This window comes from Drosophila mojavensis, unplaced genomic scaffold (genome assembly GCF_018153725.1).
Source record: "Drosophila mojavensis isolate 15081-1352.22 unplaced genomic scaffold, ASM1815372v1 contig_74, whole genome shotgun sequence".
Lineage (NCBI taxonomy): Eukaryota > Metazoa > Arthropoda > Insecta > Diptera > Drosophilidae > Drosophila > Drosophila mojavensis.
The window spans coordinates 7,341,802-7,462,493 of record NW_025318899.1 but is presented as its reverse complement, the minus strand read 5'-3'; the positions used below and the strand labels follow the sequence as shown (position 1 = coordinate 7,462,493).

Here is a 120,692-nt window from a genome sequence, read left to right as displayed (position 1 = left end):
AATCAGAAGTTTTATGTGAAGTTGGCTAACTGTGATAAGTTTTATTCAATGTGAATTGGCTAGTTCCTCTGTTTATTTATAATTAATTCTAATCTCTGTCTTATGGATGGAGCACACGCTGGGGTATTTTGGTGGGTGTTTATTTACAAATAAAATATTTTCGCAGCTCGCGGCTGCATTTAATTTGCAAATATTTTAGCAAATATTTTGTTTATGTTTTCCCCACATGTTGTTCACAGTTTATGAAGAAAATAAATCAGCAAACCGACACTCAAATATATTGCCTGCAACCACCTGAATAATTACCTAAAATCTGATCGTTTGCAGCATTCAATTTTCTTATGGGTGAACAACATCTTTAACATTAATCATTAGTAATCATTAGCAAATCATTTATCGCAATCATCAATCATAATCAAGGGTACAGTCGTAATGATTAGCTATAAAATTAATATGTGCGTTGGTCATTATCATTCTAATGGCAATAATGACGTACCCAAGTCATGATTGGCTCCTGCCAACTCTCATGATCTTCATCATTCTCATTATTATCAGAATTTCTAGTGTCATATTTACTTTTATTGGCATAATCATAGTTATAATCATTATCATTATTACCGTCATTATAATGACTATTAGGAATCTTATTATTATATGCATTTTCAATGTCTTAAGCTATGGCATCAATCATAATCATTTGTATTATAATTAACATTATCATTACTCATCATCATATCATTTCTATTACAACTATCATCATCAATATGACTATCATCACTATTGTAAAGTTTTACTGAAATATTTAACAAGCTTCCTTTAACTTCAACCACTCTATGATTAATCACTTAATCGATGCGACATCAATTAATTTACCAAAGCTCTTGGCCTACATAAAAAAAAGGAACAAAAACTCGTCACTTTACACAAATGTTGACGTAACTAATTTTAAGCGCTCATCTACGAGGCTCGAGCATTGCAAATAGCAAAATTGTTGGCAATACAATTAGTGCACGCAGCGTGAAGCGATTGGGCGATGGGGCAGGAGGCGTGCTGGGGTGCTGTGTTCTGTTGTTCTGATGAAAAGCAGCAAAATTTCCAATTTGTAAATTTTGTGGCAAGGCCACTGCCTCTTGCCCCCAACGGCCCGTACTGACGATTTAGGCTTCTTTTTTTTTGTGTGTGTATGCATTTGGTTATTAGCTGGCCACGTTAGAGATGGGCGGGTGGGGTGGTCAGGGGCAGTTGGCGTTTGGTATTAGATGCCACGCCCAGGCTGTGTGCAGTGTCAGGAACAGGGTGAACGCAAGTTGATTATGCGTTGTTTTGCCACTTAATGTAATGAAATATGCATAATGCCATTAGGCATTGGGCATTAGGCAGCGACAGGCAGCCAGTGGGCGTGGCTGAAATGCCATAGCAACATGATTACAATACGCATAAGCCACATGTGCACGCATTTTCCACGACGACAGCAGCAGGAGCAGGAGCAGGAGCAGCATCAGCAGGCGCAGCAGTAGGAGCAGAGCTTCAGTTGCGTTGCAGCTTAGAGCGACACGTTTTCAAGTTTCATTTGAGTGTATTTGAGGTATATACATAATATAAGTATACTACATAGTTGCCTCAAAGTTTTCTGTGTTTTGATTTACTTTGCTTTGCTTTGGTCTTGCATCAAAAACAAGAGTAGAACCCATCGATATGAAAAGTTTTTTGGCTGTAATTTGGTTGGACTTTGCCCGTTGCAACTTGTATTTTATAATTTGCTAAAGATTACTTGACTTGACTTTAAGTTTTGGGTTTGTTGCCGGTGAGACCGAAAAACTTTCCATGAACAGGAAGGGGTTTGATTGAAGTTAAGTTTGAAACTCCTTGAAGGTGCTTCAAATAAAAAGTACAATAATAACAATATTGATATGATAATAATAAAAAAATGTTAACAATGGTAATGATAATAATAATGAGAGTGTGAGATAAGAGTGAGAGTGCGAATGAGAATGAGAATGAGAATGAAAATGCGAATGATAATCAGAAGGATAATGAGATTGATAATGATAATGATAATGACAATGGGAGCCAAAATGAGAATAATATGAAAATGAGAATGATAATGATAAAGAGAATGATATTGAGAGTGATAATGAGAATAAAAATGAGAATAATGAGAATGAGAATAAGGACGATAGTGAGAATGACAATGATAATTATAATGGTAATGATAATGATAATGAGAATTAAATTGAAATAAGATAAAGATAATATTGATAATGCTATATTTATCTCTATTTCATTCAAAACTATGTTAATGCCCATCTGATAATGATAATAATAATATGGATGATGTTATGGAAACACTTCATTAATTCACACTGCTTAAGCCCCTTCTGAATCGAATTGCATGTAGCAAGAGTTCATAAAATTGAGCACATTAAACAGTTAAACAAATATAAATATATGCATGTATTCGTGCCTAATGAGCTGCATGCGACAAATTGAAGGTACACAGATAAACAGACAGAGGACAGCCCGACAGACAGCTCGATATTTGCGAAAGCCAATTAGCATGCAAAACAAGTTGCAGCTATAAATGCACAACTAACACACACTCTGCCTTTATGTGAAAATGCATAAATAGTAACTGTGTGCGTGTGTGTGTGTGTGTGAGTGTGTGTTTGACTGTGTGTTTGAGTGTGTGAGTAGAACAAGAAATGCAGCTACATTGAACAGACGCAGCGCTCGCGGCAGCTGTGCCACCCAAATGTATGCAACATTATGCGGCATGTGTGCTAAACAGTCATGAATTTCAAGCAGGCGCCGCAAACAAGCCAAAAACAACCAACCGGAGACACACACACACACACACCCATACACACACTCGCTCGATGTCTCTTTCACTCCTCATATAGCCTGCTCTCTTGCCCATTCTTTGCATGCGTAATGCTTTGTAGCTGCCTCAGAGACTGCCATTTTTGACTTTTGGCATAAAAAGCGACCGCGAATTTCTGTGAAAAGCAACGAGCGCAGCTCAATTCCCCAGCATTTCCGCCGCCACTTCCGTCTTTGTATTAGCATTCAAACAAACCCACACTCAAACACACACACACATACACTCACAGACACAGAGTGAGTGCACTGTGCACACACATAGATCATGCTCTGGTAATTTGCATGGCATTCGCAAATGCAAATTGCATGCAACTGCGCTGCAGCTGCAAAATGCGCCAATAAGCATGCTAAACAATCGCACCTGACCCCCACTCCACTCCAGCCCCCCCTGGCGCTTTCCTGCTCCAAATTGGAGTCCAGACATCCATCAAGCCACCCATTGATTTGTCATGCGGCATCGAGACCCGAGAGCCAAAGGTATTCACTCCCACTTGCCGCGCTCTCCCCTCACCAGCTCGATGAGGCAAACCATCAATTGATTGCCACTCCATCATGCTTCCTCTGTTTGTCAGCTATTCAGGCAGCCACTCAGCCTCTCAGCCGCTCCTCAGTCATTCAGTCTCTCAGCTGTCGGCCAGCTTATTAACCACTGTTAGTTCCTCTCCAGGTCATCAATTGCAATCAAATATTATAATGCAGGCAAATAGATATCGAAATTCAATGCATTTACTATCAATGAAAACAAATTAGCTTTCATTAGGAATCTTGTTAGCAGCAAGTAGCTGTGTTTAATGGTGCTGCAGTGTATATATATATATATATATATATATATATATGCATATTTAAATAGACATCTATTTGAATGAGATTAACAGTGAATATTATAATTGTTACGCTGTTTAAATGTTCATTTTATTTAATTTAAATTTGCACTGATTAGTTTTCATTTTTTTAATATCTGTTTTTTATTTTTAATTATTGCAATTTAATTATCAGAATATTGTTAATTTTATGCTGCCTATTTATAAACTTGATATGCATTCATTAAAATATTTATCAGCTTTTTTTTTTTTTTTTTTTTTATGACTTATATAAATACTTAAAATCTTAAGCTTTATTATGAGCTCAAATTTGTTTGGACTACTAATATTATTAAATTTAAAATTATAAAAAAAAGACAAAAATATTTAAATTTATTATATTTTTATATCAGTACTTAGCCCATTAGAATTTTAAATTTAACTTCAAATTGTTCACAAAAATTGATTAAAATGCCGATCAAACAAAAAAAAAAAAAAAATATAATAAAATAATAATGAATAAAATAAAAATAGAAAATAAAAATGAAATAAAAAAGATTGCCAATATTTCCATATTTAGTAATATTTGTGTAAATATTTAAAGCTCACTTTCTGCTTTTCATGCACTTTGCTTTATAAAATTTTTCTCAGATTTCTAATTCTGCATTTGTGCAACGTAGGCAATCCTGGGGCTGTCATAAGCGCAACTCGAAAGGCGCAAGTCAGTGGCTCTCGGTTCAGCTTAGTGCAACGAAGCGCTGCAGTGACTAGCAGAAAGTAGTTTTGATTAGAGCAAAGCTGCCTTTCACCTGCCAACGAGATACCCATTAAAACGGGCGACAAACTTTAGAAAATAAAATCAGCACAAAAAAAAAAAAAAAAAAATTAAACATAAAACACAAAGTCTAATTGCGAGCCACGCCCACATGCGCTCGCAGCTGCACATTTAATATTACTATGAATAAAGCAGGCAAGCGTGAGCGAATCGCGCTTCTACTTCGCTGCGCTTACACACTCACACACACAAACAGACACACACACACACATTCACACTCACACATGTCGCTTATGAGTTCATGCAGAAGCCCCAGACATCGTGTATTTAGTTTAACAGCTTGCAAGCGACGACATGCGACACTGACACGACAAGTGTTAATACTGCCACGCCCACACACATATGCACACACACACACACACACACACACACACACAGATAGAGGCAGGCAACTGCAAGTGTTGCGCATTTTTGCCTTTTACAAATAAAATAAATGTTAAAACATTTGTGAAGCCAAACTAAACTGAAAACTTTGTTAGCCAACGTCAGCAAAGCAAATGCACAAGCCACACACACTCGCACAGCCTCACTCACACACACACATATGCACTCAGTAACGTGCACTTGAAAAATCTCATTTCTTGCTATTTGTATGTGTGCCCAGCGTTCGCTCAGCCCTCGCTCAACTGCATGAAAAACTTTTTAATCAAATTTTTCAATTTAGTTTGCTGAGCTGTTAATTAAAAACAGCGAAAATTTTAACTATGTGTGCGTGTGTGTGGGTGTGCGCGTGTGTGGTGTGCTTAGATTAGTTTTTGCGCTTAACGTTTTAAGCCTTACAAAAGCGAATTTCATTTATTTTTGCGCTTTGATAGGCAACAAATTACGCATACGCCACATGCGCCACACAAATAATCAAGCCAGCCATTAGCTCGAGCTTTCAATTTACAACTTGATCCTGTGTCGAGACAAGAGAAGCTGCTGCCGCTTATGTTGCTATCTAATTAGCTGTTAATTTCCTGATGGCGGAACATAAAACTCGAAGCAGCTGCAATTATTCGTTTAATTGCCAAAAGTAGCAAAGCAAAGCTGGACAGATCGAGGGAGAGGGAGAGAGAGATAGTGTGAGATATAGAGAGAATTACTATCACATTAAATCACGCATGGATAGCATATATGTTGTCCCTTGTGGCAAGGCGATCCAATGACAGGACTTGCCACATGGCTGACCAAAAGAAGGCGCAGCTCTATCTCCCTCTCTCTCTCTCACACACTCAGTCTGTTCATTGACTTGTAAATAAAAGTAATTTAATGCTAATTAAAAGCTTCTAGTTTGGCTAAAACACTCACACAGCGAGAACTGAAAGCGCCCTCCACTCTATTCTCTAATGGCTTTTAATTGGCCAAGTATGTGGGCGCTACCGCTGGCTTATTTATAATAATCGCTATAATATGCACAAATTAATTCAACGGGTAGACGCCACTCCATACAGCAATTAAGCAACTGAAAGGCAGCGAATAATAATAACAACAGCGGCAACAATGGCCACAGCAGACTGAGCCAAGCCACACCTAAAAGCATTCTACAATTTCTCGGCACAAACTGCAAATTAAGTTGTAAAAACACTCGACTCGCCATTGTTCCGAGCTGGGCATTATTTTTGTTGTTGTTTTTTTTTTTTTTTTAGCTCCAGGAGTGAAAGAGAGAGAGAGAGAGAGAGATTGAGTGGAGGCAGGCCACGTCTGGGGCAATAAAAGTGTTGCGGGTAAAAGTCATAAAAGCAAGTCCAAGAGCGTCCACAGAAATGAAGACAATTGACAATGAAGCAAATGGCAGTCCGATGGGCAATCAAAAGGAAAAGGCGAGCAAGAAGAAGATAAAGTAAAAGTAGGAAATAAGTAAGAAGAAGCAGCGCAGGCGAAATGCCAATAAAATTATAGAACTCACAGCAGAGAGAGAGCGAGACAAGCCAAATGCAAATTAGGTTTACTAAATAAATCAATCTAATTAATATTTAAAGAAAATTCAAATTAAGTTTGCCAAGAGCCAATATACCCTACAAATCATAAAAGTAATAAACAATAAAGCCACAACTGATAGCAACTCCTACTGAGCTGAAAGTGAGCCCTTAGCTAATATGCCCGCTGTATACCCTGCAGCGCGCACAATTGACAAGCGCGCACAGAACATAAGATGACAACATGAAACTAGTTTTTCTACAAAGTTTCTTATCACAATGTGCCGCTAGACAAATAACAGACTCTCCCGCCCGCCCACGCCCAAGGAATATGCAAAGCAGCGGGCGAAGCAACGAGCTCAAGGCTCAGGCAGCCGCATTTACAATGCATTGCAATGCATATATTTAATGAAAGTACTCCTGCACACCAACAAACCGAACCGAGAGTAACTAAAAAATGGCAGTAAATGATGAACGACGCGAAGATACCCTAAGCAGTTGGTCTTTGCGGTTGTACAAAATACTTGCTCTAAATTCTGATCTAAGTGATTTGCGCTTGTTACATACAGTCTAGCCGAATTAGCATACCCCTCCTTTGCCTATGCCTGGGTATGGGAAATAAAAGTATTAAGAGGCTGTCGAAAAGTGTTGCATACTTTTGCGGGCAGGCGAGCTGGCTGCCTGGTTGCCTGGTTGCTTGCTTGGCAGCTGTGCGCTGCTGTTTATTTTAAGCTGCTTCGGCAGCTTGTACAACTTTTGAGCTGTGCACTTGTGCTATTTTCTTTATGTGCCTTCAGATTGCCGAAAAAACATGTTGGCCAGCAACAAAAACAAAAACACGAGCAGAAGGAAAAGAAACTACCACAAGTCGAAGTAGTCGCCGTTTGATGAAGTTGTTCTTGGTATTTTTTTTTTCTTTATTTTTTATTTTCGGTACAAGTTTTTATGCGCTTTGCTGGGTGTTAAGCTGCGTCTCGAGCAAATGAATTTAGAAGTCTTATTTAACAAGTTTCTCAGTTGCCCATCGACAGCTGGCCAAAAGCCTTGTTGTGGCAGCGGTTGCATGTTATGCCATTTTATCGAAAAACTTGCGCCAAGCACTTGAAAATTTGTGAGCATAATAGTAAGTCGTCTTTTCAGCCACTACCACTATTATTATATGGTGTGTTGCTGTTGCTGTTGTTGTTGCTGGTTTGTTGAGCTGGGCTTATGCACAATTGAGCGAGCATATTGAGCAACAGCTCGAGTTAATAAGGCGATTGTATATTTCGGGCTGAGATAGCCATAACGATGCAAGCGATGCCTGTAATGCTTCTTAGACGGAAATGTATACAATATATAAGATATCTGTATATTTGGCAGGCGCTCTACTTTTAATTGGCTGCATAATGCATAAGCCACTTATGGCATTCTGCTCATTTATTATGGCCTTAAAGCTGTCGAGTTGTTGTTGCCTAGCCATAAGTAGCAATAACAATGGCCGCACAGTGGCGCCACATTTACAAACAGAAATACAGTTCATAAATTCAGCTTCGACTTTTTTTTTTTTTTTTTTTTTGGCTATTTTCTTTGTGTTTGCTGTTCCTAATTAAAACAAGTCACGTACATTTTAAATTAAAAGCGGCCTGGCACAAAGCAGCCAAACATTGCGCTGACCACAGAAACTACGTTGGCACGGGCAACTTTGGCCACGCCTACTAGCAGGAAAAGCAAAGTATGTGCGGTCTAGTCGGGCGTGCTGCACTGGCAGATACGCTGACAAGAAACATACACTGAATTAAGAAATAAATATAAATAAAAATATTTAAAAAAATAAAATACCAAGCAACATCTCATTTGCAGGATTCGAACCCGCGACACCACGCACCAGTTCGATATTAGCCAACGTCTCAGTCGACAGCGCCACGCTGCTATGGGAGACAAATATCCAACAACAATTTGCCAACGCATTTCTATAAATAGAATAACAGAATGCGCTCAATTTGTATGTATGGGTGCTCATGCATACAGATTGATATCAGCTGAAACAAATACTATTGAAATTACGATTCTATTTATAGAATTCCATGGGGAATGCATGTATTTAAGTGTGTGTGTGTGAGAGAGAGAGAGAGTGTGTGTGCAAATGCATAGAATGAATAGAACAAATGCCGACAGATGGCGCTAATTGGCGGTTGCCAATGTGAGCAAATATATTCATTAATAACTTCAGTATTTCCAAACGGATTTCGATGAAATTTTCAGCTGCTATTCTATGAATATTATAGTAAATAGGAAATAATTAGACAAAAGCTTGATTTACAATTAAACTAGAATTTTTAGGGCTATAATGAAGAGACTGTTCTCCCCGATCAAACTTATATAGATTTATATATATGCTGGTATCCTATCTGGTTTCAACTAATATACCCTCTTTCCGAAATTTCCCATGGGCTCGGTCACGCAGCTGTAGCTCAGGTTGAAAATCGACAGGAAAAATGTCACACGCAACTTTAATTATAAATGCCACAATAATTGAACTGTAAAACGTGGCCAAGTTGCCAGGCCTTCAGCCCAGCCAAGGCCAGCTGTATATATGTATATACATATATATATATATATAGATTCAGCCAGCCGGCCAAAGTCAAACAGTGTTAAATTTCAAATATGACACGCAGGCAACTGGCGTCTTAGCCTCAACACGTGTAATTATAGCCAAGCTATCGGATATCAAGTTGAGTTCTCGCCCTTAACATAATGAGCTATCTTTGTGGTTGCTGAAAGGCATTTCGGTCAGCCTGTCGAGGCGGTGCCAAGACGAATCGTGTATCTTGTCAGCCGCAAGCTGCAAGTTTAGAGGCTCAGCCGCAGCTATGGCCAAAAGACAACAAATGTGTGTGGACGACAGAGAGAGAGGGGTAAAGAGAGATGGACTAACTCAAATGAGTGCCGTTAGCAGTGCAGAAGGCAAAGCTCTTTAGCTTTGTCGTTGTAGAAATCTTAAAGCCGTTTTACAAATTAAATCGTTGGTAATAACTAGCTCAATTCGAAGTTTCCGCATTTCACATTTTGAACTTGCCTAAAATCAATTAGGAAATTTCCATTTGAACTTTTGCCTTGTGCAGACAGACACGAGAAATCTTTTGCCCTTTGTTTATTCATTGAATTTTGTGCTTCAATTAAAAAGCCATTAGAAAGAGCGAACACACACTCACACGCACACACACACACACACACACAAAGAGAGAGAGAGAGAGATACACGCGCCTTTGTAGACACAGAGGCCACGCTTCAATGTCGTTGTCCTGGCAACTTGACCGACAAACAAACAAACAAACTACAGTAAATACTCAACTACACATACACAGCTCTGCATACAATTTGCAATCAATATTATTATCCTTTCGGCCGTCAAAAGCAAAGCCATTTGCATGCGCAAGGACGACAGCAGGAACGAGCACGAGTAGTTAGCTATTGTTGTTGTTGTTGCTGTTGCTGCTGGTTTTGCCTTTGTCTTTGACCTTTCTACTGTCTCTGGCTAATTCATATTTAATGCTGGTTTCCCTAAGCAGCTGCAGGTGCCAGACATTTCAACCTGTCGCTTTTTTCATTATTCATATTTTATACCTAATTGGATAGAGCCAGAGAAAGAGCAGAAGATAGGCAGAGACACAAAGAGAGCGAGACAGAGAGAGAGAGCGAGAGGGTGTGAGCTAGAAGTATTTTATATGAGCACTTCACTTCAATTTTAGACAAAAGCTTTAAGTGGAAAATTTCTAAAATTTAAATCTGCTAAGAAGACAATATAAAATCATAAACAAGCTGAAATCAGATTATGTAGATGGCTCAAAATGAAAGGCCATCTTTACACTGATTGCCTTTCATTTTCATAAGAGCAAATGCAGGCAATAAATTCTAAGAAATTTGCCTTTAATAAAATATCAAGTAATATTTTAAATAAAACATATTTAATCTTGCAGCTGCACAGCAGAGATGCATAGAACAAGAAAATATAAGCAAAATATTATTATTTAAAATATTCATAAAACAAAAACATGTTAGAGTGCTCTAATACACTGAATCCTTTGCAGAGCGGAAGAAGAAGTTGAGTAGCCTAAAGTGCTCAAAATAACCTAGACTATGCAACCTCTTCTTCGCCATAGACTACATATGTGTATATATATGTATACATATGTGTATATATATGTACGTAGTGTCTATGAACCTCTAATAATAACTAATAATATATATGACCGTTTCCCAGTATCTGTAAATATGTGTACTTTACTGACTGTCGGAGAGAAAACTCAGAGAGCAACCCATTGCCAGTTCGTTTCTGATCGCATAGAAAGCTTTTATGAAATAAAACGTCTCTTCTATGTACATATGTAATGGTATGTGTGCGAGAGTTGTGTTCCCTAAGCACACTTGCTCACTTACTGAGCTTCGATAGACATTCGCACATATCGTATCTCTTTCTATAATCTCCTGATGCTCGTGAAAAGAACGGGACACGAGCAGTTGAACTGTAGGCGCTCAACAGAAGGCCAAAACGAAATGAAGCAAGCAGAACATTCCTGCTCAGAGAAAGAAAGAGAGAGAGAGAGAGAGAGAGAGAGAGAGAGAGAGAGAGATTGAATAATATTTTTCGATTGATCGTGCGAATAGAGCGAATAGAATAAAAGAGTTAAGAGTTAAGAGCTATGTTTATACATTTATGTATTTATATTTGTATATTCATATATTCATATATTTATATTTTTATATATTTATCCATAAACTAACAAATAACTCAAATTTCATAGTCAATAAATTTATAATTTCGATTTACCTGTTCTCCTCCTGCAGCATCTTCATTTAAGCGCAACTACAACTTGTGCTTAAGCATAATGAGGAAAACAATCAAAATTGCATAAATTCTGTGAGCTGCTCGTAATTTATTGTAATGCAAGTTGCAAGGCATAAGCAGCTTTAATGCAAATGCCAGCAGCAGCAGCAACAAGAAATTCACCCAGAGTTCTGCATCCGGCTTTGTGTGTATTTCCTGGCAGCTGTCTAGCATGCTGTCTGTCTGTGTGTCTGTCTGTCTGTCTGTGTGCTCGTCTGTCTATTGCAATTTGGCTACGGGCTTGCTTCTGCCTCCTCATAAATATTCACATTTATATTTTGAGCATTTTGTATATTTTGCCAAATATTATTTCCAGTCATCGATCGTCCGACAACAAGTGGCAAGTGGCATATGCCACATGCCATGTGCCATAGGCCAGATTGCAGCGTTTGCACTGACGCACTTGGCAAATTATTTAAGGCCATGAATAATGCTGGCCCTAAGCGAAACGAGAATGCAACGTGGATTTTGGCAGCCGTTCCATGAAGAGTGTGTGTCAATCAATCAGGCAAATTTGCCCAAAATAATTGACTTGAATCAATATTGAATGCTTGAAATGAGATTGGCTTTCGAATATCTGCAAAATAAATGAATGTAAATATATAATGAAAATAATAGAGAAGCTAAATCAATTTTATAAATATAAATATTAAGTTTAAATATTTAGTATTAGATATATAAGTGCTCAGCTAAACCAACTTTATATATTGCCTTTAAATAATTCATATTTAAATATATTGAGGGGAAACTTCCGCAATAGCTCTATTATTATTATATTATTTCGTTTATAATTATGCAAATTTTTAATTTTCTTCTCTCCATAAAAGCCCCTCAAGTTCTTCACTCAACTATCGATTGCTTTCTATAGCAAACCTAAAACTATGTTCATTTCTCAATAAACTGAAGTAAAAAACAATTTTCTGTCTGACTGAGCTTGCACAGAGGCCAGTCTCGCCTCAATTGGGCGGCCCACAAAGTTTATTATTAATTAAGCAAATTGGCTCAGATATGATAAAATAGTTGTACATGTAAGTATGTATATGTATATTTATATGGATATGTGTGTGTGTGTGTGTTGGCCATTAAAATGAATGCCAATTGCGTACTTGGAGAATGGCAAAGGGAAGCAGCGAGGCAAAGTTTAACGAAAATTGTCTGCCTGCCCCTCTCTCTCTCTCTCTCTCTCTCTCTCTCTCTCTCTCTCCCTTTCGCTCATGGCTAGGGCCATGTGCACCTCTAAGAGAGAACTCTGAAAACTGTGAAAAACTTTGTGTGCGCCTTGTGGCTCGTGTCCATTCATTATGCAAAAAGGCGCAGGCGAGAGTCGCACAGTTATGGCCGACCATAAACTAAGAGCATACACAACTTTACTTTTTGTGCCGCCTTTGCACTATTTGAGTTAACAGCGCCGGCGTTAGAGCCAAGCGGGCGCTGCCAGGCGGGGGCGGGGGGGGCGTGTCTGTGGCTGCTTCATTACCCTAATGAACTTGAAAAAGTATCGGATGCACAAAGACACAGCGAGTCTAAACAAGCTAAAGACATTTACCAGGTGCCAGCCACCTGCCACGCCCACCAACACCTACCTCCCAGCGTTGGTAAGTTGAGCCAGCAGATTTGCGTGTAATGAGGTCATAGTAGCAAGTGTTGACTTTAATTAGTGCGACTTTCAGCCCCCACCCCACCTCACACCGCCCACCTCCTTCACTCTGTTTCGTTTTTTCTCAAGCAAATGAGGTTTTGGAGCCATGTGCCGCTGCCTCGCCCACAAATTATGCGTTAATTGCGCTCGACCTACAGAAACAAAAAGCGAGCAGCTCCTAATGCTACTCATATAATATCCAACGAATTATAGCCGCAGTCTCAGTTGGCTTAATGAGTTCCTTTAATACATCAAATTGAGCGCAATCAATGGGAACGCAAACGTTTGTCATTCGCATGGAAAGCCATAAAGTTATTCATTTTTTTCTTTTAATTGAATTAAATGTTTTCATTTATTTCATTCCATTTTTGCTTTCAGGAGCATTCAATAATCGATGCGAGCATTAAGCATTATAGAGGCCGGACATTTGATTACCTTTTAAGAGCTGACCAGCTCAAACACCTGAACGAAAATTATTAAAAATAAGTTGCAAGCGGGCGCTCTTGACTGCTTGATGCTCGTTCGTGGTATAGAAATGGTTAAAATAAGAATTGAGGCTGTGTAAAGAGGTAGGCAAAGAGTAAGCAGTCCAAATTGCTCATGGATCTATCTCTACTTTTCACTACTTTTCTACTTTTCAAGCTCTCTGAGAGCAGCATTAGCATTTGAGTGTATAAGAAATATACATATATTAGCGAGCATGCTCATCACTCTGATCTCTTGAATCTCTTTATGTAATGAGAAATAGAATGGAATAAGAGCACTTTGGCATTGAAACCAGAGGGTATCAGTCGAATATTACTAAGTCGAATATACTGCAAAAAGAGAGAAACAGTCAACCAACCAATATACTCGCTTTGCAGCCACTTGAACAAGCATTGATGCGGAAAAAGCAGCTTATTAAAGTAAAAGTAAAGTAATTGTTAAATTAAAACGTTGCCAGGCTGCAAAGCGCTTTATATTGTATATACAGATCTATAAATAATTTGTGGCATGTCAACAGTGCGTATGCGTAATGAAAGTCTCTTAAAGAGCCCAAAATGTGGAGGCAAATAAATGTAGGTTACATAAGCCACAGGCAGCAACTAGCACGCACCAAGCACAACAGCAATAACAATGAAAAAATGTCAGTCAAATGCTTATTTACATATATACAAAGTGGGTGAGGACGTGGGTGGGGGAGGTGGAGCAGCGGGAGGAGGCGGAAACAAATGGAATAAGCAGCCACAGCACAAATGGCAATTGGGCAACGACAAAGCGCTGGAGCAGCAGCAGCAGGAGGAGCAGCTGTGGCATTTGTTGATTTTATTGACATGTTACATACTATACCTACTTCTAGCTTCTAGCCTGGACGTGCAGCTCGTGGCAGTTGAGTTTCCTTTTGCGTGTCCCTTTTGGCCCAGCTCCACGCTTGCCGCATGCCACATGCCACAATCGCTGCTGTCTGGCAGCGCGGTCTTAAAATGCGCCATAAAATTGATAAAAATCAGTTGATTGTAAAAATTGATAAATTGAAATTGATTGAGGCAACGGCAACTGCGACTCGAAGGCCAACCAAATGGCTTTTAAGCTCACCATTTGCACTTTGCATGCGACTCCATGTGGGTGTATGCGTGTGTGTGTGTGTGTGTGTGTGTGTGTGTGTGTCGTGTGTTGGCCATAATTGAAAGCGAGTTTTGTCAGCTCACTGCCGCAAATGGCATTAGAGCTGTAATTGAAGTTGGCTATGTGAATATCAAATGAAAGGAAGCAAACCGCCAAGCCAAGGTAGGGAATTGTGGGAGTCTTTGTGTTAATTGGCAATCTACAGCATTCGACTTTTCTCTAAGGGTCTTGCATGTGCCATGTGTTAAAGTCACTTAAGGAGCAGGAGTAGAGTAAGGCTCTAGACAAAAGCAATCTAAGATTTTTTAAAATTCTAAATGACAATAGAGAGACTATTACCAATACAAGTGATACTTCCCTCTCTTTCTCTCTTTCTATAAGTTTCTCTTTCTATCTCTCACAATAGCATTCCTTTCATCTTGATTTAGCAAACTCCCAGCCTGCTTCTCTCTCACTTTCGCTTGCTTCTCAGTCTCACTCATTCTTTCTTTCTCCCTCTCTCTCCTTTAGTCACTCTATACTCTCCTTGCCTTTCTTTCTCAGCAATATTCTTTTCATCTTTATTTCTCTCTCACTCTCAGTCTCTCTCTTTCTCTCTTTTAATTTCCTTGTCATTCTCTCTCAATGAAATTCCTTTCATCTTTATTTTACTCCCACTCTCTCTCTCTGACTCTCTCTCTCTCTCTCTCTCTCTTTCTCTCTTTTACCTTTCTCTATCTGATCTTGTCTGTTATTCTCTGTTTTCTGTTTTCTGTTTCCTCCTTCAGTTATTTACTGCTTCCCAAATTGTCCATCCCAAGTCTTTTTCTCTCTTTCACTCCTCCATTTTCTTTCTTTCTCGGTTCATCGTATATATTTATGCATATAATTGTTCTGCTACCTTTATCTATATATCTCTGTGCTTTTACTCTATAACTCCTGTTTCCTCTCACTCTCACTCTCTCCATCTCTCTCTCTCTCTCTCTCTCTCTCTCTCTCTCTCTCGCACATTATCTCTCCTGTCTCATATTATTATAAACTGCTATTCATTGCTTATTATTTTGGACTTTCTCTTTGCTCTTCTAAACTATCCCTATCAGAGGAAAGATGACACAGAGGGAGACGCAGGGGGTGAGCTAGCTCGACTTGTTAGAGCGTTTTCTATTCAAATCAAAACATCGTAGAGTTAAGGCAAATGTTTTTGTTTGTGCTCTGCAGGCTTTTCTTCTAAGTTTCCGCGCACTTTATGTTAACAAAAAGTTCTTAGCCCATTTGTTTAAAGTAATAATTGCGCTAGCGGTTTCGCGCACCAAAATACACCCACACACAAACACACCCACACAGAGAGAGAAGGACTTGTGGTTGTGGTGGTGCATGCAGAGGTGGAGGAGGCGTTGGACAACCACTTAGAAAGCGCACATCAGGATGAGCAGCAGCTGCTGCCGCATGCTTAGCGCTCAAGGCAAATGGCGTGACGCTGGCAACCGCAGAGTGCATCGGCAGGAGCAAGGAGCCGCAAGGAGCGGCTGGGAGGAGCTGTAAGGAGCTGCAAGGAGCAACTGTAATAAGACAGCTCGTTTGCCAGCCTGCTGCTGCCTGACTGTCTCTCTCAATGTCTGTCTGTCTGTCTGTCTGTCCTCTGGCGCTTGTTAAGTTTTGCTCATTTGTGCATAAGAGCTTCAAATGCATGGATATGCCCATGGCCCAAAGTGTGGGCGTGGCGGGCAGGTGTGCTGGGCGGGCATTCAGGTGCAAATGATTTCAACACGGCTGTCCTTCCAAAAGGAGTCTGGTCCTTCGATGGCCAGTGTATAATATTTATAAAAAAAAAGTAGACAGCAACTTGCGGTCTCTCTGAAATATACGAAGTGCTGGCACCGGTGTTCAATTTTGTACTGAATTTATTAAATTTAACATGAACGCAAGCGCAGCTTGCACAGTAGAGAGCGCACCTATGCGCATCTAACAGCGAGCAGCGAGAGAGCGATCTTTTGGAGAGCGACACTCCCGTGCTAGCGCGTACAATAACAACTTTTCTGTACAGTGGTTCAGCTTCAAGTACTTAACCTATACAATTTCGATAATAATTCAATTAATAATTCATAATAATTCAATTTCTTATAATAATATATAATAATATTTCAGAAGGCAATATCCAAATGCCTTAACATCGGCCGCGTTGAAAGGCCGCAGGGCTTCAATAACATGGTGTATTAGTGGAGTGGCAGTGGTGCAACGCGATGAATTGCCCTTTTATATGTGCCATTTTTTGTCTTAACGACAATTACGCGCACTCTACCATCTCCTCCGACTATGGCTTCCGTCACCACGCCTAGCATCCACTGTTGTGGAGGAGCGTTGTCCTCTCCCACGAGCACGACTGCTCCGACCTGTATGTTCTGTCTCTCCTTCGTCCATTTTGACTTCTGCTGCAGGCTGAGCAGGTAGTCCCTTGACCAGTCGTTCCAAAATCGACGCTTGATGTTGGATGTCAGCTGCCATCTTTTTAATAGTGTCAGCTTGACGTCGTCGACTGGCTCTGTGGACGCGATTGGCAGCGGCACGAGCGTTGCTCCTATCAGGAAGTGCCCTGGCGTGAGCACTTCGCCGTCGTTGGGGTTGCTGCTGGGAGCGACCATTGGCCGCGAATTGAGCACGGCCTCGACCTCGACCAGCACGGTGGCCACCTCGTCTTGCCGTAATCGAGCGCTGCCCATCGCTTTCAGCAGCAAACCTTTGGCGGATTTCACCGCCGCTTCCCAAAGGCCGCCAAAATGCGGCGCTCGAGGAGGGATGAATACAAACTCCATGCCCCGCTCCGCAGCAAACATTTCCATGTCCGCTGTGTTGCCATGGAACGTAGCTTTGAGGTCCAGCGTGCGTGCAGCACCCACGAAATTGGTGGCATTGTCGCAGTACAGCTTCCGGACAAGCCCACGTCGACCAACGAACCTGGATAAACACATTAGAAATGAATTTGTGGTTAAATCGGTGACTAATTCAAGATGCACTGCCTTCGAAGTAAAGCAAACAAATATGGCAATATACATTTTGACTGGCGATTTGCCCCGAATTCCCAGCGAAACTAGTATTGGACCGCAAAAGTCCACTCCACTGATCTCAAATGGCCTATTTCCATGTAAGCGATCAGCGGGAAGATTGCCCATTATTTGGGATAAGAGTTTCGGCTTGTAGCGAAAACAATGTACACATTTTCGGACTACTGCACTGCAAGCCTGTCGAGCATTGACCAGCCAAACCTGCTGACGAAGCAGGCCCATTAGTACTAGGGGATTGGCGTGGCAATGAGAGTGATGCAAATGCTCCAAATAAAGCGTTACGAAACGACATTTTTTGGAAGCAACAATGGGAATTTGGCATTATGTGCTAATGGTGCCTTCAATAAACGACCTCCTACTCGTAGCAACCATAACATACGCCTGCCATGCTGATGTGGGTGCAAAAATGGTGTCAGTTTTTGCAATGACGGTTGCAACACGACTGACTTCTTTATTTTCTTTATTTCTTCGCTGAATTCAATGTGTTGAATTACAGATATAACTGCAAGGAATGCGAAGCTTAACTCAGAAGCTGTAGGAACAAGTGAAGAATGACTTTCTTGTTTTCCATTGATAAAGCGGAACATATAGGCAACGATGCGGATTAGCTTAGAAAATGATGACGTTGACTCAATAAGATGTACGATAGGATTTGCTACCTCATCGACCGCGATCATAGTAATTGCAGTTCTACGCTTCTCTAGCAGCTCTAACTCCTTTGATAGGGTGATTTGTGGGTTGGCTGGCCACCATGTGTCAGAGAGCTTTAAAAATCCTGGTCCGCAAAACCACAATGATGTTTTAAGCTCCTCAACTGAACATCCCCGAGATACAATATCTGCTGGGTTGTCTTTCGTTGGTACATGACGCCAAGATACATTAGTTGTCAACTCTTGGATGGTTGCAACGCGATTAGCAACGAATGTGTTCAAGCTAGATGAATGCATTCGCAGCCAATGAAGCACCACCTCAGAGTCTGACCAAAATGTGACTTGATTAATAGGACAATCAAGTACTTTCCTTACCGCATCCCATAAGGTAGCTAACAATTCTGCAGCACACAACTCCAGCCGCGGAACAGATTTTGTTTTCAAGGGCGCTACCTTAGATTTAGCGACTAGCAGCCTGGTAGTGATACCCTTATCTGTTTGCATTCTTACGTATAAACAACAACCGTAAGCTCTCGTTGAGGCATCAGCAAATCCATGGATTTGACATCCTTTCGATTTAAGTGTGCCAACGTAACGAGGTATATGCAACGAGTTTAGATTTGAGAAACAGCTAGTTACTGCCTCAAATTCTTGCCTCATTTGAACAGGCAATTGGTCATCCCACCCAAGTTTGTGCAACCACATTTCCTGTAAAAGGACCTTCGCACGAGTTACGATCGGACTTAACAAACCTAAGGGGTCGTATAACCTTGCTACAAATGACAAAACGGATCTTTTGGTCTGTTGAACTTCTACTGGACAGTTCATGGAATATCTAAAGCTGTCATTCATTGGATTCCAAATTAATCCCAATGTTTTTGTGTCCTCTTGATGACCAATAACTATATCGTTTCTAGCTGGTTGTGCTGCGAGTTGTTTACAATTGGACGACCATTTTGTGAGAGGAAATCCAAACTTTTGAAGAATTGCGATCAAGTCTCGATGCAACAAGCACAATTCTTCGACGCTATCTGCTCCTGTCAACAGGTCATCAACATAGAAATCTCGGGCTAACGATCTTGCAGCAGCTGGATGAGTGGAAGCATGCAAGTCGCTTAGATGTTTTAAACATCGAATTGCTAAGAATGGAGCAGTCGCTGTCCCGTACGTTACTGTGTTTAATCGAAAGATTTGTAACGGATCAGTGGGCGTTTCCCTCCACACAATAAGTTGAAAGTTGCGGTGGGACTCGTCAAGTTCAATTTGACGGTACATTTTAGCGATGTCTGCTGTAGCAGCCCAAGGACGAAGTCGAAATCTTAGCAAAGTCTCCCATAACTGCGGCTGGATGGTCGGACCCACCATGAGTAGATCATTCAGCGACAATTGAGAGGAGGACTTGCTAGAGGCATCAAACACTACTCGAAGTTTAGTGGATGCGCTGTGCGGTCTTAGCACGCATTGATATGGGATGAAATAATGCGGCTCTCTCGGAATTTGATTGTTAGTTGGGCTCATGTGACCCAAGGCCAAGTATTCTTTCATAAAGTCAATATACATTGGCCGAATGTCTTCTTGCTTGCTCATTCTTCTTTCCAAGGCCAGAAATCGTCGCTTGGCTGTGTCGTAAGACGTACCAAGACAATGTGGGCTTGATTTGAATGGCAGCGACACTCTGAAACGACCCGAGGTAGTTTGGCAAATAGTCTCCACAAATGACTTCTCGCACAGTTGTTGCTCTGGGGTATACAAATTCGAATTAATTGTATTTGGCTTTTCTTCCAACTCCCAGAACTTGCGAACTATTGAATCTATAGCTATGTCGTCGTTTACGACGCTAATGAAAGTCGACGAACTAGTAGCTGCATTCAATGTTCGGCAGCGACCAGATACAATCCAACCAAAGGCAGTCAATTGCAATGTTGGGTTGTTATCGGATCCTTTTATTTTGCCTTCTCTTAATATATCAAAAAAGATATCAGCACCGAGCAACAAATCAATACGTTGCGGCTTGTGGAATTGAGGATCAGCTAATTGTACATTATCAGGTACCTTGATCTCTTCAGTGTGCTTCTCTGGTTGATACGACGAAATGGAACGTAACACACCAAAGTCTGTTCGGATTTCTATGTCGTCCGTTCGGGACGCTATCGAAGTTTGAACGCTGTGCCGAACAGATGACTGACAATTAGCAATGCCCAACAATTGAATCCCAGATCTTTGCCGTTTTAATTTCAACTGTTTTGCCAGTTCTTCAGTTATGAAATTTACTTGCGAGCCGGAATCTAATAAAGCTCTAGCTAAGTGATAAGATCCAGATTGATCTTTTATCTTCACAACTGCAGTTGCCAAAAGAACTTGATCAGAGGCTATCCGTGCGTGATTTACAGATGAAATCTGTGACGAAGTGACACGAGGGACTGCTGATACAACTGCTGAGCTACTTTGAGCCGCTTCAGAGCTGTATCTATGCAGTATGGTATGGTGCGGCTTAGAGCACACGACAGTGGGCTGATTTGCAAGCAGCCACTGAGTGTCCTGTTCGCAAACAATTTATACAGAGCGGATAGCTCTTTGCGAACGTAAAACGTTTCTGGCAAGGTATTGCTGCGAACGACGAGCACGAGTGAATGAAGTGATCGTTCTTTTTACAAAACACGCATTTGGGACTCTGCGGCTCACTTGGCAGAGCGACAGCTAGAGAAGTTTTCCCAATTCTTTTCTTATTATCCTGAGCTACCTTACGACGTGGACCAGATGAGTCTTCAGCACTTAAATGCTGATACCGTCTGTTCAAGGCAGCTTCACAATCTTGCCACAATGGAAGCTTATTGTAGTCAAGATTCTCTTCCCACCTAGAGCGCGTGCCAGCGTCCACTTTCATCATTACCAAATGGATGAGCATGGCATTCGAAATCTGCTTATCAGATCCTAGCGATAAAAGAGATTCGTAAATGGCACGGACTGAGTCTATCAGCATGCGCAAAGATGATGCTGACGGTTCGGACATGTGTGGGAGATCAAATAGTTTTGAAATGCTGTTAAAAAATATGAGACACTGATTGTCGTACACATTTTTTAAAGCAGCTAACGCTTTTGGATAATTTGCATCTGTCACCTGATATGCCTTGACAGTGCCTAATGCTTCTTTGTCCAAGCATGACAACAAGTGGTTAAACTTTTCTATATTTGATAACCCTGGCTCGTTGTCGACTAAACTCTCAAAAAGTCCAATGAAATTCTTATATTCCGAATATTCTCCGCTAAACTTTGGCAGCTTTATATTCGGTAGATTCCTAGAATGTGACACTGAGCTAATCATTGTAGAGTTAGCGGGACTCTCACTTTTAGGTTGGCTATCACTACCTCGCTTCATAAGAAGTGCCTTTGTCGATACACACAAATCTTCTAACGTTGACCGAGGCACTAAATCTGCGTTAATGTCGTCCAACTCTTGTTGTGTCTTAAAGGCCTTTTCTATGTAGCGGTTCAATATCTCAAGTCGACATTCAATTTCAAATGGCTCTACTGGTTTAGTGTAATCTTTTAATGATTTATTAATGCGTGTTATGTCGTTTGTAACATTTTTGTAAACGGCCAACAGAGCTTCGACACGCTCTGATGATGACTCGTCCATAGACCTATTCTTTCCTCGCTTGTTAGTCATGATGCTATAAGTGATGCTCAGTTGAAACCAATTTCAATCGAAACAAATAAAAGTTCACTTAATGTATGACAACAAGCGAAGAGCAATTCAAGAATGTTAACAAATGCGCGCGATCGTAATAAATCTCAATATATTACGCTGGCAGTGTTAAACTATACTTGAGTGACTGTTACGATATAGCGAAGACAACAACCAAAATGTTGAGTGACTATTTGGGCAAGTGGTCTATTGAGTTATATTTGACTGTTGAGCGACTGAGTGCAATGCATTCATAAGCGAGAGCGCGCCGGTATGAATGCCAAAATATAATTGCAGATCGAGCTCATACAATGAGCGCAAAGCGAGAGTGCAAGTTTTGAGCGAAAATATATCCAAGTGACGAGCGCACGTTTTGAGCGCAAAGCGAGAGCGCTGCTGCGTGTGCAAGCGTGGGTGCAAACGATATTGCAAGTGAGTATGCAATGAGCGCAAAGTGAGCGCGCACTAATATGTGCAAGCGAGACAGTAAAACGAGAGCGCAACTATAAGTGCAAGCGCGAGTGCAAACGATATTGCAAGCGCGCATGCAAATGATGAGCGTAAATTAAAGCGAAATTTGCTGTGTAAGCGCGAGTGCAAACGATATAGCAAGTGAGTATGCACTGAGCGCAAAGTGAGCGCGCACTAATATGTGCAAGCGAGACAGTAAAACGAGAGCGCAACTATAAGTGCAAGCGCGAGTGCAAACGATATTGCAAGCGCGCATGCAAATGAAGAGCGTAAATTAAGAGCGCAATTATCTGTGCAAGCGAGAACGAACTTTTATGTGCGAGCGAGAGCGAGCTGTGAGCGCAAGCGCAAAACGAAAGTGCGAGACGAAAATGAGCAAAAAAAACTGTAACACACTAGCGGCGCCAAAGAAAACTTGGATTATGCGAGGCAATAGAGATTGAATTATTTGCAGATCAAAGGTCAATATGCACCTTATTATTATTTTTATTTATTTTTTTTTTTTAAATTTCAATTTGAAATAAGCTCAACACAATGTACATAGGCGTAGATTGTACATACATTAATATTTTGTATGTCTCAAGTAATGCATTTATTTATTTATGGCTTGCATTACTTGGTCATCTATGTGCTCTATGTATTTATGTACTTCCCTGATTATCCACAAAATCCATAATCCAGCTTCCTTCAATTCCAGAGAGTGTCCACCCGGGGGCGCCAAAAATGTCCTTCCAAAAGGAGTCTGGTCCTTCGATGGCCAGTGTATAATATTTATAAAAAAAAGTAGACAGCAACTTGCGGTCTCTCTGAAATATACGAAGTGCTGGCACCGGTGTTCAATTTTGTACTGAATTTATTAAATTTAACATGAACGCAAGCGCAGCTTGCACAGTAGAGAGCGCACCTATGCGCATCTAACAGCGAGCAGCGAGAGAGCGATCTTTTGGAGAGCGACACTCCCGTGCTAGCGCGTACAATAACAACTTTTCTGTACAGTGGTTCAGCTTCAAGTACTTAACCTATACAATTTCGATAATAATTCAATTAATAATTCATAATAATTCAATTTCTTATAATAATATATAATAATATTTCAGAAGGCAATATCCAAATGCCTTAACAACGGCCATAAGTCAACTTGACAAGTGGCATTAAACGCGTCTCATTTGTCGCCTCTGCAGCTTGCGTGGGGGCGTGGCTTTCACTTGAAATTTAATAACAACAACACCAACAACAACAGCAACGCACAATATTAAGTAGATATTTAATTTGCAGCTGCAACGAGCTGAAAACTTTAGTAATTAAAAAACTTTGCCGCGGACAGACATAACCAGCAAAAGAACATCAGGTGCTCTGCCGCTGAGCATCGCTGAGAGCTGATGAGAGCTGCTGCGAGTGTCTGGGAGTCTCGCTGGCTGCTGGCTTATTAAATGACCAGTTTAATGTGTCCGCGCTCTTTAATGAGCGTTAAAAATGAAGACCCTGCCATGCCAATTATACGTGCATAATATGTATACTTATGTATCCTGCATGTCCTTTCTCATCCTGCTGCTCCTGTTGCTGCTCTTTTTTTTGGTCACGGTTTTAACATGTTAACTGCCAGCGATAATCGCTGTCAACTCTTTGATGTCGCTTCAAATTAAAACAAGGGAAATTCAAGTGAAAGTCTGCTGGACTAGGCGATACGCTGTAATAGAGCAATGAACACTTTCTGTTTGAGAGATGGAGTGGAAAGTCTAGGGAGCCTTAATTGTGCTTTTTTCAGTTAATAATAATTCTTAAAACTATATCATTACAAGGGGAAGACCTAAGAATAACCTAAACTATATTTCTTTGTAGATGAGCTCAGGTACAAACTCTATATATGCAGGGCTAGGCACTGGAAGTGAGGCTCATTCGAAAGGCCATAAATTCGGACTGTAAATAGTTATTTTTTATAATTATTATTTTTTTAAATTATCTCAAATTTAAATTAATAAAAAATTTGACTGTTAATATTTTTTTATTAATATTTTCTTTATTAGTTTAATTTAAAAATTAATTAGTTAAATTATTAATTAACTGAAAATTCCAAAATAATTAACTTTTTCTCGATATGATTGCCTTTTGCCTCAACTAAGGCCTGCATATAAGACTCGCTATACCTAATACCTACTCAAATTGATCAATATTAAAGATCCTACTGTATTTACAGGGATTCACTTATAACAAAAACTGAATAATTTCATCTGCTGATTGTCCTTTGCAACAAATACTCCACAATCTGAGGGCATACAAGTGCTGAAATGGCTGCTATACGGCATACGCACAATCATGCACTACATATACACATATGCATATATAGATATATATATATATATAAGTACATATATTAAGAGCAATTTACGGAGATCTGAGAGCTGTTTAAATGAGCACGCCAGTGCATGGGCAGGGCGTAAATAAAATGAAATTTCATTAAAACTCATGCACAGTGGCGATTCACAATGAGGGGAGGCCAACGGTTTTGGTTGGCAGTTAGACGCGTTAACAGTGTGGCATTAGTGAAATGCATGCAAATTTCGACAAGCTGTCGAATTGTCCGCCTGATTGCTGCCAATTGTCGCTATAGAAATGCCACCGTGGACAATCGAATATGCAACGGCGTCATTTACGCAATCGACGTCAATGGCATTCGATGTGCTCGTGCCGGAAATACCAATGCATTGGTCAGGGTCCATGCAGGACAACGGACGAGCCACACAAAGTGTGTTGTTAAAATGTGAATGAAAATGGTCATTTAACTACAAATTATACACTGTGCAGCAAAATTGTTGAGTTGTGGGTGATATTAATTAAGTCTGTGGGTAAAATTTCGATACACATATAGGAGGACGATAAATATAGAGGGAAAGAGATAGATAGAGATAATGGTAGCATGAGTGATAGAAATAGAGAGAAAAGGCAGAAGAGAAAGGATGACAGAAAGAGAAAAGGGGAAGAAGACAGAAAAAGATAATAACAGAAAGTGTAAAAGAAATGGAGCGAAAGACCAGGACAGAAGTAATGACGGATCAAGAAAAGGGAGGACGATATAGATAGAGAGAAGGAAAGAGCAAAATAGAGAGAAAGAACAGGACAGAAAGAGATAAAACAGGGAGAGAGAGAGAGAGAGAGGGAACTAATCAATATCTGACATAATTAATATAGTAATAAAATGTATGTTATTGATTCATTATTATATTGGTACATTAGAACAAGAAACATCGAACGCGACCTCAAAGTAACAAAAATCGGAGACAAAATACAGGAGATAGCCAAAAAATACACTGGAAGGCTAAATGCACACCCAAATAGCTTGGCCAGACGACTAGGCTCTGCAGTCAACCGCCGTAGAAATATAAGGAGAAGACTGAAACGCCACCACCCTCAAGACCTATTGGATCGGGTCTTGACCTAACACCTCCAGAATTGACAAAAATATAGCATATAATATTAATAATAATATAGCTTTTAAGTAAATAAATTTTTGTAAATATCTATTTAGATTAAGTTACCAATTAGGTAGCGGTGCGCTAAACTGTAAATAAATACATTTTATAATTTCTCTAAAAAAAAAAAAAAAAAAAATTAATATATTGATTCATTATTATATTGATTCTCTCTCTCTCTCTTTCTCTTTTTCTCTTTCTGTCATTATTCCTCAAACAATTTAAATTTGCTCCAAGCATCAGAACAGAATTCGCCGTCAATCAAGTTGAATATATAAAAGTCACATACAAAGGCGCTAAAATAAAAGCAATATTTCCGGCCAATCAGGTAACACTATGAACATCATATAAAGCCCAATAACCAACTATTAAGAACTCTCTCAATTTTTCATTGCCTCAATATTGCTGAAGATACGTAAACTTGTTAAGCTTTATGTCATCATTTAGCAAAATGTTCTGCATAAAACTGAAGCTGAAGCTGAAGCCCAACTATGGCTGGGATGTCAGAAGGGCTTTGCGGCGATTTCAGTTCGCTTTTGAGACAAGCGAATGCAACGGAAATCTGCATGAAAGCAAAACATTTCAATGAAAATCAAAGTTTATGCGTTGAGCGCTTGACTTGCTGCACGTCAAATGCATTTGACTAAAGCTGCTCAAACAGAGGGTGGCCGAGAGAAAGAGAGAATGAATAAGAGAGAGACAGAGAGGTAGAGTGAAAGTGAGAGTGAGATGCACATATAATTTGCACATAACTTTTGGTTTCTGCTTGACATTTTGTGGCTATATTTTAATATCTAAGCAGCAAAACGTGGGCGAAAGTTACGACAGACCGCAGACAAAGCATAGCAGACAACGAAGCAGAAGAGGAGCAGAAGAGCAAGGGAGAGTGAGAGACTGGGAGTGGCCAAGCACAAACTGATGTGAAATGCATTTGGCAAGTCAGGCTTTCCATTCGTTTGTTGTGATTGCTAGCAATAGTTGTTATTGCAGCGGCAAAGTTTTGGCCAGCTTTTCCGGCTCAGTAATCAGAAGCAGCTGCGCGTGTGTGTGTGTGCATGTGTGTGACAAATTAGCATTCTTGCCACTGAAAAGTTAGCAGCAGTATCAGAATCATTGGCTTCTAGTTGCTGCCTGCTCCTGCTGCCTGCTCCTGCTCCTGCTGCCTGCTATTGTTTGCTGTTTGTCTTTGTTGGTTTGAGCTTAGAGCGTCAGCGCATTTTGCTTTAAGTCCTTAATGCAGCGACATACGTGTACATGTGACACGGAATAACTGACTCTGTCTCAGTACCCCTCTCTCTCCTCTCGCTCGTCGCTCTGTCTCTCTTTGTGGTGCTTAAATTACAAGCAACACTCGCTGCCTGCCAACGGGGGCTTTGAAACTTTGTCTTGGGTTCGAAAGCAGCAGCAGCCAGCGACAGCAGCCAGCGACAGCAAATGCATTGCAACTTTATTAAAAAGTCGTAAAAGTTATAAAAACTACTAAAAGCAATGGTAATAACTTGTTGTTTTTTATTGTGCTGCGGATGCTAGTTGCCTTGCCAAAGGTAGCAAAACTTTGCCACTCGCTGCGTTGACAACACAAAAACCTTAAAATCTGCAGGAGACGCAGCTAAGGCAGCCGCAAAGACAGCAGCGACCGCGACTTCAAATGCAAAAATGCAGCCATGTAATTTGATAAGTGAAAAAGTGCAAGCAAAATGCGCACAAAAATCAAATAATAAAGCAGCTCCATAGCACCATCTTCAAGCCCCTGCGAATGTCATTTGCATGCAGCGCTCAAAAGTATGCAATGTTTTCTTTGTGGCTAAGAGCAAAAACCAAATTGGCTGCGAACCAGTGTTGCCAATTCATGCTACTTCTAGAGATCTATTTGAAAGTGGTTTAGCCTACTGATAATAAATCCATTGAAAATTAGTATGAAATGGAATTGCCACAAATTGAGGCAGACTATGCAGAAGACCTTTAAGAGAAGTATAGAACAAGAGAAAAGTATTTCTAAGTCGTCTCATCATTATAGCTATGCATATATATATAAATGTGCATAAGCTATTTAACATACCAACATTTGGCCTTAGAGAGCATATATGTATATTCAAGAGTAGGTAATCCCATTTAACTGTGTGTGTGTTTGATTGCCTAAATATCTGCTCGTAAGTCAGCCTGTAAGAGAGAGAGGTAGAGCTCTGTCTGTCTCCCTGTTAATGTCACAGACAGAGAGACAATCTGCCCACCAATAGCAAGGCACGAAGAAGAGGCACAGAAGATCGTTTAAGTTGTCTGCATGTGTGCAGCAGTATTGGTTCGGCATTTATATTTGAGTAAAACGAAGCTTGAAGCAGCAGAGAGTGCTCCCATTGGTCACTTAAAACACGAACGTTACGATCTCTACCTGCCGTCGGGCTCAACGGACATACGAGCGCAACGTCATGTCTGAGAGAGAGTTGACCTATTTAAAGGTCAGCAGCTGCAGCATTTCTTCAGTCGCTCAGGTCTGGTGGGGGTCAGTGCACTAAATTGAAGTGGAGTGAGGGGTGTGATCGTTCAGCTAAGCATTACAGACAGAGGAAAGACTTAGGAGAAACACTTCAAGCAAATACTAAGGGGAAATATGTTAACGACTGCTGTCCACTGCAGAGCTGCCAGATTGCTGTAAAATACACAACCGCAGCTTGAGTGGTTGTTGTGAATTCTAATTGGAATTATGCACTCTCACTTGTATTTGCTTAAGAGTGCTGCCAGACCGCAGCAAAATAATAAAGCGTTGCTAAAGTCTGCATTGGATTCTTATTAGATTCGTATTTGTTGCAACCTGTGCTTGGCATTGTTATTGCAGCGGAGCTCTTTTGTGGCTTTGTGCACAAATCTTTTCCCTTTGTTGGCTTTCTCTGCAGAACTTGTTTGTTTCCTTAAGTAGCTTACAGTATTTGCTTCACGGCATTTCGTATTTATTAAATATATAAATATCTAAATTGAATGCCACACTTTAAGCTGCAAATTTAGTCGGCCACGGGCCATGGCCGAAAGCAATTAGTGTGCAAATATTTTTGTGCACTCAATTAACAAGGACCAAAGCCGATGGATTTTATTGTAGCTGCATTCTAATTGGATTTGCCAAATATTTAATACAATTAGTTTTGCATGCCTAAACAGACAGACGCGAGGCCAGCAAATTTAATACCTGTTGACGAATTTAATTGGGCAACAAAACCGCAGAAAATAAAAAATGACAAAAATCAAATTAGTTTGATATATGAACCGCATAACAAAAGCGAAAGCTCTCAAATATTATGCAATTTTAATTGGCGTACGATTTTATTGTTGTTGTTGCCGCTGCACTATATTAATTGCATTTATTGTTGTGCGTATTGTGCCATAATTAGCATCGAATTAATGCTCAAAGAGCAAAACAATTAGTCGTAACACCTCATGAGAACACGCACACTATAATACCCAGACACGCACACACATGGGGAGAGACATACTGATATGCATATTTATATACCTATGCATATACATAATTATCTTGTTACACATACAGACAATGGCACACATAAGCACACACTCACACACACACTTACATTCACTCAACTACACCTGCCACTAATTGCCTAATCATTATCATCACCAACACTAGTCAACAGAATTGATTAATGAAAAATATTATACTAGAATTTCACAGATTTTTTTTAACAAATCAGAAAATATTTCTAGCCATATTAAATCAAGTTTTCAAAACCGTTTGCCTACTTTTGCTGTTATTTTAATGTACATTTGCTTTCCCATAAAAAATATTTACGTTAGCTCAGAAACTCAAAGCTTACTCTTACAACTTTTTAAAAAAATTCCCTTTAAACCTTTTTTCAGCAGCAAGAGTTTAGCTATTGAAATTTACTGCTTAGCTACGCTCCTCCTACTGTCCTCACTTTTTCCTGCTGACTTTTCAGGCATAAATAAAGATTATTTACAAATTTCAAAAAGTTGCTAAGATTCTAGACAGTAAATAGATAAACTAAAGCTCATTTGACTGCCTTCGCATTCGACATACTTAAAAATTATTTTGAAATCTCTTCTAAATTGCATAATTAACAAATAATAATTAATATACAAAAAGGATCAATGCTAGCTCAGAGATCTCTTAGAGCAAAAATAAATAAATAATAATCAAAAATAAACAAAATTTAAATAAACTTTAGTTTACAGTATTCAGTTATATATGTAAAATTAATTTGATATATCTCTTCCAATTTAAGTTTCTCATACAAAACTTCTTCAGCAATCCCAAAAGTTAACTCACATTGTGCTCTAGCTAACCTCTTCTGCAATTTTGCTGACCTGTGTAGGTTTCACTCGGTAACCCGATAGCGTAATTCAATTCAGGCATTTGCATATGTGATCTACTCAATCAAACGTTTAGGCCAGAAATTGGAGCACAGCTGAACTGCATTTGGCCATTCACCATTTCATTATCTCAAGTGAATTTAAATGTCGAACTCAAATAAATCGCAGTAATGCACAAATTGTTGCTTTAAGTATGCTCACATACACACACACTCACGCACGAAGACGCCTGCGATAAGCTGACGGGATTTACGAGCAGTCGCCTGGCCAATGAACCAGCTGCCTCAGCCTCAGCCACTGCCACTGCACTGCATTAGAAAGGCATTTAAAAATTGCAGCAAAGTGCAAACGCAGCGCCGCAGGCGAAGCATTTCTCATGCACACGCGGGAGCGGGACGCTCGTTCGCATTTTGGCCACAAAACAACAGACTGGACCATAAAACAACACACGCACGCACACTCATACACATACACACACACACACACCATGATTCATGGTAGAGACAAATGCAACGCCTTGGCCCTGGCTGACTTTGAAACTAGTATGCAAGCAGTTAAGCTTAGCTCTGCAGTTTATTGGTGTGTGTGTGTGTGTGTGTGAGGGAGACACTAGACAGCGCGACAGACAGAGAGAGAGAGAGGGAGGGAGATATAGAGTCTTGAGCATGCACATAGACACAAATAAGGAAACGGATAAAGAAGTTGTAAAATAAGTTGCACGAACTCATGCGAACTTTCATAAATTATACAATGAAAAAAGTTGCAAATAGCAAATAGAAAATAGAAATCGAAAAAAATATATCACAAAGCACAAAACAAATATAAAATTATGGCCAAACATTGTTTAAAGAACTTTCTTATAAATAACCGATTTAAGTGAAAGAATAGAGCATTAAAAGTCTGAAAATGCATTGGGCTAGCCGGCAGATAAAGTTCATGGCATAACTTTTGTAGTCTGGTAACTCTGCCATATAGTTGAGAGAAGTAATTGTAAAAACTTGCAGCAAAAAGCAATTAAAGGCTTTCAAATTGAGTTTCATGGGAAATTTATGAATTTTCCAGATAAGAAGTAAAAATTAAATATAATAGCAACAATTGCAAATCAGTTAAAGAGCTTCATAAATTAACTAATTGTTAAACTTGCTGTTAAATATTACAAGTATTTTTAACAGTCTGATAACATTCAATGACTCTATGCAGCGAAATTTTAATTATAGTTGTTTCAGCAATTAAAGTTTAAAGTAAAATGCCAAAATTTTGCTCTAATTAAGAGCATGTTAAAGTTGCGGGTATATACAATTTTGAATAGTCTGGCAACCTTTGATGTCAAATTCAGACAAATTTCTCGCTCACACTTGGCTAAGCAATAAATGTTAAATTAAATTCGCAGAAGTGCAGCCAAACATTTTTAAACTAGTTTCAAGCGCAACCTCATGTTAAAGTGCCTGGTAAATATCACTGTTCTTTGGTCAGTGTAAATATTAAATAACCTTCAATCTGTCACATACATGAAATAAACGTCTAGCTCTTAAGCTCTTTAAGTGCTTCGCAAATGAACTTGATGTTTGAATTTGTGCCAAATATTGCTGGAATAAATTGACAACCTTGGCTTAAAATGAAATTAGTTTTATGACCCGCTTAATGCCAATAATGAAGCACAAATGTAACCAATTAAAATAGATCCAGATTCAGGTCAAGAGAAAAAGCACTGAGCAAGCTCGAAACGAAACTAGACCAAATGAGCCAACAATTTTTATAACTTAATTAAACACGGATTTTTGCCTTCAGCACTTTACGGACATTTTTATGGCCCAGTCCCAATGAATGTCAAATGTGGCACAGAAAATGAAGTTCTATGCGATTTGTTTTATTGTCTTGGTCGATATATATATGTATGTATGTACTATATATATGCTTTGTCGACTGTTTTGGCCACTGGCAACTGTAGAACTTATTTTATGCAACTGCCAATTGGACTTAGTTTTTTTTTTTTTTTTTTTTACTGCTGGCTCGTCTCTCTCCCAGTTGCCAAATGTTGTCAGTTTTCCGATAGAAAAGCAATTCACATTGAACACAGCAAAAGCTCCGACCTTTCTTGTTCTTATACCCTGCAAATATTTTGGGGAGTCAATAAATGAAGGCAGCGGACTAATGGAATGAATGTGTGTGTAGAAGTAGAGCTGACGAGGGAGGTAATGACTAATATCTTATTAGACTGCGAAGTCACGAGCTCGAGCTCCCTGAAAGATTATGTTAACGAGAACATTTTTTAATAGCTCCGACTTTTATTTAATATTTTATATATTTATATGCTTATTATATTTCCCTTCTACTTTATATATAGAAAATGCTCTTCGCCAGAGCATCTTCGATACATGCATACCCGTTCAATGCACTCTTACCTGCCACGTTGTGATACTTCCTTATAGCTCGAACAGAGTTTTCTTAGTCCAGCAGAAACGTTGCCCCTGAGGTGTCAATGGCTGTGTCTAAGTAATCAGTTTAATGGCTTTTTGTGTGGCAAAATATTCGACAAAATAAAGTCATTAAAATGCAATTAATATTTGTGGCCCAGGTCTAAGCTGGCGTTTGCCGTTGTCGTTGCTTTTATCGTAGCTTTAAGGGGTTTCCACAATTTTCATAGCTTAATTTAATTCATTACCGAAATGAAAGTGTGAAGCAGCCAGGGCAAGTGTTTGATGACTGCAATAATTTGACTTGAAGAGGGTTTCCTGCTGCTCAGCAATGAATGACGGAGTTTCAGGCAGTCCGAAAGGTAATAAATGGGCAAATGTTGCAACTAATTTTATAAAGGCAAGAATTAATGTTTTGTAGTTGCCAAAAGCTGTTCAATAATCAATGTCGAGTTTTGGGGTAAATAAAAACTAGTTTTAGGAAATGGTAGAAGATGTGAGAGAGACGTATGCGGGATAGCAGCTCTACGCAGGCCAACATAAAACAAGATACAAGATTCAAGATACAAGATACAAGATACAAGATACAAGATACAAGATACAAGATACAAAATACAAGATACAAGAATACAAGAATACAAGAATACAAGAATACAAGAATAGAAGAATACAAGAATACAAGAATACAAGAATACAAGAATACAAGAATACAAGAATACAAGAATACAAGAATACAAGAATACAAGAATACAAGAATACAAGAATACAAGAATACAAGAATACAAGAATACAAGAATACAAGAATACAAGAATACAAGAATACAAGAATACAAGAATACAAGAATACAAGAATACAAGAATACAAGAATACAAGAATACAAGAATACAAGAATACAAGAATAGCAGAATAGAAGAATACAAGATACAAGATACAATACTTAATCCTAAATCCTAAATCCTATAACTAAGCAAACTTCAGCCTTGATATATTACAGCCAAATGAAGATCTATCTATCTATCGCTTCACATACGCTTCCCTATTGAGCAATAACTTGCATCACTTCCAGCTCACTTCAGACTCAAAGCGCTTGTCTCTTGTCTCTCGTCGATTGCCTCTCAGTTTACACAATTTCGGCCAGTTCATCAATCTAAACAACAATTGAGCACAACTTAGGGTACAAATTAAATTCGAAGCCATTTATATGCGCTGTTGGCTAGAGAACAAACAATACCTCAAATGCTGACTAGACTCGAGTGAGCATAGGAAACGGAAAATGCAATAAAGATGCTGCAAAGCACCTGCTGCTGCTGCTGCTGCTGCTGTTGCTGCTGTTGCTTGTTATTTCCTGTTGCTTTTCTTGCTGGTTGCAAGCTAACCGAACCGAAGCCAAGACAAATGTGTTGTAAATAACGCGTATCAAAGTGTTGTGACAACGCCAACGGCATTCGAAGTTGGATAAGTGGAGGAGCAGATGCAGCTGGAGGAGGGAATATGGGGTGGGAGTGGAGAAAGAGGCGGAACAGTACAAGTAGATACAGCTAGAAATAGGAATTGAAGCTACGTTTGAAATGGGAGCAGGAGAAGGAGCAACAGCAGGAGAAGGAGCAACGCAGGAGAAGGAGCAACAGCAGGAGAAGGAACAGCAGCTGAAACATAAGCTGCAGCATGACATGGAAGACAAACTGAACGAGGAGCAGCTCAGAGAGCTAGATCAGACAATGCATAAAAGTGAAAGGAAAACCGTGAGCTGTAGGTTGAATTGGGAGCTAGAGCAGGAGGAGGATGTAGAGCTGGATCAGCAGTTTGAGAGTTTGAGATGGACGAAGAGTACAAGCAGTAGCAAATGACGAAGCAGAAGCGGAAGAATGAGATAGAGGCAGTAGCAGGATATGAAACGAGGAGAAAGCTTAAGCCAGACATAGAGCTAAAAAATCAGTTGGCACAGAAGTAGAAGCAGCAGCCGAAGCGTGAATAAGACGTGGAGCAGCCATGCTGGAGCTAGTGACTGCACAAAGGCAATATCTAAAGCTGGAATATAGGGCGTGAGAGCAGAGAGAGGAATAAGGAGGAAGGCTACAGCAGAGGATCTGCCGTCGACTCAGCAATACAGGAAATACAAATAAAATATGTTGCACACTTAGCCACGCATAGATGCATCCATCCAAGTAGAGATGAAGAGAGAGATAGAAAGAGAGATAGATAGAGCGAGAGAGGGAGAGAGATAGAGAGGTCCTAGACACAAAAGACAGTGAATGGAGGAGGTCATGTTATGCAATTTATGTGTGCATTCAGCGGCTGCGAACAACAATAGCAGAAGCACCAGCAGCAGCAACAACAACAACAGCAGCAGCAGCAACCAATAGTAAGTAATAATAAATCCTTTGAGACAGTTTTCGAAATGATTTCTTAATACAGCGGCGAGCACTTTGTCACTTTGAGCCGGGAATGCTGCGGACAACAACAAAGCCAAGCTGCAACGGCCAACGACCAACGGCCAACGACCATCGAGCATCGACAGCGATGCCACTGACCTGTCTTCGTATCCGGTTTCAATCTGCCACTTGCCATAGCAAACAAACAAACAAACAAGCAACAAAAGCAGCGAAGCGTGCCACTTGCTGCAATCATTAAAGAAAAGATTGAAGCGAGCTCTGCCCCGAGGGCGACGGCAACAACAGCGAGTTCTGATAGACAACTTGCATCCATGACAGCGATTGTTGCAACAAAGCAAATTTATGAGCTATAAAGGAGTAGAATGGAAAACGACAAAATTATTGTTAAATATTGATATGAAAATGAATTTAACTAACTTGTTATTAAGTTGCTAAGCAATTGCAAATTTAAAAAATAAATAAATAAATAAAAATCCTTTTTTTTTATTATATTGTATATTTAATTTTCCAAAAACTTTCTCGAATTTTAGTAAAATATCTAAGTTGCCATAATGCTAAGAGTATCTAAAGCTAAAGATTTCTGATTTATTTATTTATTTTTTTTTATTTTTTATTTTTTATCAAATATTTTTGTAATCTATAATATATTATAATATTTATCCATATATCCATATACCCTTTGTTTTTTTTTTTTTTTTTTTTTTTTTTTGTCACTTTTATTTTTGTTAAATAATATTTTTAGCAGCTTCTATGTGAGCTTTTCTATAGACTTCATAAATAGCAACGAGCTGGACGAAATAGAAACTCAATTCCATGGAGCGCTCATGCATGTGCCACAACTTTGACTGTCTCTCTCACTCACTCTCTCTGTCTCTCTCTCTCTCTCTCTCTCACTCTCTCTCCCTCTCGTACTCTCTCTTTCTGTGAATGAATGCTGTTAGTGCAAAACATGCTCGCTGACACATTGTCTGCATGTATGCAAAAGTCCGACCCAAAACACAAAACTGTAATCTATTTAATAACTCACGTGGAGCAGATTGGGTTCGGCGAGAATGGGAGCGCGATAAGCTTCAGCTGACAAAAACCATGTCCTGCTACGACCCCTGATGACCTCCACCCCATCGCCCCTCGGTCCTCTAAATGTCATCCGTAAACCGCAACGAGCATTGGCAATGGCAGAGCCAACATTGTGGAACGGACGACGAGCGCAACGAGGTGTTTGGGCCAAATGATGAACAGCATAGCCAACAAATCTATCAAAAATGTGTGCAGACTGGGCGGGGCTGCATATGCTGGCCCTAAGGAATGGCTAGGAGGGAGCGGAAGAGTGAGTCAGGGATAGACGCAGGCAAAATGATCTTCAGTTTGCACTGGTGCGCTGTGGTGGCTAAACTTGTGGGCGCAGCTGATTATAGCAATCACACTAACTTAATTACACGCATACATAAGCACACACACACGCACACACATGGGCACATATGACAAAAGGACACGCATTGCCGCAGGACATGAAGGAGGCATGCATGAAAGCGTCCTTTGCTTCACGATAAGCAAAGCCAAATGGTTAACCTCAGAGTGTATGTGGGTGGGAGTATATATGTATGTATGTATATGTACATACCACACACCCACACAGTTACGCTGACACACACACACACACACACAGAGTTGCTGCGATGGCCATTTTGAGTCTATGACATTTGTGACATTTGTTTAATGAAAATTGACGTTTGGTGGAGACAATTTTATTTTTTCCATGCGACTCCTAAATGTAGCGGACGTCAAATGGCAGATATATAGATATAGACATATATACATATGTATAAAAATATATATAATATATATAATGCTCTAAAAGTTTAGTTTTGAACAGTTTTTGAGCGCAGCTGCTCGACTGCATAGCAGCAGCAACAGCAGAGGGAGAGAGAGAGAGAGAGCGAGAAAGAGAGCGAGTTAGGTTATGCAGGGAGTTAGAGTAGGTCACAAAGTGCCCTAGGTGCTGAGACACGTACGGCAATACAAATAAAGAAAACAATAATAGAAAATGGAGCCAAAGTCAGAATAAGTAAAGAGGGCCAAAGGGCTGCTAAAAGTACAACAGCTGGGCAGAGCATTAAGACTTTTTTTTTTTTCATTTCTTTTGCTTTCTTTAGAATGCACTCGCTCGGGGAGTGTAAAGTGGGAGTATTTGTGCGTAGAAACTGAGTGAGTATAAGGTATAAGTATGCCCACTGGAGGCGTGCCAAAGTCTGAGAAACATAACACAAGCTTAAAGTTATACAGTTTTATTATTATTTGAATAAAATTAAAAGATCCCTTAAACGAGTATTATGCCATCAGTTACGCCCGGCTGCACACTTCCCTCAGTATTTTGGCTGAAGCCGAAGGAACCCTGAGCAGAATGCATTCACTATTTGTGGCAAGCATTGTGCATTGCCAAGTCGCACACATTGATAACTTTACAAGCCCCCAGCAGCAGCTCAGCTGCACAGGTAACATAAATGTTTGGCTCAAATCGAAGCACCTGGACTCGCAGCCAGCCAAGTCTCCGTTGGTGTTGCATCGACAAATGTTTATTTAACATTTTGGCTTTTTAATTTTCCGCTCACGTTTGATTTATTCATCTGTTATGCCAACTGCACTTTTACGATAAAGCAAATAGAAATTATATATGGCAGAGTAGTAGGAGTGATCGACTAGCAAATACCCTGCACTGCTGAGATAGATATATAAAATATATTAAAAATATATATTGCATTAAAAATATATAATAAGAAATATATGCATATATTCACTTTAAGTTCACTTCATCTTCTACTTGCTACATACTCTTCCATATAACCCAGAACCCTTTCAGCCAAAAGTAGTCTAGAGTATACAAATATATATATATTTACTATGCATTCAACATTTGGCTCTTCATATGGAATCCAGCCAAATGTCAAGTTTATCAAATTGAAACGATGATTGAAGAGAGTTTATAGATACATTGTAATCGCATATACATACATACATGCTATATCATTGCCATACAGTCTTATACTGTATAAGAGTTACTGCTTCAGCTAGCTGTGACCCCAACTCAGCCTCAGTCATGCTTGATTCGTTCTAGGGGTCAAATGGTTTCTTATTAAAGAAAATCATATCATAACATGTACGAATATAAAAATCTAAGTATATTTAAATCTATATATATCTATATATACATAGCATATACGCATCGCTGCTCAGCTGAACATTATAAAAAGTCAGCGGCGCGGCAGCAATTGAAGTTAGTTACGTTTTGGCATTCCTGTGTGTCGACAGGTCATGTCATCATCCATTGCCTTCCTGGACAGCTATCCGTTCGCCGAGCTGGCGGATGAGCGCACACAATCTTGGCCATTGGTGGCCTCGCCTTGGAATGCCGCCTTGCTGTTGGCCTTGTACTTGCTGCTGCTGCACTTTGCGCCCAAATGGATGGCCAGGTGGGTGGGTGGTTGTGTGGGTGTGGCCGTGTGCCGTCAAATGCCATCATATTCTCTTTCAATTCCACGTTGGCTCCCCTCTCCGGTTGCAGTCGCCAGGCATTTCAGTTGCGCCTTCCATTGTTCGGCTACAACTTGTTCATGGCCTTGCTGAATGGATATATTTGCCTGCAGCTTTACACGACGTCGCGGGCCCTCGACTATAGCTTACAGTGTCAGCCTTGTAAAGTGAGCTATGATCCGCTTGAAATTCGCGTAAGTCGAGAAATTTTAACATGAAAAATAAAAGTACATATATTTATTGAACTACATTACATTCCACAGCTGGCGTCTGCCTTTTGGTTGTTCTACATATCAAAGATCTTGGAATTTGCAGATACTTTCTTCTTTATATTGCGCAAAAAACGGTCCCAGTTGACTTTTCTGCACGTCTATCACCACAGCAGCATGTTTGTTATATGCTGGATAGTAATCAAATGGATACCCACTGGCTCAAGTAGGTTTTCCCATTCATAACCCTTTAAGCCTTCGCTTCTGCTACTGCTAGAGCGCTTGTCCCTTTGCAGCCTTCGTGCCGGCTTTGATGAACTCCTTTGTGCACATCGTTATGTACGGATATTATTCACTGAGCGCTCTGGGACCTCGTTTATACCCGTATCTATGGTGGAAACGTTACTTAACAACACTGCAGCTGCTGCAATTCGCATTGGGTTTGGCCTGGGGTGTTCAGGCGATTGTGAGCAGATGTGAATACCAGCCGTGGCTCAGTTATACGGGAGTGGCCTACATGCTGTCATTTCTGTTTCTCTTTGGTCGCTTTTATTCGCAGAAATATACGAAATGCAGTTAACATCAATAAAGAGCCAAATAACTGTCAAGAAATTCAATTGAATTCGATTCAAATCAAACTAGGCGCCCGACTGTTTGAATTTCTTATCGATAGGCAGGCAAAACTATCGCTCTCAGCTCTAGAAATCAGCTGTTTTGTATTCGTATTTGTATTTTGAACCTTCAAAAGTTGTGCACACACTGCCCCTTGTCAGTTGACATAACAACAACTGTTGAGGCTCCTCAACGCATCGGAATTGAAATAATGCAAATTATTAAAGTAGTTACCCGCAATTTAGTCAAACACAAACACTTATGTCATCCAAAATTGCTAAATGTCACTGCCAGGCTCTACTGCAGCGCAGCCAGAGGTGAGTGGATCGTGATTTTCTTTCAACAAAATGCCGGCTAATGGAAAGATTTTCTCGCAGGCCCCAAGCTGCCTTTGGCTGCGGGCTATCAGCCAAAGCCCGTGGAGGAGGCATACTGGGAGCGTGAAAAAGAGCCCACGAAGGAGTTGAGCAGTGGTTGCAACCGTGGGCCCTATCGCATGATCCTGCCACCGCCAAATGTAACCGGAAACTTGCATTTGGGCCACGCGCTGATGGCCACAGTGCAGGACGTGATAGCCAGGCAACAGTGGCAGCTAGGCTACGACGTGCAGTGGGTGCCGGGAACGGACCACGCGGGCATTGCCACACAGGTGGTCGTGGAGCGCACCTTGGCCGCGACGAAAGGCAAAACGCGACAGGAAATTGGACGAAAAGCCTTCCTCGAGGAGGTCTGGAAATGGAAGGCCGAGAAGGGCGCTGGAATTGTGCAGGATTTGCGTCAACTGGGCTGCTCGCTCGACTGGCAGCACGAGTACTTCACCATGGACGAACAGCAGGCCAATGCCGTCAGCGCGGCCTTCATACAACTCTTCGAGGAGGGACTAATCAAGCGGCGCAATTCGCTCGTCAACTGGTCGTGCGCCCTGCGCTCTGCTATCTCCGACATCGAAGTGGAAACGCTGGAGATTAAGGAGCCCGTCGAAGTAGCCGTGCCGGGCTATGAGCATAATGTGCTCTTCGGTCGCATCTTTGACGTTGCCTATCGCGTAGTCGATGGCCAGCTCGATAATGATGGCAAGCCGGAGGAGATTGTGGTGTCCACCACCAGGCCGGAAACCATATTGGGAGATGTGGCGGTTGCCGTGCACCCAGCTGATCCGCGTTATACCAAATACCGCAACCGGAAGGAAGTGCAGCTGCAGCATCCCTTCAGAGACGACACGATTCCCCTAATCTTTGACATCGCTGTGGACATGGAGTTTGGCACCGGCGCTGTGAAGCTAACGCCAGCCCACGACAAATTCGATTTCGAGATGGCCACGCGCCACAAGCTGACGGGCCGTCGCGTCTTCACCGAAAGCGGCGAGATCGATGATGCATACCCAGAGTTCCAGGGCAAGCCCCGCTTCGAGGCACGCGATCTCATCGTGGAGCGCTTGGAGCAGATGGAGCTACTGCGCGAGGTGCGCGCGCATAGCATGCAATTGCCGATCTGCTCCCGTTCGAAGGATGTCATTGAGTATATGACGGTGCCGCAGTGGTTCCTCAAGACCAAGTCCATGTGCGAGGCCGCCTTGTCGGAGTTGAAGAGCGGAAGACTGCAAATAATGCCCTCAACGTTTGAGACGGACTGGGAGAGATGGCTGACGGACTCGCGGGACTGGTGCATCTCTCGCCAGCTGTGGTGGGGTCACCAGGTGCCCGCCTACGAGGCCTTCGACTCCAGGGGCAACAGCTGCTGGGTGGCGGCCACTGACGAGAAGACGGCGCGCGAGAAGGCAATCAGCAAATTGGGCACTAAAGAGGTGAGCCTGAGTCGGGACGTGGATGTGCTGGATACCTGGTTCTCCTCGTCGCTGTTGCCCTTCTCCGTGGCTGGTTGGCCCAACGAGAGCTACAAGGAGAAATATCCACTCGATCTGATGCAGACGGGGCATGATATACTCTTCTTCTGGGTCGCTCGCATGATGATGATGGGACTGAAGCTGACTGGGAAGGCTCCCTTTCAGCGCATTCTGCTCAATGGCATCGTGTGCGATGCTCAGGGTCGCAAGATGTCCAAGAGCTTAGGCAACATTGTCACGCCACAGCAAGTGGTGCAGGGCGCCAGCCTGGATAGCCTGAAAGCCACACTGCAGCAATCGTGCGATGCGGGCGTAATCAAGCCCGAAGAGCTGAGAACCTCCACGGAGGGCCTCATCAAGATGTTCCCGAAGGGCATTCAGGAGTGCGGCACCGATGCTCTACGCTTCACGCTGCTGAGCCACAACATCAAGCACCACTTCATTAACTTCGATGTGACCGCCTGCTACACCAACAAACTGTTCCTCAACAAGATCTGGCAAGCCATGCGCTTCACACTGGGCTCCGCTCAGTCTCTGGGCATTACCCTAGACGAGTTCGAGACGATGGAGGGTGTGCAGCTGGGCATGTGGGACCGTTGGATCATTGGCAGATTGGCTGAGACGCTGGCCATATGCTCGGAGAGCTCCACCAACTACAATTTCCACATGGCCACATCGGCGCTGAAGCATTTCTTCTATCAGAATCTGTGTGATGTGTATTTGGTAAAGTTTCCTCTTATCTGCAATTGTGTCTTATCTAATTCTGGACTTTTTGCCTATAGGAAACCACCAAGACTGCGATCAGGAATCGCACCCATGATGCCTATGTGAATGTGGGCACATTGACCGCCTGCCTCAGCTGGGGCCTGCAGGCCCTGGCGCCCTTCACGCCCTTCGTTGCCTCTGAGCTGCTGCAGCATGTCCCACTGAACATCGAACTCAAGCTGTCCGAGTATCAAGATCCCAAACTGCAGGCGGAGGTCGCTGATATTGTCAGCATCTGCACCAATGTGCGCCAGATGAAGAGTCGCAATCAAATCAGCAATCGCCATGCCCCAAAGCTCTCTCTGTTTGCCCAGAATGAGGAAGCAGAAACGATACTGCGTCGTCATCTGGCACAGATTGGCGTGCTCACGCGCTGCGGCTGCGTGGAGCTGGAGCTGCTCAATGAGGACTCGAAATTCTCCAAGAAACTGAACTTCTTCTCAACTGCCGGTGCACTGTGCTCCTTTGGCATCACCATAAAGGAGGAGTTCCCAATACCAAAGGAGCAGCGCGAGCAGATATTAAAGACGAACAAAAAGAAGCTGAAGAAGTTGGTCAACGAGCTGCAAAAGTACAAAGTGCGCGTGGACAATGAGGCGTTCCAGCTAATGGCAGACTCGGCCACCAAGACGCATTTCAATAATCGGGTGAGTCTCCGGGTACTCTAGCCATATATGTATATATATTTAGCTAATCCTTATCTCTTCACAGATCAAAGAGCTGCAGGCGGAGATAGACAACCTGATACGTCTGGCGGCGTAGTCCCTCTTCCATCTAGTCATACGCAATCGTGTTAGATAAATTATGTACAGTTAAAACATTGTTAGCTAAACCTATGCGATAAAACTAATATCTGTTATATATAAGTTAATTATTGCCTATTTATTGCTTATTGTTCTCAGAGTCTTTTATTGTAGTTGACAAGCATTTACGACTACAGCACGGGGCAGGGGTTCTGTGAGTAGGCCAGGTAGAAGCCTCGATTCGATATGTCCATCTCCTCGTTGGAGTCCGTCACACTGTAGACAACAAAAGGCTTCGCCTCTGATGTCGTGGCCACCAAGCCCAGGCCACAGAACCGGTCGCTGGGCATACTGGTGCCACCTTGCGTTGGCGCTGGTATGATGATATAGTCCGTGGTGCAGTCCTGGCTCTGCACCGCTGACGTGGCCAGCAGCGTGGGATCCACGGCGCCCACATCGTTGGTCATCGTGAAGGAGTATGCATCGGAGGACACCTGTCTATACGTGATGGAGCAGACGCCAGTGGCCTTCCGTATGCAGATGCCGTACCGCAGGCCCGCCAGCTGCCTCGTGCCCTGCACTCCGATGGAGTTCTGCGCCGAGGAAGCAGCCGACACGTAGTTGAAGCTGGCAATATTGCCAGAGGAGGTCATGTGATACTGCAGGCAGCCAGCGGGCGCCAAGGTGGCCGAGGTGCAGCCCATCATGCGCAGCTGGAGTTGCCAATTGCGATTAAACGTGTAACCGGCCGAGGTGGCCACCGAAATGGTTATGGGGCTGACGCCATTGAAGTCCACATAGACATGCTGGCCCGAGTTCTCTCCACAAATCGTGGGCACTTGCGAGGCGCCGCCCGAAATGGTCAATGCGTCTGTCGTGCACAAGCCATCGCCAGTTGGTGGCGCCAGCGACAAGGCCATGAAATCGATGCGCAGCTGGCAAATTGTCGAGTCCGGCGGAGTTACAACAATGGTGCAACGACCGCCGCCCGCATACGGTGCCGGATAGTTGCTGTTGTAGAAGTAGGTGTTATTGAAGCTGGTGCTGGCGCCACAAGTGCGTTGATCTAATGTAGGAGCAAATCGAATTAGGCATTGATTGAGACTGTATTCGGATCGGCTTACATATGCAGCACACGGCCTGATTGGTTATAGTGGAGCAACTGCCCGCTGCGACGCCATTGTTGTCCTTGCACTCGCCGTTTATCATGCAGGTGCCCATGAGCAGGTTGTTGCCCAAGCAAATGTCATTGGAGAAGCGTCCAATTGTGTAGAAGGGAAACCCTGCCGAACGATGGGAAAGTGTGAGTGTGGGGATTTATAAATATATACTCTTATATTGCAATATTTAAATATATATAAATATATTGCGTTTACAAATAGGATGTAGTTCTAATAAAGAATCAATTAGCATTGAGAACTCGCTAATCAAGGCAATTATTATTGGAATAGCGACTAAAATTTAGAAAGGATGAATCTATAGATAAAGCTACAGCCATATTGCATCTATTAAAAAGACCATTCTATCCTTTTAATGTTCTAATTGAAAGAAATTCAATTGAAGTTATAATTACTATTATAATCTTTGGCCTCTCCTTAAGATTTTCAGGTTCTGCCCAGCTCTGATCTACTTTTTTTTGGCATCGTAAGAAAGTAGTCCATAAATCCAGTATCAAGAGTGAATCGCTGCTCGGTCAGGCGGTGACAATGCGTGCCTAAGACTAAAGAGCTCAGCACGGAAATGCGCACTGGGTGATAATTAAGAACTGACCCACATACATATATTTTGATCGAAGATCACTCAACAACAACAACAAGAACGAGACGAAGAAGGAGAGCACGAAAAATAGGTTTTTACTTTCCACTTACAGCGAGGATTTCTCGAGCTGCTGCGCGCCAAGCTCCTCTCTGAGACCAGCGTCGCGTCCAGTGCATCCAGAGAGCTGTTCTCGCTGCGAGTCACATTCAAGGCAGCTAGCTGAAGGCTGGCCCGCGACGCGCTGTAAATGCCGACGATGTAACTGCTGAAGAAGAGGGCGACGACGGCCAAGATGCGCGTGGAATGTGTGCGAGCGGACATGGTTAACTATATAACTAAACAAATATATAAATAGCTACAAATATATATATATGTATATTTGTTCATATATACATATATTTGCTCTGCACTTCCACTTTCGGTTTTTACAGTTACCCCAAAGACGGGAGAGAGAACGTATTGTACGCGTCTATGTTTCGATTGAGACTGAGACTGACGCAGGCCGCAATTGAGGAGCTTACTATGCCACAAAGGGGCGCAGATGCTGGCGACGCAGGTGCTGAACGAGGCAGGTGCTAATTGATAGACCGCGACGCTCTGCTCCAGCCTCTCAAAGCTGAGTTTTTTCATGGCGGCAAAGTCGTGTGGAGTTTATTTCGGCGGCTGCAAATATTTGGAGCATTCTGTAAAAAAGAAAAAAATATGTATACCATTTATAAATGACAGCAAACAAATGAACGGGTCGATGAAAGTGATTTACCAGGTATACAATCAATCCACTGGCGAACCGAGACATACGCACTTAATTTGAGAGCACGCGTGAACAATCATCATGCGACGATGGCACCCGGACAGCGTAGAAAGTGCCCCGTGCTTGCTTTCGTTTGAATTCGAGTAAACAGTGTGACTCGCTCGATCTGCCTTAATCGCTCAATTTGAATTTTACTTATACCAGTTAGCACTCTCAGTTCTAAGCGCTATTACAAAGTGATGTAACGGTACTGATTCGGCTGGCAGTGGCAACGCTGCCGAAATTGCATTCATCGGCTGGTGGTGGACATAGCGCACGACTTTAATTAGCGAAGTTGTACTAATTACGACCAGTTAGTACATATGCCGCCACTAATTAAGGCTTAAACTCATTCAGAAAGGTAAAAGTGCTTGGGGAATTGTTTACTAGAAAGTTGCAACAATGTTGCTACAAATAACAGTTCTTTCTGTAGGTAAGCATGTGTGTGTGTCACGTTTTTCATTTTAGTTGACAGCAAGTTGACGCTGTATGGGTTTTTTATTACAACAAATAACTAGTTTTAGCTTATTCAATTTCAATGACTGCTCCCGCCTTGGCCAGCGCCTCCTTCAGCTTCTCAGCCTCCTCTTTCGTAACGTCCTCTTTCACAATGGTCGGCGCACTCTCAACAAACTTTTTGGCCTGCACAAGGTTCATGCCCTCGAGCAGATTCTTGACCTCTTTGATTAGCGCCACCTTCTGCTTCTCATCGAATTTGATCATCTTCACCTTGAAGGCGGTTTGCACCTTCTTGGGCGCCGCCTCCTCCTCATCTTCGGCAGCCGCACTGCGCGCTGGACCAGGCGCCGCGAACTGTGGCGCAAATGCAGTCTCTGGCAGATTTAGCTTTTGCTTCAGCAACGTGCTAAGCTCAGCTACCTCGAGCAGATTCAAGGCAGCTATGTTGTTGACAATGCTGTCTAGTTTTGGATTTGGTGGTTTGGCTACACCTTCCGGCACTGGAGGCACGAGTTTCTCAGCTGCGGCAGCAGCAGCAGGAGCAGCGGCGCTGTACTGGCGTTGCGCAGTGATTTGACGTCTCAGTTGACGAAGTACAAGGCGTGTGACTTGCATTTTGTATACAGCTGTAAAACAGAATCGTGTTTTAAGTTAGAAAATCAACTTTAAGCAAATAGTATTATAATTACTTGTGTTTTTTCTAATAGGCAAAAGCCGCAGAGGGTTATGTGAGCACTAGTGGTGTGAGTTTACCAAAAACACGTTCAATTAATGCACAGCTGTTCGTGACACAGCTATCGATGTGCGCAGTGCGCTCGCTCAGTGTGGCCGTAGTTTTTAGTCGAGCTATCGAACTTTGAAAGAACAAAAGATAAATTTTTAAAAAATATTTATATATTGAAAAAAAATAAAAATAAAAAATTTATAATGATTAAAATGTTTGTAAAGGTAAACGTTTTTGATTATTGACTTTAAAAATATCAGTTTTTGAAAATATTTCAGAGCATTATATAAATTACTTTTTGAGTTCAAATTAAGAATTGACTTCATAAAAATTTAAACATTTTATACAGAAAAAATCTTGACGTAATCTATTTTCAGCTCAGCGTCATCACACCACTGATCCAGTCGGTCTTTGATGCTATTCAGAAACTGTGTCATGGCAATGGTGTCCTGGTCACGCCATGGCTTCTCTTTGTCGTAGAAGAACTCATTGAAGCCCGCTACGCCGAGGCCAAACGTCAAATAGAACTCCTGATCGAATGGCGCAATTCCTGTGCCCTTCTCCAGCTCGTCCACATTCGGAAGCCTTTGGTCGTCTGCGATGGTGCTACTAAACGCACCCGAATCACTACCCTGGGAACATATTTCTCGTCCATCCACGAACCACTTCAGTTGACGTGGCGTCCACTCTAGCGTATAATTGTGGAAGTTATCGCTCCAATCCTCGCTGCTAGCGCCAGTGCCCAGCTTATGGCATAGTTTGGCCGAGCGCAACGGCTCCTTGGAAGTGAGCAGGATGCCAGCATATAGATCTAGTTGGCCGCCAGGCACCTGACGCGCATAGCCGATGCGCACCTGCCCCGACTGATAGTCCTCCTTGCCATAGACATTGTACTTGGGCTGCAGCCATAGCTGAGGCACCAAATACTTCGATCTGGGCATCTTAGCTCTCACCTCGACTCGTCCGTACTTGAAGGAGAAGCTCTCCTTGGTGGAGAATTGCGCACTCACCAGTGGAGGCAGCTTGTCGCGCCTCCTACTTGGATCTCGCACACAATCTGCCGAGTTCTTCTCGCCCGTGCATTCGCCTCCCAGATCTAGCATCTCCCCCAATCTCCGCTTGAAGAAACGCTTCGTGGCGACGGGCTGGATCTGCACATGTCCGTTTTGCAGGCTCAGCGTCTGAGGTGCGTCGTTCACATAGATGTTGAATTCGTAGTCTGGAGCACCAGAGAAACGACGCTCCAGCTTCCACTTGGATGCATCCAGTTTGCCGCCATTGAAGTCATCCGCGAAGATTTGCTGATTCGCACAACGAACTGGAGCGCCATTGGCTTGAGTCTTGGGCGCCTCACAGTTGCCAAGTCTGATGTCAATATCTGGAGTTGGGAAAGTAAAGTCCGGGCTAGGCACACGGGTTGCTGGAGTCGATGAAACGGGTGTGCTGCCATTGTAACCACTGACCACATAGGCGCCGTCGTCTTCACGATAACCCAGGCCGTTGTAGATAACGTAGGTCCAATAGTATAGAACATCGCCTGGTTTTAGCACAGCTTGTCGATCTCGGAAAGTCCAACGTCCGTTTTTCATCTTGACAATGTCACGTGCCCAGGTGCCCGCCTCCAGACCCTCCATCTCCTCGTTCAGCTTGCCATGGAAGGCGAACAACGTTATCCCTTCCTCGTGTGGAATGGACACCTCAAAACCTTTGGGATAAAACACTTCGATTTTGGCTTTTGGCACTGTGTAGCCGCTAGCCAATGCTAAAAATAGCAGGAAAACCCCGCAGCGTAGACCGTGCGACATCTCCGTTCTAAGAATCACAAATGCGCATTGATGGGAACAGTCTCATATATAAATAGAGCCGCTTATCACAAAACCGGTATTCGTTCTGGGTATATACACAATAAAGTTGTCTAATTGAAATGACAACATAAACCGGTCTGACAGCGGCGAACTAACTGATTGCAGTCGAAAGACGAAAGTATCTGCAACCAATCAATTTTTAAATAATAATGACTATTTAAATAAATCGTATTAATTGAGTAGCTATCAAAAATTTGAATTGGTCAAGTGCGCGCGACCTTTATGGCTCACTCTCTGACTCGATAGTCTGGTACGATACCAGTGTGGCCCCATCGATTTAAAATGATCGAAGTAGGCGACGAAACAGCTGTGAAAAGCTTGTCATAGATTGTTTAGTTGCAGGTCGACTGCTTGTCTGAGCAGCCATCGTAGTTGTCTAGGGAAACTTGTATAAAAATTTACACCAAAAAAAACCAAAAAAAAATATATATATATAATAATAAAAAGCAATGCACATAAATAAGTGAGAAAAAAATTAACCCTGACACAGCTTTTCTACTAGGGTAACAAAAACCAGAAGGGTGGATATACATATATTTTGTAAACACATTACTATACACACAAGTCAAATACCTATATAAAAACAAAAAACAACATCTAAAGTTAATATCGCGCGCGCGTGTGCACACCAGAAGACAAGCCCGTAAGCCCGCAACTGATGTTTGTGCAGTTTTTTTGTTGTATACCTAAGACAATTGTGGGACAGCAGCAGGAACATTGTTGGCGTTGTTATTGTAAGTAGAGCTCATTTATGTAATTCGCTTGTATTCCTTTTATTCTGCCGTTGCCATTGCATACTCTGCTCGTAGTGCTGCCAGATGGCTGTTGTAGTAATTCGCATAAAATATATAAATGTGTCATAAATATTTATGTAATGCATCAAAGATTGGGCATATTTATTTTTTCATTTTGCATTTCCTTGTTTGAATTGCAATTGTTCAAACTATCGATAAATATACATAAATATACATATATCGGTATAGATGCACAACGGCAACGCTGCAAACCGAGCAGCTGCTACTGCTGCTGTTAATGTTGTTGTTGTTACTGGTGGGCTGTCAGAAAAGCACGAAACACCGTACGAAAGCAAAACAAGGAAGAATGATTGATTTTTCGTCGTGCGTTGGGGAAAAGTAGGCGACAACAGCAACGACAAAACAAGCTTGTGAAAAGCTAGGCAGTAGCAGCGAGAATTTTTAGAATTCAGTCTCACAATCGTCGCGCTAGCGAGCGGATGGGAGTTATTTTTTCTCCAAAATTAAAAAGTAAAAAAAAAAATATATATATTAAATAAGTATTACATCTATTGGCAATTTAAGCATAAAATTCTAGTGTAAACATTATGAGTGTTTTTCAAAATTTCTAGTGCAATTTAAATTTTTTTGTTCTACGCTATAAAAATCGTGTGCGCGGCTTCGTGTGTAGTATTCGTGTGTGTGAATAATTTGTTGTCAAAAAAAAAAATAATAATTGTGCATTAAGTGAAGAAATAAACGCGTTGTGTTTTTGAAATCAAAATAAATTATTAAACCAAAAGCGGAATAACGCAAATGCAGCTTCAAGCACTCGCATCGTTTACATAAAGGGAGAAAAAAATTCTGTGCTGCAGCAAAGGAATTTTTGCTATTGCAGAAAAAAAAACGAAAAACGAAAACGACAAAATACATAGTGCGATCTACGTCACAGAATTGTGCGAGAGTGTGAGTGAGACGGACTGCTGCCTGCCTGCACCCCCGGAAATGTAACGCATACGCACACACACTCGCTCGCACACACAGGCACGAAGGCATAAGAAAAACTTGCACCTGAAAGTTTGTTCGTGACTTCGTGGTGCGCCTTCGTGTTCACTCGTGCGTCGTTGCACCAACTGCCGAACGAGGCCAAACCGAAATTCTCTTAAGTACAAAAGGTTAGTGGAAGGAAATACATAAAACAAAAAAAAAATAGAATTTTAAATTTAATGCTCGCCTTGTTTGCACCTGTCAAAATGTCACTACAGAAAAATATATTCATTTATATATATGCCTATGCTTAACTATATATCTGTGCGCAGCATTTGGCCTAATTTCGTGCGGTTGACGAAGCAACCCCGTAGAGCAGGGTTGCCTTTTTCTCTGTTGTGCGTAACCAATTGAAATTGGGGCACGAACGTTTGTAACCGAGCGACTGAGCAGCAGTCGCAGTAGTGACAGAACCAGCAGCAACGAATCAGTTGAGCAAAGCAAAGACCATAATAACCCCTAAATCTCAGGCCAGAACCCCAAACACTGGGTATAAAGAGAGTGAACGAAAAACAGTTCGCGAGAATTTGGCCCAGTTACAGAATCTAAATGCAGACGACGTGTGATAATACTAAATTCCTCTCATATAGCTAAAAACAAAACAAAAAATTGTATTTGTTCATAAAGCACCTTAAATGCAGATAAATGTTTGCCCAAACACACACGCACACTCCCACACACACACACACACACATACACATAGCTGCAGCAGTCGCTCTCCCAGACATTTGCGCTCTCTCTTTTGGATTGTGAGCCAAGCTGTCTATGCTTTTGCTTTTGGCGGCATATTACACTCGAGACTCTGAGCATGTGTGTGTGTGTGTTTGTCAGGATGGGGGGGCGTTACTGTCATTGTTATTGCTACTTCGGCCTCTGCTTTTGCCTCTTGCGTTATGCTGTAATTCAAGTTACTTGTTTGCCGTCTTTTTTTTATTTTGGGGGGTCGCTTTTCGTTTGTAGGACAATTTTCTGTATTGATTATGCTCTTTGTACCCTTTCGTTAAATATAGTTTAAAAGGGGGTTATATTAAAGCTAAACAGACAGGCAATATGTGAGCAAGTAGAGCTCACCATTTGGAAGTAGTACAAAACTAGGAAAGATTCTCCATAAGCATTTCTTATCATGGAAAGGAGAAGTGGCAAATTCCAGCGGGAACTGCTGCCAATTTTACTGAACAATTGCCTTTCTATGATTTTTCATAAATAACGTTTACCTCCTTTCATGATGAAATATTTCATTCTGTTTATATAGTTTGCTTGGTTCAGCTCGAAGAGCACTGAAAGCTACAAAGCAATATGAACATCTATGAACCATGAACATCTATCGAACGATTCACTTAAATGTATGAGTACGCCCTCTACAGATTTCTGTTGGCGCGCTGCATTGTTGATAGAGGGGGAGGGGCTCTGTGGGGCGTAGGAGGGGACACCGCGAGACGACTCTATATGGCTGAGCGAACATATTCATTGGCGTAACTATTTCGTTGCCCCGTTGTCTCTTTCTCTGCATTTAACTAATTAAACGTGCCTCTGCCTACTACTCCCTCCCTTTCACCCTCGGCCTCGCCATCTCTCTCTCTCTCATTCTCGCGCGGTTGCCTTGTTTTACAACAATAGGCGCTTTCCGGTGACAAGTTCCAATTTCAGAGTGAAGTGCGTGCACAGAGCTTGCAAGAGATTGGACACCGTGTGGTAAATGGGTAATACGACTCTATTTGCTCGCCTCTCAGAGAAACCAGCTTTAAACATAATCTCAAACACAAATTTTGTTGTCTTTGCTTTTTCTTTTATCTCGTATTACTCATTCGCTCGACGCGCCACTCTGTTTTCGCTTTGGTTTTTATCAATAGATTGTTGCTATTGTTAATATCAATATTGTTATTGATGATGGCTGGCAGCAAGAATTGAACAACCAAAGGCTCATTTAATGGGCACTTTTATCAAACCATTTCGCTGTGTTCGCCGATAAAACGTGCACTGATACCAAATTTCGTTGGCAACACGTTCGTCACAAAGCAAATGCAATTAGCGAGCCCATCAGATGGACAAAGCCATGTCTGAAACTAATTGGGTATTACATTTTGTAATTGTGAAACAGAGGCTTTTATATAGAAACTATTAATGTTAGAGAGATACAGAAGCTATTAAATGAATTTAAATTAGAGACTGAGAGAGGGAAATGCTTTATTGTATTAAGATGTCAATAATTACAATTTCCCTTTCCAAGAATATTTTCGAATGTGCTGAAATCATGCAAAGTTAGCTTTGAACAATATCGTGTTAAGCTAATCTAGGCGTAGACTATTCTAGAATTCGAAAAAACAAGAGGGATAGCAACCTAAAATCAACACAAATCGAGAGTATTTAATTGAGAGATAATCTATAATATACTAAACATTAAAATAGTACTCGAACCGCTGGGCTTTATCGTATACTCAAATGCTTAACATTAATTAAAATATCATTTTGAGAGATAATAAAAAAATCCACACGCTGTACTGCCCCTGCCTCTCTCTCTCTCTCTTGTTCCTCCATCTTTATCTATATAGTGCTTCCCCCTTTAGTTTGTGTGCCAATTATGATGTATTATAATCCATTAAAGTTTTGTTGCCAACATCAAACGGCAGCCAAATAGATAATATTTAAAGCTTTTATAAATAGAGCCAAACGAAAATAAATTCAGCTGAAATGTAATGTCAAATAGTTTCAGTTCTTTGTTATTTCTGTTATTTTTAAACGCAATTACGCGCTGGGCTTTCTGTCAACGTTTGACATTTGCGAGGAGAAATATGATAAACTAATTCGTGTGACGTGTTCCCAACTGGCTCGCTCTAATTGTATGTCTATCCTTTTCCAATTTACTTTCATGTGCCGTCTTTGCTCTCTGCGTCTCTCTTGTCTTTCTCTCTCTCTCGCTCTCTATTGCTGATTGATGTTTTGGACACGATTCGTCGTTGGCCCACTTTGGATGTAGGCTAAGGCAAACGCAGCCTTCAGGTGCAGCCATATAAAGACAACAGCAGCAGCATGGACTCGCTTAAGTTACCCAAAAGTACGTATATACCCTGTTGATGATTGTGCGTGGAAGGGGGAATATTTTTTTCTAACTAGAGTTCATTTGACTCCCACAGCTAACAGCTCCAATAGCAGCGCCAGCGGCAGTAATAGCAACCTTTCCGGCTCGGCATCGACATCCGTTGTTGGCAGCCTGGCCACCACACCCACATCGGCCGTGCCGCCCACAGCTGCGACCACAATTAAGACGCCACCCGGCCTGAGCAGCAGCACACCCATCGCAGTGCGCTTCAATGCCAATCAGGAGTCGCTCGATGACATACTCCAGTCGTTCCATCACAACGCAGCGGCGCATCAGCACAGCAGCCACAGCCCCAGCGGCGGCATCAGCGGCGGCGGCGATGCCTCGCCCACTCTGCTGGGCCTGAAGAATAACGGCAGCGTGGGCGCTGCCCTTGGCATGTTGGTGAATCCCTGTGACTCGCATTCGCTCTCCAGCAGTCCCTCACAACAGCAACAGCAGCAGCAGCAGCAACAACACCAGCAGCAACATCTACATCAGCAACAGCAGCAACTCTTTGGCGTAAGTATGCGATATTATAATTATGTGCAAATGTTTGTCGATCGTTTTTTTATGTTTATTTTATCGACAACTGGCACCGCTCTTAATAAGCTTTGAAGAGAGGGTACAATGTGTGTGTTAGGGCATATTAGTTTTGCGCTTAAATGGATAAGTTTATTTATTATAGCATTTTCAAATATATACATTTATATATTGCTGCTGCAATTAGTTATATTGAAAAAATATTCTTTAAAAAATTGCCGAATTGTTTGGCAATTTTTTTGCCTTAAATTTTAGTTAGATATATTCTAAATAAATTTCCATAGAAAAAGCTACCGAAATGTGTAATAATTATACCTAATTAATAATTGGCATAAGATATTCGGTATATCCATTGTTCCATTAAATGGGGTATACAATAAGTATATGCGATGTGTCATAGTATTTTCCCGACTTTGTCGTATATAATCTCTTTGCCCTTCGATGTTTCACTGCCATTTAAAATAGATATACCAATGATAAGATGATCTATATATATATGTCTATAATATATAGATATGTTCCGCAGCAGCTGCTTAGCTACTACTACTACTATTCCAATAAATTTTCTGGTATATCTTACATTAATATAAAGAATAATATTCTAAAGCTCTTCAATATATTACATTATATTCTGCAGAGTCGTAGTATTTAGTACGTCAACACTTTGTTTAATTTACTTAATGCATTTAGTGTTCTATTGTTTTGCCGACTGTTTACATTTCTGTGTCGCTTTATCAGTAGCTGCAGCAGCGGCAGCTGGCGTCGGCGCCGGCTTCGCTCTGTGATTCACTTTCATTTGTCACGGCTGGCGGCTGGCGGCTGGCGTTAATCGCATTTAAGAATGGAATTAGAGATCCAGTTTGCCGTGGCGCGGAGACGACGTTCAATTAGCATTTCGTTGCCTGCTTAATTAGTGTCTCGTAGTTTTCACTTTTTGAGCAAGAATTTCGCAGCGCACGAATAATCAGCTGTGCTTTATTTTCGTGTCATACAAATATTGTTTGAAATAACTTGAGCAGCTATTTATAAATGTGCCAAGACTGCCAAAAAAAAATAGAAAAAACTGTCGACAGATGTTGCCTTAGCTCTAGCGCTGATATTTGATTGCAAAATCATTTGGCACCATTGACTCATTGTTGCAAAATGTTGTTCCCTCTTGAACCGCTCTTTTTCTCTATGCATGCCAACCAGAACGAGGAGGTGAATCTGCGCAACAGTTATCTGCAAGGCGGTGGCGGCGGCGGCGGAGGAGGAGGCCAAGGACAAGGCAACAACGGCGGAGCAGGCGGAGGCTTCTTCAATCGCAAAAGGTGAGTGAAACATCTGAAATCTTGTAACACACAAAGCTCTGACGTGCTGAATTCGCAGTTTGATCAAAGAAATGCCCCTCTCTCGTACACGCTCTACTCAACTCTTTGTTGTTTGTTGTTGTTGCTACAATTTGCATATACTTGCCAAATTAAATACAAACACAGAGACACACCTACACACACACACACACACACACATACAGACAACAGGGCATACATATAATTTTCTCGCTTACAGCAGCTGCTCTTTGATAGCTCATAAAATTTCATTACCGAACGCCATTCAATACGATCTGGCAGCACGTAGCGTTAAGTTGGCTGCGCTGCGGCCCTATTAAGTTGGCTGCAATCAGCAACTGCATTCTATATGCATTAAAATAACTGCCTAAAACTGGCCTAGGCTTACACGTATTTGCATTCGCTATCTGCCTACGTTGCACTTGTGCGTGTCCAGTGGGAATTCAATGCATTTTTAAATAGGCACGCACAGCAAAACTTCTTTTTTTTGGTTTGTTTACCAGTGTTAGAAAACGAAGAACAGCCTGTTGCTGCTGCAGAAGTTTGGCACGGCACAAGTTCGTTGACCGAAAGTTAGTGTAAAGAGTTTGCTGCACTTATGCATTTTTAATGCATTCAAGGCCTAACGGCTTTAAAAGCGCTCAGAGCCACCAGCAGCTCGACTTTTTATTATTTTTGTTTTTTCTTGTTTTGTTTTTCTTTTAAGTGCACTACACTCAGGCGGCAACTGGGCTTTTGTTTATGTCGCATGTGGTTCATGCACACGTTTGTGTACAGTTGCGAGAGTACGTCTAGAACTTTGCCTGGTTTTAAGTGGCGGGTCGTCAGTCGTCTGGGTCTTGGTCGTCTGTTTGCCATTTTCAATGGGTGTAGGTGCGTGTGTGTGTGTGTGCGAGTGTGGGTGTGTGCGGGCAGACGCACGTCTGGTTTTTGCCATTTACATTTTACATTTAAAATATTGAAAATGTCTGCGCTTTAAGTTGTGTGCTGCCAACTTGAATGCCTCTTTCATTCAATACACTGAATACATTAAAAATGCGAGCACCGGCTATATGCCTTTTAATGACGTGTACGTAATGGGCAACGGGGAGGGCGGGGCAAACTATGGATCTGGTTCAACAACCGAACTCAGTTAGGCCTGTCTGTCCCAAGCCTTGATATATCCAATCCTGTAAGAGTTAAAGAATTCAGATTGATTAAATAGGTCTCCTACAGTACCGCCTATCAACTTTAATTGGGATTTAATCGATAACATATATCGATTATAAGAAGCATAAGAAAAGTACTTGCCTACTGTTTTTAATCGTATCTCTTAGTCGCGTACACCCCATGAAAGACCACGCTTCTTACTTGTTTTATTGATTTTTAGCAAGTCGTTTTTGCTGTCAGCTTTTCGATTTGCCTGCCAATCAGGCAGTGTATCCGATTTGAATCTTTAATAACAATTTTTTTGAGCATATAGCTGCCTTTTTCAATTTCCTCTCTCGCTCCACTGCAAAGCTAATTGCATTCCATAATTGCATTTTGCAACACTGGCAAATGACGTTAGGCACAGCGACACCTGCGTAGCGATTTGCTTATCAAGCATACAGCAGGCAGGCAGATAGGCAGACAGGCAGCAGCAGCAGCAGCAGCTAGCAGCTACCTACCCTTCGTTTTTTATCTATTTACACTTGTACACGTTTCAGCATGCTATACATATCATCATTATCATTATCTTCATCATCAACAGCAGCAGCGGCAGCATCCGTAACTTCATTCTCATTAACAGCCCAGCCTCCAACTCCAACGCACGCTCTCTCTCTCTCTCTCTCTCTCTCGCGCCCTTGGCAATCTATACGGGAGACTCTGCTCTTTAAATTTTTTTAAACTAAAAACTTTTCCATATACAGTTTTACATGCACTGTGCTTCTTCTTCTTCTCTTCTACAAATCAATTAGCGAGCAGATGCGAGAGTAGCAGCAACAACAACAAACGAAGAATTTGAACTGGTTTCAAATCTTTAATCTCTAATTGGCCTTAGCCTTAACCACTAGCTCTACATATATATATATATAGATATATATCTACTTCTATTGCCGCCCACTCTAACTACTCTCTCCGATATATACACGATATGCCTCTCTCCCTCTCTCTTTCTGTCTCTCTTTATTTAATTTCCAACACTTTTTGTTATGCTGGGCCGTTGCTATCTTAAGAAACTTTGTACATAACTGTATGTGTGTGCGTATGTTATCGTTAATCGTTTATCGTTATCGTGCAGTGTCAAAGTGCTTGGAATTCAGTTAACAATTAAGCGTGTGCACAGTGCAACCAGTGCTGCCAAAACTGTCGACAAAAATACCAAAAAAAAAAAAAAAAAGATATGATAAAATCAAATATGAAATCTGTCTGATTGGATTGAGATACGAATCACCACCACGCACCACTCACACCACCACCACCACCACCAAAACAACCTACCACCAAATCCACCACCAACAACAACATTACCAACAACAACAACAACAACAAAACATCGTTAAAGCAGCAACAACAACAACTTTAATTTAAATCAACGCTTTATAAAACTGAAAACAGAGAAAGGAGCAATTTCAAGATTTGATTTAGGATTAGCCAAAGATAAAGCCACGCCCAGTGTAACAAATATTATAAATCTAATTAATCCTATGCAGATTTCAGTTTTTACTTCAATTATAATTTCCAACGCTGGGCGGCAATGTTTAAATAGAATAAAAAGAATATATATATATATATTTATATACCAAGAGAAGTTATTTTATACACAAACTAATTTCATTTCATTATAAACTCCTATCTCTATATAAATATCTAAAATACCTATCCGAACAACTCTATAATTTGAAGCAAATCTTTGAACAAATTGCTCCTTTTTATAAATCCATATATAATAATATACAAAATTGTAAAAAGCCTCTTCTTCATCTCTCTTGTTACCTCCCTTACGCAGCTGCAGCGGTCTGCCGCCCAATCTGAATCTCAGCAAGCCGCCGCCCCAGCTCCAGCAGCAGCAGCAGCAGCAGCAACAGTTGTCGCCCAATCTGAGTGCACTGCACCATCATCATCAACAGCAGCAACAGCGCGATGGCGGCGGCGCGCACAGTCCCTCCTCGCCAGGTGGTGGCGGCGGAGGTGGTGGTGGTGGTGGTGGCGGCTCACCGTATAACGGCTCTCAGGCGGGCTGCAGCAGCGGCGGCATCTCGCCCATACCGCAAATGAACATGCAGGGCGTTTCGCCCAAATACAGACGCAGCATATCGTTTCCCATCAAGGGCAACTCACCGACGGCGCTCTATGGCTGCGGCGGCGGAGGTGGCGGCGGCATGGATGGCATGGGCGGCGCTGGACCAGGTCCCGGTCCCGGCCACATGAACATACCCACGCTGTCCATTGGCAATGGCGGTGCTGGTGGCGGCGGCGGCGGCGGTGGCATGGGCACGGCAGGTGCCACAGGCGGCGGCGATGCGCCTTACCTGGGCAACAGCTATGGCAACATGATGAACGCCAACGGGCAGCTCCATCATGGCGGCGGCATGGAGAACAGCCTCAGCGACTACATGCGCGGCATGTCGCTGGGCGGCCCTGGCGGCGAGAACATGGGCCTGATGACGGATCGCATGCGCAGCCTGACTGGCGGCGGCGGTGTCTCGAAGCATCTGAGCGAGGCCGATGCCATGGCCATAGCCGCCGGCAACGATCCGACGGTGTACTTGAATGCGCTGAAGATGAGCTCGCCGTCGCGCCTGTCGCCCCACTCGCCGCACTCGCCCATCCAGGGCGGCAACGGAGGCAACGCCGGGGAGTGCACGGCGCGCTTCTCGCGCAAGGTGTTTGTAGGCGGACTGCCGCCGGACATTGATGAGGACGAGATCACCACATCGTTTCGTCGGTTTGGGCCGCTGGTCGTGGATTGGCCGCACAAGGCCGAGTCCAAGTCGTATTTTCCGCCCAAGGGCTATGCGTTTCTGCTGTTCCAGGACGAGAGCAGCGTGCAGCAGCTGATCGACTCGTGCATCACGGACGAGGACAAGCTCTACTTGTGCGTCTCCTCGCCCACCATCAAGGACAAGGCGGTGCAGATCCGGCCCTGGCGCTTGGCCGACGCCGACTACGTGCTCGATGCCACCATGTCGCTGGATCCGCGCAAGACGGTCTTCGTTGGGGGCGTGCCGCGCCCGCTGAAGGCCTTCGAGCTGGCCATGATCATGGATCGTCTGTATGGCGGCGTATGCTATGCGGGAATCGACACAGATCCCGAGCTGAAGTACCCGAAGGGCGCTGGCCGCGTGGCCTTCTCCAATCAGCAGAGCTACATCGCAGCCATCTCGGCGCGCTTCGTGCAGCTGCAGCACGGCGACATCGACAAGAGAGTGGAGGTCAAGCCCTACGTGCTGGACGATCAGATGTGCGACGAGTGCGAGGGGCAGCGCTGCGGCGGCAAGTTTGCGCCGTTCTTCTGCGCGAATGTCACCTGCTTGCAGTACTACTGCGAGCACTGCTGGGCCGTCATCCACTCGCGGCCCGGGCGCGAGTACCACAAGCCGCTGGTCAAGGAGGGCGCCGATCGGCCGCGTGCGGTGCCCTTTCGCTGGTGTTAACGGCGGCGCTGGTAGGCCGCGCTGCACGATGAGAGACGCCAACAGAGAGAGCAACGACATCGGTTGTTGGACGCAGCGCTGGCAATGCCCAGAGATATTATCAACAATACACAGGCGCGACAGGAGCGAGAGAATCGACTGGATCGTCAGCATCGGCTGATCCATCGAGCCCAGGATTCTGAGTGCGAGGGACGCGAACGAGTGCGTCCGCAGCGCAGGAGAAAGTTGTAATTAGTATATAAGGCAAGCTAACAAACCAGCACGCTCACATCCACACACACACACACACACACACACACACTGACGCGCGAGACACTATATACAAATGAAGACACACACACTTACACTCACACACGGAGGGAATCGAGCACACGCAGGCGAGGCTAATGTAAAACCAGGTGCAATAGCGCAGCAACTCACCCAGTAAGGGTATTTGTGCCCAGCGCAATAGCTGACAAGAAAGAGTCTACGCTCGTCTAACAGCATAGTTTAAGTTGAAGAAGAAGGAGCAGAAACGCCCCTCTTTCTTCTCGGAATCTTTGAGTAGTTTTTCTCTCACGCATAGGAAGCGAAACGCAAGCACAGTATTTGTTTATTTTTTTTTAATGTTTATTTTAATAATTTGTATTTCATATATATATATTTAGAGTATTTCTATATGCATATATATATGGAATACTTAGTAAGAATTTGATTAGGTGAAACATAATGAATTGCCAAGACCACTGCCGAAAAGAGAGAAAGTTAGATGTGGTATTACGAGTAGGCCCATTTACCAAAACAGCCATCGCATACCTACAAAAATAAAAAAACAAGCAAACAAATAATCAAACGAGAGAATAATCACACTGTAAATGGGCTTGCAAATAATTGTCCTGATTCTTTCTTTTTTTCGAAACGGAGGTGTGTCACTAACGAAGGAGAGAAAATACCCCCAAGTTCCTAGTTATTATGTATAGAAATATTTTGATTTTCGATAAGTGAGACAAAACCAAATTTCAATGTTTTACCCAAGTATATGTGGCTAAAACATGCGTGTTTAACTGCCGAATGGCAAGATTTATATAGATGCTTTAAACTGTTTTTTTATTAATTCGTTTAAAAAAATTGTTGCTAAACCCCACACACAAATGAAATAGATAATTGCCTTCCCATTTCGTTTAATATTTGTTGACGTATAACTGGGATCGCCCGCTCAGTGTACGTTTAACAAAATCGTGGCAGATTTTTAACACATTTGCTCTTTCACACACACACTCTAAATATATATATATACATATATATGATATGTATATTTATATACAGAAGTATGTATATAAATAATATTACTTGGTGATTAAGTAATTTTCGCGGCTTAAGCTCACGAGAATCATAAATGTTTCCTTAAAAAAAATTTGAGGTTCGAGATTTATTTACGCTATGTTGATTATGCTCTCGCAACTAGGCAAATTACGTTGCATGTGAAAATCGTACGAGTAAACAGGCCAAAGGGCCACAAAAAAAAAAACAAATTTGAATATATATCAATATATATATTCTTTGTTATAAAAAATCATATAATTATGGATACGCTTACTTTTATCAAAATTGATCCCAACATAGAATAAACAAATCAGCTGGAAACATTTGATACAAATTTTTGAAAATTCCGATATAATTCTCGGATTTAAAACACTTCTTCCACACACTACGATTTTTCCTTGCTTCGTAATTTCAATTCAGAAATTTTTCAAACACTTCTTCTTTTAGTAACATTTGGCAACAACCGCAATGTTGCCGATTTCTAGTTGAAGCCTAGTCAGCGGGCACACAGATAGATAATTACAACCCTATATAAACCCGACGACATCCAAAATTTCCCTATCGATTATTGAAGCTATCTTATATACACGCACACTTTCCTGCATATACACTCATTACACATTGATCAGATCGACACACACTTATAAATGCTGCTAAAAATACCAAAAGATTTTTGTTCCCAATGAATGTAACGAACTAACTGGAAAATAAAAGTCACACAATTGATTGTTAATTTACGCTAAAATGAAAATCAAGTCATATATATAATGTGTTCAGTATTATGTTTTTTCACTATTTTTTGTTTATTAAATTATTTAATACTTGTTTTTATGTCACATTGTTTGCCTTAGTTATTTGTTTTTTAAGTTCGCTTTTGCTGGGCGTGTTGCAAAAAAAAAAGAAAAACTGAAAAATACCACAAAGAAATAATATCTTCAAACAGTTTTTATACGAAAAAGTAAATTGCATTAAAAATCTATAAATATTTAAAACTTAATCTAATATATTATAACAACTTTTTATATAGCAACTTTTGTATAAACTGTTTTTTAGTCCAACCACATAAACAATATGTATACATATATATATATTTAAAACTGAAATCGGAATAATCTTTTGTGCAATACTAATATATATTATGGAATATCTATATATATAAATGATAAATATTTATGTTAATTGCGTTATATATACATATATATTAAACAAATTTGCAAGACGCATAACCAAAATATAGCTTTTACAAAATACCAAATTAATACCAAAAAAGAGAAAGGAGAGTACACAGAAATAATACTAATATTTGCGAAATATCAAAGCAATGTTTCTGTTAAAAAAAAAAAAAAAAAACAGTTGTATAATAATTATATATACACCAACCTATATATATAAACTCGATTCTCAAATTGAAAACAGCTAAACAGAAAATTTTAAATATGTAGAAAAATACAAAAAAAAAAAAAAAAAAAAAAAGTTTTAGTGAAAACTAAATTAGTTTCCAATTTATATATGAACAAGTTTTTGATGCATGTTTAAAGAGCGAAAACGAAACGAAATACGATATTTTTTCTATACTACAAAAAAAAAAAAAAAAAAAAGTACTAAAAATTATTGAACAAGCTTTGTGGACTTTTAAATGGTTATGTATATTATTAAACGATAGTCAAATCTATTAGCAAATTTTTGCTCGCGCTTTGTTTACATCAAGAATGAAAATAAAAACTAAACGAAATCTAAATAATAAAATACTTTCAACAAGATGAGACAGCAACAGTAATGGAAATTAATAGCAATTTTCTAGAATTTTTATATTTAAAAAATAAAAACAAAAGAAATGACATGGTATATAAATATATATAACTCTATATACTATATCTATATATATTTTTGAAACTGAATAATTAGCGAACTTGAAGCGTTTGTTTGTTTAAAAAATAACAAAAAAAAGTAAATAAATTGTTAGCAAATTAAAATTAATTGTATTTATAAAACAATGAATCTAATCCCAAAACAATTTTCAGCCTGTTTTTTGTAGTGTAAAATGTTTTAATATTATTAATGGAAAAAAACTGAGTCAAGAAATGCTAGTCTGTAAAATTGAAGATGTAGAAGAAGATAAAGACAAAGAAGTAAAAAAAAAAAAAAAAAAACAAAACAAAAAAAAAAAACAGTGCTGGTAAGGCCGAGTGGAATGTTTTTTTAAATGTAGTAAAATTCAATATTTTATAGATTTTTATACTTTTATATAAACTTATATGTATATATATATATATAAATATATATGTGTATATATATACTTTATACTTTAACTGTTACAAAAATCTACATAAATATGCTATGACAAAAATATTTTACATATATACCTACTGAAAAATGGAAATAAATCTGAAAAGAAGAAAAAAAAAAAAAACATAAAATTATAAACAAATTTGAAAGTCTTTAAATAGAAATTTGTAAAAAAAAAACGCTCAATGTTTAACTGGAATGTTTTTAGCGTGCTATCAATTGATTTAAGCAACATTTTCTTAGTTATTTACTTATTCCACGAGGACAAAACAAAACAGATGAAGATAAAGAAGTATAGGAATGAGGAAGAGGAAGAGCAATTGGAAGAAGAGTCAAAGACATTTGCGTTTAGAGCATCGTTCGTTTCTGTTTCTATTTCTATTTTACTTGATTTACAAGTTCTGTTCGAGGTGTACGTATATATACGGATGTCAGTGTTCTCTTTTATATACATATATACATTATTTTTTGTTATATTTTGTATGCCTAGCTCTAAAATATCTGATAATATATATATATATTTTTATATGTTTTGTAGTTTGTAGTCGCTTAGTAGCTTTAAACAATTGCGTTCTTAAACACACACAGACATACACACACCGTTACACTTTTTTAACTTGTTTTTATATTTTACATATATATGTGTCTGAGGTATGTTTATATATGAAAATATTTGATATATGCAATTTATACAAAGAACTTTTTGCTATTCTAAAAAATAAACGAACATCCAATTATATTGTGTTTTTATTTCTATTATTAATATTAATATTGTTTTTATATTTATATATTAACTATTAACTATAAAGTATTGTAAATACATAAATAAAAAAAATAAAAAAATACTTTTACGATATACAAAAACCAAAAAAAAAAAAAGACTCTACAAACACAAGTATTGGAACTCGAACTTATTATAAAATATTTAAAAGCAAAACAAAAATCTTTAAAAATAACAAAATATATAAAACAAAAAAACAAAAAAATATATATATGAAATTTACACGTAGTACAATTGATGAAATTTATAAAACGTAATATCTATTGTATTTTTGAAGAAAAGACAACTTGGGAATAAGCTTCAAGAAATTGCTAAAACAAACATAATAAGATTATAAATATATAAATAATAATTACAAAAAATTGCTTTGTTTACAAAAAAAAAAAAAAATAAATATAAACAAAATTGGCATTAAAAGTTGAAAAAAAAGGCAACAGAAAAAATCAATTGAAATTAGCAAAGATACCTTTAGCTCCTATAATTTTGTTTGTAAATCAAATTTTTAGTATTTTTTTAGTATTTTTTCATAGCACAATTTGTATGTACAGAATTTCGTTTGGTAGCTAGTTAAAAAAAAAAAAAGAAAAACAAAATCGAATGCAAAACTTTTAAATAGAAAATTTTTTAAAGAAGGCCCAATTAACGGTCTAATTGGATACTAATTGGAATGCGCTTCGATCGAAAACAAGGTTATAAACAATTTGGTACCTTTTTAAAACTTATTACAAAAATTTTATAACAATTGATGATTGATTGATTAATTGATTGATGTGAAAAACGTAGCCTGTAAAGCGATTTGTTAAGCGTCCGCTCTTCCATTTTTTAATTTTTGTAAGATTTAGTCCTTCGATCTAACTAAAAATTGAGCGCCCTTACTAATGAATTCCTTTTAGCTAAATATTCAAAAGAGAGAAAAAAAAAAAATAAAAATAAAAAAAATACAAGCAAGAGCATATAATTTTTTAGCATTATACAAACCAAAAGTATAAATAAAAAATAGAAAACTATATAGTAAACAAAAAAAGAAATATATATACAATAATATATATATATATATATATATATATATATCTATATGTATATATATGAAAATTTAGCAAAATATTCCATATTTTATAGTCATTTTCAATAAACGTAAAATTTTTTAATTTTTACAAAATTCAAGTTGACAAAAAAGAAAAGAAATAAAAAGTACACACAAAAAAAGCAACATTTGTAGTTTTCTAAATACTGAATCTCTCGATTTCCAATCATATTTTGCCTCCAAACAACGTTCTTCGATCGATATTGAAAAACAGCTACAACAGTTAAAATGTTACAATGAAACAAAACACAAAACAAAAAAAGAAAGTAATCTTCAAATAGGTTATATAACTAGAGAATCCATTAATATATACATACATATATATATACATACATAGCTCCAATTAAAAGAAAACCAAAACCAAATCGAAATCGAAATCGAAACTACAAAATATATCAGCAGTAATACAATGCAATATTATGAAAACCAAAAAGAAATGAACAGAAAAAAAAAATAAAAATAGAAAATAAAATAAAATAAAAACAGAAAACCCAAATAAATAATTAATGGAAATATGTAAAACCGTAACGAAATACGATTATATACACAAAAATATATTCCAATAACTTTTCTAAGGCAATCCCAAAAAGAAACGGGCGTCAAAAAAAAAAAAAAAAAAAGAAATAATAAAAATAATACAAAAATATATATATATACATATAAAAACAAAAAGTAAAAAAAGTCAGACAGGTTATATAGAACAAATGGAAAACAAAACATATATCTTCATTCAAATAAATAAAAATAACTTTTCTGGAATAATTAACAAAGCGTATTCAACAATTATTTTTAGATAAAGGGGATAGCGGTATGCTAAACTGGGATATATCTGCTCTAAAACCTTTTTTTTAATTTGGTACATATTATTATATGCCATAAGTATATAAGTATATACTGACCTGATCAGATTTCTAAACAAAATGAAAGCAGCCTAATTGAATGAAATTTAAATTCGAAAATTTGCCTAAAGCTAAATCTTATAGTTAGAAATACTTATTTTTGTTATAGCTGATACATAATTTGAAGACTAAGAGCCTCAGCTGATCAATTGCTTCTGCTCTATGCGTATTATTTATTGTAATTCACTCATGGAATACCTTAGCAAGCAAATGATTTTTTTTAGATATCTGACATGTTTTTATCGAAATTTTTCCATTTATACACTTACAGATCGGGCAGCATTGAAGGGGTTTCGCCAACCTCCACTGGTCCCAATCAGATATCGTCGCTGTCTAGCAGCGTGACAGCCGCTGCTGGTGGCAGCGGCGGTGCCATTGACAGCGGTGCCGCTCCAGTTGGCACCTGGAAGCTGATCAAGGGCAAGGTCTCGCAAACCATCGAAGAGATTAAATCGTCCAAGCATCATCAGCATCAGCAGCCGCAACAGCAGCATTCCGTCATTCCAGTTATTGTAGCGGAGCCAGCGACCACAGTCGGTTGGACCAACGACCCCGACTCGGATACGGAGTGCGTGACGATCAATACGACAAACGTTGCGGAGGAGCCGCTCGCTCTCCACCTCTCAGAGAAGCAGCACAACTCCGACTCGGACGCGGAGATCGAGCTAGTGGACAGTAGTTCCCTGGGCAGCACAGACGTCGGACCCGCGCCTGTGGCCATTTCCACGGAACGATCGCGTCTGCGTCGTGGCATTGCACACATCAAGTCGCGAGTGAAGGCCAAGCAACAAGCCGCTATGAGTAAGAAGGAGCAGGAGAAGAGCGCGACCACCAGCTCCGAATCTGTGCGTAGCAGCTTTTTGCGACGTCGCAATCCACCTGAAGATCAGACGGAGCCAGGCAGATCGAACCAGGATGCTAGCAGTGCATCCGAAATACCTGTGACCAGTGGGAAGGTGAAGCGTGGCATATTGCTCGCCAGCAAGGATGCGGAAATTGAGTCGGGTGTGGAGATGCTGGAGGACATGGCGCCCACAACGAGCGCTGAATCCAACATGGCGACCCCGGCTGGAACTGGAACTGTCCATTTCAACGAGGACCCCGTCATAGTGCGTCGAAGTGCACTACAACTGCCCCTGGATATCGACAACAGACCCCAGTTCAGTGGTGCTTCCTCGCGTAGCCAAGCCCCAGGCGACGGCACAGAGCAATCGCTATGGAACAAAGTGAGGAACTTTACCGCTGACAACTGGAGTGGCGCTGCTACAGCTCGGCCCCTGCTGCTGTTGGGGGCCAGCGGTATCGCGGTGATGCTTTTGCCAATGCAGGACTTTTGGCGTGGCGTCCTAGTCACAATGTTGTTCATTGTGACGATCAACTATTTGAGCAGCTATGTATCCTATCTGTTTGACACTCTGGTGCTCGGCGTACATCCGGAGCGTCGTCCATTCCAGATACCCAACTACGAGGGCATGCCCATCTGTGAGATACCCGCCGCCGAGGAGCACAAGACCGTCAAGACGTATTCGGGCTGGCTGAATGAGTGCGATAGCTACGATCCCAATACGTTCTCCTTCTCCATGACAAGATCAGTCTACGTTCGTTTGGATGGCACTATCCTAAAGCTCTCCGGCACCAATGCTCGCATACCCAAGCGCCGCATGTGGAACGAGAAGCCCATTGATCGCAACAAGATTGTGTTTGTCGATCATCGTTCTTACGACATGCGTGATGCACGCATCGAGCTGTTGCCCGTGGGCCTGGCCAGAAAGCGGTAAGTGCTCACCTTAAGGAAGACCTTTCCACTTACTCATCCAAATGCCTTGCCTTTGCAGCTTCTTCAATCGAAAGTATCCCATACAACTGATTGTGAAGAGTGGCTGCAGTGGGATGCAATCGCCCAGAACGGACGACGACACGTCGGATACCTGGCCCAGCACAATGGCCACGACACCCAATGAAACGATCAAACCTCTCGAGTTTGCCAATACAGTTATGATGGCTGATGTGAGTCTGAAGTCTGTAGCTCTGCCGATGTTGCTCAACTGAATCTGTTTATTTTACAGCTTCGTCAGCTGCATAGTGCACGAACGCCCGATAACGATTTGAAGGACATAACGATGCCTTGTGGGGATGAGGTTCGTCTGCTTATTTTTGCGCGCTGCGATCGAGAAAAGGAGGACTGGTACCGTCGCTTCCGGGCTGCTAGTTCTGGCCGTGTACATGAATCGGATCTACAGGTGCCCATGGCACAGTTTGTGGAGGACAGCGATCTGCAGGCAGTCGCCGCCCAACAGGCCATCAATCTGACTAGAGCACCAAAGGTGAGCGCTTGCGTTGATTCCAAAGGCTCCCAAATTCCTAATCTAATTAAATCTTTTTTTAGAGCGACGATGTTTCAATAATGTCCGATGAGACGGGCACCAATACGCCCGATGCCGTGGAAGAGACATTGGACGTGGATGCCACGCCCGACCGCGGAAACGACGGCTATGAGGGCCTCATCATGAGCGCCGATGCAGCCAGAAATCCGGCGGATTATATTAAATTCATGGCGACCTACCAGGTAGAGAGTCATATTGACCAAGGCTAGCCGACCTTTTGTTTGTTATTTAATTTACTTTTCGGTTTGATTTCGATTTTGATTTCCATATGAGTTTCTTTTTTATTATTTTTATCTTAGAATGCTTGCAGTCAGAGCACAATTCCTGTTATACGTCCGCACCATCACAGGCACGGAGATCACCGTAAAAGAGTAGGTCTCGATTTTTATTTGATTCATTTCCAATATAATTTTAAATCGATTATTGGTATCCATAACCATAATTATTTGTCGATTCCTAACTTCTTGCTATCTTTGCAGAGCCGAAGATCTAGGCGGCAGGAGAACGAGTTGTGGAAGGGCATAGACCAGTCTCTATTCCTGGGCCCCTCTGGCAGCGTGGTGTGGGCAAATGTGCTGATGGGTCGCTGCCTTTTTAGCTGCCTGAACAATAATGAGTTGCGTTTAAAGATTCAGGACTTTATGCAAAAGAAACTAAATTCCATAAAGGTGAGTTGCGACAGCTCCGATTTCCCAGACTTGCTCATCTCTACTGCGTTTTTCAGCTGCCCAGTTTTATGGAAGAGGTGATTATAACCAATATATATTTGGGCGAGTCGCCCATGCTGTTCCATCGCATATCGCAGCCAATGCTGGATGAGCGCGGTGTCTGGCTGGATGCCGATATGACCTACGAGGGCTTCGCCAACATTACAGTGACTACCAAGTTGAATTTGTTGCGCGTGCGCAGCAAACCCAAAGCGTCGCCGGTCAATCCGGACGTCGCGTCACAGGATTCATCAGCGGACTTTCGCGGTGGAGCCGACGATATTCAAGCCGATGGCAGTCAGTCGATTTTCGACAGCGATGCCGAGAGCACGGGCGGCTCCTCAACGGAAACGGAGAGTCAGGCGTCGGGTCCAACGGCTGAGAATGCAAACAATGCCGAGTAGGTGTTAAAAAGCCATAAATGTTGGAAAAATCTGAAACTGTTTTCCCTTTCCATACTTGCAGGTTCTTTCAAAACTCGCCGGGCAATGCGCGTCGCATCTTTAAGATTGTGGACCGTATAGCCACATCGAATCTATTTCAATATGCCTCAGAGCTGCCCTACGTCCAGCGAGCGATGGAGAATATGAGTGCGAACATAACGCTGCGAGTGGATCTGAAAGGACTGGTGGCTAGGGGCACATTGAATATACCGCCGCCGCCATCAGATCGCATCTGGATGTGCTTTCGCGGGCCGCCACGTCTGTGGATATCGACGAAGCCTCAAGTGGGCGATAAGTCGGTGGATTGGTCCATTGTAACGAATGTGATTGAGAGCAAGCTGTGCGAGGCAGTAAATAAGTTTTTGGTCTATCCCAACATGGTTGACTTTTCGATAGCATTCCTGGCCAAGCCGACGTATGGCGAGGAGCCGCCAGCTTAGTAAACTTAGCAAATGTTTTCTTTTATCTATTATTTGGCAACAACTATACTAATATATATTTAGAATTCTTTGTCATCGTATTTCCAACAGAAACCATCACGATGTGTTTAAACGAATATTTTGGGCTAAGCTTTGTTATTTTCGATCTCGCTAAAAGTGTTTTACTATATAGAAGTACTTAACCATAAATGAAAAATTCCCATTGAATAATTTAGAACGGTATAATGTCTTTTTACTTTATGTTTCACCCAACAAACCTGATATTTTGAAGCTTATAACCACCAATTTTATATATTTTTATAACTATTTTTATACACATACTGAACAAATGATTTCCGTTGAATGAATATCTGTTTGATGAAACATTCTTTCTTTTCAACTATTTACTCATAGTATTCCAAGCATATGTATAGATACATATGGATATATATATATATATCTTTATACTGCAACAATTACATATATATGTATGAATATATTCCGCCTAGTTCCTTAAGTCTATTCCAAGCTACTCTTTAAGCATGCGTGTGAATTTTAACTGCTTAACCATAAGCTAAAAACAAACTCAAGATTTTGACTCTGATTTTATACATTCACTAAGTAGCATACGTATTTATACAGATGCGCCAAAGGATAATTAATCCGAGCATGAACAAATAACTCATATATCATCTACAAGGCTGGCCGAACAACACGTAGAGGGTCGTTGCAAATTGACCTTCTCTTTCCAAAACTGAACAAACAATAAAACTTAAGCTAAAGTATGAAAACATATATATATATTTTATGTAAATGTATGAAATATAAATAAATAGATGGTTATTGATCCATTAATTGTGTCTGAGATTTCTTAATTTAATCTAAAAAAAAAATCTAAATGGGAAAGTTTATAAAAATTCAAACCAAAATCGAGGTTCTAAACTTCTTCAATAACTTTTAAAATGCATTAATTTTTTATGTTTTGTTTATTTAATTTTTTTATTATTTTTTATTTTTAATTCACGTTGAGAAATTTACATTTTAAATTTGTTGTATTTTGGAATTTATTTTCCCTGGTTTTGTTTTTTTTTTTTTTTTTTGTTTTTCATATCTTTTATTGTTTATATGTATATTTATTCAATTTTCAGTTAGGGGGATTTCGCTTGCTTTCAAAAGTACATTAAGTAAACTACAGACACGTGTTTATAATATGCATTAATAATAGTTATGTATATATATGTATATTTATATATGATGTACGTGTAAATGTGTATACATATATATAAATATCTATATATATATATATAGAATTCAAAAATGTACAACATTCATTTTTAACAAAAAAAAAGAGCCTTGCACGTGGATGTTTCGCGTCCGCTCAATACGTAGTTAAAAACTTGAATATAGCCATAGCAAACAACTAAAATTAGAACTTAAATATATATTTTTATATATATATATATATATATATGAAGGACTTACGATCTAATACACAAAGTACAATATTTCTATATTGAAAATCGCAATTTCGATTTCGTTAAGATGTGTTTCAAAATTTTTCAATTTTATTTCGCTTTCGCTTTCTTGTTTCTATTTTAATATTTGTTGTGATGCATTTGAGTGGTTTTTGCCGTTTGCTTCGTCTGCGAAGAGTCAGCGTTGCACATGATTATTTTTAAATGAAATATTATTAAAAATTGTTACATATATATATGTAGGTGTGTGTACATGTGTGTGTGTAAGTGTGTATGTATGTATGTATATAGTAGAATACTACTTAAGAACTAAAACTGCTATCAAAACAGGTTTTTATTTTTCGATTCATTCACAAATAAATATGCGTAGCAATATTTTTTTCTCTTTGTATCTTCCCTCAAAAACGCTTTCCATTTCTTCAATATTTTCTGAGCAACATTTCTAGCAAAGTGATTAAATATTTTTGTTTAACTATCTTTCATTATTTCATTATGTTTTCTTCAAGTTTTTTTTTTTTTTTTTTTTTTTTAAGAGTAAAAGTTTTTTTTTCTATTCTTGTGTGAGGGCTGGGAAATGCATTTAAAGTTTTTGAGCACAACTCAATTTTCGTTAGGGTTGTTGTTGTTGTTGTTGTTCAATACTCTCTTTAGCGGTTTCCATTCACTGTCTTCGTTTAATTGGAATGTCCTGTTATCTGTGTGTGTGTGCTTTTCTTCACTTTCTTTTTGGCTAGTCTTAACAGTGAACTCAATTTACAGACGCATATCGTCGTATTTGGCAAATGCTTTGCATAGCGCAAAGGCGAGTATGACCAGCACCAGGTGGGCAATGCCGGTGACAATGACGGCAATGATCAGCTCCCTTTGCCGTATCAACCACTCAGTGAAGACCTCATAGCAGCCCTGCAATCAGATCGAGATATTGTGAAATAGTTCAGGTGATCTAGCTGAGCGAACTTCACTCACCTTCATGTAGTAACTGTTGCTCTCGCTGGGATTGGTGGCGCAGTCCTCGTCGCGCGGCACCAGCTGTGCGACGTCCTTCAGCCTGCAGCAGGCATCGGGTATGGTGCGATTGCCTTTGGTATTCTTCCACGCCTCCGACTCATCAAAGTCGCGATAGTCATTGACGCCGCAGCAGCCAAAGTTGCCCATCAGCTGGTTCCACATCAGCGAACTGGCGTCCATGTTCTCGCCCAGCGTGTAGGTCGTGATTGTTGTTTGCAGAAACTTTTTGCTCTCGCTGCGCACACGCTCCTTGTAGAAGATGGCCAGGCCGCCGGCCACCAGCTCGGCGACCAGCAGCAGTATGAGGAGGGTGCCGTACTGTGGAGATTCAACAAAGAAAGAAGCCAATCAGTGTTGGTAAATGGCAAAGAATGCGCATATTACGCATACGCGCCGCTGACCCAATTTACATAGATTTGTATATATACGTATTTATGTGGGCGAGTCGTGCGCATTGCATAAAAAAAAAAAAAAGAGAAGTCTGACCCTGAGCCAAATGTGCAGCATGCGTTAGATACACACACACACGGACACACACATGTGTGTGTGTGTGTTTATGGAGATGTGCGCTGCAGGCCGCGTTGCCAATCTTAAATGCTGAAGGTCAATTTGAAATGCTGCTATGCATGTTTTATAAGCTCTCTTTGCTTTTAGCTACTGCTGCGGCTATTGCTGCGGCTGCTGCTGTCGCGATGGTTTCGGGTTGATAAAGTTCCATGTTCCGCCTGGCAGCATTTTCAGCTAATGTGTCTCAATGAATACGGTTAAAAATAAATAGAATGGCCCCAAACCCAAACCCAAACCCAATCGGTGTTCAGCTCAGCTACGCTGCAGTTTATCATTGAGCATTTATTGCTTTTATGTATCCGAAAACTGAAAGCATTAACATCGGCTCGCAAATGGCATTTTAAAGAGACTCGCGAGACTCCAGAGTGCTGGTAATTGGCGCAACACTCTATAAAAATAACCAATGCTAAGACTGCTTTGGCCATGCTCCGCCACGCCGGCCTTGCCCTCGCTTCAATTACTGCAAATTGTGCTCAATTTTGTGCATACAGATTTCATACATTTTTGCAGAGCATTTCAAACGAAGGGCAAAAGCACTTCGTACGCATGTGACACCCACAAAGCGCCCAGTGCGTTGCCAATCAACTATGGCCAAGCCCCGCTAAGTCTAGCCCCGTTTATAAATAGTGTATAAAGTACTCGTAATGACCAAGCCAAGCCAAGCAAACCCAAGCCGAGCCAAGCCGAGTCAAGCCAAGTGATAAACTGTTTATTAATTGCCGACACACGACGTTGCTTTATCATAGAAATTTCTTTTAGGGTTGGGCCCTCAACAGATATATAGATATCTCCATATATAGTATATATATGTATATATATATGTATTTCTGTGTGTGTGCTTGTGCATCTACATGTTTATTTGTTGCTCAGGTGAAATTACAATTCCAAGCACACAAGTTCAAGTACAGACAGAGTCCAAAGTGAAGGGCTTGTCACGACACTTGTTCAGCGGCTGAAAACACGTTCCGAAATGGAAATGCCAGATGTTAAGATCAGCGAAAAGAAGGCCTACAACATGTGTGTGTATGTGTGTGTGTGTACCCACAACAGCCACAACTTTCTCTGGGTGCCAAACGATTTTCCAGCCAACTGCCGTGAAAAGCCAATAACAAATATCTGATGTTAAGCTATGAAAATTCACAACTTGTTTTCATAAACGTGCAATGAATAATAATTTTTGTTGTATTTGTTGCTGTTGTTGTTATGTTAAATGTCTCCCGCGGCGCCAATCTTGTGATGCAACAGCTCAGATTGGGCAACAGCTGAGCTGAATGTAGCTATGGCTATGGCTGTGTATCTGTGAGTCTATGTTGCTCTCTAAGAATTGTATCTACAGCTGCGGAAGTACTGTATCTGTATATAAACGTATATGTATTTCTTTTTGTATCTGGTGTCTGAAATAGCAGAGATACTGTGTACTCTGTGAGTTACTGATAACCAAGATACTGTATCTGTTTCCGAGTATCTGTATCTGAAATAATGTATCTGTATCTGTATCTGTATCTGTATCTGTATCTGTATCTGTATCTGTATCTGTATCTGTATCTGTATCTGTATCTATGAATTTGTATCTATGTATCTGTATCTGTATCTGTATCTGTATCTATGAATTTGTATCTATGTATCTGTATCTGTATCTGTATTTGTATCTGTATCTGTATCTGTATCTGTATCTGTATCTGTATCTGTATCTGTATCTGTATCTGTATCTGTATCTGTATCTGTATCTGTATCTGTATCTGTATCTGTATCTGTATCTGTATCTGTATCTGTATCTGTATCTGTATCTGTATCTGTATCTGTATCTGTATCTGTATCTGTATCTGTATCTGTATCTGTATCTGTATCTGTATCTGTATCTGTATCTGTATCTGTATCTGTATCTGTATCTGTATCTGTATCTATGTATCTGTATCTATGTATCTGTATCTATGTATCTGTATCTATGTATCTGTATCTATGTATCTGTATATATGTATCTGTATCTATGAATTTGTATCTATGTATCTATATCTATGTATCTGTATGCATCTGCATCTATGTATCTGTGGCTATGTATCTATATCCATGTATCTGTATCTATATACATGCATCTGTGTATTTGTATCCATGTATCTGTATCTTTTTACAAGTCTGTTACAAAAACATTCAAACACTTACCGTGGAGAGCAGACAGCGAGACTCACGCATGGCGCCCAAATAGCCCAAGAGGCTCAAGAAGAACATCACGGCTCCGATGACGAGCAGAACGTAAGCCATTTGCTCTATGACCTGAGTCTGTGTAAAATGCTAAATGAAAAAAGAACAAAGAGAAGAAGAAGAGTTCAGTCAGTCAGAATTGGAATTGAAATTTGTCGTCAGCCACTTTCGGACCGTATGTAAATGCATAGGAATGCGTACGATACGGCGTATACGCAATTGTAATTAACCTTTCGACTGGCGCAGCTTTCGCAACATTTGTAATTAAATTAAGTGAAGTTATCTCAACCAATTGACACACAAATGACAGCTATGACATACTTAAGTGCTCACCAAAGAGCTAAAAAAGAAAAGCGTGTGGGCCATAAATACCTATAAAACATCTACAAAATGAAATTTGAATTGAAAGTTTTTGTCAGAGAAACGCGGTTCATTGACCAAAGCGTGCAACACCCACACAATGCCGCAATAGTTCAGTGAGTCAATTAGCCTTTACATGGCTGCAATTGCAGTTTCTCATTAGCAAAACGTTCAGCGAGGACATGCACTTTGTGCGCCTTGGTGCATTTGTATTCCGAAATCCATTTGTTGTGTGTTCCTGTCTCTGTGGGTTGATTAGTGACTCGAAGCTTCGTTCAATTTGTAACTGTTGTTGCGACATGACATGCAACTGCGCAGCACAATTTACCAATGCCAATAATACCCTTTATATATGTATATATAGTTCATTCTATATATACACCAGAGTCGAACATTTGAGATATTTCATTAGTAAGCAGATTACAGGTAGAAAAAAATGCATCAGCTATGCAATTTCTCTAATGAAGGCTAACCAGAGACAGTTTACTTCTTTTCATTGCTATTCTATTGGAATTTTCTATCCGTCCGCAGGAATGCTTCGCATTTCCTATGACACGGAAATTGCGGTTTGCAATGCCTATCAAAAGTTTAGCTCTCAAATGCGTTGTTATTGTGATTAAAGAGGGTTGTATAGAATTGTATGGCACTTTTCTATGTACTTTTATATGCATGCACTGTATGACAATAATTTTTAATTTTTAATCAGAGCAATGTAATACGATAGTGCAAAATTTTTTAGACTGTTAAGTGACTGATCAAGTTTATTTTTTATGTTCTTTCAATACAAATTATCAAAAAGAAGTTCAAAGCTATAATTTTGTATTTCTCCTAGTCAAACATGGCTAAGCTCTTTATTTTTCTGTATTAAAGCGTATATTACGCATATGTAGCTGCACTTTAATTGCCTAGAGCTACTCTGTCTAATTTTCCATTGGGGCAATGTCAACAATTACTGTGCACGTGATATTGTTTGGGGACTAGTCTGCAATTAGAGCTCAACTATACAAATAGATTGAATATACTGCTATATTTGGGGTTGATTTTTTTTGTCCTGCACATCAGTTACTTATGAAAAATAAAAGTAGGTAATAACATTATAGATTTGGGGATTGGGGTTTCTTTTCCTTTCGTTTTGGGGTGTTTCCCCCTTCGACTTTCGACTGGAATCGGTTATGAATACTCACCTCGATGCGTTCGCTCTCGACGAGCTTCAGCAGAGCAATCAGCGAGTGTTTATCCACGGCCAGCCATAGTCCAACTCCGAATATAATTGTGCCTAGCACCTGCAAGATATCAAGTAGACGAAAAAAGGTGTTCGCAGGTAATTCACATTATGGAAAAGTAACCCTCAGCTTGGCTTGCCATGCAAATTGTAAGCATAAAACACAGAGCGTATACAAAACATGATTGTGTTTATGTTGCTCGGTCATGTTGATTGCATTTCATGTTGTTCATGATTATGACGATAAACAACAACAACAACAGCAATAACAACAGCGAGAGCAACAATTGCTGTCAAGTCAATGAACCGCCACACAAGTGTGGAAAAAACTGCGCATGCGCAGAGATTTGCTTGATTGACTGCAGCCGCGCCTCCAAAAGCAACAATTTGCAATGCAATTTAACCAAAGCCCCACCAGAGAGCGAGAGATAGAGATAAAAAACTGTAAAAATTAAATAAATAATAAATCGAGAAACAAATAAGAGAAAAGCCACAGCTCAAACGGTTTTCCCTTGGGAAATTTTTGCACAAATATGTTTGAATAAATATTTGAAATATTTCTTTTTATGCCTTGTTTAATCAGTTAATTCGCCATTTATTTATTTTTTCGTTTTTGAGCTCTAAATAAAATTTAATTATAAAAAATAATATTTATGGCAAGCAAAATAATAAATAAAAGTATAATTGAAATTATATGAAAGTCATTTATTATTGTTTTTAACTGCTGCTGATAATCGTGAATGAATTTGGAATTGATAATTGATCTAAAAATGTTTGACTTGTATTTCTTAAATTTAAATTTTAAAAAATGATTTATTATTTATTATTTATAAATATATATATATATATGTTATTTTTATTTATTTATGGACAATTATAAATTTATGTGGAGCAAATTAATTGCGACAAATATTTTCTCTAGAGTAAATAAAGATAAAAATGTAAAATATTGTTTATGCTTTGTTGAACTAAATAATTTAACATTAATAAATAGTTTTTAGTTGCTTAATTGCTATTGCCTTTTGGAGTATCTTGTTTTTAAAGACAAAACTTTTAATAGTTATATAAATTAATCATTTCTTTTATAAATCATACTTAAATTATTTTTTTTTCCATACTTACAAAAAATATGAAATTCAGTATGCAAAGCAAATACTTTGCACACCAAACACCACAATCGAAGACCATTTTCGATGTTTTCGAAATTTTGGGGCTGTTTTTAATACAAACTCGAGCTGCAATTAGAAGAGAAGGGAAAAAAGACACGTATAATATCTGCCGGTAAGGTATTTCATTTTAATTATATTAAGATCTTTCTGCATTCATTTCAAGTGCCACACAAAGGAAAGTCTCAGGAAATGCATAAAATGTTCAATGGAAAAGCAAATATATAAGAAAATGGGAATGTGTGTGTGTGTGTGTGTGTGAGCGCGCTTGACAACTTTAGTAGTTATCAACTGAACTACGGTTCGTGTCCGTGACTAATAAATTAACATGTGAAGCTGGCGTACAAAATTTCATATGTGAAGTAAAACAAGAAAGGGAAAATTATGACTAAAAAATTAACTTAACAAATATTCTAATTAAAAGTTAATGAGTTGTAAAGCTTCTCAAATATATATTAATTGATTGCCGCATATAAATGGAAATTTAACTCATATTCCTTTCTATCTCTATCTGGGCTTCTGTTCCAGTTGTTGCCCTATCGCGAGCTTCTTTTTTTCAGCAATTAACTTGATTAATTTTTAACGAACTCAACTAGTTTAATTATTTCTTCATTCGCTCAATCTCGGACTTAAAGCGCTGCCTGTGACAGTCTCATAAACCAAATGAACTTTCTCATTAAGAGCAGCAACTACTTTAGAGCGGTTCTGGCTTACCCACTTCTCTCTCGCTCTCTCCCTCTCGCTCTCTCCCTCTCCCTCTCTCTCTCGTCGTGTCATTCCATATAAGCATGCTTTGACGCTCATAGGCACTTTTCTTTTCAGCTGCCTGCGTCAGCCGCAGCAGCAGCATGTTTCATATACCCTATAATCTCAAGTATGCATGGGCCATGTTGACTCTTAAGGCTCATGAATGAATACGAGCATAAATATTTACCCATTGCCTAATCAATGGTTTAGGCCACGCTTTAGATTAGCTAATCAGTGTACATACCCTGCGCGGGGCATACAAAAACAAGTTTTATTAACGGTATTCATTTGCTGAACAGCCCATAGAGTATCCAAGAGCTGTGCTCATTCGCCTCGAGCACTTTCAACTTGTTATAAACATGTTTTGCTGCCTTACCTAGTTCTATGCTAACGTTTATGCTGTGCAATTAACGAAATTTTATTGATCGGGAAATGGCTTTAATGAAATGTGCATGAGCGTGAAGTTAGCTGCGGCTGTGCGTGAAGCCAACGCCGGCAGTGCGTGAAGTTGGCTGCAGCTGAAAATTTATTTTGGCTGCGCTTCACATTTTAGCTTTAAAGCCAACAAATTGCTAGAAAATGTTGCTAGTGCAGAGATTTTCATGAATTGCACAATGCATAAACGCAGTTTGTGTGTGTGTGTGTGCGCTGACACACACACAAACAATGTCACGAGCCATTGATGCTAGAAAAGTAGAACAGTCAGCGGCTCAGAGGCTGTGGTTGCTGCTGCTGCTGCAGCTATTTCTGTTGTTGCCAACTGGCAAACATTTTGCTTGCCAAGTTTGGCCTAAAAGCAAGTCAGCTCCTTGCTGCCAGCACCTCCTTCTGTTCCGACAGCATAATCCTTTGGCAACCCACACTCACACACACAGGCATATACACACAAAGTGTAATCCAGTACAAGCCGAGTGCAGGTACTAAAATGCTTAAAGGTTTTATGCTGCCATACACAGAGAGAATGATAGAGAGAGAGGGAGAGATCATGAGAGAGAGAGAGAGAGAGAGAGAGCGAGATGGAGCCACAGCCCTGATTATGACCGACAACCCAACATCCGGCCACCCACTCAACAGTTAGGCAAATTTTTCTGTCTGTGGAAAATTTGTTGGCAAGCAACAAAAACAAAAACGAAAACAAAATAAAAACAGGCCAAGTTTTTAATTGCTTTTTTTTTTTGCCCATTGTTGAAAGCAAGCTGAGAAAACTCTCTCAGCTTTATGAGTTTTGCGAAAATTCTGACTGCTGGCTGACTGACATTGAGAGAACATGGCAAATAATTAATACGAAATTACACAACACATATTCTGCATAGTTAATGATAAAATAACCTAATCACATTTCCATTTGTCTGCCATTTGCCGTTTGATAAGAGCTTTGCGGTGCGCCAGGCTTAAGCACAGACAGAGAAGCCCTCAAAGGGTTTGCCGCCCAGTGCACTATGCTGCCTCACATATGCCAGGCGAGTGGCTAAGTGCTCGTCATTAGCATAGATACAGATACACTCACACACACACACATACATATATACGGCTGCGTTAAATTCTTGCAATTAGCTTTGAAGTGGCGCATGCAAAATATTAGCACATTTTCCCACAGCTAATCAAAGAGAGAATTCGAAACTCGAGTTACAACTCGAGGCATATTTTAATATCTATTTAGCTACGTCTCTCTCTCTCACTCGCCCATCGCTGCATCCATCTCAGTCTCTGTTTGCGTCTGCCTTGGCAACTCAACTATCGAAATTGGCATACAGTTTTAATTAAGGTCCTCCGCTCTGCACTCTAATTAAGTCGCATTTTGTGCACATACTTCCAGCGTTGTTAGCTAGATAACTGTGGATACAATCTGCTGGCAAGCCATATTTATAATTCACATATAACTGGAATACAATTCGATTTAGCTGCCGACTACAACAATACGGCGAAGTTCGTTGTATAACGGTGCAGATTGACTGCAGCATACTCGCTCAGATCTAAATTTTAGAGGTCTATCCTGTGCCTATCTTATCTTTTTAACTTTATCATATGATAATAGTTAATTATAACATGATATATTTTGCATCTTCTTTCAATTCGTCGAGATCTCAGGTGATTTTTAAGTTTAGCTCTAAGTCAATCTGTAGAGAAGACTATGAAGGAATATATATAATGAGTATGTAAATGAGTTTATATAGAAAGAAGTCAGAATATATACAGATAGACATATAGTCTAATATGTAGATATATAGTCTAATATCTACTACTCACAAATATATCGATAGATAACTCTCTGCCAACTCTGAGCCAACCCGGATATTACATGAAAGCCAATATGCTCACTTCACGCATGCATGAGCGAGCATAGAAATGAATTGCAAATTTGTTGGCAAAAACTAGGAGAGCTATTGTTAAACATTTGTTTATGATGTGCGCAATTAAATGCTTGCATGTAATTTAATATTTTTTTATTATTATTTTTTTTATACCCTGAACCCATTGAAAATGGGAAATCAGGGTATAATGGTTTTGTGAAAAAGTATGTAACGGGCAGAAGGAGGCGTGGCAGACCCCACAAAGTATATATATTCTTGATCAGCGCGACGAGCTGAGTCGATATAGCCCTGTCCGTCTGTCCGTCCGTCCGTCCGTCCGTCCTTCCGTCCGTCCGTCCGTCCGTATGAGTGCGTCGATCTCAGAAGTTATAAGAGCTAGAGAGCTGAAATTTGGTATGCATACTCGTGTGTACCATACGCAGTACGAGTTTGCTTTATTTTTTCGATAAATCGTCCGATAACTTTTTTATCGAGAATAATCGAAAAATTGATTTTGTTTTTTCAGCCTAATTTGAACAATTTTAGACCTGGAGTGTTCAAATTTGGGTTGTATATAAAGTTAATCGATACAAAGATTTTGTAATTTACAGATTTTGGATACCACGCCCCCTTCGCCCCAAATTTGTAAAAAACACATTTCAAGTACTAGAGACTTGTGCTTTGGAATGTACACACATATTCATCATATGATTACACTTTGAAAGTTTCATTAAGATCTTATGTCTACAAAAGAAATTATTCAACAGATAAATTCTCATAATGTTGCCCACACTGCAGCGCAGCCCAAGCGCAGTCGCTGCTTACTGCGCAGTTAGCAGAGCGCAGGCTTATGCGTGCGTGTGGATGCATGTGTATGTATGTGTGCATAAAAGTGCAGAATGATTAGAATATCAGCTTAGAGGGTTCAGGGTATCTCCTAGTCGAGCAGTCTCGACTAGAGCCTTCTTACTTGTTTGTATTTGTATTTGTTGTTTTCATCTTGCTATTTGCCATAGAAAGTTGTCGTACAATGCACATTTTGGGCGATGGTGGTGCAGGCTTGCGGTGGTTGGATTGAAGTGTGATTAAAATTTCTATTACAATGATGCGATGAGATGAGATTGAGAGCTGAGACTGAGGCTGGGGCTGAGAGACTTGCGCAGGTAATTTATTTGTTGTTGCGCCTCGAAATGGGTTAAAGAAAGTCGTTAGTTGTATTAATTAAAAGGCAAAAGTTAAAAGGTTTTTTCTGCTTCTTCTTCTTCTGTTGCTGTTGTTGTTTTTGCAACATGTTGAAACTTCTTTAACTGCTGCTCGCTCTTGGCGTGCATGGTACAAGTTTTTGAAGTCTAGTCTTAGACGAAAATAAATGATTTCTTTGGACTCTGTTGGACTCGTTTCGTTCTCATTGAAAGGGCTGAGCTGAGGGGCTCAGTCGTACTTGTCACGTCGCCTCGTCTGCTTGCCAAGAATTTAGAAATTGTATTTATTGACAATGCTTTCTACTTTGGAACGAAACTACAATTCGTTCGGCTCAGAGCATAGAATCGTAAAAGACCAAAGAAAATAAAAACAAACTCTCATGCTCATGAAACCAAAAGTGCTTGCAGCTTCTATTTCAGCTCTTCCATCAGCGGCTTCTGCTCATCTTCAGCGTGAGAAAGATTTACATTTCTCTAGCGCGGCTTCTCTGCTGCTCTTTGGGTGGCTTGTGCCTGGCAATTAAATGATTTACTTTATAATGAGACTTAATTGGGTCAGCAGGGTCTGCTCATGATACCTGCCGTCACCCGTCTATCTGCCCTTCCGTTCCCACACACTATGTAATTGCCACAAAATCTGCACCGTTAAATGCAGTTGGCTTGGGATAATCCCCACTCCCCCCCACTCCACTGCACTCACTCCTAATTAACATATATCATACTCAACTACTTCATTTAGTTGGCAATTGCAGGCATGTGGGAACTGCTAGTGCCTTATATAAGAACAAAAAACCAGAGCTGCTCCAGGCATCTGTTTGAGTCTCTGTGAACGGAGCAAATAAAAGAAGAGAACTTGGGAGAGCTAATTAAAAGTTTTGCTGTATGCGGAGAACTTGTTGGGGCACATCCAAATGCATATAATTATCTAATATATGTATAGGAGAGCTGTTTATGAACGAAACACTGTATGAATCGCTGTATGAGGGACAGATTGATACGCTGATTGAATGACAGACTAAACGAATGGATGATGAGTTGAGTGATTGAGTGGTTAATTGAATGACTGACTTGAATGACACTGCTTGACTGACTGATGGAATAATTAACTCACAGACTGAGTGATTGACTGATTGAAGAGCTCTGTTTAAAAATAGATTTATCTTAAGAAATACTTATTATCTCTTGACTGATTGCTTGAATGATTTGATTTACTGGAAAACTAATAAAGATTGACCGTGAATAATCAAATCGCTGAATGACAGATTAAGTAAATGAATGATTGATTTAATGCCACTAAATGACTGACTGAGTGATTTGCTAACGCCAAAACTGCCTGACTAAATGAAGAACTCACTATGAATGACTGTTGTAAAACTGGATTGATTGTCTAATTGGCCCTGATTCATTCGCTTTATGATGATTATCAGCTCAAACAAGCATTGACTGCCTGCTGATTGGGGAAGGGCTAAACTTTTCTGAAGATATTATAACAATCATGCTTTCAATTTGCCATGCATTCGTTTCGGCCCCAGCAACGCTGGATAAACTTCTTCAATATATGCGCAAACTTTAGCATGAAAATAAAACTTATCTGGATGGCAGCCAAAATGGAATTAATTTTCATAAATTTCATGCAAGGCAGTTTTTTGCTTATCTTTGAATCAAAATTTGCTGCAAAATATCTTTGACAAAATCCAATTTGTTTTTTATCATATTGAGCCAGGCATAAAATTGACTAAAGCACATACACGTAGCTCTGTGCTTGTGTGTGTGTGTGTGCGTGTATTTGTATTTTAGACTTTAAGATGTTTGTTTTAATATGCCAAAGTTGAAAACCTAATTGATTGCCTGCTTCGGTGTCGTCACAGCGGAGGCTGTTGCAAGAATTCCCCAATTAAAAATGCGGCATTTGGCTCCAACTCGTATGCCAAAGCCCAAAACTCAACCAACTGGTATTAAATCCATTTAAATCAGGCAACTTCGAGGGCTCCGCGTATTTATTTGAGCTGGTTTCAGTTGCCGCACGGGCCGATGATGGGCATAATGAATTTATTTATAAATATAAAGCGAGCTGTGTCTCGCTTAATTAATGCAAATGCAAAATGTGAAATAAGCTGTGCAAAAATGGAGTAAAATAAAGGTAAACGACTGCATAATACTTATTGCGGGCTAAAAAAAAATGTATGTGTGATAATATATGTAAATATATATTTTTTTACTGAGCATATTTCTTATAGATGTAAAGTTACCAAACTTTTAAGCCCTAGCTTTCAACAGAAGAATCGTCTAATAACATATAGTTCATCTATATACAATATCAAGTTTCCTCTCATCCTCAATTGCACAACGAAAACTGTGCAAAACCAATATACCCGTTCACTTAATGAGCCAGCATCATACCCAATTTTATTTACGCTGCGGCTCGTTAGCTCTTTTGCATAAAGTCATATTTTAAAGCTGCATAAAATTGCAAAAATATTTCAGCTTTAGTTTTGGGACACCCTAAAAAGGATGGCGCTGAAACATTTTTAACTAAATGTGAATTTGACGAAATTTAATGCTCTCTTTAAAGCAATTGTTAAAATCAAATGTAATTTTGTTTAATGTTTGTCTCTTTTTTGTCTGTCTAATGTCATTCAACTTGTGCAGTTGACAAATTGTTGTTGTTGTCGTTGTTAGTTGTCTGCCCGCTTATATAACACTCGGTTAGGCACCAAGTTAATTGACATAATTGAAGGTGCTCCGGCACGAGTTTGCATCTAAGGTCTGCCCAAGGCGCTTTGCGTCTATCTTTGCGTTTTTGGGTCAATGGTCGAGAGAAGCTCGCAAAAGGTTTGCTCTGTTTGCCATTCGCTTGTCACACGCTAGAAGACGAACAAGAAAATATGAAAGCAAACGTGAAGCCGAGCAAATTTTAACACCTGACACTCGACAGTCTCCAACTCCAACTCCAACTCTAGCTCCGACTCGAGCTCGAACAGTCTGTGCTCTGGACCGTGGCATGTGCCCAAATGCGCAGACAACGCCCCAGCAATGATTACGAGACCAAACACAGCCAGAGTCATCTGTCGCATGGACAGACAGAAGCTGAGCTGAAATATGGCTGGCAGCCGTGCAAACGGGCGGGTTGCCAAGCCATGTAGGCAGCCAGTCAGGCAGTCAGGCAGTCAGTCAGGCAGTCTGTCTGTCCGCGAGAGAGACACAAATCGAGCTATTTAGCAACGCAGTGCGAGATTTTTTCGGGTAACTAGTTTTTATGGTTTTGGTACAAATCATTTTCAGTAGGGGTATTCCTGGCTACTACTGCTGCTACTGTGCTGAATAATTAAATTGTAATGTTGTTTTGATTGATGATTGAATAAATGGAATTCGGGTCATAGAATGTACAGCATTAATCAACTAAGAAAAGGTGTGAGGTAAGGCAAAGTCTTAGCTTTGCTATAAATATAAATATAGAAGCTGCAGACTGTAGACGATTCCCATTTGAGCTACTCCTCTGGACTCAAGCAGTTTGTTTTTCTTTAAACAGCTGGATTAGCTCATAATACGAATGATAATAAAAAAATTAATTAGAATTCAGGGCACGAACCGGCTTAGATTAAAACCGGTTTGCGGCCTAGTGAGTGAGGCATTGTACTCGTAAGTAGAAGTAAAAGTATATGTCGATTTCTAATAAGAAATGTAAGTAAAAGTTGAACTGGAAGTTGAAGTAGAAGTAGAAGAAGAAGTAGAAGTAGAAGTAGAAGTAGAAATAGAAGTAGAAGTAGAAGTAGAAGTAGAAGTAGAAGTAGAAGTAGAAGTAGAAGTAGAAGTAGAAGTAGAAGTAGAAGTAGAAGTAGAAGTAGAAGTAGAAGTAGAAGTAGAAGTAGAAGCAGAAGCAGAAGTAGAAGCAGAAGTAGAAGCAGAAGTAGAAGTAGAAGAGAAGTAGAAGTAGAAGTAGAAGCAGAAGCAGAAGCAGAAGAAAGTAGAAGTAGAAGCAGAAGTAGAAGCAGAAGCAGAAGCAGAAGTAGAAGCAGAAGTAGAAGTAGAAGCAGAAGCAGAAGCAGAAGCAGAAGCAGAAGTAGAAGTCAAAGTAGAAGTAGAAGAAGTAGAAGTAGAAGCAGAAGTAGAAGTAGAAGTAGAAGTAGAAGTAGAAGTAGAAGCAGAAGTAGAAGCAGAAGTAGAAGCAGAAGTAGAAGTAGAAGTAGAAGCAGAAGTAGAAGCAGAAGTAAGAAGTAGAAGCAGAAGCAGAAGTAGAAGTAGAAGTAGAAGTAGAAGCAGAAGCAGAAGTAGAAGTAGAAGTAGAAGCAGAAGTAGAAGTAGAAGCAGAAGTAGAAGCAGAAGCAGAAGAAGCAGAAGTAGAAGCAGAAGTAGAAGTAGAAGTAGAAGAGAAGTAGAAGCAGAAGAAAGCAGAAGTAAGCAGAAGTAGAAGCAGAAGTAGAAGCAGAAGCAGAAGTAGAAGTAGAAGCAGAAGCAGAAGTAGAAGTAGAAGTAGAAGCAGAAGTAGAAGCAGAAGTAGAAGCAGAAGCAGAAGTAGAAGTAGAAGTAGAAGTAGAAGCAGAAGTAGAAGTAGAAGTAGAAGCAGAAGCAGAAGTAAGCAGAAGTAGAAGTAGAAGCAGAAGCAGAAGCAGAAGCAGAAGAAAGCAGAAGCAGAAGTAGAAGTAGAAGTAGAAGTAGAAGCAGAAGCAGAAGCAGAAGCAGAAGTAGAAGCAGAAGTAGAAGTAGAAGTAGAAGCAGAAGTAGAAAGAAGTAGAAGCAGAAGCAGAAGTAGAAGTAGAAGTAGAAGTAGAAGTAGAAGTAGAAGTAGAAGTAGAAGTAGAAGTAGAAGTAGAAGTAGAAGTAGAAGTAGAAGTAGAAGTAGAATTACTAAGAATTAATACTCATACTGAGTTAATTTAATGAGTATCTTCCAGTTCATCCTTAGGCACACTCTTAAGAGTTGGTAACATAACATGCACAGAGCTGCTGGCTCATCAAAATTTTAACGTGGTTTTGGGTGTGGGGTGTACGGGTCGAGCATTAAATTGGTCAAGAAATAAAAGTCGCGCGTCAACGTCACAGACAATGACCCAATTTTGGGTAAAATTGCAAAGCAAATATCAAATTTTTTGGAGCTGTCAATAAAAGTCTTATATATAGACAAATAAATGCTAAGCAAATATATGTGTGTTTATTCCACTTATTTCTAACTGAATTTTATTTAATTTTTATTTTCCATTTGTATGAAAAGTGAAACTTTCAGAACTAGACCAGTTATTTCGCTGGGCTATGATTGCCCATTGCTCATTGCTCATTGCTTATTGCTCTAGTTAATATTTCTGGTTAATGTTGTTGTTGTTGCTGTCGCTGAACGAGTTATGCCGCCTGCCATAAGCACTCAACATTGTTGACATACTTCCATACATTTATTTCACTTTAAAAAAAAGAGAAGAAGAAGCAGCAGCAGCGAATGCTTATGTCAGTCGCATCGTACTTTATATTTTTTATTTTCGTGTCACATTTTTCACTTTTCATCAATAAAAATGAGCCTCTTTACGCATTGTCTGTGCCGCACATAATGAAGGTGAATGAACAATTTGGTTGAGTGCCAAGCGAGAACGTAAACGAGAGAGTGTGAGGGGGAGAGAGAAACGGAGTGGGAGTGGGAGGGTACTGCATGTAGAGATACCCTGTGAAATCTCGGGAGATGTCAAGAGACAATGCATGAATAAGTTTGCTGCTGCTGACTGGAGCATTGAGAACTGATAAGATACCCTATGAAATTTCTCTCTGAAATGGTGAATACCCTAGGAATATAGAAAGACTGCAGCATGTTGATATACCCTGTGAGCAGCTCCCTGGATAAATAGCTTTACAGATGCTAGCAGAAGCCTCCTGAATGGTCGTTATATGCTCAAAGATATCCTGGAAATTCTATTTTTGAGGATATTAAATCTTCAGCTAATATTAAATTCCCTTGAAATAGATCCTCATATAATAATAATAATAAGACTACCAATGTTTTCAGATACCATATACACTGCTCTTGAGATGCTGACAGCTCTATAGAGATAATCTAATAAAGCTCTTTAGATAGCCACATGCTACCATAGAGTAACTCTGAGCAGCTCTTTAGTCACTAATGAATACCTTTTGAATAGATCTTCATTAAGCATAAACAAAGCAATGCTAGGCTGCCTCTGATATGTGTACATAAGTTAGATGAGCATGCAGCAATTGAGTTGAGTACATTACGCATACGCCGTGTGAGCCACACATGAAAAAAAAAAAAAAAAGAGAGCAACGCAACTGTGAGGCATTTCTAATGAGACAATGAAGCAACTGCAGCAACTGCGGCAACTACACCAGCAACTGCAACTAGCAACGCCCTCTGTCAACGCAATTCACAACAGATGCAAATAAATTTCCATTAAAGTTACAGCTGACCCTCGCACCGCTCCCACTCCCGATCCCACTCGAGAGTGATTGAAGAGGTTTTCTGTTTTTTGTCGAGTACATAGAGCTTCTGGCATCTACGCGTAAAGGTGCCCACACGTAGATCATTTTAGATCATTTACATTTTGAGTCATGCAGCAGCAGCAACTGCAACAACAACAACAACAACAATAATAATGACAGGAAAAGCAACAACAATCAGCGCAACGCAGCTGCGGGTCTCAGAGAGTGAAATATTCACACATTAATTTCTATAAAAACTCTCGCATTTAATTTGCGCGCAACTGCAGTCCGTGTGTATCTGTCAGATACTTTGCACTCGCCTGTGTGTATCTGACAGATACATTCGCCAGCCAATTGGTTAGGCCTCTGGCTGCCGCTTTGGGATAATATTCGCTTATGATCATTGAACTTTCTTTTAAGCTTTTTGGGGCGTAGTTCAATGCGCTTACAACTTATTTATCTTGCGGCTGGGCAACTTTCACGTACGGAAAACCTTTTGACTGACTTCCCTGTGGCCTTTTCGGCTAGGCGATATGTGTCAATGCGTTGCTGCAAATGTTGGCCGCATTCGATTTCGTTGGCCAATTAGTTTTGCCACCCGAAAATGTTGCAATATTTTACACTCGCCGCGTCTGGGAAATGCAGCTGGAAAAACTGTGAACGTGAAGTGTTGGAGTTGCACAGTGGGGCCATGTGGGCAAAAGGCGTGACAAAAAATCAATAAATGTATTTTAGATAAATAAATTGCATCATAGCTTTGCAATTTTGCACCAAAATGTGTGCAACTTCTCCACTGTGCGACGCACCATATCAAAAGCCAGTTGCTGCTGTTGCAGCTAGTTGCTGCTGTTGCAACCAGCATGAAACATTGCCGGGCGTTGCCAAGCGACATACACACACACGCACATTCACACATGCACACATGCATCAAAAGTTTCTGCTGCAAATTTATGTGGGAGATTTTCAGACGGCAAAACTTGACTAAAACTTCCTGTTTTTTTTCAGGGCTTAGATCTATATAGATAAGCTAATAGACAACTATAAAGTTCTTTTAATGCACAAATAAAGTTTTCTAAGTTGAGTGCACTTGCTGCAAGTGCAACAACTTTTTGCACTCACTGTTGTGCGCCTATAAGTATTACATCAGCTTGCAAATATGTGGAAAAACCTGAGCCAACTGAGCCACACATGCGCAGTTGCTAGCAGTAGCCGCAGCAGTGGCTACAACAACAACAACAAACTGAAAATAGGGCTTAAGGGTGACCAGTTTTTTATTTCAATGTTTTTGGGCTTTAGGCCAGCTTTGTCCGTCTCGCTGTCTTTCGGCTATGATTAAAAACTAAAAGCCAAATTAATATGCACTGTTGCAGCAGTCGCCCATTCGGACTTTCACTTTTTGTGTTTTCATTTACAGAAACAACAACAAACAACAAACAAACAACAACAACAAGTAAAAAGAAGACAACAAAAAGGGTAAACTGAAAATACTCTGTAATCTATGCCCATGCTTAAAATCAATTTCAATTGCAGTTTATAATTTATTTTTCGGCAGTTTAAGCCCACAAATTGAGACATATTTTCCGAATCTTGAACTGATTGAGCATCGCAGTTAATTGCTGTCGCCAGTTACCTGTCTGTGCTACCTGAAGAGCTGCCGCAACAATGACTGCAGTTACGCACACTCAATTGCGCAATCGCCCATTTTTTTAAAGCCATTTCTTTGTGTTGCTTTTATTTTGTATTTTTTTTTTTTTCATGCGAAAGTAAATATTTTTATATTTTGTGCCACTTCCTGTTTTTGGGTGCCTTTAGTTGTTATAGTAGTTTGATTCATTAATCAAGCGTTTGACAGCGCGCATTAAAGAGGGCACTAAACGATGCCAGCACCCGTTACCTGTTACACACCTGATCTGCTCTGCAGTTACCTCACGGACTACCACCCGAAAAGAAAATCGAACTAACATTTATTTCTCTTTGCTGGCCTGCAAATTGACCACAGGGCACTGCGCCCCGAGTTGTGTTCGATTATAATCTATTTAAGCCGAAGCCTAAGCCATTTAAACATTTAATTTTCCCTCAGTGCAGACGGAATTTTAATTCTAATTTATAATAGAAAAACTTTCATCAATTGAAATTGAACTTAAAGTTTGTTGTGCTAGTAGAAACGAGCTGAACTCTTGCATAGAATATAAATATACTTATACATAGATCTTCTTGTGCTGCCTCACTCAACTCATGCAAAGCTCAGCCCAGCAGCTAGAAAGTTAAATTTTTCTTATAGCTAATTTATGGGATGTAAGTAATGTGAATAATGTTTGCATGGATGCCTTTGAGCATATGTACATATATGATATAAGTATATATGTAGGTATATAGATGCATATACATGTATGTATATAGAGATGCATGACACATCTGAGCCTGAGTCTGTCACTTTATAGGAAATTTAAGATTTTTATGCACGTATAGGTGCACATGTATGCATGTGTTAATGTGTGTATGCATGCCCGCATATATAAGTGCATGCATGTACTGTTGAAATTTTAACTAATGGTGTATGTATTCAGTTAAATAAGTTACCTTTCCAAATGAAAGTAACGCATGCATGCATGTATGAGTAGATTTGCATGTATGTGTTAATGTATGCATATATATGTATGTATAGGAATTTATGTAATTACTGACAAGAATACATATATTCCTATAAGCAGCAGAAAAAGCCAGACTTTCTATGCGATTCTCATAAGTTGAAGTTAGCTAGCTTAACACTTTCACAACACTTAATTGAATTAAGTTTGTGCTTTAAGACAATGGGCTGTCAAGTGAAACGTTAGAGACTGGTCATTTAGGGACTTGGCATTGCTGCAACAATGACAAACAAAGGCTAATCTAATCGAATGTGACGCTGTGGCAACTCCTAAGCCACAAAGGCAACAGCAGAGACAGCGAGAGAGAGAGAGTGAGAGAGGAAGAGAGAGAGGGACTGCCAGAGTGATTAGGCGAATGGCTTAAGGCCTGGGGTCATAGCTAGAGCCAGAGAAAGAATTGCAACAGTTAAGTGCAGCGTATTCGATTTCCGCTAAATGGACAGCGCTGGCTTTAAGGAAATAGAAGTATCTATGGGCAAAAGAGATCTAATGGATTCGCAGTAGTTACAATGAAATGTAGACCCATGATTTGTGCACAATTAAGAATGGGAAGTTAGGTAAGAGCTGGTGAGAACTTCAAGCAAGCACACACACACACACACATACACACGCACTCTGATAGCTCTCTGTGTGCCTGTACTGGTCTTCCTGCAGACAGAGGCTTGATTTTTAATTACTGACCAGAGCACTGAACTTGGGGCAAACACATGGCAATTGGCAGTGACTGCCGCTGCGGCTGCTGTAATTGAAGCAAACTTTGTAATTTTAGCTGACTGTGAGAAATGCCAGTGGGCGGCGGCGATTGCCGAGGGGCGTGGCGTGTTAAGCTAAGCTTAGCTGGCCCCGGCCCTGGTGTGAAAGTCGCAAAGAGTTAGGGCAACTAGTTCGAGTTACCATAAAATATGCAATGCGCAACACGCATCGTGACCGTAACCCAGGCGCTGCCCGCCCGAATGCAGATACATTTCGAGCAGATACATTTCTACAGATACCTCAGAGTTGATCACCTTGAGTTCGAGCCGTAGCATATTTCATGTCACTTTTATTAGCGCCGAGCGGCCATTGTCTGCCTGTATATTTCATATCAAATTTTGAAACTTTGCGAAGCGCTCGTACTGAAGAAGTTTATCAAATTACGTTAAAATAAAATAAACTTTTAAAAGTTTCTTTTATGTGGGTCAACAGTGCAAAGTGTCGCCAATTTGGCTCAAAGATTTGTTTTTTTTTTCCTGATTTTTTTGGCTACTTTTTGACGGCGAATTCAAGTGCCGCCCCTCGGCAAGCGGGCAGACAGTCTGAGTCAGGTGGCGCCCTCTGGCGACCATTGCGACTTCCTTTCGCTTCGCTGCGGCTGCTTTTATGCGATTCCCTCTATCTGTATTGCTTACTCGCTCGCTCTCTATACTAATTGAATTATATTGCACGTTTGAGCCTGAGCCCTGACTTCATGCTTGATGTGTTCTTCTTGCGACTTGCAACAGCCTTTATGCGGATGTTTGGTAACTGAATTACGAACGAAAAACTTTGTCTATTTGATTGGCAACACTTTATATATCGACTGAGCTGTTTTACCACTCACAGAGCAATTATTTATGCCTAGATATATATTTCTATTGCACAGCTGTGTTATCTGTTAATTATTTATTATTGTTATTTTTTATACGCCAGCTTTGTTCTGCAACTGCTTTTAAGCCACGTTTCGATTGTTTAATCAATTAAAATCTGATTTTAAAGGCCTTTGTCTATCTAGTGCTCAGCTTAATCAGCAGTTGATAGCACTGATTAACAAGTGTGACTAAGTGCTGAGCTGTTAACACGGCTACCAGAGAAAGTAACTACTAAATTTTGCAATATAAATATTTACAAATATGATTTCATAATAATATTGTATAAATAATAATATGTCAAATATTTAAGATACCTCTTAGCTGGTCTTTCACTTCACAGCGTACCATAACGTCCACACAAGTTTGCATGCCTCTTGTGTTTAGAACAGTTTAACTAGCTAATTGCAAATGGAGCAAAAAAAGTGAATCCACAAATCTTGCAAAAATCAGCACAAAAGAGAGATAATAACAAACACAGAAAAAAAAACGAATTTGTCGATTCTTGCTTTTTTTCTCCGCTGTCCCCTGCTTTCCGTTGCTTTTCAATAAACAATTTGAATTGCTTTAATGATTTTTCCTGTTCGATAAACTCGTTCGCAGCAGCAGAAGCAGCAGCAGCAGCCGAGCAGAGAGTTAGCGAGAACGAGAGCGAGATCGAGAGCGAGAGAGAGACAGAATACGAGTTTCAAGATCAAAAAGCGAATGGCTACAAATGCGCAAAAGAACGATACGAAATTGCAAGCAAGAAATACAAAAAGAGTAAAAACAACAACAACAACTGCAAATGGGCTACGAAAGTATTTGCAAGCCTTTCACTGCACCCAACAAAAATTAAGAACAACACAGTCAAAAACGGGGAGCAGAAGAAGAGATAAAATATTGTGAAGACCGCAAAGAATTGACGCGTAAATGACAATTGAAAAGTGGCACAAGTTGCAACGGTAAATAAAGGAGAAGGAGAGAGAGATGTTAAAGCAGAAGGAGTTGGGCACATTCACACACACACACACGGACAGCATAGGCGAAAGGGGGAGGCAGCAGCATTCAGCAATCGGAGAAGAGCTAGAAGGCAACGACGCAAAAGCGTGTGCGTATCCACCACTGAGCCTTGGGTTGGGCATTGGGGTGGCTGCTCTGGGTGTGGGCGATTCAAGTGGGTGGCTGGGTGTCAGCTGCTGAGCAGCAGCAGCAGCAGCATTAGCAGCAGAATCAAACTCTCTGGCGCTGCTTGCTCTGCTCTTTTGATTTATGCATGCTCACACACACACACGTATACGAAAATATATATGTATGCATGAGTGTAAAACTAAAAGTCAAGCTTACCTGAAAAGTTCTTAGCACGCGTTCGGTAGCGAGCTTATGGAATATTAATAAAAAGAGGATGCGTAAAGCGACGAAGGTCCTGTTGATGTGTTTGCTGCAATGATTGTGGGAAAGAGCATTTTATTTTGTATACATTTAGGCATATACATATGTATGTATGTTTTCTTATTCTCATGCATTGTGTAGACAGCTGAAAATATTGTATTCTGTTTCTGTTAACCTTAGCCAACAATTTGTTGTTAAGTTTTTTGCTTTAGTTTTTCGTATTGATATCAATTCATGTTTAAATGATTACTTCGAAATTAAAGATTAATTTTCATTGATGGTTTCTGCTCAGTTTTGTTATGGCTGCTTTAACTGGGATCTGTTTTGATTGAGCGCGCGCAAAAAATTATACACAAAATCAGCAGCACACACACACACACTCACACACACCTACACACACATAAACAGAGTTGGAGGCGCGTAGGCACCCAGAAGAGACGCACCGAAAGCTTGGACGAAGCGTATGCTGGAGGCTGAGAGCACAGTAACAGCCAACTCCCGCTTGAGCGATTCTAGGCAGGCTCACACACTCACTCACTCACGCACGCAGAGACGCAACTGCGATGACAGCAATAACAACAACAATTCCGACCACGACAACAACTACGACCGACGGCTGCAAACTGCGATGCTCGCTTTCAATATAGCCCCGATACGAATCTGTGAGCGCAAGCAACACTATGTCAACTGTTTGGCCCGTGCACGCGAACTGAAACTGAAGTGCCCAACATCAGAGCTAGAGAGCTGGAGAGCTGGAGCTCAAAAGCACAAGCTCAAAGAGCTGAAGCCAGAGGCGCGGACAGCAAGTTTACAGAAGGGGCCATAATGAAAAAGTTGACAAGAAGCAGATACGAAGATAACAGTTAAGTATAGTCAAATATAATTGGAATTAACTAAATACAGTCATATTAAAAGTTCCTTTTGATATATTCAACTAATTACTTCTTAATACAGAAACAAAACAAAAACCCTCCCTGAGTACGCCAATGTCTGTCTGCACAGCCACATGCATATAAATAGCAGGTTGGGCCAGCTGAAAGCTTCTAAGCAGCGCACAACAGTAAGCGCGTTCAGCGCTTGCAACGGCGAGCTTTCGAGGTGAATTGATTGCGCTGGACAGAGAGCTTTCAAGTATTGCTTGCGGTGAACTGACCAGACAAGAGCGTTGCCAGAGCGTTGTTGTCAATGGCAGTTACAATTACAATTTTGAATATGTAAAAAGCTTTTCATGAAAATTCATGTTAAGCAAAACAACTTCAGAGCATTTAATCAAAACAAATAAAATAATATCAAATAATTTAGTAAAATATTGAATAACTTATAATTAAAATGAATCATTCGGATTGCTTTGCAGGTGCCATACAAGATTTTCTAATATGCATTACAGTGCATAAGGCGGCAGAGACGGGCGTGCCCAACGGAGAGCTGTACGTAAAAATCTGCTTAGATAAAATGACCAAAAATACGAAAACTCAAACGAACTCCGAGAATCCATTCTTTAATGAGGTAAGCAGCAAATATACATATATGCACACTTAATCATAATTTATATCTCTTTCAGTATTTTGTATTTGAGTTCCACTGTACGCTCGCTGAGCTGTTGCGTCTGACTGTGCTCTTTGAGCTGAAAAGGTATTTGATGTACAAGAAGAACACGAACATGGGTGAACTGATGATTGATTTGCATAGCGTGTGGAATCAGCCCAATCACTGCTACTTCAAGCGATGGGGTCGACTCGAGGCGCCTCTGGGGGAGCATCCCTTCAAGGGAGGCGAGCGCGAATCGTGTGGCTATCTGCAAATCGACTTGGCCATCGTCTCGCAGCACAGCGCTGTGAAGACAACTCCAACTGCAGATGAACCTGAGGAGCTGATCAAATGGCCAACGCATCATGACTTTGACGATATCAAGAGGTAAGGGATCTAGTCAGCTACATTTTCTGCTAAATAAATCCGTGTAGCAATCTCTTAGAGGACGTCGATTCGGATACCCTGAGAAACATTCGTTACTTCATCAGCTTCTATCGTGGCATCTTCACGAAGCGGAGTAACTACATGATACAAGTATCATTCGCTGGCTTCAAAGTATCTGCATTACGGCATTGACTTTAGTTTTCGTTTTGAGTAAAGTCCACTTTCCATCCATTATAGGGCAAAACGGCTGTGCAGAAGAATACATTGACACCGGTGTGGAATCAGGAGATTAGTTTTGCATGGGTCTTTCCCTCTCTGGCCCAGCGATTTCTCATCTTGGTTATGATGCAGGAGCACATGCAATGGAAATGTATAGCGCAATATGATATGTCTTTCGATGAAATTGCTTTTGAAGGTAAGTTCTGAAAGTATTACTTCAAATATTAAAAAAGAATCTCTATTCGCTCCTTTTATATTTCGGTAGACAAGCCCTCGTTTGGACCAACTTATTTGCATCTGTACGATCCTATCGGTCCGTTGAACTATGTGGGTCGCGTTCTGTTGGAGTTGCGCTCTGAAACTCTACAGGAAGGTCATCCCACGCACGTTTTGATTACCGAATCGGTGACTCCTCCAGCCAACTGGTCAGATCAGTCTTTTATTGTGGAGTTCCTGCCAATTCTCGGAGATAATATACCCACCAGCTCGCAGCAGTATAAATTTGTTGTCCAGCTTGCGGAGTTTTTCTCGAATGAGCTAGAGGGGCCATTGAGGGCGCCATCGGGAAAATTTCGTTCGCAAACGAAATCCTTTCGCCAGGAATCGCCTTATCAGTCTTGTATATTCCGTATCCACCTGCCCGATAATCGCATCAAATTTGAAGCGGATTTCTTTATGACTGATATAGCCAACTATATGGTAAGGCCCATGCGATAAGTGCTAACCCGACCCCTTAATCCTATCTTTCTTAGCGCTCTGAGCTGGCCACCTTTAAGATCTTTCAGCTCAAATACCCCAATCACATACAACATCAGACCAAATGCCTGAAGTCCATTATCCATAGCTTCCTTTCAAAAATCGAAGAAAGCGTGGGTTTGCACCGCTTCGACTACGATATGGGGGAGGAGTGCACCACCTGGGATTTGAATAGACAGCAATACGTGCTGTCTTACTTCAGAAAGGTGCCCCAGGAGCTGCGCTCGTTGCGACAGAGACTGAAGTCGAGCTACTCCTCGAATATGGATTCCACCATAATGGACATAGTTAACGAACTGCACCGTGTAATTGGGGAAATCAATTCGCTGTCTAATTTAATGCACGTGCAGGACGAATGGCCGGAGCTGCTGCTCACCCTGAGTGCAGGGGGCAAACAGATTGGGTTCTGTCACCTGAATGCCAAACACTTCCTGAGTCTGCAAAAGCGGGAAGTCAACCAGGCGAGCAATCATTGCTGGCGCATGAAGAGCTTCTTCTTCAAGAGCAGCAGCTGCTCGCACACCTGCTCCAACTGTGGCTGCAATGCTGGCCTCGTCCTCGGCTGTATCGCAATAGTGCTCGAGAGTGAGCGGCACGAGTTCCTGTCCCGCATTGCGGGTGAGTGGTCCTCGCCCTCGCCCTACACTTGGCTGCCGAATGTGGGGCAAACGTTCTTCCGCTGTCATATCTATGTGCATCAGGCGAAGATACGGCCGGGCAGCGATAATAAGGTCGAGTGCGATGGATATGTGCGCGTTATCTTTGCATCGCAGGTGGCTGAGACGGACACAGCTAAGAGCATCTGTTCGCCCATCTGGGATGCTGTGATCACCGTGAATGGCGTGTCCCTGCCGGGCGGCGTCAGCTGGTATCTGCAGAATCCGCCGCTGCTCGGCTTGGAGCTCTTCAACTGTCAGCAGGAGTCAGTGGGCACTGGGCAGATCAAGGCAAATGTCATCACGGCGGAGCAGAGCGATGAGAGCAGCCGCGGCGATGAAAGCAAGTATTTGGCCCAAGGTACTCTTCAGAGGCTCAAAACGCTGAGGAATGTCAGTCCGCCTCCTCTTAAGTGGGTTTCCATTGCCAAAAATGGAAGAGTCCAGGCTGAACTGTTAATGTCGGTGGAATTGAAGCAGCTGGTAGGCGATACGCAGATCTTTGAGTATAAGGAACCGGAGCTGACGGCAGGCATACCTCCCTCTATACGACCCAATATGCTCAACTACGTGTAAGTCTTAACTACTAAACATAAACATAAAGTTCCCTCTAATACCCAAGGAGCTAGGCTCGAGATTATTTTTGTTGGACTGCGCAACTATACTAAGGTGGGCATGTGCATGGCGGGCAAGCGACGGGCCAAGGTCATCATGGCGGATCTGGTCTTAACTAGTGGACTCTCTACCTCGCGGGTGAGGAACAGCATCAACTTCCTGGTGGCCTACGCCTCCGGCGTTGTGGTGGGTAACCTCACACTCATTTGAAATGCTCTCTGATAGCTATGTAGAACCTTGCAGAGCCTGCCCGATCAGCAGGAATACTGGCCGGCTATAATAGCCACGGATGTTTTGGCCAGCAGCTTCTCCCATGAGTCTACCTTAGGCGCTGCCCTAATACCCCCCTCGCCAAACTTTCTGCAAAAAGATCGACTGAACAAATGCATGCGAAAGCCGGTCGAAAGTCCCGGTACCAATTCAATAATTGTTATAAATCAAGACGAAACGACGGAGGACGACGACAGAAATATTCCAGTGGAGGAGGGGCCCGTCTTCTGGAAGCGTCTGAAGATCATGTTGGGCTTACGATCCGCCCCCTATGCCAACAAGAATCTACTTAGACTAGAGGATTGCAGGGACTTGACTGAAGTCGTGGATAGTCGATTCACGTGGTGGACCAAGTTCTACAACTCCATGTGGATTGGAAACGACGATGGATTGCATAAATGCAAGCACAAACTGGTCATCTACAGTACAGAGCTCGAGAAGCAGCCTCAATTCAGTTACTTTCAGGATTGGGCTGTGCCCGTGCCCCTGGTGCATGGCGTCAAGATGAAGAAGCATGGACCCCCTAAAGAGGACGTCTATGCCATACTGAAGCTGCAGATTAAGCTGACGCCCTGTGAGAGTGCGAAGACTGAGGATGGAGTTGGCGATGGGGAAGTGTTGCTGCCATTGCCGGCTGCTCTAAGTCCGCGTGATCAGAGCCTAATCAAATCGCTGACCGATGTAGTCAAACTGACAGTCAGGGTTTACGTAGTACAGGGTCTCCAAATCCGGCCTAGAGATTGGTTTACCGACTCGGATACGTATGTGCGCCTCACACTGGGCGGCAAGATGATCTCAGATCGTGCACACTATGTGCCCAACCAGAGTAATCCAGTCTTCGGGCGTTTCTTCGAGCTAAGCACAACGCTGCCCGCCGATCCCATGCTGGAGCTGGCCCTGTTCGATCATGACAAGCGCAAAGACGGAAACATAGGCTACACTCTCATCGATCTGGAGGACCGCTGGCACAGCAAGCATCGCGCCACATTGGGCATTCCACTGGAGTACTCACGCTTCGGCTACAACCAGTGGAGGGACCCTCTGCTGCCCTCCCAGCTGCTTGCGGAGCTCTGCCAGCAGCGAGGCATTCCGCCTCCCTATTACTATGGCAATGTCATCGAGGTGGATGGCACGCTCTTGGGCGATGAGACCGTCATTTCAAAGTGTGGGTACTTCAGCTAAAGTCTAGACCTAAGCTAATTCGCTTGCCCACAGCGGAGGAGCTGAAGGAGCGATTGAGCCTGACGGCCCTCAACAATCTGGATAAGCTGCCTTCCTTTGGCTACAAGCTGGTGCCGGAGCATGTCGAAACACGTTCCTTATATAACGACGATAGTCCCGGAATCTTGCAGGTGACTACACATGAGACAAGGTCAAATAATGTCCTCCTACAGGGTATATCTAGTTGCATACCACAAATTAATTCCATCTTCCTCTTTCAGGGCAAAATCCAAATGTGGTTAGAGCTGTATGAGGCGAGCATGTTTTTGCCACCGCCCGTGGACATTACACCCGTGCCCCCCTATGACTATGAGGTGCGTGTTGTGGTCAAAAGTTTGCGCGATATTCAGTTTGGAGATAAAAACATTTTCGGCAAATTAATGAGCGATATTTATGTGATTGGGTAAGAGCTGCCAGAGGGGAATGTAGAGAGGGGAGCGAGGGGCGTGGGGCGTGGGGCATGTGGCTAGGGGTTCGCATAGTGTAAACGATATTCAATTAAGCGCATTTTGCATTTCGCTCTCCTTTTTGGCAGCTGGTGCCAGGACTCGGGCAAGTACCAGTCGACGGATATACATTACCGTTCATTTGCTGGCGAGGCTGCATTTAATTGGCGGATGATATTCCAAATGAAATACTCGCCCAACGAGGACATGGTAGGTGCTCTAGCCTCGCCTAATTGGCAGCTGTAAAATAATATTAAGAGCATAAATAATGAAGCAACTCATTAAATCTGCTTCGCAGATGGTCATCAGGCGCAAGGGCGGGCTGCAGGGCGAGGAAATCGAAATCAAGAAGCCACCGATAATCTATTTTCAGGTCTGGGATAAGGATGTCCTCAGTAAAGACGAATTCTTGGGTGCCCTGGAGCTAAATTTATCTGATCTCCCGGTGCCCTATACGTCCGATGGACGCTGTAAACCCTTTCCCAATTCCCATCAACGTATCAATCTCTTCAATAGAAAAGCTGCTGAGGGTTGGTTTCCTCTAATCGATGGGATAAGATCGAAGGATGGACAACCCGTGCATAGGACGATAACAGTGCGTATATTCCAGACGATATCTGAGAACTAAAAGCTATGCCATCTGTGGCTTCTTACCCCTCATATGCTATCTCTAGTTCCAATCTATCGTATAAGATATTTCCTCTCTTTAGCGCTAATTATTTTGAAAATTCTAGGGCAAAGCACAGTTGCAATTGGAAATCTTAACGGAGTCAGAGGCATCCAATGCACCCGCTGGCCTAGGTCATCAGCCTCCCATGGCACTGGAGCCACCCAAGTAGGTCTTCGAACTCATTTTCGCATTTTCATGGCATTTACTACAATTCCCTTTACAGTCGTCCCAAGACGTCGTTTAATCCTCTGACGCATCCCTTCAAGTCCGCCCATCTCATTCTGTGGCCCGTCATACGCAAATATGTTTACATGGGCATCCTATTAATGTGCCTGGTGCTGGGCTTGACTTTGTTCTTCTCCAATTTACCCAATCAAATGATGAAAATTCCCCTTCAATGATTTTCCACTTTTTCAATTTTCAATTTGCAACTTTTATAATGAACTAAATTTCTCCTCTTGTTTCATTGGCTTTTTAAGTGTTATTAAATGTCGAATACGCTGAGTGTAACTCGTGGCTTTCTGATTAATTAAATGCAATTAGCAATCGCTGGAACAACTATGTGCTGAAAAGGCGTTCGACTGGCCAGCGATAAGGCTGCCCAGATATATAGTATACAATTTCTATCTAGATGCTTATATACGCGCTGCATATGCCGGGCAGACTTTGCAGGTTTCCATTGGGGATGGAAACGTGAGCATGCCTGGGGTTTCCCTAGCCGAGGCTAGCGCGGACTTGACAATGCGCACTGGAAATCAATTGCTTAACGAAACTTTAGTTATGTAAATAATATTAAAATATATTTTGATCTACTTCCAGAACAAAAATTAAAAAAAAAAAAAAAAAAAAAAAAATAAAATAAAATAAATATTTTAATTAAAATTAAAAATGAAATATATAAAATGTTAACGAAAAATATTCCGAAATTTCATGGTCTTTTTAAATTAATTCTTGAATACATCAATTCATCATCAATAACTGAATTTAAGTACATCCTTAAATTACCAATCAATACTAAGATCTGTCAAGCTAAACTTCGCTGTATTTTCTTATGTGGAATAAATTAATAATTTTTTTTTGATCTGCAGCAGAGTTTTGCCTGCTTTGACACACTTCAAACAATTCTCAGTAATAATTTGTTTTCCAGTAATTTATTGCTTAAGTGGGCTCAGTTATATTTATATAGTTATCCCCATATCATATATCATTTTATCAATCATTCACAATCGTCTAAGTAGCACAATTTCGGAATTGAAAATTTCAGTCCTACTCCAGGGAGTTGGTTCATTTCAAAAATTGCCAGCTCTAGGCGCACATCTATATATAAATATAGAGACATATACTTAACGTCATACAGATTAAGGATCTCATTCAATCAATTACACGCAATGCCTTACCCTGACCAGTGGAAACTTTGTTAGCCCATTGATAAAAATGGAACAACAAATGCAAAACTAATGTAAAATTCCTTTACTCGTCGTATTTCACCATATACGAGACGAACACAGAGACACAGAGAGAGAGAGAGAGAGCGAGAGAGAGAGAGATACATATACATATATTAATATATACTTATATAATTTCCATATATGTATGTATATATACTTGTGAGCATTTCGCAAACAGTTTAATTACAAAAGCAAATGTCAAGCGAATGCCCAGTTGTCGTATGAGGTTCGTATGAGCTTCAGCTGAGCTGTGTGACAAATTGACGAAAGGCAGACACGCTTATCGAGACTTGGATGGAGGCCCTAGTTAAAGGCTAGGGACTCACTCAATGGGTTAGCTGGAACTACAGTCGCAGCTCAGTTGCTCTAGCACTCAGTTGGAGTTCAGCTGGCGAGGCTGTCGGTACGCAGAAGTCCAATAAAGTGCTAATAAAGCTACAGCAGAGTAACTGCACACACACACACACACGCACACAAAAACAGTTTTAATTGCGTTTCTTAATTAAAGTGTTGTGCTCAAAGAAAGTCAACTAAAGTAACAACAACAACAACAACAAAAGTGCCACCCACCTGTCCATCAATAACTGAAAGTTCGCAAAGCAAACTTAAACTCAAAACAGTGTTGTCCCCATGCAATATGCCAAAACGATCCATAGAGCTCAAGCATATGGCATAATATATAAAAATACAATAATTATAAATAATAATACAACTTCAAAACATTTTAATATATTTCATAGTTCCCTCAAGAATATATCTAAATAAAATAGTTTATATTTAGTTTATGCTATTTTTTTTTTTTAATTTTAATTCACAATTTTTAATTTGGATCTCCTATGAAAAGTGTTTTCTAGTGTTAAGAAGTGTTAAGAAAATAACCAAAAGTTTCCCAGCTGTTAAGACTTACTTCACTTTATTTACATAGAAAAGATATATTTAATAACTTGTAAATTTAACAATTAAATAATTTAAACAAAATATTTTTATTAAAGGCCAATTAAAAATGTGAATTGTAAGCGCTACGTTCCCCACGAATTAACAGTTTATATGATCGCTTTTAAGGCTACGCCTAAGAAACTAAACGTCGAACGTTTCTCATTGAAAATCAGGTAAGTTTTAAACAATTATTCGTTTAATCAAAAAAAAAAAGTGTGAAAACTTAAAAAAAAAATATTTGAATTTTTTAGTTAGATTAAATTAATAATTAAAGATAATAATGAAATAATATAATTAATAAGCAGAATAATATATAATAATTTGTATTCTATAAAACTATAAATACAAATATATTAGATAGATTTTATAGTTATATTAAAATGAAGTAAAATAAATTCATTAAATCAAATGAATTTTATTTAGCATAAAACATATCTTTACTTAAAAAACCGCTCCATATGTCATTTGATATTGCAATATTGACCGATTTAATTAATCAAATTCACGCCAAAAAACAGAAAAGTCACATATGTTAGCTTTTGTTTGCTTCGGGCACTCATACTAATCAACATTTTTGGACATTTCGTCAGCTCATCAGCCCCAAAATGAAAGTCACCATTCGATTGGGCGATTGCACTAGCAATCACAGGAGTGCAGAGCCTATTCCGCATTCAGAATTTTCATTAGGCAAATGCACAATGCCCACGAGCCATGCACAACAAAGGCTGATTCGGATTCGGATATAGACAGCCGATCCGTATCTCAGTAATTTAATTACGCTAGCATTGATGCAGGCCAATATCAGATGCGAGATTTGTCATTTAGTTGGATTTCAGTTCTCGAAGCAGTTGGTTCTTCGAGTCGCTTCGCCATGCCGCTGGAGCGGCGCAGGTGAGGGGCGTGGCCATTGTGAAATGCAAATGGAATCGCCATTAATAGTGTCTGCCAAAAATAAGCGACTCTTTAATTAACGACTGTCAACTAATGTGGTTTCGGTATCCCCAGAGAGAGGCAGAGAGGGAGAGAGAGAGAGAGAAGCGCAATAAAAATATGTGTCAAGCGGGCGTTGACACCGTAACAATTATAAACATTATGCTAAACGATAGAGTAGAGAGAGAGAGAGAGTATACGACTAGGAGACTTGCTAAAATTCATTCATATTTAGTATGCCTGCCATGCCTCCTGCTTTGCAGCTGCAACTAATATGCCCTTCTCAGTCCATTTCCTGGCCAGATATTCCGAGAAATTGGCAGCATTATTCAGAGACCCGTCAAGCGTTCTGGTACAGTTGCCAACCCCCACAATAGCTGCCAGGCCTTGCACCCTTATCTGCCTGAGCAAACAACGACAACAATAACGGAATTTGAATATCGTGTGACGATTGATTGGGTTATCTAAATAGGGAGAGAGACGAATTTCAGACGTTTGTTAAACGGTTTGGCTTGGGCAGCCCAATCAATAACTAATTAGCCGATTGATTGTGGCTGATAATTGTGACAGGGATTATTGTGAAATACTCAGCACTGACGAATGTCAATCTATCGTTAGCAGTCGTGATTTGCGGCCCTTTACCATCGCAACAGCTGCTGGCACAGATCAGCAGGAGCCGCAGGCGAATCAACCCGATCCACTCGATATGCCCAAGCTCTGGAACGGTGTTTACAATGCCCAATGCGGACATCGCTCGCCGCCCGATCTGATGGAGGCACAGCCCAAGTTGCTGCCCAAGTTGCGCGCCAATAGCAGCGGAGCAGGAGGCGGCGGTGGAGGCGGAGGCGGAGGTGGCGGCGGAGGAGGAGGCGGTAGCGGAACTAGCAATCGGAACAGCAAGGTGAGTGAGAGACAATGGAAATTCTAGAAAAGTTTCGAGCTTAAGAGCTGGTTCACTTCGCAGTACTGGATATTCTCGATGATAATCGAGCGCAGTGCGGGTCCCAAGCGCGTGGATATGGCGGAAGATGATGCGGAGTCCCCACTGGAGGCCATACTGCCGCCCGAGCAGCCAGCGGAGCAGGTCTGCCTGTTGCGTGACAGCCCCTTCAGGATATTGAGGGTGAGTCTGGCTAATCGAGTGGTTGGCAATTTGCTAGAGTGATAGGCCGATTCCCGGGAGATGTGTTTTGAAAAACGATTATTGATTGTGTAGCCAAAAATAGCTAAAACTAGCTAGAACTTGGCAATTCTAGAAGATTCCAAGATAATCAGGCTAATAGGATCGTGGTGAGGAGAGAAAACTAAAGCGGATTTAGTTGAGGAACAAAGGAAAGCACGAGAGAGAAAGAGAGAGAATGCGAATGAGAGAGAGAGAGAGAGAGAGCTAGAATCGACTTGAACTGCTGCATCCCATTGGGACCGACAAGAAAAGAATGGATAAATAAACAAATTAAATTTTAAAAGTGAAGAATGAAAGTATAGCAGACTGCAGCTAGAAATAGCTAGATGGCTTAGCCGAAAATAACTAGAGGGAGAATCTGAGCTGATTAAAAGGGAAGAACGTATATAAGTAGCTCACACCAATTCAAACTAACTTCGCAGCTCAAGCTCTAGGTCATCGACTTCATTTGCTTTATACGGGGATTTAGCTCAGAGAGAAGTTTATAGCAGACTGATCAGAGTGTAAAGTTAGACCTGATCTACAACATAAGACAATCGAATTGAGAAGTTTTGAGAAGCTGTAGAATAAATATGAAAGGGGAATATGCATACCCGATAAAAAGAAACAAAAGCGTGTGGGTATAAGCTATTACAGTCCCTTCTTTGTTTCACAACTCGCTTAATCTGTGTTCAGCCTACTTACCTAAGAGCTGCTACTTACATAGAGCTTAAGTTTGACGCATCCCGGGTCCCCCCCTCGTCGTCCGTTCGCCATTCGAGGTCAGTTGATGCCAATTCGGTTCGATAACAAATCAATTGCACCTCGAGCAATTGTTTGGGTTCAAGCCCTACTTCCGGGTTCGAACCGTTTTACAGCAATGTCAACAGTTTATTTATGGAGCGGCTGCTACTACGCTCAGCTGTGTCAGAGTTCGATGTGTGTGACAAACACGATTTGCTATTACATAAAGCCAGATAACAATGGAGCTCAGAGATAAGCAAGTGCCAAGAGCTATGCATAACGGAAACGCCAACAAGACACGCAAGAGACACGCAGCGCAACAAGTTACTCACAACAACAACAACAACAGCAGCAACAACAACAGCAATAACGGCAAGTGAACATGAAAATGAAAATTGACTGTGAAATTAAAGGAAATTCACCACGCGTCGTGCTTCGCTCAAATCCTTGCCTTCGGCAAAGCGCGGCTATAAAAGCGAAGGATGCGTATGCCGAGATTTCAGTCAGCTAGGACTTGTTGTGCGCGCTATGCCAGTTCAGTGACATTCGAAAAGCCTTTGAAATAAAGTTTGATAAGCTTGGAAGAAAATCTACAGAAATCAGCCAAAATGTGAACTGAAAAGTGAAGAACAACAAATATCTAAAAATAAATACCAACAACAACAAATTACTTCAAAGAAAATTCAAAAGAAAAACAACGTTCAAGATGTGATTGACAAAGTTAAAACATTTTTTTTAATTAAATATATAGAATATATATTATAGTATATATTATATTTATATAAATGAGTAAATAACCCAAATATTATCTAAAAAAAATATATATATATATTTTATTAAATTCTTAAACACATGCCTAACTATAACTTAACTACGTATATATCTATCGTGCTTGAGCTGCATTGTTTAACATTTAACTAAATATATTTGAAAACATAATATTTGCTGGAGAAGCGACTCAAGTTAATGCGAAGACCGTTGGCCATTTGCAGCGAACATTACAAAATTTAAACGAAATAAAACCCACAAGAAGATAAACAATGAAATTGAGCGAACAGCTGCAGCAGGGAACAGCAAAATGAACGACAAGGAGATACCGAAGCGAGATGTGGTCATCAGTCCATTGCGTTATTTGATTAGCGGCTGTGCCTCCGGCTCAGAGCTGTCGGAGATGCCGCCGCTGAATTTGTCCAACAAATGGGCGCGCATCCTACGGATGTCCTCGGCGCCCAAAATTCAAGTCAACGAAATGCTGCAGGTAAACGAAGAGTGGCGAACGAGTGACGAGGAAGCTGGCTTAGAGCACGGATTCCTAAACTCGTCTAGAAGTTGTTAATCAAGTAGTAATTAGATTGAGTTGGCCATGGCCAGAAAGCACAAGTGTTGCTTAAATAGACGCAATGCAAATGAAGTGGCGAGTGCAAGCAGCAGCAGCAGGAGTAGCAGCAGGAGCAGGAGTAGCAGCAGGAGTAGCAGCAGCTGCTACATAATGAACAAAAGCAAGCAGAAGAGAAATGGCAAAAGTAGAGCAACAGCAAGAGCAGGATTTCATTTCTGATTAAGAACTCTCTATTGACACTGCGTGCGTTGCAAGAGGACAACACACATAAATGAATCTTACGTGTGCCTTGTTCAATTTACAATGGAATTTTGATTTGACTCGAGTGCTCTGACCAACTGCAACAAAGACAAAGGCAAAGACAAAGACTGAGAAAGAGACAGACACTTAGAGCGAGACTAAGACTGAGACTGTGACCGAGACGGAGACATCGTTTTCAGCTTTAATTCCACTTAAAATTGAGTTTTAAGCTGACGCAAATCCTTTTGTCTTTCTGCAGGCCGCTGAGTCGGGCAACTTGGATGATTTTAAGCGTCTGTTTATGGCTGATAACACGCGCATCGCGCTGCAGGACGGCAAAGGACGCACGGCCGCACACCAGGCCGCGGCCAGGAATCGTGTCAACATCTTGCGCTACATCCGCGATCAGAGTGGAGGTAGGTGCGGGAGGAAGCAACTCAAGATTGCTATAGTAATAAATCTCTTCCCTTACCCATCGTCGCCATCGTCGCCATCGTCGCCATCTTCGCCATCGTCCTGCGCAGACTTCAATGCCAAGGACAATGCCGGCAATACGCCGATGCATGTGGCCGTCGAGTGCGATGCCTACGATGCCCTGGACTATTTGCTCTCGATGTAAGTGGCAGCAGTGCGGCTGCAAGCTGCAGTTTTATGATTTATGCTTCTCAACCTGTGTTTACAGTCCTGTTGATACGGGCATATTGAACGATAAGAAGCAGGCGCCGGTCCATTTGGCCACCGAGCTGAACAAGGTCAAGTGCCTGCGCGTCATGGGTCAGCATCGCAATGTCATCAACATCCAGCAGGGCGGCGAGCACGGACGCACCGCCCTGCACCTGGCCGCTATCTACGATCATGAGGAATGCGCTCGTATCCTGGTAGGTGGAGTGAGTCGCCAAAGCCTTTGTATATACGTATACACACTATATATATATATATATATATGAATATTATTGTTGTAATAGCAGCTAAGTAATGCCTCCTTATCGAACATTAATCAATCACAGTAAATACTCAATCATTTATCATCCGAAAAAAAAGAAAAACTGAAAAGGTTTGTACATCATTCAATTTGGTTGCGCACAAAAGTATGCTATATTATTTTTGGTAGCTGCATTAAGTTCTCGCACTGTCTTTTGTTTGAGTAGTTGACTATGGGCGTCTGTTATGTAATGCATTTGTGTATGTCGTATCTTACAGATAACTGAATTTGATGCATGCCCCCGTAGACCTTGCAACAATGGTTACTATCCCATACACGAGGCGGCTAAAAACGCCAGCTCCAAGACCATGGAGGTCTTCTTCCAGGCAAGTACTCGCACACACACACTCACACACACGCGCACAGACCTCGTGCTTTGCCTTGTAGTTGTTGACAAAGTTTTCGTGAGTGCTTCACCAATCAGTGTCCCCAAGCGCTTATCCACTTTACTTAATTCGTGTTGCAGCCATGCCAAGTTAACCTTTTGCATTGGACTCTTCATTTTAATGTCCGTCTTTGAAACGGCGCACGCTCCCCCTGCTGCTGCTGCTGCTGCTGCTGCTGCTGCTGCTGCTGCTGCTGCTCCTCCTCCTGCTGTGGCTGCCACTGCTGCTGCTGCCCCATAAAGAAGTCAATTATAAAAGTATCAAATTCGAGCAGCTTACGGATGTTGTGACTTTTCCAACTGATTTAATAATGAAAAAATAAATAAAAGACAAATGCAGCGGGTTCCTCGCTGCAAAATATCAAATTTTCGGTCAAGCTAAAAAGTCGGTCAACGACTTTTTTCCTGCTTTCTTTCTAGACAGACTAGAAGAAATTTTAAATTAGAATTTTCGAGAAGCGAAGGCTTTTAATGATTTTCGTATTTAGACCAGCAATTTCCACTCGCAACTTTTTCTTTCTCGGCCGAAAATTCGGATTCTATTTTCATCAAAATCCTTTCTTTTTTTTTTTTTTTTTTTTTTTTGTGTTCGGTTCGTTTTTATTTTCTTGACCGATTTAGTAAGAGCTTCGGCTTCGGGCTGCTTTGAACACTCGCTACATGAATATTCGAATCTTTATTGATGCTTTATCCATCTTTGACCATTTCAGTGGGGCGAACAGCGCGGCTGCACTCGCGAGGAAATGATATCCTTCTATGACTCCGAGGGCAATGTGCCGCTGCATTCAGCCGTGCACGGAGGTGACATCAAAGCCGTGGAGCTCTGCCTGAAATCTGGCGCCAAGATATCCACACAGCAACACGATCTGTCGACGCCCGTGCACTTAGCTTGCGCCCAGGTGAGTAGTAATTCGGTTGGGGGGTAGTGCGGTAACTCGGTGGCTCGCTGGTCCGGTGGTTGTCAAGGACATCCAGCTTAGCCAGACAGTGCTCATATTTCGCCGTGTCACAGCCTGGTTAAGTGAATGTCCATTTGGCACGCACTCGATAGCCGCAACACTCAGTTCCTAGCGAACTGCTCGACTTACCCGTTCGCAGTTGCCTGTTGCCAGTTGCCAGTTACCAGTTGCCAGTTGCCATTTGTGGATACAACATTTCCCTTCGGTTTTTGAGAAATATTTTAGCTGACTTTAATTTGACAAATTCTTATGCAAATACCGCTAAGACGAACGTGACTGTGTGGCCGAAAACCGCTGCGCACCGCTCGCTGCTGTTGGCAAATACCAAAACAAAGACACGTGACAACGCCAAGAGGTGTGTCAGGGGCACAGACAGAGACGGAGAGAGAGAGAGAGAGAGCGAGGGAGAGAGAGTGATATGCTCTCAGCGTATGTTCTATAAATAATCAAAAGATTCGGCGAATAAAAGACTCATCAGGAGCGCGGACTTCTACGGATTTGTTTACTATTTACATTTGTGCTTTGAATCAGTGCATATTTAAGGTATCACAGCGAAATAACTGGAGAATATGTTCAGGGAATCGAAGCGAATGTGAATCGGTGCAAATGCAATCTTGATGAGTTCAGTGAACCAAGTTGAATCGAATTTCTGACATGGCTTAGCTATACAATTCACATTCGATTAACCCTATCGGAAGCCTTACTATTACTATTATTATTATTATTATTATTATTATCATTATTAGTATTAGTACTTAGATTTCTGTGTTAAGCAATGCATCCTCAAGCTAACAGGGGAATCCATACGAGCTCCGTTTTGTTAGGTCTAAGTGGAATACATCTAGTTGTCTATGTTTACTCCTAAGTAGCACCCACTCTAGTAGTCTATGCTTACACATGAGTAGCACCCCCTCTTGTTGGTTATGCCTACTCATGTGTAGCACCCACTCTAGTGTGCAGGGTAGCTGCCGGTCGAGCATTTGATACTTTAAAAACTTTCGAAACTTTTGTCTCTGGCTTCATGTCTAAACTTTGTCCTCTGTCTCATCCATCACAGGGCGCCATTGAAATAGTGAAACTCATGTTTGAGATGCAGCCACTGGAGAAGCGAATCTGTCTCAGCTGCACGGATGTTCAGAAGATGACGCCACTGCACTGCGCTTCCATGTTCGATCATCCGGACATTGTGTCTTATCTGGTCAACGAGGGCGCCGAGATCAATGCGCTGGACAAGGAGCATCGCTCGCCGCTGCTGCTGGCCGCCTCGCGCAGTGGCTGGAAGACCGTCCATCTGCTGATACGTCTGGGGGCCAGCATTGATATCAAGGATGCGGCAGCGCGCAATGTGCTCCACTTCGTGATCATGAACGGCGGCCGGCTGACGGACTTCGCCGAGCAGGTGGCCAATTGCCAGACGCAGCAGCAGCTGCAGCTGCTGCTCAACGAGAAGGACAACATGGGCTGCTCGCCGCTGCACTACGCCAGCCGGGATGGGCACATACGCTCGCTGGAGAATCTCATACGACTGGGCGCCTGCATCAATCTGAAGAACAACAACAACGAGAGCCCGCTGCACTTCGCCGCCCGCTACGGCCGCTACAACACGGTGCGGCAGCTGCTCGACTCGGAGAAGGGCTCGTTCATCATCAACGAGAGCGACGGCGCGGGCATGACGCCGCTGCACATTGCCTCGCAGCAGGGGCACACGCGGGTGGTGCAGCTGCTGCTCAATCGTGGCGCTCTGCTGCATCGCGACCATTCCGGGCGCAATCCGCTGCAGCTGGCCGCCATGTCGGGCTACACCGAGACCATAGAGCTGCTGCACTCGGTGCACTCGCATCTGCTCGATCAGCTGGACAAGGATGGGGTAAGCGAGTGAGAAGCAATGGAGCAATGGAACGAATCTCTGACATCCCTCTCTCTCTCTCTCTCTCTCTCTCTCTCTCTCTCTCTCTTTCTCTCTGACAGAACACTGCTCTACACCTGGCCACAATGGAGAACAAGCCCCATGCGATATCCGTGCTGATGTCCATGGGCTGCAAGCTGGTCTACAATGTGCTGGACATGAGCGCCATCGACTACGCCATCTACTACAAATATCCGGAGGCGGCTCTGGCCATGGTCACCCACGAGGAGCGGGCGAACGAGGTGATGGCGCTGCGCTCTGATAAGCATCCCTGCGTCACCCTAGCGCTGATCGCCTCCATGCCGAAGGTGTTCGAGGCTGTGCAGGACAAGTGCATCACGAAGGCGAACTGTAAGAAGGACTCGAAGAGCTTTTACGTAAGTTGATCGTCGTCCGGCACTCCTGTCCGGCATTTACATTTAACATTTGACATTTAGAAACTCATCTCATCCTCAACTTCATGATCTAAATGCCAGTTGGCCAGCGGCTGCTAAATTCTAAATTCTTCTCTTTGAATCACAATGATATCTATAGATTAAGTACTCATTCGCATTCTTGCAATGTCCCTATATGTTTGCCAAGATCGATGAGAAAACCGGAGAGCCGATCATGACATCAAATCCCATTCCATTGCCGGCCTTGAATGTAAGCAGAAATCAGCTGCCCAGACAGTTGCATGCCACTTGAGTGTCTTTCTACTTTCTTTGTTTGTTTTTTTCAACTTCCATCTAATTGTTCGTTGCTCCTCTTGCCTGACGATCTTTGCTAGTTAGGGTCCGCCACATATCCGATTCATAAGTCATGAGCACGCACCCACCCAACATCACATGTCGCGACTGTTTTTAACCCTAATTCAAAATATCAAACACCAAATACATTTAGATCAAATATTCATTTGCGCCATTCCAAAAAACACCCGAGCAAATTGAGGAAAAGCGTAAAGAACTCAATGATCCCAAATGGCGGCCGGCGCCATTGGCCGTTGTGAATGTGAGTCTAAGCCTAAGTTTGAAAACTTTGTGGAATACTAAATAGCAAAGCCAACTGTAAATCGTCCCAAGCAAATGCACTTGCTAAACGTAACTATGTTGTGCTTAGACTTATCGTTGTTGTAATAATAATAGTGTGTGTGTGTGATTTTTTAGTGACTTAAGCTAATGAAACTATTCACTAAGAAGAGTCTCTTTCTCTCTCCCTCTCTCTCTTTCTCTCTCTCCCTCTCTATTTCTCTTTGTCTCTCTGTATTTAATCTTTATCTCACTCTCAATGTCTCTCTCTTCCTCCTTATAATTTCATGTCAAAATATCTTATTGTCTTCCTCTTTCTCTCTCTCTCTCTCTTTTCTCACCATTTCTTTCTCTCTCTCTCTCTTAATCTTACTCTCTCACTCCTTCACTCTTTTCTCAATCTCTCTCCCTTTAATTCTTGATTTCTTTCGCCCTACCTCTCTCTCTTTCTCTTTTCATATATATCTACCTTTTCGCATTTGGCTTCGGTCTTTCTCTCTCTTTCTCTCTGTTATACCCTCTCTTCTCTTCTTCTCTTCTCACCTTGTCTCTGCTCTGTCTATCTCTATCTCTCTCTGTTTCTTTCCTTTTCTCTCTATTCTTACCCCACTCTTTCTGTGCCTCGCTCCCCCACTTCCCGTCTGCCTAGACCATGGTCACCCATGGACGTGTGGAGCTGCTGGCACATCCGCTGAGCCAGAAATATTTACAAATGAAATGGAATTCGTATGGCAAATACTTTCATCTAGCTAATTTGCTGGTCTACTCCATCTTTCTGGTCTTTGTCACGATCTACTCGTCGCTGATGATGAACAACATTGAGCTGCGTCCCGGAGATAATGAAGCACTCAGTCAGTATTGCAATTTGGGGTAAGTCCTATCGATATCCCATATCAATCAAGGATCACTTATATATTCCACATCCCCTTATCTTACCCAGATGGGAGGTACTTACCAAGAATCTATCGCAAAGCCCATCGCTGGCTGCTCAGATACGTTTGGACTCGTGCGTGGAGAACATCAATCGGACCACAGCCATACTCTTCTGTGCCATTGTGATCGTCGTCTACATCTTGCTCAACTCGATGCGGGAATTGATACAGATCTACCAGCAGCGTCTGCACTACCTGGTGGAGACGGTCAATCTCATCTCCTGGGTGCTCTACATATCAGCCTTGATCATGATAACGCCAGCGTTTAAGCCAGATGGCGCCATCAATACGATTCACTATTCGGCCGCATCGATTGCCGTCTTCTTGTCCTGGTTCCGCCTGCTGCTCTTCCTGCAGCGCTTCGATCAGGTCGGCATCTATGTGGTCATGTTCCTGGAGATACTGCAGACGCTGATCAAAGTGCTGCTGGTCTTCTCCATACTGATCATTGCCTTTGGCCTCGCCTTCTACATCCTGCTGTCGAAGGTGAGCGTTTGACGCACTAGCTGTGATTCGATCACTGACTTCTAGCTGGGTTTCACTCTCTTACAGATCATCGATCCGCAGCCGAATCATCTGTCCTTCTCCAACATACCCATGTCCCTGCTGCGCACCTTCTCCATGATGCTCGGCGAACTGGACTTTGTGGGCACCTATGTCAACACCTACTATCGCGACCAGCTGAAGGTGCCCATGACCTCCTTCTTGATACTAAGTAAGAGCAGCTGCTATAGTCTGTCCACCCTTTCCCTTGCTAATCTGCAAATCTCTTCAGGTGTCTTTATGATTCTGATGCCCATTCTGCTGATGAACTTGCTCATCGGTTTGGCCGTTGGCGACATTGAGTCAGTGCGTCGGAATGCGCAGCTAAAGCGCCTGGCCATGCAGGTGGTGCTCCACACCGAGCTGGAGCGCAAGCTGCCCCATGTCTGGCTGCAGCGCGTGGACAAGATGGAGCTCATAGAATATCCAAATGATACCAAGTGCAAAATTGGATTTCTCGACTTCATATTGCGCAAATGGTTCTCGAATCCCTTCACCGAGGATTGTAAGTAGGCCGCTAGGCTAACTACAGCTATCTCTGACATACTCTCTCTGTCTCTCTCTCTCTCTCTCCCGCTCTCATCGCTCAGCTGCTATGGATGTGATTGGCTTCGATAACAATGACGATATCATGATAGCCGAGCTGGAGCGCCAGCGACGCAAACTGCGCGATATTAGCCGCATGCTGGAGCAGCAGCATCAGCTGGTGCGTCTTATTGTCCAGAAGATGGAGATCAAAACGGAGGCCGACGACGTGGACGAGGGCATCTCGCCCAACGAGCTGCGCTCCGTGGGCCTCAGCTCGGCGGGCAATCGCTGGAACTCGCCGCGCATACGCAACAAACTTCGAGCGGCGCTCAGCTTCAACAAGAGCATGTAGAGCAGCACTCCGAGCACCTGAGCACCTGAGCACCTGAGCAACTGGTCGCAACTATAACCAAGTGGCGCTTCTTTGTTAATTGACATACATATATTCTAATCTATATACTTATCGATGTCTGTATAATTGAAACGGGATCCGGATATCCCCATTTCTGTGAGCAACCGGAGAGGATTGAACTACGAATTTAAAGGGCAACACAGCTGGGCTCGGCGCGTATTCTTATTTTTTATGGTTTTGTTTCATATTTCACAAGTCTATTGAATGTATTAAATATTTATATATATATTTGTCTATATCTGTGTTTGATGTGCTTCACAAGTTTACGAATAAAAAGTCAATTTATGCATGACAAATTACAGACAAATGCGAATTTATTTATTTTGTTATCTTTAATGAAACATGAGATATGATGAAATGTATTTGAGATGTGCTTAACAAATATGTAGAAATAGATAAAATAGGCCCCGGAATGGCCGGCTTTATATGAATGTTATTTTGGTGCGGCCCATGTTCACCTGCCAGACGTTCAGCTCCTCGTAGTCGTCGATGCATTTGTCCACTTGGTCCGGTTTGAAGCCCTTCGTCGTGCAGCGGTCCATGATGTCAGCGATCTTCACGGCCTTGCCGGAGCCGGCCAGCTCACGCACGATGGCAAAGATGCGATCCGAAGTGTTTGGCACGCTGCAAGAGTTGGGAGAAGAAATGAGAATCATACGTAGTTGGAGGCTTTGGGCAATACTCACTGTCCCTTCTGGTGCTCGTGTATTTGGTTGAGGGAATCCTTGGACATTTCGAGCAAACGCAGCGCCTCGGCCACATCGTCCTTCTCCACGCGATCGGAGAGACGCAGACGCGCCAGAGCCGTGGACAGACGCAAAATGCCGAGCAGATTGCGAGCGGATGTGAAGGTCATGTCCTTCTGGTTGCGAGCCTCGCGACGCAGCTCCACATAGGCGCCCACAATGTAGTCGGTGAGCTCGTCGGGAATGGTGGGATTCTTGCGCTTGCAGAGATTAATATAGCGGCGCATCAGATGCATGTCCAGCGACTTGACTCTCGAGGGCGGCTGCCGGCTGTGACTGTGCACATACGTAATGTGCTTGGCCAGACGCAGATCGTTGTCCCTGTCGGGCTTGTCCTGGATGAGCCAGAGCAGATCGAAACGCGACAGCAAAGCTGCCGGCAACTGGATATTCTGCTCCACTGTGCGACGTGGGTTGTAGCGACCGAAGGCGGGATTGGCAGCAGCCAGGATGGAGACACGCGCATTCAACGTGGTCATGATGCCCGCCTTGGCGATGGAAATGGTCTGCTGCTCCATCACCTCGTGTATGGCCGTACGATCTGTGTCTGCCATCTTGTCGAACTCGTCGATGCAGCAGACGCCCTGATCGGCCAGGACCAAGGCGCCGCCCTCGAGCGTCATTTCGCCAGTGAGTGGATCCTTCATGACAGCTGCCGTCAGACCCACGCCCGAGGAACCGCGACCTGTGGTGTACTGCGAGCGTATAGCCAGGCGACTTATGTAGCCCAACAGCTGAGACTTGGCCACACCGGGATCACCCATCAGGCAGATGTTGATATTGCCACGAATCTTCATGCCATCGGGACGTTTATCCACGCCGCCCACGAGCAGCAGCAGCAGCGCCTTCTTCACATCCAAATGGCCATAAATCTCGGGTGCCAAGCTGGTGGCCAGGCGCTCATAGAAATCATCTTGGGCCAGCTCCTCCAGCTCGGCGGGCGTCAACTCACAGTCCTTGTCCGTAATGTCGTCGTTCTTGTTGATGCAGATGATGCGCTGGGGAAATATCATAAGCTATATCAAGGGAGCACTCAAGAGTTATCCGCTGGACTTACGTGTGCCTGCAGGAAGGTCTCTGAGAGCAGACCCTGTATCATCTGAGCGAAGCCGGTGCGCACCATAGGTAAGAATACGCCAGAGATCAAAACATGATCTCCAGGCTGGGCCATGCGTGTGACTTCGCCGCGGCAGAGCACCGTCATGCTGCGTGGAATATGACCCACTGGCACCTGGTCGCTGTGCTCCTGCATTTTTAGCTCCTGGAACTTGACGAACTTCGAGCCACGCGTCTGCAGATAGAGTCGACCTCCCGCCTTATTCACTCGACAGTCGTCGGAGGGGCATTCCTGGACCGGTATGAAGGAGAGCGAGTTGACTGGCTGATAGGTCTCAGCGCCACAGCGGTCGCACGTGTAGGTGGCCACCACCATCATGGGCTTCACCTCGGTGCAGCGCGTCACAATGCCGCGAACTGTGACCAATTTGCCGATTTGCTGAGCCTTCACCTCGCGTATGGAGAGCGCCTTCTCCGTGGACAGGGGCTTGAAGCCGACCTCACTGGGAAGCAGAAAGGTAATTATGATGCCCTAACGGTAGGTTAATCCTCACTCTACTCACAATCTCTTCATCAGCTCTGCGGGAAACGTATTGCGTTCATCCCTTTGCTCCATGGGATTCCGCGTGCGCGCATCCATCATCAGGCGATGCTCAATGTACACGTCCAGTGCGTCCTTGGCGTGCACCTCCTGCTGCTTGTAGCTGGGCAGCAGTTCGGCAATCACATCGCTGAAGATCGACACGTAGCGTCGACAATTCTCAATCACAGCCTCGGCGAGACTCTCATTGAACTCCGCCAAGTCGTCCAGATCGATTGTAATTAGCACTTGCTCGCGATGTGCGAGCTTCACCAGCTGTGAGCCATAGACAAAGTCTTTTTTGCCATCATCGTCAGTTTTACAGAACTCGGAGAGAAATGTTTTGATGGATTCTACAAATAAAATTAATGGTAAATTTATATCAAATATTCTTCATTTAGGTCTTCCGTTTACCTCTATCTTGTGCATAGTCACGGCGCGCCATTTGTACTCTGTCAGAATATATTAATATTTAATAAATATTTAATCTTTACTCCGCCGCCGTTTGCAACAAAATGGTATCAAAATACAACAGAACGCCGTTTAGCTCTCGGCTGGCAGCGCGTTATGCTGAGTTCGCGCCTTTTTTCCGATACTATCGATAGCTTTCCATTGTGAACTAGTGCCAGCTGCGAGACTGCCATCAGGGTTGCCAGACCTCGGCACACAAAATACATAATGAAAACTCAGTTAGCTTTGGATATTGTATATTGAACGAAAATAAACAATAATTGAGATATCTGAATGTAATTCCTTTTGGCAAGTCGAATTTTTAACATTTATTCAAACCAACAAAATTTGAATTTGTAATAAATCTTTAAGTAAAACGAAAAGTTTTAGAACCCACAGCCTAAAAATGTTCAATGAGCTTATTGCGTACATGCATAGCATAGCACGAAAGTTATTTCTGGCTCGTCCTGTGCCCGTTGCGCGTGGAGTAAGTCCAGTGAAGGGTCTAATTTAACTGTTATTTAACTGTCATTCTCTCTCTTCCTTAGACTGCGTGTCGTCCTCTAGTGAAGAACAGTTTTTTTGCAAATCTGATATTCTTCATAGCGATATTCTCGCCGTACTACGTATGCTGTGTACACCCCATCACCCTATAGCGACTAGAACATGATTTGAATGCTGTAATATTTTTAATTTTGTAACGCTCGAAACCAACACACTTTAGTATATGATGTATTCTTAATACAAGGCAAAGAAATTACATAAAAATGCATTAAAATTATGCATTTTAATGAAGCTGTGTATTGTTTTTATTAGTATATGCTCCGCATTTTCAAGCTATCTACAATATAATATCGATAGAAACTATCGAATAACAAGTTGGCAGCATTTTTTGCAGGCTTTTGCAATGGTGGCAGCGCTGAAAAAGTTTCTGGCGCGTTAAATTTGAATTTTAAATGTGTTCGTTTATTGCTTGCTCAATTGAGTATTACAAAATGTATTTAAGGAAATATGCAAATGCATAATTACTTTAAGTTCGTTCTCAATAAACATTTGGACTCTTTTTTGTTACATAATTATTTATTGGTTTTTAGGCGTCTAAAAAGTGGTACATTTAATTTTTTTGTGCACATTTTGCAATTGGTTTTATCTTCGAATAGATTTACAAAGATGATTTGCTTATATATTTTTGTTTTTTTTTTTTTTCGCACATTGTGTGAGTGTGTGTTGTTGCGGTATACATAAGTTACAGTATAATATGTTTTGTTTACGTTTAACTTAAATATTATTAATCACATGCAATAGTTAAATAATAAAAATAATAATTATACATAGTTATAACATACACAGACACACATCCAACCGAACGCAGTTGTTCTTTCTCGATGGTCTTTAGTAATTAGTATGCATATATATAGTCGTATATATATATGTATGATTTTATGTTTATAGTAAGTAGATCAATTTGTTGTATTGTTTATTATCCTTTTGTTAATTGGCTACTAACTAAATTTCATGTTCTCATAAATCATTTTCTTTTTACACTTTACACGCTAATATACTACATATGCATATGTTTGTATATATATATTTATTTATATATATATTTCAATATTTTTTCTTAAATGTTTACGTATTTATTTTTTATATTTTCTTTGCCTTTGCAATATTTTTGTATACTTTTTGCAACACAAAAAAAATATTAAATTGTGAATTTTAAATATTTTCCTTTCTCTTTTTGAAGCTGATCAAAAGCTGATTCTCAATTGCAATTGCTCAGTTCTCATCTTCAGATCAATAATTGCATAATATATATATTTAGCTGGTATTTAGTGTGTGTGCATTTGATGACATTTCATTTCAAATTGTTCAATTATTTATATAATTAATTTAAATAATTCTACATATAAGATATTTATGTATACATATATATCCATAGATATACATAGTTCATATACCATATTTAATAGATTTTCATCGTCTCATGCGTATAAAGCTGTAAGTCTTCTAGTTATTTTCCCAAAAATGTGCGTTTTACTCAACTAAATTCCATTTTTATGCATTTTTCTTTTTTCTTGTTTCTTGTTTCTTGTTCATAATCTTTGAGCTCTCACAAAAATGTTGAATAACAATTATTCGGGTTTCAATATTTTGTTTGCTTATTTAACACATTCAAATATTTAAATTCTTTTTATTTTTCATTTTACGTATTGCTTGCGCTCTCTCTCTCTCTCTCTAGCTCTAGCTCTAGCTCTCTTTAAACAGCAACTACTCGGTATTATTCATTTATTTTTGTTTCTATTTAATTACACCAAAAAAGGAACAATTCGCTTTGAACATTGAGCTTTTATAATTTACGTACTGTACGGCTATTTATGTATGTATTTATATATATATATTTATATTTATATATTCATATGAGTTGTCAAGAACA

General features: G+C 41.2%; 10 protein-coding genes across 22 annotated transcripts; 5 read left to right on the top strand and 5 right to left on the bottom strand.

Moving 5' to 3' along the window:
- Window positions 1-38,224: 38,224 nt before the first annotated feature.
- LOC6581704 (elongation of very long chain fatty acids protein 4) lies at window positions 38,225-39,306 on the top strand. Its single transcript, XM_002007390.3, has 4 exons — window positions 38,225-38,448; window positions 38,541-38,703; window positions 38,773-38,944; window positions 39,015-39,306. The coding sequence occupies exons 1-4, from the start codon at window positions 38,291-38,293 to the stop codon at window positions 39,296-39,298; spliced, it is 777 nt and encodes a 258-aa protein (XP_002007426.1). The 5' UTR covers window positions 38,225-38,290; the 3' UTR covers window positions 39,299-39,306.
- An 83-nt stretch (window positions 39,307-39,389) lies between these two features.
- LOC6581703 (valine--tRNA ligase) lies at window positions 39,390-42,809 on the top strand. Its single transcript, XM_002007389.4, has 4 exons — window positions 39,390-39,647; window positions 39,708-41,896; window positions 41,956-42,585; window positions 42,650-42,809. The coding sequence occupies exons 1-4, from the start codon at window positions 39,542-39,544 to the stop codon at window positions 42,698-42,700; spliced, it is 2,976 nt and encodes a 991-aa protein (XP_002007425.1). The 5' UTR covers window positions 39,390-39,541; the 3' UTR covers window positions 42,701-42,809.
- Window positions 42,802-45,604, bottom strand: LOC6581702. Of its 3 annotated transcripts, none has more exons than XM_002007388.4 (5): window positions 45,200-45,604; window positions 44,833-45,122; window positions 44,550-44,774; window positions 43,806-43,964; window positions 42,802-43,747 (listed from the first exon to the last, which is right to left on the bottom strand). In XM_002007388.4, the coding sequence occupies exons 3-5, from the start codon at window positions 44,758-44,760 to the stop codon at window positions 42,873-42,875; spliced, it is 1,245 nt and encodes a 414-aa protein (XP_002007424.1). In that variant the 5' UTR covers window positions 44,761-44,774; window positions 44,833-45,122; window positions 45,200-45,604; the 3' UTR covers window positions 42,802-42,872. The 3 variants fall into 3 exon arrangements, with proteins under 3 accessions (XP_002007424.1, XP_032587170.1, XP_015017482.1); XM_032731279.2 differs by having other exon boundaries at window positions 44,550-44,766; XM_015161996.3 differs by lacking the exons at window positions 44,550-44,774; window positions 44,833-45,122; window positions 45,200-45,604 and adding an exon at window positions 44,255-44,497.
- Window positions 45,605-45,691: 87 nt separating this feature from the next.
- Window positions 45,692-46,489, bottom strand: LOC6581701 (50S ribosomal protein L7/L12). Its single transcript, XM_002007387.4, has 2 exons — window positions 46,378-46,489; window positions 45,692-46,314 (listed from the first exon to the last, which is right to left on the bottom strand). The coding sequence occupies exon 2, from the start codon at window positions 46,301-46,303 to the stop codon at window positions 45,755-45,757; it is 549 nt and encodes a 182-aa protein (XP_002007423.1). The 5' UTR covers window positions 46,304-46,314; window positions 46,378-46,489; the 3' UTR covers window positions 45,692-45,754.
- A 130-nt stretch (window positions 46,490-46,619) lies between these two features.
- LOC6581700 (gram-negative bacteria-binding protein 3) lies at window positions 46,620-48,366 on the bottom strand. Its single transcript, XM_002007386.4, has one exon. The coding sequence runs from the start codon at window positions 48,215-48,217 to the stop codon at window positions 46,754-46,756; it is 1,464 nt and encodes a 487-aa protein (XP_002007422.1). The 5' UTR covers window positions 48,218-48,366; the 3' UTR covers window positions 46,620-46,753.
- Window positions 48,367-48,608: 242 nt separating this feature from the next.
- Window positions 48,609-70,313, top strand: LOC6581698 (translational regulator orb2). Of its 4 annotated transcripts, none has more exons than XM_015161995.3 (12): window positions 48,609-49,011; window positions 53,033-53,110; window positions 53,190-53,656; window positions 54,869-54,987; window positions 66,248-67,750; window positions 67,812-67,983; window positions 68,043-68,300; window positions 68,363-68,542; window positions 68,660-68,731; window positions 68,840-69,028; window positions 69,085-69,467; window positions 69,533-70,313. In XM_015161995.3, exons 2-12 carry the CDS (start codon window positions 53,086-53,088, stop codon window positions 69,948-69,950), a joined length of 3,786 nt encoding a protein of 1,261 aa, XP_015017481.1. In that variant the 5' UTR covers window positions 48,609-49,011; window positions 53,033-53,085; the 3' UTR covers window positions 69,951-70,313. The 4 variants fall into 4 exon arrangements, with proteins under 4 accessions (XP_015017481.1, XP_032587169.1, XP_015017479.1 ...); XM_015161993.3 differs by lacking the exon at window positions 48,609-49,011 and adding an exon at window positions 49,349-50,186; XM_032731278.2 differs by lacking the exons at window positions 48,609-49,011; window positions 68,660-68,731 and adding an exon at window positions 49,348-50,186.
- A 752-nt stretch (window positions 70,314-71,065) lies between these two features.
- On the bottom strand, window positions 71,066-94,739 carry LOC6581697 (tetraspanin-9). 2 transcript variants are annotated; one of them, XM_002007383.4, is made up of 7 exons: window positions 94,650-94,739; window positions 94,162-94,255; window positions 77,883-77,995; window positions 76,723-76,821; window positions 75,140-75,268; window positions 72,371-72,730; window positions 71,066-72,307 (listed from the first exon to the last, which is right to left on the bottom strand). In XM_002007383.4, exons 3-7 carry the CDS (start codon window positions 77,946-77,948, stop codon window positions 72,158-72,160), a joined length of 804 nt encoding a protein of 267 aa, XP_002007419.1. In that variant the 5' UTR covers window positions 77,949-77,995; window positions 94,162-94,255; window positions 94,650-94,739; the 3' UTR covers window positions 71,066-72,157. The 2 variants fall into 2 exon arrangements, with proteins under 2 accessions (XP_002007419.1, XP_032587120.2); XM_032731229.2 differs by lacking the exons at window positions 94,162-94,255; window positions 94,650-94,739 and adding an exon at window positions 93,153-93,171.
- Window positions 94,740-95,443: 704 nt separating this feature from the next.
- Window positions 95,444-101,483, top strand: LOC6581695 (otoferlin). 2 transcript variants are annotated; one of them, XM_032731523.2, is made up of 15 exons: window positions 95,444-95,712; window positions 95,768-95,838; window positions 95,896-96,120; window positions 96,168-96,291; window positions 96,358-96,535; window positions 96,605-97,038; window positions 97,092-98,323; window positions 98,381-98,552; window positions 98,610-99,801; window positions 99,852-99,988; window positions 100,079-100,260; window positions 100,393-100,513; window positions 100,602-100,898; window positions 101,038-101,138; window positions 101,197-101,483. In XM_032731523.2, exons 1-15 carry the CDS (start codon window positions 95,536-95,538, stop codon window positions 101,372-101,374), a joined length of 4,821 nt encoding a protein of 1,606 aa, XP_032587414.1. In that variant the 5' UTR covers window positions 95,444-95,535; the 3' UTR covers window positions 101,375-101,483. The 2 variants fall into 2 exon arrangements, with proteins under 2 accessions (XP_032587414.1, XP_002007417.2); XM_002007381.4 differs by having other exon boundaries at window positions 95,768-96,120.
- Window positions 101,484-102,733: 1,250 nt separating this feature from the next.
- On the top strand, window positions 102,734-115,680 carry LOC6581693 (transient receptor potential cation channel subfamily A member 1). Of its 6 annotated transcripts, XM_002007379.4 has the most exons (18): window positions 102,734-102,824; window positions 103,414-103,530; window positions 104,906-105,188; window positions 105,252-105,410; window positions 107,245-107,451; window positions 108,032-108,188; window positions 108,297-108,387; window positions 108,455-108,650; window positions 108,973-109,080; window positions 109,850-110,038; window positions 111,156-111,965; window positions 112,067-112,381; window positions 112,539-112,649; window positions 113,661-113,881; window positions 113,952-114,429; window positions 114,496-114,658; window positions 114,719-114,991; window positions 115,077-115,680. In XM_002007379.4, the coding sequence occupies exons 2-18, from the start codon at window positions 103,469-103,471 to the stop codon at window positions 115,364-115,366; spliced, it is 4,113 nt and encodes a 1,370-aa protein (XP_002007415.3). In that variant the 5' UTR covers window positions 102,734-102,824; window positions 103,414-103,468; the 3' UTR covers window positions 115,367-115,680. The 6 variants fall into 6 exon arrangements, with proteins under 6 accessions (XP_002007415.3, XP_043865694.1, XP_043865693.1 ...); XM_044009758.1 differs by lacking the exon at window positions 107,245-107,451 and having other exon boundaries at window positions 102,735-102,824; window positions 104,909-105,188; XM_044009757.1 differs by lacking the exon at window positions 107,245-107,451 and having other exon boundaries at window positions 102,735-102,824.
- A 42-nt stretch (window positions 115,681-115,722) lies between these two features.
- Window positions 115,723-118,380, bottom strand: LOC6581692 (DNA replication licensing factor Mcm7). Its single transcript, XM_002007378.4, has 5 exons — window positions 118,223-118,380; window positions 117,792-118,161; window positions 117,230-117,731; window positions 116,113-117,170; window positions 115,723-116,050 (listed from the first exon to the last, which is right to left on the bottom strand). Exons 1-5 carry the CDS (start codon window positions 118,251-118,253, stop codon window positions 115,849-115,851), a joined length of 2,163 nt encoding a protein of 720 aa, XP_002007414.1. The 5' UTR covers window positions 118,254-118,380; the 3' UTR covers window positions 115,723-115,848.
- Between the last annotated feature and the right edge of the window lie 2,312 nt (window positions 118,381-120,692).

Excerpts from the sequence above, each read along its gene's own strand:
- LOC6581695 (XM_002007381.4), top strand. The coding sequence starts at position 95,536 with ATGAATCATTCGGATTGCTTTGCAGGTGCCATACAAGATTTTCTAATA. Across the intron at positions 96,121-96,167 it reads GACTTTGACGATATCAAGAG|CAATCTCTTAGAGGACGTCG; the intron begins GTAAGGGATCTA and ends AAATCCGTGTAG. Across the intron at positions 99,802-99,851 it reads TGAGACCGTCATTTCAAAGT|CGGAGGAGCTGAAGGAGCGA; the intron begins GTGGGTACTTCA and ends GCTTGCCCACAG.
- LOC6581693 (XM_002007379.4), top strand. The coding sequence starts at position 103,469 with ATGATCGCTTTTAAGGCTACGCCTAAGAAACTAAACGTCGAACGTTTC. Across the intron at positions 112,382-112,538 it reads AGGACTCGAAGAGCTTTTAC|ATTAAGTACTCATTCGCATT; the intron begins GTAAGTTGATCG and ends TGATATCTATAG. Across the intron at positions 113,882-113,951 it reads AGTCAGTATTGCAATTTGGG|ATGGGAGGTACTTACCAAGA; the intron begins GTAAGTCCTATC and ends TATCTTACCCAG.
- LOC6581692 (XM_002007378.4), bottom strand. The coding sequence starts at position 118,253 with ATGGCGCGCCGTGACTATGCACAAGATAGAG. Across the intron at positions 117,732-117,791 it reads GCAGAGCTGATGAAGAGATT|TGAGGTCGGCTTCAAGCCCC; the intron begins GTGAGTAGAGTG and ends TCTGCTTCCCAG. Across the intron at positions 117,171-117,229 it reads AGACCTTCCTGCAGGCACAC|CGCATCATCTGCATCAACAA; the intron begins GTAAGTCCAGCG and ends ATATTTCCCCAG.
- LOC6581700 (XM_002007386.4), bottom strand. The coding sequence starts at position 48,217 with ATGTCGCACGGTCTACGCTGCGGGGTTTTCCTGCTATTTTTAGCATTG.
- LOC6581701 (XM_002007387.4), bottom strand. The coding sequence starts at position 46,303 with ATGCAAGTCACACGCCTTGTACTTCGTCAACTGAGACGTCAAATCACT.
- LOC6581704 (XM_002007390.3), top strand. The coding sequence starts at position 38,291 with ATGTCATCATCCATTGCCTTCCTGGACAGCTATCCGTTCGCCGAGCTG. Across the intron at positions 38,704-38,772 it reads ATGATCCGCTTGAAATTCGC|CTGGCGTCTGCCTTTTGGTT; the intron begins GTAAGTCGAGAA and ends TACATTCCACAG. Across the intron at positions 38,945-39,014 it reads ATGGATACCCACTGGCTCAA|CCTTCGTGCCGGCTTTGATG; the intron begins GTAGGTTTTCCC and ends GTCCCTTTGCAG.
- LOC6581697 (XM_002007383.4), bottom strand. The coding sequence starts at position 77,948 with ATGGTCTTCGATTGTGGTGTTTGGTGTGCAAAGTATTTGCTTTGCATA. Across the intron at positions 75,269-76,722 it reads TCGAGAGCGAACGCATCGAG|CATTTTACACAGACTCAGGT; the intron begins GTGAGTATTCAT and ends TTTTTCATTTAG. Across the intron at positions 72,308-72,370 it reads GCAACAGTTACTACATGAAG|GGCTGCTATGAGGTCTTCAC; the intron begins GTGAGTGAAGTT and ends ATCTGATTGCAG.
- LOC6581702 (XM_032731279.2), bottom strand. The coding sequence starts at position 45,069 with ATGAAAAAACTCAGCTTTGAGAGGCTGGAGCAGAGCGTCGCGGTCTAT. Across the intron at positions 43,965-44,549 it reads CAGCTCGAGAAATCCTCGCT|GGTTTCCCTTCTACACAATT; the intron begins GTAAGTGGAAAG and ends ATCGTTCGGCAG. Across the intron at positions 43,748-43,805 it reads TCAGGCCGTGTGCTGCATAT|ATCAACGCACTTGTGGCGCC; the intron begins GTAAGCCGATCC and ends CTCCTACATTAG.
- LOC6581698 (XM_015161995.3), top strand. The coding sequence starts at position 53,086 with ATGGACTCGCTTAAGTTACCCAAAA. Across the intron at positions 53,657-54,868 it reads AACAGCAGCAACTCTTTGGC|AACGAGGAGGTGAATCTGCG; the intron begins GTAAGTATGCGA and ends CATGCCAACCAG. Across the intron at positions 54,988-66,247 it reads GGCTTCTTCAATCGCAAAAG|ATCGGGCAGCATTGAAGGGG; the intron begins GTGAGTGAAACA and ends ATACACTTACAG.
- LOC6581703 (XM_002007389.4), top strand. The coding sequence starts at position 39,542 with ATGCAAATTATTAAAGTAGTTACCCGCAATTTAGTCAAACACAAACAC. Across the intron at positions 39,648-39,707 it reads CTACTGCAGCGCAGCCAGAG|GCCCCAAGCTGCCTTTGGCT; the intron begins GTGAGTGGATCG and ends ATTTTCTCGCAG. Across the intron at positions 42,586-42,649 it reads AGACGCATTTCAATAATCGG|ATCAAAGAGCTGCAGGCGGA; the intron begins GTGAGTCTCCGG and ends ATCTCTTCACAG.